Genomic DNA, 113,322 nt, shown 5'->3' on the forward strand with positions numbered 1-113,322 from the left:
TTTTTTCTTTTTCTAAAAGTCATACCATGAGCGCCCAGAGATGAAGAAACGTTTTTGCAACCTACATAAATTAAATCTATAAAAATCATATATACGGTAACATAACCGTTTGACTTCGGGTTGCCTTTAGTCTCACTACAAAACAGTGGAATAAAATGTCAACAACGATATCCATTGTAGATTAACGGCGCAGATTTTAATTTCACTGGATTATTTCCCTTATTTCAAAACGCCAAGGAGTCAAGAGACACGTAATACCTCGTGTTATTATTGTGGAATTTCCTTCAGGCACGTTGAAGGCAGCCCTGAGCTCGGGGTTAGTGTCAGCAGAGGGTGGTGTGTTGATGTTGATGTCAGCATGGAGGGAGTCGAGGATCAGCCTGCTGGGACTTCCATTGGGATGACAGCTGATCCCGCCGTGGCGTAGATGACCATCGGGATCGGATCAACTGCAACGTGGGAGCCAAGTAATGACAGGCGGGAGAAACGCCTGTTGCCCTCATCTGATGTTTGATTTCTAAACGACGCTGAACGAAGTTAATGGCAGAAAGGAAACGAGCACGAGCATCCACTGGATAGTGAAAGTTCCCTTGCTGTCTGTTTTTAGTTTAGCCTTTTCAGGCACGCCGTCTAATCGCATTGAGGGCATTTGTGATCACACAGGTAAGTGAGGTCTTGTGACTTTAATCCTGTATGAAGCGTGTAGTCTTGTAACTTTAGTGGTTTTAATGGTAGCCTCGGTTACATCCTGAACCCGCGAGTGGTTTAGTTATAAGATTGTGTTTTTGTTTGAAACGGTTATACTGCTGTATTTTGTATAAATAACGGTGCTGAGGGAATTTGGTGGCGTGTATTTGTCCAGCAACGAATAACACGCACACCTTTGTACTTTTTCCATTATAAAACACGAGTATCCGCTGGTAATGTTGGATTTCGATTCTTTTTAGTGATTCGAATCTTCTGAAATACTGATTCTTTGTAATCGATTCGTTCTGTTTCTCTTTCAACCGGTCGCACTGTTAAAAGTCAGTGAGTGTCTTTTGCGAGTTATAAGTGAGTTGCTGACTGAATCTTCGCTCAAACGATCCGTTTAAAGTCATACTGATCAAAAAGCTGAGAGTGACACGCAAAGCTATGAGTAGTTCAGATAAGGGGGCGTATTAGTTCAGGAAGTCCCTTCAGTGCAATGCTGCACGAGCTAAATATACAAAAAAAGGATGTTTTGCTGGTCTAAGCTGGTTTGAGATGATGGTCTCGTAGCCTGACCAGGCTGAAGGTAAACTAGTTTCATGAGTCTAACTGGTTGACAACCCGGTTTCCTGACCACCTGAAATAGCCAAAATCAGTCAAACCGGACCAAAACGTGAAGTACAGTAAACCAGCATAGACAGGGATGTGTTTTTTAGCAGGGTTAGGTGTACTTACATTTGCAGGAAAGCATGCATCGTGTAATTCAAATGCGGTGACTCTGTGGCAGCTATGGTAAACCATAAATGTACATGTCAGTGAAACTGAAAGGTAACAGAATTGGGTTTTAAATAACCAAATGCCAATTGAAACAACATGTAGGTTTGGTGATCTTGTCACCTGTCAAATAGCAACTGTTCAGTCAGTTGTCTTTCTTGCTGTTAGAGCAGTAGTCTTTGGGACACCATTCATTCACAAATCAAACTATGTGTGCTATTCATCAGCACAGAATACACTTGTATAGGTGTCGGCCAGCGTAGCGGTGCTGTGTTTACCAAAAGATTAACGGATAGCTCTTATTTGTCAATTTTGAAATCCGATGTACTCAAACATTGTTGTGGTGTCTGTCATTCAGTCATCGCTGGATACAGTTAGTACCTGTGAAACCGGTTAAGGCCTTTTTCTTTTGAGCTTTCAGTAGACGATTATGTTAAAAATATGCACTAACAAGGCAAGCAGAATAAAAAAAAAATGATGTAAGTAATTTGTTTTGAATTCTCCCAAATATTCAGCTTAATTTTTTTTTACATTTTTTATTTTCATTTTTTTCAATTTTTCAACTAGTGACTGATAGTTACTGGTGTTAAGCTAAACTTATTCAATTGTTATTGAATTATCACGATACATAACCATAAAATAAAACATGAAGTATATATATATTGTTCACAACCATAATTATGTTATATTACACAGAAATGAGTACCCATATTTCTGCTATTAATTGGATATTAATTGGATATAGAATGCAAAATGTTTAAAAATATTTATAAAATAATATATAATTTTATATACATAAAATGATAAAGGAAAAAAAATACAAATGGAAAAAGATCAGTGAATAAATAAGCAGTTTTGTTAGTGCTGCTTTGAATATATTAGAATGCAGTATATTTAAAATGCTCCATAAGCATGTGGGTGTTGTAGAAAACTATGTGTGGAGACTACGTTCCTTGTCGCACGTGGGGGGTTTGAATTATTAATAAAGACAGCAGTAGTATTCCCTATCTATGCTTGTCATTTGAGCCTTGTTATGTCAACATTATAAGAAGTAGCTTGATCTGAAACATGACAGCAGCTAATGCGTTAAAGCTTCACAGCTGTCCTGCAGAACGTCACCTGCCTCTCAAAATTGTACTTGTGATTTTACAGAGGCCGCCGTTGACATGCCTCCGTTACCAGATGTCATTTTGATTAGGTTCGCTGTAGAGCGCAGGTTATGTTCACAACATGTAGAAACTTTACTCTTATTCGATGTAGCCCAGAGAAAAGAATGCTGGGAACATTCCTGGCATTCTTCTCCAGCCATAACTGATGTTGGAAAAATGATCATTAGGGAATAGAGATTTGACATTGTCTGTATGAGAGAGCGTTATTGTCTCCTGAGACTCTTTGAGTCAACAGTAAGCTTACGTTGCATCTCAGCCCGTCTACTGTAATTGATATCAGATTGTTTTATGTCGTGTGCACCATTCGGATTCAGTGCATACTACTATTCACGCAACAACTGATGGCTGCCATTTGCTAAGAACACCAGCTGTGTTCTCGGGACCTTGTGTTGCTGTTTTGTTCATGAACTCCTCTCTTTGACTCTATTGAACTTGTCAGATTAGGGTATAGGACGGAGGTCATGTGGAGCCAAGTCATGTGATTCTGCTAGATATGGTACATGTTACTTGCCACGGCACGCCAGAGGTGATGCAAGGCAAGCAGTTGTAATAAATCTTAAGATGGATGTGGCATTTGGATGGCTTATGATTAAAGTGCTTGCTTTTCGGTTTTTGAGAAGTTGTGGCCTGTGGTGGAGGATTTTCTTTTGTCTTTTGTAAGAGCCAGATAGTAGTTTATATAACTGTTTTATAGATGGCTTCACATAGATCTAAATGATACCTTGCTCTAAATGATACCTTGCTCAGTGTGTCAGTGATAATATATGACTTTGTGTTTAAATGATAAAAAGTCTAAATAGTATGGTAAATTGTATTCTGTATTTTAGTCTCTATGGAGTTTATTTTCAGTTTGATAAACAGAATTTCATAAGTTTGCAGTTACAAATTCTATTGATTGATGCACATTTTTCAAATATAACATAAACAAACATTAGTTACAGTATATGTGCAAGTGAATGGAAACAGCTTGTTTGTGCCCTCATAGTAAAAATAGGCTATTATGGCATATGTAATACTTTTGTATGTGTAAAGAGTCAAATGTGAATTTTAATGCAGATAGAATCTAATAATTCTGAATTTGCAAAATCACTCCTAAAGCCAATAGTATGACTTTTGAATAACATGGAATCAAAGCAAATTCCATTGTTGAATCAAATTAATTCATCAAATCAAATTTAATCCAATATAACTGAGAAAAAAATATAATAATAAATAAATAATATTTGAATCAATTAAAAAATCAAATAAATCTCCAATGTTAAAAATTGCCCATATGTCCGGTCGAAAAACCTATCAATCATGAGTGAAAATGAATCAAAATAAATTAAATTGTTGATTGAATAAGATTGATTCTGAATCAGATCAAAAACTTCTGAATCAAATTGAATCTTATTTAATCAGGAAATAGAATTGTTCTCCGTTTCCTTAAATGCATTGCATGAATCGAATTCCATTGAACTCTAATTGTAGTTGCATAGTTGCTTTTTGGAAATGCACCCCAAATTAGTTGTTTACACACCTAGGGCCAACCAAAGAGGTTTTGTTTTTTTTTTCTGTCAAGACTATGGCCCTAGCCATTGTGTAAAGCAATACTAATCAGTTTCAGATCCTTATTTCGCTTATGCAAATTGCTCTGAGCTTCACAAACAGGAACCATTGCTGTCCAAAAAGGGGCTTCCTTTTGGTATTTTAGGTGTTTGACGATCTCATAGATAATTGTTTGATGGTTTTGTCTTGAATGTACTGTGCAAAAACATTCCTCTATGCAAATCATTTGAGCTTCTTTAAGCCTCGGCGGTGGGCCGCAGTCCAGTAGCCTCATTAGATGCTCGGTAGGAGATTGTTTTCTGCATAGCCTGTAAATAAAGAACAGCCTCTCAAGGTTGTGTTTGTGGGGGGAGGTGTGTCTGGGAGAATGTGACATTTCAGAAAGTTCTGTCTCACACAGGCTTGCAAAGCTCTTGGTCGCCACAGTAACCGTGTCCATCTGGGTTGTGCTTCTCAAGACAGTGTTTGTACAGGGAAAGTTCTGCGTGCACGGTCTCTTGTGAACCTTGGATTTCCCCATAAAACTCCACTTGGACCTGCCAAAGATACACCTCCCATTCTCTCTTTTGAACAGCCAGCCTAGAAACATTGCACCCAGAGAAAGCAATGGAATGAGGAAACTTGGGAGCTCTGAAAAATGAAGTAAGAGCCGTTTAGAGAAAGAGATCGCTTTAGCTCTGCTTTCTTAAATTACTTGGAGAGCAGAAGCATTGAGAAACACAAGTTAGAGTATGTATAAATGACCTTGGCCTATACGTAAGAATACTGCTTTAAAGGGGCAGTAGTTATAGAAATTAATCTTTTATTATTATTTCTTCACTCTCTCGTCGTTTTCAACATGTATGACTTACGTTCTTTAGTAGAACACAAAAGGAGAAATTCTAAAGAATGTGGTAGGTGCTCTTTATCATGAAGTTACATTGAATGGGGACTGAAGTCAATCAGTGCGTTCTACTCGAGGAGAACCATATCAAATCCAAACAAAATCATGCAGACTGGTTTTGTGAATCATATCATTGAAAAAATCATTGGAAAATGTTTTGTTCATTAAAGGAATAGTAAGAAAATGATTTCATCGTTTACTCATCTCAAGTTGTTACAAAACTGCATGAATTCCTTTGCTCTGCTGAATACAAAGGAAGATGTTTTGAAGAAAGTTTGTAACAATTAGGCATGTGTCCTGTAAATTTTACATTTTGCAATTAATTGCTAATGCTTTTATTGCGGTATATGATATTATCATTGAAATTTAGGTGCAAAAAAGTGGTCATAATACAATATAAAAGGTTTAATACATTTATCTTATAATGAAAAATATGAATATTTAAATACAATCCAATTCTAGTTCATTGTAATTGGATGAAAAATGTAAAATTGGATGAGTCTATGTAATTTCTATGTCATTTTTGGGTTGTTAAATTGGAGAATATAATAGTTGAGGAGTTAATACTGAGGAGTTTAAGATGTCTTCACCTTCTTCAACATTCTGTTTTCTTATTGTGTCAAGCTGAACAAATTAATTAATTTTGTGCAGGTTGCTAAATAATGGGTACATATCACATTGTTTATCAATTAATTTTGGGTTGGATCATAGTTTTGTTCAATTTCTATCAAATAAAAATGAAAAAAACATTGTTGGATTCATTAAAATATTTGCATGGTTATCTCTAATGCTTGCTTGAATTGGTCCTTGACTATTAAATATTATGTTCTAGCACCTCAAAAGCCTTGTAAGCTACTTTCAGTAGGTTCCTTTCTATTATTTAATTGACTGACTGGCAGTTTCGGACACAGCCCACATCCTGTAATAGATACCCCCTTTCATTGCAGTTGTATTAGCCTTATTGCTTCTTGGTATTATTACGTGACATTATCGCTTCCCACAACTCTGATCCTTTCAAAATCTACTGCATTTTCTTCCATGCAGAGACAGTTTGAGCTCATCTAGAATGATCCTCATTTAAGGCTGGTTTGAAACGAACGCATTGAAATGCATGCAACGCTCGCGTGTCGGACTGAGGGCACACACAATGCCAGTGCCGTAAACACCCAACAGTAATATGAAAAGCAGCAGACCTGTGCCACAATATGGAAGCTTCCAGTCCTGAATGTGTGTTGCAATAGCAGAGCGAGGCAGGGAGCAACCCACCTCCCCGCATATCTCCCCCCTATTGTTGGCATGAAATCGGACCTGTTTAATAAATAAAAGCAGGCGGTCAGCAGATCGGGTTCCAGAGAGGGAACACTGCTGGAGAATCGGAAAAAGGGGAAATGGATGGTCAGAGTTTTTAAGGGAGTGTTTTGGATCAGGAGAGGGATGAGGAAGACGGTTGACGTGTAGCCTGGGAAGGATGTTTATTTAGATTCCAACCATGGTCGGATAACGGTACTCGTGACAGCGAATCATACAGAAAGAGAAAGGACAGGGGCGTACACACTTCATCAGAGTTTGAAAAGGGATGATGGATATGTACACTTAATTGTTTGTTCCTGTACACCAGGGCAGAGAGAGATGCGTGGGTGGGCTTTAGCTGGAGTTTTAAACTGTGCCCTGAATTTGTCACGCAACAGGTTTTAAGCACGTAATTTATCCACAGAGAAAGTGGAAAAAATAAGATAATTAACGAATGAAATATTTTAACAATGTTATTTGTATAATATATATATATTATATAATGTATTTAAAGATTAAATATTGTATTTATTAACCTCCATGTAATTTGACCAATTATTGTCATCTCAAAATATTAAATTTCATGAGGTGCTTAAGGTAAATATTTTAGGTCAAAGATGTAACAAAAAAGTTTGGTATTCCCTATTTTAAAGGATATAAAAGTCTTCGGAACACTAAATCAAAAAAGGTCATCAAGGCCACCTATTTTTCAAATCTGCCTTTGTTTAAAGTGAAGTACATATAGGGGACATTGCAAGCAATTTGTCATAGAGCCAATCAGGGCTGTGCTGATAGTCAGAGGTTTCACCTGTAGCTAACGCCACTGATGATAGCAATATTATTAGTATTAGGCTAGTAATGCTATCTAATTAATATTAGGGCTTATTTGTTGCGTTATATTTATTTTCCTATGTTTTTATAGTGTTGCACATCAAAACCAACCAGACAACTTTGTCGCCCGACACTATAGCCAACACTATTCATTTGAATGATCATATAAATAATACGTTGTTGTTCTTTTTCTCATTGAATAACCAGTTTCAGTCTGACATACTCTAAAAACCTTATCATGTAAGTAAGTGAGATTTAACTCTGATGTCTTTTCTTGTTTGGTTCACTCTTTCTGAGAAAAACCTTTTTCATGGAAAAATAGGTTTTCTGCCAACAACTTATACCAAAGTGGGTTTTTTCAGACATGAGCAGCAAAGAGAAATACATTGTATTAGCAGTTATGATCTAGTGCGAGGGCGGCACGTGACCTGCACAAACACAGATAACCAGCAGTGATGTTACGTCACATTAATCCTCAATACTGAGTCTTTCGTCTGATGCACAGTTGCTTCTTTGTCTTAATGCCAGCTGTTTGCGTGTGTGTGTGAGAGAGTGTGTGACCCCTTTGAAAGACTGCAGAGTGAGTGTTTACAAAGCTGTCTGTCGTTATACCACCACTGTCACTCCAGTGCCAAGTGTCTCATTCACACACAAATAAAGAGACCCTCTCTTTCTTTCATTAGTTTGCTTTGTTCATTCATTCTTATTTATTAGCCTGATTTGCTCATCATTTCTGTTTCATGGTTTCGATGACCTTAAAATTCAATCGAACCTTTCCTGACACTGACATTTGATTGTGTCATTTAAACATTTCCGCATTGATTCAGCAGGGCATGATTTTTTTTATTATTCATGATTTTAGAATTAGAATGAGCTTTTGTTGAGGAGATGGATTCAATGGATTGCTGTGGGAAAGCAGAGATTTTGTATATCGTATCAGTCAGTATTGTATATTTAATTGTGCATGTTCGTTTTCCATTTTCACATTTAGATTAATTTTGCAAATATATATATATATATATATATATATATATATATATATATATATATATATATATATATATATATATATAAAAATCTCAGAATGAACGTCCATTTTTACTGTACTTTATAATGTTGTGTTGCCTAAATTCAATTTGTAGCATTTACATACAATTAACATTTTTTTATGTTTTAATTCAATTAAATGCAAAATATTGATAAATCAGGCCTGATCAATCTAGTCTGGCTAATGCAGAAAAAGCTTTAGTCTAATAAGAAAAGAGTTGTTTTTTAGAACAGAATGCATTCAAAGGTGTTGTATGCAGGATTTTGACTCTACTAAAGCATAAAAATACCAAAGTATGTTTGCGGGTATTTAAGAAACATGCTAAGTTAACATACTTTATCTGAAAAACAATGCTCTAGTCCGTTATTCTCCTTTGAAAATGTACATTCTGGCCCGGAATGTCAGCTTCTGTTTTGGCTTGTGCAACCCGCCCACTGTCCGTTTACCCAATAGTGTTTTGGAAACACAGGTTACCAGTTGGCGGAAAATGGAGTGTATTTCAAACGAAAGGGACCTGAGCGGGAATGTGTGTCAAGTCTGAGTAGGAGGGGCCAACGTCTCTAGTATTTTGAATTTGGACTGCAATACCTAGTTCAACCACTCGGCGTCAATCCTACATACAGCACCTTTAAGTGTGCAACCTGTAGCCAAGATAAACATGGAACGATTAAGTAAGCGTTATTGGATTCAGCTGAATTTTCTTCGTAATTGTTGGATAACAAATGAATTTGAGAAGTTTAACTTTAGGGTCCATAAACATTTTAGCGAGCGGACTTGTTCTCTCGTAATCCAGTGCAAGCTTTTGTTTAGTTTTTTATAAATGTGTTTGAGATGTGCGCTAGCAGAAACGTTCCTTTTTCTCCTGCCTGGTCATCGAGTGGTCTTTACTAATCTGGATTAGTGACCTCCTCACCTCTCGGCAGGACCATATGTCTGTTTGTTTCTGTATTACTGAATGCTATGTGTGACAGTGGCACATGAAGGAGAGTGTCCTTTAGACTTCTGATCACATGAAAATGTCCATGAGTTGTTTAAAACACCACAGATACATATGGGCAAGGTAAAATATTTCATATTTAACCAAACTTGAAATTATAAATGTTAAATGCAAGACAGAGATGTTCTCATCTTCATTAAATGGCCTGTAAGCATAATGGAGATTACATTGTATGAATTAGTTGCAATTTGAGCTTAATTGTGTCTATTGTGGGACCTGTTTCTGCAGTAATTTCTAAATATGGGTGAGGTGATCTAAGTATGAAGTTCTGCTTCAACCTGTCTGGATTATCACTAGTTAGCACCACATAGAATGTAAAATTTGTTAAAAAAACAGGCTATCAGCCGCTTTTCTTATGATATTTAGGAGCATTCTGTATTGCCTCTTAGCTATGAAAGTGTTGAGCAAAGAATAACTTCAAACACTGGGAGAAAACAAAAAATAAAGCACATTGCTTCTGGATTTAGAAAGCCTGCTAGATATTTATAACTAACATGTTAAAAAAATACACATACACAATTTCTGAAATTCTAATATAATACAAAAAAAATTAAATATATGTTTAATACATTATTTTATTATATATTTATTATTAATTAAATGGGTCAGTTGCTGTGATTTCAAGTTTTCCTTTGTGTTACAAGCTGCATAGATAAGATCCCTAAAGTCGCAAAGACTGAAGAGATATTCTTTATTAAAAATTATGGTTTGTCTACACCTCCACTAAAATCTCACAATAATCTTGGAGGATTGCTAAAGGACTAGCGGCAGGTGGACTGTAAGGACATGCCAGTTCTCTGTCTGATGTTCAGACATGATACATGATGACTCACATGAACTGACTCGTCAGCTGGAAATATCCAGCACTCATTAGAATCTTGCTCTAGGATCTCCTTTTTTTCCTCCAAAAATCCTAAAGCAAAGAGACGTACTGTTACTCATCCACTCTTACGCACGCAGCACAGTTTCTGTGGCTTTGCCCTCATGTCGAAACTTGTTCATGTTGGTTCTTCCTTCAATGACAGCAACTTGGTTAGTTGAAGTGGAGTGCAGAAAGTGTGCCGATGACTGGAATCCATTTCTGAGTCAACAATTCCCTAGTTTTCCATTGTTTCAGAGGGTGTTGATCAGAACAGCAGATCAGGAGATAGGGAAGAATGCAAAATGCCTGAAATCATTTTAACCAGTTGGTGTTCTGGTTTCACTTAATTCCTCTCGTCAAAGCAACAAATACTCATTTAAAGAAGTCATGTGTGTTTGATCCAACAGTTTTTAGTTGATTATAATGTTTTTTTTAAACACCATCAGAAATGTTAATGCTATATTAAAGGTTTACCCATTCTCATGAAGCTTAAAGCTTTGATACTCCCTCATATTCTTGAGTTACGTCAGTGCATTCTTTCTGTAACTGACACACTTTGGCTGTGTCCAAAATCAAAAGCAGCTGCCTGTCTTCTTAGTCCATCAGTCACTTAATAGGCAACATTTGTAGTATGAAGCACCTTTTAAGATTTTAGACATTTTTCATAGATGCAAACTACTCACCTTTCAGTGGAAACTATACATTGTATAGTATTTTCTTTACTTTTTACTAGAAAAAAAATATTTAAAGTAAAGACCTGTACGTGAAACAAGGAAGAGATAGAGGGCAAACGTTTTGAATTTTTGGTCAACATTGCTGTCTAATCAGCCAATATTATTTTAAATAGCCTGCTTAGCACTTCATCGTTAATAACATGGAATTTTGTCCAAATATATTCAATTTTGATGTTTGTAAAATATTGCATAAAGGTGTAATTTTTTTTTTGATTATAAGGTAATAAAACTCTGATTAGACTGGTTAAGCATATGTTTAATAATTTATTTAATCTCCACTTTCATTTAGAGACAATAAAAATTTGTATAACTAGTATGGTACTGATATATCATGATCAGATTTTTTTCTTTTTATGTAACATTGTTGATTTTGAATATTTAAATATGTCCTGTATTTTATACCTTTGCAGAACTAATAATAATAATAATAATTTATAAGCAATAATTTAATGATAAATAATAATTTAATTCTGCTATTCAGTCATATAGTCTTTAGAAAATAATTATCTATTTTTCATACTATTCATTAGAATTGAATCATTCATATATTCAGTTACAACAGTTACAGTAATAAATTACAGTAATCGGTTACAGTAAATAAATGCATTAATAAATGCATTTTTTCATGTATTAAATAATCTGTAATTTCTGTAGGATAATGTGACTTGACTTGAGGAATCACTGAAATTAATTGCATTTTACAATATATTAAATGTGCAAGCATGTATTTAATTTTTTTATATTATTTCAAAATAGTACTGTTTTACGACTTGGTAAGAAAAATCTTTCAACGACAGTGTACATTTACAGATATTAAATACTTTTTTTTTTTTTACTTCATAATAAAATAATATGGAAAACTATAGTAGCTGGCACATTACTGTGGCCTTGACAGAGTGCAGAAGAAAAAGGTGTCTGTGTTGCTGCCTGCCTAAAAAGAGTTGTTGTTTTTTTTCGCCCTTTAAATTCTTTGCAGATGTACATGAGTGTATTTCACTTCTTAGACTCAACATCATGAATACTCTCTCTGCCACAGAGGAAGAGCAGTGGTTAGGGTTAACACTAGGCTTTTGTATTTATTTTTTCCTGCATCATAACGGAAAGATGCTTTACATTTCTGGTCTGTGGTGTTTCTAGTCGAATTAACATACAGCTTAACCCTTTGCACACTTTTTTTAGATTGTATTTTGCCTTCTGCATTTTTTTTACTCGATCTGTGTGCAACATAAAGCCAAAATATCACTCTAAAAGTGACATTTCAGTCTTTCACCTGGCAACAACACGAGTCCTGCTGTGACCCCTGTCACCTTTCAGTCGGGTCACCTGTTACCCCTCACCCCGACACTGGAGACGTCCCGAGAGAGAAACATACACACTCGCACGCAGCAGACAGAGAGTTCTTTGAGCTTCTGAAACATGTGCGTTTCAGCTCTCATTTCCTCTCTTTATATTTCTCCTATTCACTTTCACAGAGGCTCTTAATCCTCCATTCGGGTTGAATTGGCTTCTTTAGTATGCTAGATCAATCTCCATTTGTTTATCATGAAGAAGGACTGCAGCAAACTCTGGCAGAAACATGCTTTACTACAAATATTTTCGTGTGAATGCGCATTGTTTCAGGCTCACGAACTCTGGTATACTTCATGCACGCAGAACTTTATGACTCATCATTGTCTGTTAACATTGGACAGCGCAGTCTCCCTCTCAAGGCCCCCACCCCATTATTACTCTCATGTGAATGACTTAATGTTTTTTAGAGGGAGTATAAACACTTGAGATTGTTGAAGAAATGTTGTCCAAGAAAGAGGTGAAATCAGTCGGCCTGTTTCTTCACCATCTAAGTACTGCACGGTTATTTAACCAGCCTCAGTCTCAGTGAGAATCGCTCTCTTATTTTGATTTGGCTGAGCGATTTGAGTTTTGAATGATGTAACTGAACTACTTCTTGCGTTACGTTTATGCCATGAGTTCTGTTCGCTTACAGTTTCTTTTGAATGAGTAGTTTCTCATGCTCACAAAAGTTTAATATTTTGTTAATTCAAAAATACAATAACAGTAATATGTCATTAGTCCAGTCTTTAGCGTCACATGATCCGAACAGCTTAATAATTTTGTATAACTGATTTTTTATCCAACTGATTTGATAAATCAAATGTTTAAAGAGCAGCCAGTTTTTATTTAACATGTTTTTATTGTAATTTCTTAATTAATTATTGAATTAAGCGTTGCTAAATACAATTTCATTTTACTTTTTGGTAACAATTCTTATTTTAAGGTGTCTTTGTTATGTACTGACTATTATAATAATTATAGTTAATTACACTCAAATAACCCTAAGCCAAAGCCTAATCCTAACCATAACCAAGTACATGTACTTAATTAATATTACTCAGCAATTAAATATATAATTACACTGTAGCAATCACACCTTAAAATAAAGTAACGCATATGTTATTTTTTAGAAAAATACAAAAACTTAGTTTGTTAATGTCATTCAAACTTTAAATGCACCTTGACGTAAATGTGATATGTTTTTTAATACATGAAGATACCTGTTAAGATAAAAAAGACAATGTAAAATACATTAAAAGTGCATATGTAATATGTAATAATATAATTATTCTTTAAACATATCTTAATGTTTAATTAAAAATGCTATACTTTGCTTCAGATACATAATATAAGAAATGTATGTCACTAAATAAACATATTTTTTTCAGGGCCATTTGACTGTGTCACAAAAAAAACAACAACATTGCAATAAAAATAAATAGATTGCATGGTATTCCCTGGATACTAATAAATGTGAATCCTTGTTTTCCAAACAGCTGTTTTGACGTCATCAGGTTTTGAGCTCACCACTTCAGAATGTGTAATGAGAAAACATGAAATTCAGATCTTTGACAGGAAAGGACTTTCCACTGGGTGGCCTGGGTGTAATGTTTAATCCATCTCTCTTTCAGGTGATGAGTGAACATGGAGGCTGGATCAGTGGTGCGTGCTGTGTTTGAGTTCCTTCCCAGTGTCTCTGAAGAACTCCCACTGTTCACTGGAGATGTCATTGAAGTGCTCAGCATTGTTGATGAATTTTGGCTGCTTGGAATTAAAGATGGAGTCACAGGTAAAGTCATATGAGGATTCGCAATACATTGTCTGTCTGTGATATTGATGTTTATCTTTCTTTCTGCATTCAGGACAGTTTCCCAGCACTTTTGTGGAACCTGTTACGATCCCAAGCACCAAAACAGGAGAGAATCTGTACGTGTGCATCAATGATTTTAACTCTGCGGACGCAGGAAACTTACCACTAAAGAGAGGTACATACATTATGCTCTAGTTATTAAACATTCATGACTTCTATTCAGGTTCATTAGGGTTAATCATGATTAACTTTTGCTGATGCATAATACACTTTTTATGTTATTCTAAACCTGTATGGCTTTCTTTATTCATGTAACAATTTAAGTTGATAATGGAAACCCATAATGAGATTTTGGGGATTGTGCATTTTTTAAGAAAATAAAAAACAAAAAAAAAAGAAAGCAGAAAAGTCTTTGCATCTGAAAATGCTATCTGATGGTTTCGTATGGCATTTGTATTACATAAAAAAGAAAATCATGCAGGTTGGGAACATGAGGGTGCTTTAAAAATAAAGACAGACTTTTTTTTCTTTTTTTTTTTTTAACCAGATGCTGATTTAACATAAATACCTTTAATATATACATAATGTAAAAATTTTGGATAGGTGTGTAAAATGTCTTTGTGCTGCCATTTTCTCTTTCCATCAGCATAAACCCTGCTTGCTTAGAGTGACGTAATGTCATATATGAGAGGTATATTTCATTTTATATAGTAGATAGTAGAGCACTAGATCATAGATCACCTTTACTTAGCCATAGAAATAGAGAAAACACTTTAAAGAGGATTTAGAAGTTTATTGCTATGTTTTACGTTTTAGTATAGGTATTAATCAAAAATGAAAGTTCTATGTATTTATGATTTCCAATTTATTGTCTATTTTGGTCTATATGTGTTCTATACTGATCCCAAGTCACCACTAGAGGTCACTACTTGTATGTTTATATTGCGTGGAATAAATTTCAGTCATAATAACCCAAAAGGTCATACAAAAATGTTAGTTTATTACTTTATCTGTTATTACTACCTGTTCTGTATTGTTTTTTTTTCTTTTAATTGCTTACATTGGAAAATGTTTCTTTGTCTTTGATGTTATGTTATGAATGTCCGTTTATGTTGTTGTATATGGCTTTGGATGAATTTTAGTAGTCAGTACTAATCTAATGTGGAAACTGTCCTGTCTAGTACAGTACACTTCCTTACTTTTATGTGAAAAACACAACTGGATGAATTTAGTTTCCCCTATCATGTCAGTGGGGATCGTATACGCTGTTCTGGTTTATGAGTTCAACACAATGGGAGGCGGAGCGACTGTGTGGAATGTGGCCCTTGTGACCCTAATGGACATTCTGGCTCCTGTTGATGTGTGTGTGTGTGTGTGTGTTTGCTAAGTGAAACTGACCACACCAGTGTTTTTACGGCCATGCAAACTGACTTGAGGTCAGAGGTGAATTTCAAGCAGCTCTAACGTTATTAACAAGGAAAGCATAAAGAAATATATTTTTATCTTTTGCCCAGGCTGTGAACGTATGCATCAACAAAGTTACTCCGCGGCTACTTAAACTTTCCTTTACAGTCAATGCATTTAGCAGATGCTTCAGTGTAAATGCAACTCGGAACAAATATGCTAGTTAAACAAATAATTACTACCTTATACAAATATAACTAATGCAGCTAATACAAGCCTAATCCACTTGAAGCCTTATAAATAAGTCAACATATTTTCTTAATCATCATTTTAAGCTTGACAGAAGTACTCTCATATGTTTCTCATATGTTGATGAAACTTTTCAAAGTATTTGGATTTTGAGAAGGTAAAATGCATAGCTATGCTGGACAAGTATACTCTTGGGTGAGGGGTGCTGTGGTTGTCAGTCAAAGGGGACTGTTCAGTTGTTGGTCTGTGAACACATGCAGATGGTCATCTTTTGCATTTTGCTAATTTTTTAAAAGTATCTAGTGTCAGTTAAATTCTATAAATAGTCAACATTGAAATAACATATTCAGATTTCAGAAAATGTGCCTTTTTTCAAAGATATAATCCACCCAAAAATGACTGTGTTGTTCCCTTATTTTCAAGAAACAGATATGTGTCTTGTATGTTGTTTTTTGTAGTTCTATATATTTTTTATTTAAAAAAAACAAACAATAAAAACTCTTAACATGACAGCACAAAGTTTTGCAGTGCTATCCTAAATATTAATCGGGCTGCTGTATTCTGAATAAGCTGCAGAGGTCTCATATACTTTGAAGTCAGACAGGACAGTTTTGCAGAAGTTGCTATTGAAATATTCAATAGATTTTTAAGAAATAGTTTTTATTACCAGTGTTTTGCTTGAAGACATTTCCATGCTTTTTATCCTGATGCTAATTTTCTACTCTCCTCTCCTGCTGTAGGTGATGTAGTTGCTGCTGAAAGTGGTGAGGATGCTGTGTGGATGAGAGGGCATAATGCATGGGGCTCACGCGGACTCTTCCCCGTCTCTTGCGTTAAAGAGCTGGAGCTTTCTGGGCGATCCAGGCAGCTGTCAGAGCGCAGTGCAGCCGCCCAGGCCTCTGAGCTTCCCCCACATGCTCTGGGCCAGGCCCGTGCCCTCATGAGCCTTCATGCCCAGCTGGACGAAGAGCTCGACTTTCGCGAGGGTGATGTCATCACCATCATAGGCTTGCCAGAACCTGGCTGGTTCCAGGGAGAGCTGGATGGCAGGATGGGAGTTTTCCCTGAGGGCTTTGTGGAGCTGCTCGGCCCCCTGCGCTCACCTCTAGAGGAAGCTGAATCTCAGAACCCTCAACAGTATCCGATTTACAGCATGGAAGAAGAAGAGAGGACAGATGAGGAAGAGCGAGATGAGGAAAATATAGAAATTGATATTCAAGAACGCCAAGATGAAGAAGAGGAGGAGGAGGAGGAGGAGGAAGAGGGAGCTGTATATGGTATTGCGCTTTATGAATTCCGGGCACTTGAACCTGGCGAGCTGGACTTTGATGTTGGTGATAGGATCCGTATCCTCACCACGTTGGAGGACGGATGGTTGGAAGGGCAAATACATGGCAGAAGAGGAGTTTTCCCTCATCGATTTGTCAAGATGGAAGGGCAGTTACAGGTTGTCCCACAAAGCGAGACTTTAATTAGTGAACCTGAGAGAGAAGAAGAGCGTTACACTCCTGATTATACCTCAACGCAACATGATTGTACAGTGCCAGAATATGGGCATGAGTGGGCTACTCAAGAAGACAACACAGTTTGGGACCTGGATTACTTTGAGCGCCGGGAGGAGGAAAGAAAGGATGAGCATGTGCACTGCATGCACTCCAATCAAAGTTCTCAAGGGAGAGGTGCAACTCAAAATCAATCACAGGTTCAACCGCAAGAAAGAAGGCGAGAAAGACCCCCACCCCCTCACTCGAAAACTCGCAGAGCAAATAGCTCAGTCCAAAGTACCAGAACAGGCAGTCCCAATTTAGGTAGACCCCAACTGCCCCCTAGACCGAGTCTACATGCTCTTAGCAACCGAAAATTTAGCAGCAGTTCTCACACTAGTTTACGAGAACCTCCTCCAGCACCCTTTTCAAGGAAACAAAGTCTAAATCCGCCTACCAGAACCTCACCCAATTCCAATTGGACAAGAAACAGTGGTAACTATACATCTCATGACAGCAGAAACCCATTCAACAATAAAATCTCTGCTGAGAAGAGCAGGCAGAAGAAGCTAACTCGACACGCAAGTGCCAGTGATGCAGACCTTATATCTGGTGGCCTCAGCAACCACTGGCCATGGCCTCAAGAACAGGGTTTAAATGGGTTACCAATGTCTCGAACACTGGAGACTTTGGCTGTGTCAGGTGGGGATCTTGAAGCCAAGCTTTCTCAGCAGCTGATAGAGTTTGAACGCAGCTTGCCGGGTCATGGCAACGGAGCCACAGAACAGAGCCGATGGGAGGAGGTTATTGGTGGAAGGGGCAGTAAAGTTTCCCGCCACTTCTCCATTATGGACTACAGCAATGAGAACGACATAATCCGTGGCTCCTCCCACTCCCCGATGGAGCGTCTCTTGCCCACCACATCTTCTCCCTCTGGCTCCGCCTCCTCCTCTCTGGAGAGGCGGAAAACACTACGCCCACCTCCTCCTAGACCAAGGGTCCTTAGGCCACCAGCTCCTACAAACTCGCATTGCCCTCAGACCAATGGACGCATTGCTCCTCAGCCTTACAGACCCGCACGTCCAGCGCCACGCCCACCTCCTCCTTGCCCTCGCACCAACCCTGTGATACCAGGCCCCCCTCCGCCCACCTCCAACCCATTCTATAACTCTCTGGAAGACAACGAGATTGTCGAAGAGGTTGAAGATGCAGAGGATGCTCTGGAGATGGAAAGAGAAATGGAGAGAGAAAGAGAGAGGGAACAGGAACAGTACAGACTACTCTTGAGGTTGGAGGAGGTGGAAAGAGACATTGATATGTATTCTCACACGGCCCAGGAGCTGCAGGCCATGCTGGAAGAAGAGCAGGATGAGACTTCGAGACAACAGGCTCTTGAGAATCTGGAGTTCTGCAGCTATACCATGGAGACGCTGACCCTGGAACAGCAGCAGCTGCAAGGTAGTCGCTAATTCCTCTCTTTACTCTCACATTATTTGTTTGTTTGTGCATTCTAAATTAGAAAAGGCATTTATAATAATAATAATAATTATTATTATTTTTATTATTATTATTATTGTGATGCATGTTTTCCACTTGTTTCACTCTAGGTAATAATTGTTTTATGTCTGTTTCTTGACAAAAATAATAAAAATTATGCCACAAAGAGGAAATTATTAGTGATATACATGCATACTACTACTACTACTACTACTACTACTACTACTACTAAAAGTAGTAGGAGTAGCAGTAGTAGTAATAGTAGTAGTAACAATAATAGTAGCAATAATAATAAAAATAACTTATTAATAATAGTAATAACAACAACAACAATAGTATTTATTGTTGATGATAATAATAATAATAATAATAAGAAGAAGAAGAAGAAGAATTAGTGTTGTCAAATGATTAATCGTGATTAATCGCATTCAAAATAAAAGTGTTTGCATATTAAATAAATAAATTTATATATTTCCGGATAATGTTAATGTTATGTAAAGCGCAGAGGAGATTCTGACCAGACAGTGATTTTGGGATCGGTGCTACAAGTCCGAGGCTATTAGCCTGGCACTGACACACACTGGCCTGACAGTGGAAAAGCAGCTATTGACTCTGGGCCTATAATAAATTGACTAATTCAACAATTATTTCTTATAAACATAGACATATAAAAAATAAATGTAAATATTTTCCAAATATGTACTGTATGTTTGTGTATTTATATATACATAATAAATATACACAGAACACACACATATATTGCAAACAAAAACGTTTAGTTTGTATGCGATTATTCACGATTAATGGTTTGACAGCACTAATAATAATTACTATTTTATTTATTTTTTTAAAAATTAATAGTAATAGTAGTAGAAATCGTTATGAAATGCTGCATGTTTTTTCTGTTGACTATTCTGTAAAATGGGCAGCAAGTAATACAGCGTCAGTGGATTCTTCACCTCCCTGAGAATTTGTATTTCCCCCTAAAGTCGCTTCTGTTTGATTCATGCTTTGTCAAACGCTTTGAAACAACAGAACAGCAGCTCACATCAGTTCTAGAAAACAACCTTTTAGCTGCTCGTTACGTTCAGCCATGTTTCGTTTGAATAACTGGAAATGTAGATTTGCATATCAGCATTCTTGTTTTTGCAATATCCACAATAATCAGCCACTATCCTCTTTTGAGGTCAAATTACATCTTGAACGTTAGAGGTGTTTCTGATGAGTGTTTTCGATATGCCACTTCACCATCACCCGAGACAAAGTTCACAGTACTGGGCGTGTCGATACTTTTATTTATGTTGAAATTCTCCATACCGTGTCTGTCAACATAACTTATTTCCTAAGAAGTCTGTCATCTATATCAATACGCGCTGGTTGGTTTGCTCACATCTTTTCAAAGATATTGTCAATTATATATATGACAGTGTAAATGCAGAATTATAAGCCTTTGTTCTTGTGATGTTTTCTCATCAATGTTACGTAATATTCAGCAGTTAAATGGTCTCTTTTTGACCTTCACACCTAACCAGGGAATAGAACACACCCAGGCATAGGATTGAACTCATAATAGGCGGACCTTTTTCATAAAAGGATTGAAACTACTTTAATTCTCAATATGGAAAGAATCATCAGACAGTGGCACTGGGAGTATCATGTCTTTACACAACACTGACGTGAGGTATTGTGGTCATGACTCACAGTACAGTAGAGCATCATGTAATCCTTCTGTGCCAGATCTTAGCCGTTCAGTCTTGGGGTATAAATTTTAGTGCTTTGTTTGCGCAAACCTTATCCACAAATACTGAAGTAGCGGTGTCCCCACTAATAGATTGTCTGATGCATATGTAGTTATAATTTAAAAGGTATTGACTTATAATTGCTTTAACATGGGTATATTAGCTATGTGTGGAATGCTGGTCTTGTTGGCTGCACTTTTCCCATGTACATATGAAATACATGGCCTCTTTTTGCATCCGTGTTCATGCATTCTTTCTCTTGCTGTCTATACCTACGCTTCTCTCTGCATATTCCCAGAATCACTGTCTCGGTTCTCCTCCTGTTTTTTTTCTGGTATAGTATTGGACATTACTACATCAGTCCTGTTTTAGAGATCATGGGCAGCAGTAGTTTTAGAGCCAGATTCTGGAGATCTCTGGTTCAGCCTGTGGTGCGTCTCACAGCCCTTTTTGGCCATGTTCTTAGAACCAGAATAACACATGCACCAGGTAAGGCTTAAACTGAGATAGAGAGTTTTAAAAATAACTTTTGTATACTGTTTCATAGCCGAGACAGTGAATTATTATTACTGTTTTGCTTTAGTTTTTTTTTGGTTTTTGTGTTCTTGTGTTCACAGCACGTGATGCTATTATGTGTGTCACATACACTGTTTGCACACAGCTGTGTACACATCTTGCTTGATAAGTGTAACCTGCTTGCTAGTCGCAACCATATGTTTTCAAGTATAAGGGATAAGGAATTCCGTTTGAAATTTGGATCTTGGTTTTAGATTTGATAATGAGTCGATTTTAAAGCAAGGCGCTGCATCAGTGGCTCGCCAGGAGTGATTATCAGGCATAGTGATGCATGCCTTTGGTTTGGAGCACTTCCCAAGTCTTGGTGAATATCAGTTGTTTTATGTGACGCTTGTATGTCTTGGACTAACTGAAGTGGATCGGAGCAACAGTGTTTGTATATTTAATTTAAAATTCTTTATTCCTATTAATTATTCTTGCTTGTTTTTTTCTCTCTTTTTACGCTTACTCTACTGTACACAATCAAATTTTCTAATTACAATAATTTTGTGGAAAAGTGAACTGATAATTAGATCATTAGATTAGATAATTAGTCCCAGTGAAAATATTCAGGTTTTTAATTAGGGCAGGACTATATGACCTGAATTCAGAATTTTAATTAATTGAACATTTTACCTCGATAACGATTATAGAAAGATTATTTAACTTTATTTTTGTCCTCATAGTTCACTGACCTGATTTGTACTCAACTGTTTAAAGTGGGAGATATTTTTTTCTAATGAAAAAGTGAATTTTGTTGTGATTTTAAAATAAAGGACACACAAGCTATTGGTATATGGTTATTTATTGAATATTTCAAACAATTGCAATGAAAGCACACATTTCTTGTAATGAAAACGTCTTGTGAAAAATTCACACTGAAAAACATTTCAGTTTTAATGTTACAATTATTATTTTTACATTAAAAATATGTTGTGGGTTGTTTTTTTTAGTCTGTTTCTTAAAGTGATCGAATTAATTACTTTTAATTGAATTTCTGTTTCAATTACTTTTCCTATTTTCAGTGCTGGTTGTATTGAGTCATTGGGCGTCATAATGGTGTCAGTAGCATAATTTCCTTGTGTTTCTCTTTATTCGTTTAGCTAGATGTGTTTTATGAGTGTGTGTGTGTGTGTGTGTTTTCTACATTTATCATAACAGGGTGTGTTTCTCAACAGAGAGGGTAGAAACAATGGTTATTTATTGTTACAGTGCAGGGAGTCTGTCAAGAGCCTATCAGCTGTGGAGATGTAGTTGCTGAACAGCGGTTTTCTGCTGGAGGGAGGAGACAAGCTTCTTATTTCATCATCTGTTCTGGAATGGAACAAAAAACAAAACTGAATTTTGGAGTAAGATAGTATTAGAAGTTGAAGCTGTAAGTAAGAAAGAAAAAAACGGAAGGCAGTTTTGTATCTTATCAGACTTACAGGCTCTTATATTTCTCACATATTATATTATTTCTGGAAACAGTTATTTTCATACTCATGTTGTTAGAGGAAAGACAGAGTTGTGATTTTGTTTTTGACAGGCTCATTTATGAGTGTGTTTATGATTGACTGTCTCATTCAAGCCTTCTTTTGCCCCTTTTTTTACCCCTGTTTGGGTGCTCATAAAAAGCATTGAGAGCTCATTTGTGTCCTGGATCTAATCTCCAGTTCCCAGCTTTTCTGTCTCATGCACGAAAGCCTATTCAGGTTAACAGAAGACTCTTTAAAGAGCTGTATGATCCCATCGCCTGCTGGAAAGGCTGTCAGGGATTGGATAGAGGGCTATTCTAATAACAGTGATGAGAAGGGTGGCATATGAGACCTGTATCCTCACCTCTGCATCTTCTTTATTGCTGTAATTACTTTTTGATTTCTGTTGTGTTCTCTAATAGATTCCAAGTAATCAAAATTTACGAAATAGCCACTCATTGAGGGAGATTGAGACATTAAGAGCTATAGAGCGATGTTTAAAACTCCTTTAAGACCCATTTTAGTCGCAATTTGATCTTCTGCATACCTTTCTATGAACCTAAAACAAATTATATTTGGCAGATTTTAGATATAAATTAAAAGTATGAAGTGTTTTTGATGCAAGGTACCTGGTGCACCATCTTTGAATGTGAGTTCAGTGCCATTTCAAAGGGTTGTACTTGTGTAAACAAAGTAAAACAACTCCATTATACAAAAGGAATGTTGCTCCTGATGTCTGTGAAGTGAAAAATAACATGCACAGAGTTTCGGTCTGCCCCATGTGAAGAAATGTGAGATCTTAAACACTGATTATCAAAATACCAATGTTTATAAAGAATAGATGACCAGCCATCAGACCCACAAGATCTCTTATTCTCACTTTCCTTTCAGCCTTAACTGGAGCAATGTTTTGTATTTTAATATCTTAAGAAGCTGTAGCAAAAAAAAGTTCTTGTTCTCTTTGTTATCACAATTTCGCATTACTAGTATTTGTATTCATTGACACATTTTCAGTAATGTGTGCTGTAGGAAATACTGGGTACTGTTTTGTCTTTTTTGTAGGGGAGTGATATACTATACTGAAGCGCATGAATAGCATTTTTTTTTCCATGAAAAGATGCCCTAGCCTGTGAAACCAGGGGCGGCACTTAACAATGGTTCATTGTGCAGTGTGCAGGCACTCAACAGTGCACGGTGCTCTCTGGAATAATCGGCCTGTGTCCAACTTTCCCAGGTCAGCTTGTTGAAACATGAAAGCAGAAGATTATTGCGTTCATGGGAACCTTGCTGCTCTGAAACGTATGATAGCAAGTCAGAACAGATACAGCTTTTGATAGAACATTTAGTGTGTCAGGTTGTTTTTGTAAGCATATACACCTGCTAAAAACACAAGCAGAAAATGTGAATTAGTACAGCTTCAAGATCCCTGTTCTAGTTGCACTACAGCTTAAAAAGAGCCTTTAAGGAGCATATACAGCTTTGCTCATGAGTAATGCCAAGTTTAAAAACACCTCAGATAAGTTTGTGGAATGAAAGAACATAATGCTCCCTCCTCTTTTGTGAAGTCCAGCCTGTGTTTTCCTGCAAACAGAGACTTCAGCCAATCACAGCCTCTGTGTAATCCATTCATGTGACTACGTTCAATGATTAACCCTAAATGCCTCCCCTTTGCCTCCTCTCCGTTGTTACTTCTTCCCTCCCCCAACTCCTTCCCTCTCTTCCTCCTATTGGCTGAGTAGGCGGAGAGAGAGAGATGGTGAGAGAGAGATTGAGTTTCACAGGTCTGAACCAGACAGTCCTGTTTAGTCAGCCGTCATAGAAAGACAGTCAGAGCGAGACTGAGAGTTTGAGCATGCCTGACAGGTGGAGTCCTCTACATCTAGACTTGGAATGTGAAATCTGGGGAAGCTAACACAGCTTGCCCTGTTTGTGGACTCTCACAGCAATTATGAAGGGACAGGTGGTCTTAGGACACTCTATGCCATTTGCCCCAGTGCCTTGGGACTTCAACAGGCCTCCTCCCAAGAGAGGAAAGAGCGTTGAAGAGTTGGTGAGTGAGGGCTGGGAGAAGGAAAGATGCATACAAATGCTGCATTTACAGCAACAGCAACAACTTCAGCAGCAGTCAGTCATGTGCCCTCAGGACTTCAGACCCACGCCGGGACACTGGGAACAGCAGGCCTACCTCGGACAAGCCAATGGGTACCGTCAACAATGCTGGGAATATGAGGACTGGGACAAGGTTCCTTACCGAGAGGGCCCTCCTCAACAGTTCTTCTATCAGTCTCCAGAAGCAGTGTACCAGGAGCCGAGGAAGCCACAGGAGTGGACTGGCAATCACTGTTTCTATCAGCATCAGGAAGAACTGGATTACTCTGACCACAGAGACTTTGCACAGAGCCCAAGGAGTAAGGAACGTCCTGACTATGTGACCCGGTACCACTCTTGGGAATCGGATGAGTACTGTGAGGGACGAGAACCTTACAGTCGCAGAGATCGGTATGCGTACGGTTTTGACCGGGACAACCAGGACTACTATGATAAAGAGCTTGACAGTTACAGAGATGGGGACCGCAGGGGCCGGGATTACTATGACTATAAAGAGCTGGATAAGTATGAGCGTTATGACCGCAAAAACTATGACAGTAAACATCAAGAATATTACGACTCCAGAAAAAAGGACCGGTACAGATATAGAGAAGCGGACCACTATGACTCCAGAGACAATTACCAGTATGAGCGCTATGATCGTAGAGAGAAAGACCAGAGTGATGACAGAAATAGGGACCGCTATGACCGTAGTTACTGTAAGGAGGGCCGCAGGAAAGGTGACAGCTACCAGTATAGAGACAGGGATTCAATCGACCGAAAAGACTATGACCGGTATGTAGAAAGGAATGGAGATTACTGTGACTACAAAGAAAAGGAAAAAATCCGTAGTGACTTTAGGAAAGATGACTACTGTGACCGTAGAGAAAAAACAGGAGAAAGGGACTCCTCTAAACTAGATGACAAGGAATGGTACGAACGTAGGAAAGGTAACCACTATGACCTCAAACCGAGAGACCGGTATGATTACAGAGAAAATAACCAGTCTGAGCAAAGGGATCGCTTTGAATCTAAAGAAAGAGACGCATATCAGTATAGAGAGGGATATCAGCGTGATTACAGAGAAAAAGATGATCGAAACTACTGGAAAGATGAGCGTTATGATAGCGGTGTTAAAGACTGCTATGAAGAAAAAGGGTGTGAGAGTGATCAGTATGACCAGAAAAGCAGGGAGCGTTACAGAGATGTAAGGTCAAATTCCTTAGAACAGAGACAAGAGTCTGTGCACAACAGTGGAAGACACTGCAAAGAATGGGAAAAGGATGTTTATGAAAAGCAGACACTGAAGGAGAGACGGTCGTATGAAGATCCTGTTAAACTTAGTTATGAGCACAAAGACCAGTACTGTGATCACCCGGGTTCAAGAAAAATGGATATGGAAGGTCAAGGCCGGACAAGGAAGCCTGTTTACGTGGGTTCACTTGACAGGAACAGCTTCTATAGGAAGACAGCACCCAGCTCTCTCAGGAAGTCAGAGTTTGCCACCAACAGGAAAAAGAAACAAGGTAAAGCACATTAGTACCAGCATCACATCCAGTACAATGGCAATAAATCTGTGAAGGGCAAAACACATCTTGAGGTGGCTGTGGGTGTTTTTTGACGTAACTGAATGAGTCAACTAACAATAGTTAGTAATAATGTCCATATGGATAGCACTTGAGGTTAAAGCTCTCTTTTGACCTTGTCCTAAAGCTTTGCTTTAGGACATCTCACAATCAATTCAGGAAGTGCCAAAGGTGCTGATTGTGCTGTCACCATCTTAATGCATAGGTATGCATGTCTATGAGACTGTCTATTGAAGCTGTCAGTGTGGAGCTGAGTTTCACATTTTTTTTGTATCCTTGGATGTGAACTTGGAAACTTCAAGGGAGGGGGGAACTGGTCCAACAGGTTTTGTAGTCAGATTTAGTTGTAACCCCCTCACTCTCTGTCTGTTTCTCTTTCCCTCCCTCCTCTTTTCAGACTTTTTTCTTTTGTTTGACACCCACTGAGTATTTTATGAGGCCACAACTTAAGACAAAGAACAAAAACAACAACAACAAAAATAAATAAATAATATTATTAGTGCACCAAAAAGCCTACAAGTACTAGCTTGCATCAAGATTTAAAGATTCCTTTTGCTATAAGCTTTAAATTGGCCTCATTTGCACTTTTTTTTAGACTTAAGCTACTTTTGTTATACTTTTGTAATAATAACTGCTATATATTTTCATGCCTTGAAGCAAAACATTTGCAAAAAAAAAAATGTTTTTAGATGTTTTCGTCATTTTATTATCATGTAGTTTAACTTATACATAGTTCATTTAATGAACTATTTACTCTGCCTCCATACCTGTATCTAACATAATGTTGACACTAATCCTTCTGCTACATGAATAAATGTTTAAAGAAAAGTTAGTTGACAAAAAAAGTTAATATTTCAGCCAAGTTGCCACTTGGTTGTTGTTTTTTTTTCTTTAATGCAGTGACATTTATAAATCTTCATTATGGCCTTTATGAAACAAGTGCGCAATAATTTTTAGAATTTTGTCTTAGCTTAGTGGTAGCTTTGTATATTTGTATAGCATTGCTTTTAGCATGGTAAAGTGCATTTACTTATTATTGAGTTAACAAAACTTATAATGTGCATTGAAATAAATGTCAAGAAGATTTTCAGTTTTCAGATTTTCCTTAAGAGTGCTTCATTCATACATTTTTACAGGAAATTTTTAACTGGGTCCAGGTCTATATCTGTACCGTCTACTCCTTCACTGACAGTCAAAAATGAGTGGTCTTTCGTTATAGCAGCTTCACCAGTGCTTTTACGGATTAGGTGACATTGATATTGGTGTCAGTGATTGGTGGTGGGTTCTCGCCATAGGTGTCTCAGTGGGACATGCGTCTGGCTTGTGTCATGTCTGACACAGAGCAGGTGGTCAGTTCAGCCCAGGGTAATCCTAATATAGCCTAGTGCTCCAGTCAGCACCTCAGTGTGGAGGAGGAGGAAAAGAGACTCCAGGGGAAATCTTTGGGACTAGGATGTGCCTGGTACCAGAATCCTCCCCCCAGTCCATATAGTCATCAAGACCTCTCACTCTAACTTGAATTTGGGGCCCCATGAAGAAGAAGCCCAGCCTGACTCATAGTCTGAGGCTATCTGTTTCAAACTTCACAGATCTGTACCTCTGTTTTGGCTCACATTCATTTAGCAAATGTTGCTGTCCAATAGCAAATAAAGTTTATATTAATTGAGTTTAAGAAGAATCATACTGTTCAATTTAATATGAATCTTTAGTTATGAAAAAGCCATATACATGAAGCTTTGACATAGTGGTTCTCTAATCGGCAATCAAGTTTACTAGTAATTTTAGAGGTGATGTGTACTAAGATAATCAGCCTAATGATCTTACACTGTTGATAATATACAAATGAGTGTGTGTTGGCCTTTATTTGTTTAGTCTTCTGTCACTGGTCTTTGTAATCCCTGTGCAGCTGCCCATGCCAGTGGGCTGGAAGGGGATTAGGTAGAAACCTTCAACCAACCCTCACACAACATTTGTACAACATTAAGTCAATGGCCAGCTTGGCAGACAAAAGCCTCAAGTCACAGACTGAGGAGGGAATTATCTAGTTAATGTAGGTCAGGAGCTCTTACACATACCCTGAAAAACAAATGCTACATTAATTCTCCGTGCCACACACCATTGGTTTTGCTTTTGAGCCTATACATTTTTAGCTTGAGACTTTAGCTTGAAATTTTACCCATATATTGAGAGAAATTTTTAAAGTGCAAGTTTATCAGCACTCAGACACAGACCCTTAATGACTGCAACAGCACAGTGGTCATGAGTAGCTATGATAGCATTAAAGCTATTCTATGTGTAGAGGGGGAACTCTTGGAGGAGCTGTATATTACATCTCTCTACTTCTTCTTAAAGATTTTTTTGTCCTCGTGGGCCCCCTGATATAAGACAATGAGCGTTAGGATGCTTTAAATTACGACATATCTCTGTTATGCTAATCTCAGCCTGTTAAGGGGATTATATGACTACGCCAATATTCACGTTGAGTCATGAGCGTGATCTTATCAGATTCTGTGAATCAAGAGTACTGTGGGAAAGAAGTGATTTTCTGAACCTGATATTCAAGAATAACACCAAGATTAGCCAGAATAATGGTGAGATTTTGATGATGTTGTATGGGATGAGTCTAGAATGGCTGCACAAAGTACTTGCAGGTGTTCTTAATTGTGAAAGAGAAAGGTCACAGTAGCAGAATAAACTATATTGACAGCAGCTCGATATGTAAAAATGAATAAAACACAAAGAAAATATTACAGACCATTTTGTTCTTTTAACACACCCAGAGTTAGAAGAGTGCAGTGATTTCACTTTTTATGTTCACATAACTGGTAAAGCATACTAATACAATTAATTATTTTATTTTTATTTTCATTAATATGTAGATATTAGTTGAGTATCAGTTTCGGTTCAATAATGGTTTGCTTCAGAAAGACATGCAGTGTACAAAGTTTTATTTGTTCTCAGTGTTATTAGCAAACAATGTTCTTTATTTCAATTTCCAAGTAAGGGTAGGATGTTTTGAAACAAGCATGCGTCTGAGAGGATGTGGAGTGGTTAATGGAATGGTTGCTCACGTTTATTACGGGTGTGTCCCATCCCACACAAATCTGACTGCAACAGAGAACTGGAATGTGAACCTGCAGCCTTTTGAACAACAAAACAAAAATACGCAGATTTCCGTGACGCAGGCTTCTGCACCAGAAAGAGACTAAAATTGTGTGGCATAACAAATAGTTGGTAGAGACGTTTTAGCCCTGTTTCTGTTCTTGTATTTGAAATGAGTTTTTCATTAATTCCACTTATATGCTGGATTTCAGCAGTACTTGTAAGATTCGAATGCGACATACTGTCATTTTCCAAGCTGTGTTTACTCCGTTCTTAATTCTGACCAGTGCTGTAAATCTGTCTGAAGGACTGGATTTTTGTGGCTTGAAACAACTTGCAGCTTTCACTCACACACTTACTCTCATGACAGTTGTGAACGGTATCCATGGTAAAAGAGGCGGTCTTATGTGAACTTTGTCTTAAACACACAGGCCTGATAATTCATGTGACCTTAGACATGAAAGGGATGAATAAAGCTCAGCGCAGTCAGGCCATAAAACAGTTTCACATGAATAACAATGTTATTGTTTGATTTTCAGAGTCAAAAAATGGTTGGCTTTCTCTGGTTGGCTGTAGCACATATATGTTTTTGCAAAATGACTTAATTGTTTGACCTTGTGAATAGTTTATTGAAAGGCTAAATTATCGGGCCGGCCATTTTATATCCCTGTTTGTTTATTTGACTTGAAAAATAAACATCTATGTTTATTGTTTTTGCTCTCGCTTTTGGAAGTTTCTAAATCTGCAGCAGATATTGTGAATATGATGTATTATTAATATTAAATGCAGAAATCTGATAGATAGATAGATAGATAGATAGATAGATAGATAGATAGATAGATAGATAGAGTAAATGAATAGAGTTTCACTAATCATGTTTGAAATTCACTGGAGCTTGATGCACATCAAATAAAATTGGCGCCCACCTGCTCCCCTGGTATACCTGAACAAAGACCCCCACTTTAAACAGAAACAGATTAAGACTGCTGAAAGGCAAAGAGGCCTTGGCATTGAGAGATCCTCAAGATCTTGGTGGAATTCAGGCTCAATGAGGTGGGGCCAGGCCCCAAGTCACTCCAAAAACATGGAGTAGAGCTCCCAAAATGAGAGTGTCAGTGCAGTGTGTGTAATGGCATTAAAACTCCAGCTCCAGGCTTTAGCGTACGAGTAACTGTCTCTGTGCTTGCTCAGTTGTCTGTAATGGTGCAGGTTCCCATGCATTCAGATGGTAATGCAGGGACAGAATGGAGTTTGTGTCTTCTAGAGAGAGCCTTCCCTGTTGATACAGTGGGATAGCGATTCTACTCGGCTTTAGAGGAATGCACTGCTCGTGACCTTTGGTGTGTGTTTGTGTGTGGTGGTGAAGACGAGGAGTTTGGGGGGTAACAGGTGGGTGACGTCTTAGAGGCCCTGTTCTTTTCTTTTAGATCTGCTGAGTCGCCGCCTCAGACAAGCCTTGAGGAGTCTTTTCTGCATAGATGAATTGAAATGTTCAGAATGAAATGCAAATCAGTGCCAGGTTCATGTATTGGGGTGATTTTGAGATGTCTTGTGTGGCTGTGTACACCGTTTTACCCCTGTTGACGTTGTTTGTGAGCATCATGTTAAGTTTATTAAACTACTAGGTTGTACTAGGGTCTTTTCAGGTTTAATGGAAAGTAGTGGTTTATGGAGCATGATCATTTTTTATTTTGTTTGTGAGCCTTATTTTAAACCGTAAAATAATTTATTAAAGATTTTTATAAAGTTCTATATACAGCCGTGTCAGTCCAGACTGGATGATGATGATCAGATCAGGTCTCTGTGTGGAGCACTGGCTGTTGTCAGACTGCTCGTGCAAACAAAAATCTCACTGGATTATTATGATTAATGCCAAAGTTAAAATTTTGTATATAAGTTGATATTTCTTACTGACACACTACAGCAAAAATAGAAATAACTGAATTAAAAATGATTTCATTAGCTGGTGTTCTAATAATTTTGATTATTTGCCATATCCCAAACAATTAGGTAATATAATTTATGTCAAAATAGTTTTAAAAGTTCACAGCTATGACAGCGGATAGTTGCTGCTTTAAATTAGACCATGTAAAAGTATTGATAAAAATATCAAACGTGTAAATTGCAGTGACTCTAAACTTGTTAACAATATTTTGATATATTTAAATAAAATCTTTAAATTAGATTTGAAGTTAATAATCTTGTCAAAATTTTGTTACATTGTGCACTATTTTTTATACCTGTGTAACAAATTTTATTTGGAATTTATGTTGGGAAACTAGTTCAAAATTGTTTAGGGTACGATGTTTATTTTTTATTTCCTTTTTTTTTTAGATTCTTTTTTTGACAATCTTTTGGGTTTGTTATTGTGGGAACTATGTGAGAAACTCATAGAACAGATTGGCTGGAGCACGACCCTGGATGCAAACCAAACATAATGTCACAATCAATTATGTCCACATAGACCGAAAGAGAAGCCATTGTGTATGCGTGTGTGCTTAGTCGAGATTACCCTCCCTGCCATTCCCCAGACCATGGCACACATACAGATGACTGCGGGAACACACTTGAAATTGAAATGAAACCGTCCTAGCCCAGCACAGTTTCAGTTCTATGCAACACTCAATTTCGGTTTCAGATATTTTCATCTTTGCACTTTTAACCTTTTCCTGTAAATCCCCAAACAACACATATCAGTATTTCAGGAACCGAACCATCTCAAAGGGAAAGCTTGTGATTTAAAAAAAAAAAAATCTCTCTGAAGTAATATTTACTCCCTTGTAATTTGGCTGTGAATCTTTATTGTCATTTTGACCCCCTCTACAAAACAGGTGATTTCTTACTAAATATTCACCCTCAACAATTTGTCTGTCATCACTACACGTTTATCTTTCTTCAGATTTTTTTTTTCCTCAAAATTAAAACTTTGAGCCAGGTACCTGATTATTAAGAAAGTAAAATGTATGCTTTTTACAGTGGCTTTCCTTCCCTGGTCATTTAGTGATTTTAATGTATAAATCCCTGATATTCCTTGTAGTTATGCGTGATTGTTTTTATATGTCTGATTCAGTTTTGAACATGGAGTCTTTTATTAAAACTCTTTCATTTAAGACTGAGCTCACAATTAGGTTTCATGGATGCACTGGAACCATGTGAATGAATGAATCTATTGTGAGAACTTGCTCTTTGAAGATTATTTTGTTCAGAACAATGAATAGTCTAGGCCTGTTAACTAGATTTGGGTCACAACAGATTGTGCTATAATGATAATGTGTGTCTGTGTACTATGTACTGTATGTGATGTAGAACAATTTAGTACATGGATGAATGATGCTGCATAGACCAAACTTGTTTCATCTTACATTAGTATGGGCCACACATGTTAATGGGCTGTGTACAAAGACTTAATAACAGTAAATTAGCTCTAAATGACCTTCTGTTTTGTTTGTTTTCTTGTTGCCAACCAGTTTGACTATACAGAAGCTTAGAGACTGCATTCAAAAATGAATTATTAGTAGTGGTTATTAGTTGTTTTAGCTAGTTAATAATAATTGTTTAAAGGTTGTATTGTGCATGATTCATCACATTATTGCTTTCATTATATTATTTATAAGTCTTAATAAACAGTTGGCCTGTCTCTCAGAACAGAGGCTCTGAAGATTTCATTTAGTTTCTGTTTCGCTGTACCGTTTTTGAGGTCAAATGTCCAATGGATTTACAAGGCCTTTTGAGTTGCGTTCAAATCTCTTTATCAGCCTTTACCGAATCAGCAACATTAAAGATTTATTATAGTGTGATGTCAGTGTGAGTCACCACCTCAGATGGCTAAGACGTCTTAAGCAAGAAACATTTAAAATGGGAACGAGGGATTCATTTAGCTTAACACTCAACTCTGGAACCCACACACAGACACGTAATCACAATTATATATGCTTACGTATGCACAAATGTCTTTTTAAAACTTGTTGCGGTTTTCTATCAGAGGCTTCGCCGTTTTATCCAAATCCCATCCCTATCTCGGATGCCTCCCCCTGCCTCCTGAAAGGGTCTATGTCTCACTGCGTGCTTTGACAGTCTTTTGTACGTCCATGGAGCACCATCTCGGGCAGCTTTGTATGGAGGCACCCATGTGTGAGAACAGATCTCCCTCCCACACTCTCCTGCTCCAGACTTATCTGAGTGCCAGTTCTGACCGAAGAGATCAAAGAGCAGTTCAGCTAAACTCTAAACCATGACATCCTCTGGACAGCCCATTCTAACTGGCAGCTTAATTCATATTTCCCATGTTCTTCCTTGTGTTTTATAAATGAGTGTAATCCATTTAGACTGGTGTGATATCTTTTTATTATGCCTGTACTGGCAGGATCAGTTCTAAGTCTATCTATCCATCTATCCATCTATCTAACTATCTACCTACCTACCTACCTACCTTTAGTGTCAGACAAAGTTGTACGTTGTTTTTGGTTGACAAGCACACTTTTTCATTCTTTCTCATTAGAGATGACCCTGCTTGCGTCTCAGCCCAAGTCTCTTGAATCATCCCCGGCGTCAGCGACCACCACTGAAGACCCTGAACAAAGGATGCTGGAGAAAAGGTCAAAGGTCATAGAGGAGCTTCTGCAGACAGAACATGACTACATCAAGGATCTTCAGATGTGTGTGAAGGAGATCATTCACCCTCTGCAGAAGAAACAGGCAAGAAACCCTCAGCAAGCGTGAATTATGTATTTATGTAATAATAACCATTCAAACAATCATCTCAAATATCCACATGTGCTGCAGGTTCAGAGTATTGATTTTGATGGTCTCTTTGGAAACATCAACTCTGTTATTGACCTTTCCCGTCGACTTTACAAGACTCTCCAGGATACTGACTCAATAGGTTAGAGCAAAAAAATCCCTGAACTCACAATATAGATTCAGATTAGTATCCTTGTTGTTTTACCATAGTCGTTTTGATTCATCCAGGGCAAGTGTTCTTGGACTACAAAGGTGAATTGGAGGAGGTTTACAAGATATATTGCCAAAATCATGACGACGCCATTTCTTTATTGGAGACCTATGAAAAGGATGAGAACATCCAGAAGCATGTGTTGGAATGTCTAGAGAAGCTCAGGTAAGAGTTACTGCTGTTTTTCATGAATCAGACACCTTCAGCTCATTGCATGGTGTGGTCACCACTACCAGCGCATGTCCAGATCCGGTTTAGCATGCCAGTCATGAGATTTAACAGTGTGTGACTGTATGAGAAGAAGTTGTGTAGAACACTAATTGTGTGTTATTTAACGTTTCACATGATCTGTCAATTTTAATGCTCTCTGGGATTGTTTGTCATGTGGTGTAGACAAAATTTTATAGTAACACATCATCAACAGAGACAATACTACAGGGTGTGCTGGCTTAAAATGTGTCTCAAAATGTAGAGGAACCAGTCTGTTTTTTGGTTTTTTTACTTATACATTGACTCATCGGATTAGACATAGGATGACTAAAGACGTGTGGCATTCCAAAACAGGAAGCATCTTTGCCCTTCTCATTATCTGATTCTGAAGTTTGACTTATGATATTATACTACAACCTGAATAATACGCCAGGTGCCAAATGGGATGTTCTCTATTTTACATAAAAGCACACTATTGTTCAAATGTTTAGGGTTATTGCTGTTGAAAAAAGTAAATAAATGCTATTTTTTAACATAACGCTCATCAAAGGATCCTAAAACAGCAGCACAACAGTAATAATAAAAAAAAATATCATTGAACACCAAATCAGCATATGAGAATTGTTTCTGAAGCATCATCTGACAAAGCTTGACTTAATGTCTAATGAAAATTCAGCTTTGCCATCACAGGAATCTGTATAAATATTGTTTTAAATTGTAATATTTCATAATAATACCGTTTTTACTATGTTTATGAACAAAAATTTCAATGGTAGGCCATTTGCATAACAGTGGAGCTGTATGTCCTTCAGTTTTCATATCTTTGTTATTGTGGATTAGTAATGCATGGCGGGAGAGGAATGCGCCTCACCTAGTTTCACCACTTTGTCTGTTTCACTGTTTCACCAGTCATTTCCGACCTGTTCCTCTAGTGTTATATCTTTATTTGAACTTAAACACAGTTTGCCTATGGCAACCACATTTCTTGACTAGTTTCTTACAGTAAACATTCATACTGCAATCTACGTCTTTGACCACAGAGTCACTTCCTGTTAGTACAGAGTTTAGTTTGTACTTGTTATTTGCTTTAGCTCTTTACCAGATGAAGCAAAGAATACAAGGAAATATTCTGCAGATTTTTCCCAGAAGTTCCAGAAATGTTTTTTAGTAGGGAGTGGGAACATGGAGCTGTTTGTCCCAAGTATCGAGACGTTTGCGAAATGAAAGTACACTTTGCCAAGTCTACAGCTTAGCTTTATCCCAAATGACTCTAAATCCAGCCGAAAAATTGCTAACATGTTGATTATCTGGCAGGATGTTACTGTAACGAAGCTAGCCATGAAAAAGAGAAATAAATCCTCTAAAGAGCTCCTTAAGAATAATGTCTGGTGTCTTTTATTACTTTTGAACTTCCACACTTGAGTGCACTAGACACTGACTGACATTTCATTTTGGCTCTCAGTGGGAGATCAGAGAGGGGCCAGTGGAGGCCCCACAGAGGCTTACTGCCTGCCTAAAGCGGGTCACCCATGGCATGAGTTGCCCCAGCAACGGGGCAGCTTATTAATCAAGTGCACGAATTGTTTTTCTGTTTCACGTTTATCATCTTGCCCTTTTGCCCGCTGCGTTCGTGTTCATTGCAGCATAACGGCAAGACAAGACTTTTATTTTAAAAATAAGCTGTGTGAAACAAGGGCATTATATGTCATAAGCTCATTAGATTCTTTCTAATAAGAGACAGAGGTGGTTTAATCCAACATTGTGTGTTTTGTTCCCTTTTTCTCTTCTCTCTCCTTCTTCCTCTCCCCTGACAGAGGGATATACCGTGAGTGGTAAGTTTAACAGCAACTGCATGTGAAGCGCCTGACAGCATGCTGAATGTTTATTAACCAGCGTAACCCTTTTCTCCTTGTGTTCGTGTGTGACCAGGGGACCTTGTTTGCTCTGTGTGTTTTGTGATCATTTCCTTGTTAATTCTGAGTCATATTCTGACTTAAATGTGCACAAATGAGTAGGGATAGGTATTGAACAGTTCACAGGCGATTTGATGTCTGAAACTTTGTATTATGAGCACTAGTGTGTATTTGCCTCATTAAGGTCAATCCTTTGTGGAAGTATTAATTTTAAGTCACTTTGTATGAAAGCATCTGCTAAGTGAAGAAATGTTACTTTTTTTCCTGTAAATTTGACTACATTTGTAGTAGTGTATTTTTTAGATTCACTGTAAAAAAACAGTTCATTAGAGTCATTTGTGAATCAGATGGTCGGTTATATGTATAAAAAAAATACAATCAAGAATTTTTTTTATTACCCATCCCTACAGATTACATGCAATCTTTAGAGTCAGAATATGATCCCAGTGGGAAAATTGCCTCATATTTTTTAAACTGTTTTGTATTTTTTTTTTCTGGCAACTGATTTAATGCTTTGTGGTGGCATGCGAAACAGTTAACACAATCTCTAAGCTCATGATGTGGTGCTTAAAGCAATTAAACCAACATAGCATCAGTGTTATTTGTCCGAGGGCAGAGAATATAGAACTTAAACATACTGTAATTGCTTCATGATGTTTAATACATATTTCTTATTTTTGAAATATCCCATTCTGCAAAATCCAAATCGTGCTTTGGCTCTGGATTTGGATCTCTTCTGTTTTCATCCCATCGGTCAAAAAGTGTGCAGTCTTTGTTATAATGTTTTAGTAGCCATTAAAATGGTTGACAGTGAACCAGTGGATAGTGGATGATGGATGAAAACAATGTGCGTGTTCAGTGACCCCAGTCTGCTGTCAGAGGAGGGTGAAGAATGTTACCTTGATGAACGTCTAAATCTCTGTTTCACTTCATCTCCCTCTCTCACCCTTTTTGTCCTGTCACAGGGGAAAGACAAACTACATTAACCTGGGTTCCTTCTTGATAAAGCCGGTGCAGAGAGTGATGCGTTACCCCTTGCTCCTGATGGAGCTGCTAAACACTACTCCTGAGTCACACCACGACAGGAAGCAGCTCGCCGAGGCTGTGATGTCCATTAAAGAGATCAACGTCAATATCAACGAATACAAAAGGAGAAAGGATCTTGGTATGTGACTGTTTATCATCTGTCTGCCTGTCGCTCTATTTTTTTATCTGTCTGTGAAATGGCATGTCTGCTATCCGACTGTGAGTGAGATCCATAAGTCAACAGCACCATCTGTTGTGTACAGTGGTGAAGTACCGCAAAGGCGATGAAGACAGACTCATTGACAAGATCTCAAAGCTGAGCATGCACTCCATCATCAAGAAGTCTAACCGAGTGAGCAGCCATTTAAAGCACCTGACTGGGATCTCACCTCAGGTACACTGGCACTGTTGTTAATGACACCCTAATGTCTTGAGTGAGAGTTTTAGTCGATTTGGTGTTAACCAAACTGCTCTTCGTTCCTTCTTAGATTAAAGATGAAGCTTTTGATGAAGCAGAGAAAAGATTCAGACTCCAGGAGAGGCTCATCAAATCCTTCATCAGGGACATCTCCCTCTATCTGCAGCATATAAGGGTACTGAAATGATTTCTGCCTAAGTTTATTATTGATCTTTCCATATGTTTCCATTTGTGATGTATGGTGGTTCAGTAGTGCGCAACACAACAAAATCAGCTCATCGCAACAAGCTGTAACATAACAGATTACCATATTACCACTGTGAAATCTCTACGACTCAGCGAAATTAACACATCACGACAAAATTAGTTGTAGGTGTTGTGTTGTGGTGATTTCATTGTATTGTGTACTGGGCCACCGTTTTGTTCTGTTTTGTGTGATGATCAAATTCGCTTTTTCAGTATATCAAGTAATTTTGCCTGACCTGTTTTATATCCAATAGGAGTCAGCCTCAGTAAAGGTGCTGTCTGCCATCAGTTTCTGTGACATCTACACGGAACGGCAACAGCATATGGACCCAGAACGTTTTCAAAGAGCGCATCGATGCATCAGTGACAAACAGTTCACAGAGTTTGTGAGTAGCAAAATGACCTCATGTTAGTTTTCACGGTCAAAAACGAGGGATAGTTCAATTATGTGATTAATTACTCATCCTTAAGTCATTCCAAGACCCTCATCACACAAATTAAGATATTTTATACTTAAGAAATGTAGTAAAAATGTCATTAAAATAGTCCATGTGACATTTGTGGTTCAACCATATTAATTTTGTTTTGCTCTTTTAGTAATTATTTCACTGTAATTTTTTAGTATTCATTTGTATTAAGCACATGATACTGGCATGAATTATGTCTCAAATCTTTCTAAATGCATGTCTGTCTTCGAGCAGAAGGAGAGGACAGAAGCCCTAGTCATCACTCCCCTCACCCAGCTGCTCAATATGTTTGCCGGTCCCCACAAACTGATCCAGAAACGTAGAGACAAGCTGCTGGACTACGACAACTGTAAGGAGCGTGCAGAGAGGCTGAAGGACAAGCGCGTGCAGGAGGAGTTGCAGACGGCGAGAAATAACTACGAAGCCCTGAACGCCCAGCTGCTGGATGAGCTGCCCAAATTCCACCGCGCAGCCGAAGATCTGTTCACCAGCTGCGTGAGGGGCTTCACCCAGGCCCAGAGAGATTTCATTGCACTCACCCTGGGAGAGCTCACTCCACTGCTGCAGGTAAGGACAGTTTTATCATGCTCTGTAACATTCCTTTGAGGTCTTCTGCCTTCTTTTAAACCTAATGTTATGTGTTTGCATCTCTCTAGCTGTCTGGTTTGGGTGGTACGGAAGGAAATCTGGTATCCTTGTTCCAAGAGGAGCACACTCGCGTGTTGGATTTACTTCAGAGTTTCAGTTTCTTTCCTGATAATCTTCCTACAACAACTGTGCGCAAGCCTTTTGACAGGAAGACTCTGGAGAAACAGAGCTCAAAGAAACAACAAAGCCCTGTGAGTTTCCCTAAAAATAAAATTAAAGCATTAGGTGAAAACCGGAACAAATATTAGAAACATTGCCTTGGCAACTAACTAAGCTTAAGTGTTAACAAAATGACTAAAAATAAAATAAAAAAATGATTCTATAAATAAACCTAAATAGAATATTTTAAAAAAGATAATTATTTTAAATAAAGCTAAAATAAAATATAAACTTTAGATGAGAAACCTATCTGTAAAACATAAACAGAAATATTGCCTTAAAATAAAGTAATATAAATATTGCATGAAAAAGAATAAATATTGCCTTGGCGCTCAATTGAAGTGATAAAAGTTTATTTTTAACTACTAAATACTAAAACTGAAATAAAAATTAAAAAAAGCTAAAATAGAAATGTAAAAAAAAATGACAAAATCACAAAATTATTCAAACAAAAACTATTTAAAAGTTCAAATAATAAAAATAAAAAATTAAAGGTCATTCAAAATATTAAGAAAAACTAATAGTACATATAAATAATACTTACATGGTTTCTTTGCAATAATGATAATTAGTTTTAAATCTCCTTAATCTTAGACAGTCAAGATTAAAAACAGCTTAAACCAAGTTGGATAGCTGATCAGGCCAGTTTTAAGCTGTTTTAGACTAGTCAGTCAGAAACCCAGACTATCAGATCAGTGTAGGCTGCTTTAAAATATGTTTTCAGCAGCACAGTTAACTATGGCCATAAAAGACAGATTTCTGACCATTGTTCCTTTTCCTCATTTTCTGTTCTTCATTTCTATCTGTTTTTGCAGCCAAACTATGTGCTACAGACGGATGAGCACCGAGCAGGACTTCTGGCAAGATACGGTCCAGAGAAACTCTACCAGGCTGAGAGAAATTTTAACGCAGCACAAGACTTGGACGTGTCCGTACTGGAGGGAGACATAGTGGGTGTCATCAAGCAGCAAGACCCCATGGGCAGCCAGAACCGCTGGCTAATAGACAATGGAGGTTTGTATCACATTATCCGTGTGTGATGCATGTTTCAACATTTCCTAAAATACATTTGGCTCAAACGCACTTTTTTTTGTTATTCCTCTAGTTACGAAGGGCTTTGTGTACAGCTCCTTCTTAAAGCCCTACAATCCACGCAGGAGTCAGTCGGATGTTTCCATTGAGAGCCAATCATCGAATGAGTCAGGCTACGGTGGCTCCTCTCCCATGTTCTCACGGCAGAATAGCAACAGCACTCTGACTTTCAACCAGGAGACATCAACTGTCAGCTTCTCAACGGCGATGCCTCCACACGCTCGCACAAATCAAGAGACCACTCCGAGAAAAAACAGAGAGGCTTCTACAACTAACAGTCAGAGAGATTCCCTCGACCCCACCTTCAGAAACTCTCCCAATAATAAAGACCCGCTTGAGACTACCTGTCGAAATAACAGGGAACACTCAGAGCCCTCCTCCCAAAATTCCACCAATCACAGAGACTCTTTAGACCCTGATAAAAACACGCCTACTAATCACAGAGACCCTTCAGACTTCTCTGAGACAGATTCTTGTCCCTCTAGTAAGAACTCCAGGTATGAATCTTCCTCGAGGTACCACGACTCGCGTGGTGCTTACAGCTCACATCAGAGACAAAATGGAGACTATTCGGCACAGCAGAGAAGACCACAATACAGTCCTGAGGAGTATATAGATCCAGAGCCTGAGCCTGAACCTGAACCTGAACCTGAGATAGATGGACACCAGGTATGCTATTTTGTAAACAACTAAATCACTCCACAATTCAGTGATCGCGAAGTTTAAACATTAAATGGCCCTCAGAACCAATTTTATTTCCAAGATATGACAAAATGTTTCCATTGATTATTAATTTTTCTACTTTACATTTTCTTTCAGATATATTACGCTCTTTACTCCTTCAGTGCACGGTGTGCAAATGAGCTCAGCATTTCAGCCAATCAGCGAGTCAGAATCCTTGAGTTCCAGGACATGAATGGCAACCAGGAGTGGTGGCTGGGGGAGGCAGGAGGAAGGAGGGGTTACGTCCCATCAAACTACATCCGCAAATCTGAGTACACATGAGCTGCACTTTTAAACAAGAACAACCCCTAACTACCCCAGACCACTACAGGCAAACTCATTACAGGGAGAACACTACAAAAGGACATTATTGTGCCTTAACTATAAAGGAGATGCACTGAAGTGGTGAACCGGTTAATGCTACTGATGGGGAAAAAAATACCCTCCATATTGACTACAGTCAATGAATGTAACTCCTGACTCCTAGTGGTCATAGAGGATGGTGCAGGTGGAATTTGAAGTAATGAACTAGTTTGGACTGAGAAGCAGTTTGGTGTTGGATTCGGTGATCTGACATGTTCTGCTGTTCTTGGATACTCCGTTTATAGTGTTAGCGCTTAATTGCTCCGTAGAGAGCGTAGATCTCTTTTGATGTGTAGGAGTGGAGTGGAGGGCTTGTATTGGGTAAGATTCACACTAATGGGATTGAGATTCCAGGACTGGCATAATAGTGATGCCAATAAAAAAAAGAGTGCAAGAGAGTGAATGAGTGCGTGTTTGCGTGCCAGAGAGTGTGTGAAGTGTTTCGAGATGTTGCCTCCTCCCTTCATCTGACAATCATAGTGCACCTAGAGAGACAGAAAACAAAAGATTCCACTGGGTTTCAGTGAATGCGAACAAAATATATATGAAGTGTTTGGATTTATTCCCCATTATGATTCTCCGATGGTAACATGATTATCACGGTGACCATATCATATTCCTCAAAATATGAATGAAATGCAAGAGACACTTTTTTTAAGGTACAGTGTTTTTTTACCTTTTACTTTTTTTTTTTTTTTTGATAGCATTAAGTTTGCCATTTGCACTTGAATGCATTTACAAGTTAATACTGTTTCGAGCAGTTGTGAGTGAGTTCAAGGAACCTGTGAGATCATTTGATGTGATGCACACCAACAGATGAACTCTGAATATTTATCTCTCATGCTGTATATACAGAGAATGAACTTCTGCACTCCATTGTCAGCTGATCCATTTCTCATCTTTTAAATAAAAAAAAAAACAAAATCTGTTTGAGTGTTACGTCTAATAATTCTAACAATTTGCAATTATTTGGGTATGCCGATTTGTTTCAAATTAATTTTTTTTGCTTTTGAATTATTTTTTTTTTCACCCTTATAATTGAAAGAAAATTAAATCCATGAAAGATGAAAGAAATAAAACATAACTAAAACCTTAATATTGCACATTACATACTTTCCAATGTAAATTTTAGCACACAAATAAAATGTATTTATAGACCCCATATATTTAGATAATACAATAAATAATAATTCACTGGTCAGTTGCTAAAACAGTAAAAAAATTATATCAAGAGTCTTATCAAGAGTAAGCTCTGGTGAACAATTGACCTGATGAATTTATATCAATCTGTAATTCACTAGATGTTTGGAAGGCCCTCATTTTCAATAGTTACTTTGCTTTGAATTAAATAGTACAAAGTCAAAGAATCCATTAATAATCTGTATCCGAATAATGCAGCATCCGAAGATTACAGAATTAACATCATAAAGTCATCATTAAACAAAGTGTTAAATAATTACTATTACTGATCATTTATTGAATTGTTGCACTAATGATAATAAATACTGGCTAAACAAACCATGTGTGAACTAAACCGTGAATTGCCTTTTTACAGCATTTTCTATTTTAAATTTGTTCCACGGCGTACTTTCCACAAAAACCAACAGATATAATGTAGCGGATCTTGAGGGACTTGTCATACTACTTTAAATAATATTCACAACTGTTAATTTATGGGGTTAAATAAACAGTTTAACGCATATCTTGTAGTGTGGTTTACTTGCAAAACACATCAAATCGATGCTGTGAGGTAATGATTGCTAGATACTAAGCAGAGAAAAGGGTCCAGGGGTTGTTCATATACAGGTCAGCGTATCTACTAGACAGGGGACTTCTGTGTTTGTTGCACTGCGACTTTTATTCCTGAAATCATGTTTCCAGTGATTCTGCTTCTGATGGGCCTTTCTGGCCTCGCTTTGCCAGTCCAAGCAGCAACGGTATGTAAAATTTGTTGTTAATAGTTTAACTTATACATTTAATTGGCAGATATTACACTGTCAGACTGAAACTGTGTCAATTATTCAAGGGTCTATTGGATGACATTTTCGGTTTAGTTGATGGTGAGAATCTTATATTATCTAGTTTCCATTTACTGCATGTTTTCACAAGATCGCTGCATGCTCACGTCATTATTCCTCTCTTGCCTCTGACAGAAATATTTGACTATGCTGTTAATGACAACACAGAGGAAATATCTTCAGCTGAAATCAATGAAACTATCGATTGGATTTTTTCCTTTTTCGATGAACCAGGCAAGAACGTGCTTAAGCAAAGAGTACATATGCATTAAAGGCATTCAGTCTGGTGCTCATAAACATATGCTGAAACATGTGTTTGATACTTCTGTAGAAGTGTGTGATCCAAATCCATGCCAAAACAACGGAGTGTGCGAGGTTCTTGAGAGCGGTGGCTTCAAATGCATCTGTAAAGAGCCTTACATTGGAAAAAAGTGTCAGGATGGTGAGATCTGTATTATTAGTAGTATCATTTTCAGTAAGAATGAGTATGATTCTTCATGAGTTTTCATCTTGGGATCTTTCCAGAGAGGAACTTTTGTAAGAAAGTGAAGTGCGGTCATGGTGATTGTGTCAGAACTCAAGAGGCCCCGTTTTATGAATGCAAATGTCACCCTCCCTATAAGGCCCCTGAGTGCAAAAAAGGTAAATGTCTGTCTCCAACCTCTGGAAAAAATAATAAAAAATACTTTGTGTGTTTCTTTGAGAAGTAAAGAGCTTAGTGATTTTTATGAATGAGTTTGTTAAAGGTTTCATGACGTCAGATTGTGGTATTTATTTTCTGTCGTCCTGAAAATGTCATTCGGTTTGTCTTTGTACTTGTGTTTGCAATATTAGCCTCTGCTTGCAAGCCGAGTCCATGCCTGAATGGAGGAAAGTGTGTTAAAGGCCGAACCAGATCCAGATTCACATGCAAATGTCCTGAAACTTACAGTGGGAGGTTCTGCCAAGTCGGTAATACCGAAAATAATTTTGTTTTATTATTACTGAATGTTTAATACCCCCAATATTACATATTGTATATATTTCCCGGAAAATGGCATTTCATTCGGCCATGCGTATTGACGTCATATCCGTAAACAAGCTAAAGGAAAGAAGGTCAGGCTACTAGGCTACTATTTGCCGTAAAAAAGCCAACAACTGGACACGGAACCGAAAATAGTTTCCAGGCAAAAAGGGAAATTGTCATCACGAAGTATGAGGAAAACAGAATCAACTTGCAAAGCATCACATTTTCTGTGCATAGTTCACAAAACAATGTAGGCTAAATGTTGGTAATATGCCAGTCTTTAAACTACAACTTTGGTCTATTTGCCAATGAATACCTCTAGTTTCTAATGTTATTTTATAGGAAAAGCAACCGTTATCTCGATACCAAACTTTTTTATTTATTTAAAACTGTTTTAAACAAGTCACAGAACAAGTACAAATACACATATTTCTTTAGCTAGAGAGTTTTGATAAGGAAAATCGCACTATATAATCCCACTGCGCGACAAGCGAGATTCATCCGCGCAGCAAGCAAAACAACGTTCTTCCGCGACTAACTTCCGTAGTTCTACTAATCAACCACAAGAGGGACTAAAAGTACACAACCCTTTAATTAAAAAATAAAATAAAATAGACGCGATAACAATGCTTTATGGACGTTCCGTCATTTTGTATTCAGGTCCAAATGATTGCTATGAGGGGAACGGGGAGTCGTACAGAGGTTTTGTCAGTGAGACAGTGGAAGAAACTGAATGTTTACCGTGGAACTACTATCTTATACCTTCAAATGAGTTTAAAGGGAACGAGAGCATTGGAGCCCACAATTACTGCAGGTAGGAGTTCGGTTTTAGTGCATCTCACAATGAACTGGTATGACATGTAGTCTTAAGAATGGTCTTTGTCCCTCAAGAAATCCGGATGGAGACCGGGAACCCTGGTGCTTTGTGAAAGACAAGGGCAGTCTTCGGTGGGACTACTGTAACGTCAAGCTATGCTCTACACCAGGCACAGATTTTCCTCCTACTGCACCTCTCTAATATAAATACAGAAACGTAAGTTCTTTAACCTGCTCCAGCAGTCTGTGTTAACTGTACCGCATACGTATTTACCAAACTCTCACAGAACCGGCAAAACCTTCAACAACCCCTGCAAAACTGCAGTTCTCTGAATGTGGAAAGACTCAGGCTAGTATGATATCTCCGAGGATATTTGGTGGGAGGAAGTCTCTGCCTGAAGCCCATCCCTGGCAGGTCTCGTTTCAGAACCGCCCCATGGGTTCTAATGCATCATTCAGTCACAGCTGTGGAGGAACCCTAATTGACTCCTGCTGGGTCCTAACTGCTGCTCACTGCATGTAAGTTGGACTTCTCAAGGTGAAGGTGTTGCAGCACTGGGTCTATTTAATGGTTAAAAACTCTCACTTTGATTTAGTGGTCTTTAGGTTACTAATTCTATTAAATTATATTCCTTGGTTTTGTACTTGAGAATTGCTTTTTAGAGTAGTTTTGTCTTTAAAATTAAACAAACATCAGCTTGATGAACTGTGTTTGCATGGTTGGCATGATCACGGCAGCGATGAGAACGAGGAGGTGAGGTTGGAGATGGGTGGTGTGAACCTGAAGAAAGATGATCCTGCAAAACAGTTTCTTGAGGTGGAGAAAATCATTGTTCACGAGAACTACACAGAGACTCCTCAAGCCCTGTATAACGATATAGGTCAGTGGCTCATTTTCATTTCATGCAAATTTAATTGTTGTATGAACATTAATTTTCGTTCATTATAATTGGATTGAAACTGTGTGGAAAAAAGTGAAATGAAAGATGTAAGAAAGCATTATATATATACTGTTTATATATATATATATATATATATATATATATATATATATATATATATATATATAGTTGAAAAATGCATTGTGTACAGACTATTGTAGTATTGACATATTTTTACAAACCAGTTATGTCAACCTCACAGTGCTTTCGTTTCTCATCTATGCCAGCACTGTTGAAATTAAAGGCAATAAATGGGCGGTGTGCCAATGAGACCAGGTCTGTTAAGGCAGCCTGTCTCCCCAATGATTCATTCCCTGATGGAACACTTTGCACAATATCAGGCTATGGAACAACTGAGAAAGGTGTGGCTTCTGGATTTAATTTCACTGCAGACATTACCCAATTCACCATAATTCTGAGAATATGTCATTTGACTCTTTCTTTCAGAGGATGCCGTCTCTCCTCAGCTGCTGGACGCCAAAGTTCTCTTAATCTCTCAGAAGCGTTGTATGTCTCGTAATGTTTATGAGAACAGACTGGATGATTCCATGATGTGTGCTGGATATATGCAGGGAAAGACTGACTCTTGTCAGGTGTGTTTCAGTCTGAAATTAGTTTCTAATCTTTCAAGGAATTGTTTATTAATATTCATCAAACAACATCTTATTGTAACTTTTTTTTTTGCAAACTTATGGCGCAGTATGTAGCTACTCATATTTTCCACTTTTTATAGGGTGACTCTGGTGGACCCCTTGTTTGTCAGAAGGATGAGACTCATTACATCTATGGTGTTGTGAGTTGGGGTGACAGCTGTGGAAAGAAGAACAGGCCTGGAATATATGCCCGTGTCACCAAGTTCATGGACTGGATCAATGAAAAGATGCATACATCTTAGGATGGCTACTTCCAAGGTTTGAGTTTAACGATCTAATATCTGAAAGAGTTTACCTAAATAAACCAATTTACAACTGATGTAAAAAATTAGAGATCTACAAAAAAAAAAAAAGTCCAATTAGTTACCAAGGGTGTAACAATATCGGTTTCTAATCGTTCTAAATTAAAAACTGGATTAAATTTTAAAATGTGCACACAAATCAGAAGGAAAATAAACTTGAGTTTGAAGGAGTGAGGTTAAGTAGACTAAGATGATTGGAGGTCCTGTATGTAACACCAGAAAAGTCATTTTGAAAATAAATCTAAACCGCATGAACTGCTTATATGCATTTAGGAAATAGGTATTTAAATTTCATGGCAGCTTAACTTTGTGTTAGACTATTATAGTGTTTTAAGTTTAAAAAAAAATCTACAAAAAAAAAAACTTCACCAAAAGCCATTGAGTGAATCTATGAATGAGATCACATGTACCAGTGCTGTGTGTATCAATCCACAATTTATTTCCAGTTAAAGAAGGTTTAATTTGCTTCTTCACACCAAACAAGACACTGACAAACTAGTAAAAATTAGGTATACATCAAATCAGCCATGCTCAGAGAAAGAAAACCTTTATTATCATCATTCACATGGAAATTACGACCAAGTGAGCATGTCACAAATTATAGAACTTCCGGAGATGTGAAATAAGCTCAGATATCTGCCTTACAGGTTTTCACAAAAGGACTTGCACAGGATCTTTCTGCAAAAAGAATAAAATGCTGCAGCCAAATTTTTAAGAAAAATCAAATCAAGGCGTTACACAGGAGCAATCAGGAGAATACTGGAAACAGCCAAGCACTCTGCACCGCAACACGCCACCTTAACAGCTAACCAGCAAAACTCAACTGCTACGCAACTGCGCCTAGTGCATAGAAAATACACAAGAGAGAATATTAGAATCATGTTGTGAAATTTTCCATTTAAACCATAACACCTGCTGTTAGCAATCTTTGTGAAGTCACGGTTTTACATAGTTTTGTGGCCAAATTACAGTCTCTACCCAGTCCTTTAAGGTCAAAGAAATATTCACAACATCCAAAATTGTCCATTAATAAGTGTTTATTAAGAACAAAAAAAAAAAAATGGATTAAAATGAACTTACTTTAGTCTGGGGAAAAAGAAAAAAACTACCAAAAATGAAGAGAAGTGATTTCACCTAGTAGCCCAACTTAGGCATAAAGATCATTTAATAAATCACATGGAGTTCAAATGTAATGATACAAAAACAACTGTGGGCAACAAAAAAAAAAAAACAAAACAAAACATTAAAAAGATTTAGACCAAATTACAATAACCTTTCGGTCTGATATATGGATAATTTGGGTATCCTCAGACGGACATCTGTTCGATGCGATCTTCGAAGACTCAACCAGCTGACATCATCTAGAAGAAAAGAAGAGTTAAGTTAATTTCAAAAGAGCAAAAAAAGGGAGGTTCTACAGTAATCGTCATAAAGTGAGGCATTGCACATTACGCAACGCTCGGTAGCTGGTCCTCAGTTATACAGAACAAACAGGCACTTTCCACACATAACGGGAAAATAGCCATATTTAAAATTAATCTATGGACCTCATTTTTGTTCTGCAAGAAACCTCATGTACCTTGATGTTTGTTCTGCAAGAAACCTCATGGGTAGAGATCCAACAAACCTGAGGGTGAAATTAATTTCTCATAGCCACTTTAAGTGTTGGCAAGCTGAGGTATCATATTGGCAGTTAGAACAAGCCAACAAAATTACCAAACTAACAAATTACTTCAAGTGTTAAATTATAGGCTTGATTAAAAAGTAGACACCCAGCAGCCTGACAGCTTAAACTAGCTCTGAGAACACAGCCCATATCCATCCCGTTTTTGCCTATGCCACGATAGACATGAGTTTGTGACAAGGATGATGAAAAGGTCTCAGTCCATTGTCCTGCAGACGTACCTCAACACCACCTCAACACTCAATGAGACCGACCTGCTCCATAGCAACCGCCAATCAGCAGCAGGCAGCCAATGGTCGGATCACACACTAACTGCTCTCAAACTGCCCCAAACTCCTCTTTTGCAAACAGGAATCAGCAGCTTGGAGGAAAGAATTCCACATTTAGATGAAATCAATGGATTTTGGCTGGTACACGTTTCAAAACAAATATACTTACGGTTATACCCACGACAGCTCCAAATCAAATATCCATTGTGAAGTTTAGGATGCGAATTAAAAAAAAAACCCTTAGGTCATGCAGAAACGGAGATACCAGACAAACGCTGTGAATAACAGCTCCATCAAACTAAATTTGGGTAAAACCTGAAACCTCCTTTAAGATAATGCATCTACCACATCTTCAGATGTCTTGAAGGACTTTGAGAAAGAAAAGTGGAGGGGCAAAACAAAAGTTTAAGCAGCCATTTAAAGTGATCAGTGAGCTATGCATGCTTTCACTTTATCCCACTTCAAACATGAGTTTATATTGGGGTCATAAGCTGGTCTGCTTAAAGCTTGTGACTACTTTTAAACTTAAAGAAAAAAAAGGGTACACTTGTCTTTACAGTCTTGGATGACACTACAAACTCCTCCAGTTGAAAAAACAACATTTCAATACAAAGCATTAGGCTCACCTACATTTCAGGATTCAGCAGTTGCTCCAGTATCCTCTGGAGATTTGGGTCTGCTTCTCGATCTGGATCGCGATTTGGATCCTTTGTTGGACCTGGGAGTACGGCTCCTGGAGCGAGACTTGGACTTAGACCTCGAACGGGACCTGGAAGCCGATTTGGACTTGCTTCTGCGTGGTGTGCGGGTTTTGGAGCGGGAACGGGACCTAGACCGGGAACGGGAGTAGGACCTGGATCTGGATCGGCTGTAGCGGGATCTGCTACGGGAGCGGGACCGGCTCCTGCTCCTGGACCTAGATCTGCTGTGCCTCCTGCGCCGAGGACTACGGCTAAAAACAGGCAATGAACAAATTAGTATGAGAATTGTTTGCACGGAGAAAAACAGAAGCTAATATTACAGTATTACAAAATTTAAAGGCGATTAGCTTGCACACATTAAAATTGTATACCCAGGAATGGGTCCATGTGCTTCTACATCCTTTACAAAACCGTTAAAATGTTCTCTTTTTACCAAACTAGCAATACAAGCGGTAAAAAAAAAAAAAAATCAAGCGTTACAACATTCAAAAGAGCCCCATTTTAACAACTACTCGGAATGGGTTTGTTTAGCTAACGGCTAAAACCGATTCAAAAGAACCGACTCAAAAGAACTGATCACGAATCACAATGTTGAGCAATTGTTTGGAACAGCGCCAAAACGAACAGAGAAACAACGGAACGAGAAAGCTCAAACACAGAAACAATTTAAACCAAACTCAAACAATTTCGCTGCTAATTTTGCTAAAACGTCGCATTTACACGCAGAACGGGATTAACGCTATAACACATGGTGCTTTAGCGCCTCGAGGCCTGCGGCCTTAAATTTAAGGGCCGCAGATGGGGTCTTTGAAGACGAACGGTAAGACGTTTTAAACAATACCTTAAAACGAAACACTGAAACAAAGGACTGTATTTGCTCCTTACCTTCGGCTTCTCCGTCCATGCCCCCCATACCTCCTCGGTGGGGCTCCGCGGCGGCCGTAATGCGAATCTGGCGGGCGGCCGTATCGCGCCATCTGCACGCGCAGTTCGCGCCCGTCCAGCAGCGCGCCGTCCATTGCGTCCATCGCGTCCTCTGCGTCGCGCTTGTCATGAAAACGGACAAAGGCGAACCCGCGGCTCTCTTTCGTGTACCGGTCCCTCGGGATGTAGACGTCCCCGACGCGGCCGTACTTTTCGAAAACCCGCCGCAGCGTTTCGGGAGACGTGCGGTACGTCAGATTATCGACTTTTAAAGATGTCATGCCCTCGACGTCGGGCGGAGGTCTACCGTAACTCATATCGAATCACTAACCCTACTGCAGTACGTTACGCGAGAAATAAAAGAGCTGCTGGTGAGATTACCAAGAAAAACAGCGAACCATTCGGGAGAGTCCAAAGAAACACGCCGAGAGCAGTTGACTCTCTAAAATGGCGGTAACCGGATGTCCGCGGTTGGTGGAGGTTGGCTTTTATTTTCTTTGCAAGGAGCGCAAATACTGCCGCTTCTGGCGTTAAAGGGACAGTACGGGTTACCTGATCTCGCTGTCTTTTCTTGACTGGGAACAAAGACCTGATAATTTAGCACGCGTTTGAACAAAAAGCAGCCAGAAGGATGATTTATTTGACGCCGCTTTATACAATCGGGACGTTGTGCATTTATCTAATTGAATCAAATTTGACCAAATTTAAGCCAGCAGCCCAGTGTAACAAACAGGGGTTGCCCTGAAAAGTAGAGAGGTCCATGGACAAGTTTGGGTGAAAACTGTGTAGCCTGTAAAAAAAGTAAAAAAAAAGAAGAAGAATAAACAAAAATAAAATAAAAAATAAAACTTAATCTTAAACTGTTAAAACTAAAATCAGATGAAAAATAAATAATAAATCATTAAATATATAATAATTGGCCTACATTACTATAATGATGTAGTAGAAACTTAATATTTTAGATATATTTACATTTTCATTTATTACAGTATAAATTCAGTGTTTACACAAGAAACTATCCTTTTTAAATTATAGATTGGGCCTTTCATGTGAAAATGATCACATTTGTGTATATGCATAAGTTATAAATAAATAAGTAGATGACGAGTATAAATCAAATGATATAAAAAAAATAATTTTGCGATAATGATGATAAAACAATAAAAATAGCACAGTTACACTCTTAACGCAACACACAGCTTGCTGCTGCTGTAACCTGCCAGCGAAATGCGTTTTGTTCAATTGCTAATAATGTAAATAATAATAATAGTAATAATACATTGCGATTCGAGTTGAAACAGAGCAGACACGAGGGCCGCTAAATGAACATCAGTGTAGGTAGGTTCCCTGACTGCACTGCAGCGAATCACTTCTAAATTGTCGGGGAAGGTCACGTTTGGCGAGGCAGGATGTGTTTGTACTGCGCAAAACCTCAAGTCTGGATTTAAGCCTGACGTCAGGGGTGGCCAATAGCGCTTCTAAGGACAGTAACACAGCACTGATCATTGAGCAGCGAATCTCACTGGCTGAAAAGGTTTCTGTCGAGACATAGTGTATACTTCCGGCAGAGGGCGCCTGGCCGCTCAGAGAGCTTAGTACTCCACTGAGCTACATTCAGATGTCTGAAAGTTTTTTTTGTTTTACTGAAGAACTTTCTATGCTTAACATATAACCAATATAATTGATTAATTTAACAAAATGATATTATGACATACAAATTAAAATCCGTCAAACCAATCTCCGCAAAACGATTTTTAAAAATCATTCTATTCTACCCGCAAACGTCTGTGATTGGTTTATTCTTAGCAGCGCAGAGAAAAGTAACGGGTAGCGCGTCTCTGTCGCAACCGTCTTTCTGACAGAAAATGACTGAAAAGCAAATCGAAGTGATATAATGCAAAATATTTATGAATGTTTCATTTACACAGGCGGTGTTGGTAAGTATCTAGTTACATGTAACTAAATAATGCTGCTTAATTTAATTAGAAAGTAGATGTAGGATAACTTGTATGTGTATGTGTAATTGCAAAAGCAAATGTGTAAATTACAGTTACTGTTCATGTTAACAATTGCAAAGGGTTTATTTCCGTTTTTTTCACACACAGATTTTATTGAATTCTTTCATAAATTGCACTGACTGCTCTAAAATATGAGATACCACTTTTCAGGAGATTACAGAATAGGATATATGCTTATTCAACATCAGTTTTATTTCCTATTTGGGCTTATCTAGGTGATATGTTTTATGTTTTCCATTAACTTTTATCCAAACTATTGTTAAATGCTAGTGTTTCCTGTCATAATTGCAATGTTCTGATTTCCAAAAACAGTATAATAGCTACTGATGTTTACAATCTGTACAATTCTGTATTTAACATTTCAGGCTACGTAAAGTTTAGCCCTGTCTGTTTTGCATATTTGAAAATGATTAACAGTTGAAAACATTAACATGCATTCAATTAGTTATGTTAATTAGTCGAAACAGTTACACTACTGCATTTTACATTTTGCAGCATTTCTCCTGATGTTTTTTATACATGCATAGGCTATATATATTAATAAGAAGCAACTTCCGGGCCTTTAAGCCCCGCCCATTTAGAGACAACGCACGATGTTCACGGCGGCTCTACCCTTTTATTCTGTTTCTACATCACCGATACGCATCTGCATCCCATCGCTCAAGCGCTAGGAGAACAGAGGATACAGGGATGATGATGATAAACATACCGAGAAACTGTGTCATATAGAGAGCACCTCACTCCGCTTTGCAACTTAGCCAAGGATGCCGACCACGGAGGCAGAGACAGCCTTATAACAGGGCTACAGTTTGCGGGACGCAAAAAGCAGCTTGTGTCTGCAGACAAAACAACGAGGGACTCTGTGCGGAGCTTACAGGGCATTAAGAGCACCAACTAATCCTGTGCATGGCCAAAAATATAAAAGCGAAGAGCAAAAAACGGCCTTTTGCGTGAAGAAGGAGATGTTCGGACTAAAGAAGACGCAGCGTCAGTAGGATCGCAATCGTTCGGCGTTATTTTAATTTTTAGCTGTTGGAAATGGGAGCTTTGACAAGCCGTCAGAATGCAGGAGTGGAGGAGGTCGATATACCATCCAATTCTGTTTACAGATACCCACCCAAATCCGGTGAGAAAATTATATATTTTAAATATATTTAATTTTATATTCTATTTTATTGTGATAAATTATTGTTCTTGTTCCGTTTTATTATATGTTATCATATGATATTATATTGACATAATATTTAAAGAAATAAACTGACCCAATTTATAAACAAAAGCTTGTTCAGACTCGTTTATAATTTTTAAAAACGATTATAATGCGTTTACAGTAAAAGTGGCATGTACAATTCAGTTAAATATTTTTCTTGCTTCTTGTAAATGAAATTGAGAGGGTCCTTCTGTTCATGTGAACTCCAGAGGGCCTGAGCCACCACCCACTGTTTCTTGGTCAGCAAGTCTGTCTCTGAAAGGCAGAGTAGGCCCACGGATGCTTGTCTTTATATGGGGCTCATCGTTTCAGTGGTGCTCCGTCTACAGTGCACCGAAATACAGTATAACAGAGCAAATATCTTCAATGATTATGTAATCAGCATTAAACCGATGTGAAATCTATTGTGTCTGTGTGGTTTACATGGATTTTTCTACCTTAATAGCTATATTCATTCACTGTGTTAATTTTTAGATGACAGTGTTTTCCCGCAGTTCAGAAAACGCAGCACTCATCATGTTAGTTTCAGAATGATTGTTTTACAAATCTTTGGAAATTTGAGAAGACATGCAGATAAGATGAATGTCAGTGTGTTAACCACAAGTCACCAGATACTCTAGCCTACATGTGCAGCTTGGGACTCGTGCCTGATTCCTGCTACCTCCTGCTCCAGTTTCAAGCCTGTTCATCTATCTACCCTTGTACCTTCCCATGGCGGTTGCTATCCTCTGTCTGCCCTTGAGTTTGTCTTTCTTTAATCTAATTGTTCTCCGGTCTGCTATATCTGTCTTCGTTTTCATTTTGAAACATTTTACTTGTCTCGTGCCCAAACGTCACTTTGGAAAAGCAACGGTTTCATGCAAAATTGAATAGTCAGCCTGTTGCTAAAAAATAAAATATGTATCTTTTACGTAAAAGACGTAGCCTATTTCCGCCTCATCCGATGATACGATGAATTGGTTTCGGTGTAATACGAGGTAGCCAGTTGAAATAATGAAACGCTATATTTAGCTTTTGAATTGTTCAATATCTGTAACATTCGATCTGTTTATTGTCGTGCAGGGAGTTATTTTGCTAGCCATTTCATTATGGGAGGAGAGAAGTTTGATTCAACTCATCCTGAAGGCTACCTCTTTGGTGAAAATACTGACCTCAACTTCCTAGGCAACAGACCAGTAGTGGTAAGACTGCATTTCATTTCCTGGTAACATAGATGCAACCATGAAACCACCGATCTGCTCTGCTCATTGATTTTACTTTGTGTGAGCTCATTTCCAGATATGCTCGACAATACGCCTCATTTCATTTAAATACATATTAATAGATATTTTTAAATGTGTGGTTCTCATCATTTCAAATACTCATTTGCATTTTATTATATTACATATTCAATGTAAAGATTTGTAATATCAGCATAAGTTAAGACATTTTAAAATAGATATCTTCAGTAGAAGCTTTTGTAATTCTCAGGAGGTCACATGTAATTGTATAGGCAGTACTTATACACTGATTTGATTTATTCAGATTTTTATGTGTGCAGAGTTTATGTGAATTTATGAAACCATACGTGTATTTGTGTATGTGTCGAGTCTTGTATTTATACCGTATGCATGAGCTGCTAGGTCCGTCGCTAAACAGACAGCCTAGTAATGCTGTGGATTTAAGCGATGGCTCAGCACAAGTAGTACAGAGGTCCACATTCAGTCTGAACTTCGGAGAGGGGGACAGGAAGGGGGGCAACACGCTCACCCAGTGTTCACCCACACGCAAACACACTCTTGATGCCTCTCTGGCACGTGGGCATGCCTGCGCATTGCATTTTTTCCTGGGCAAACACACACACACACACACATGAATCAGCACAACAGCTTGTTAGGAGATCACATCAGCTTCCTTTTAATGTGGCTTTGTTTCCAGATAATTTTTCAGTTTTGTAAGAGTTAACACGTGGGTATCAGATACGCGAGCTGATAAAACAGAACAAAGTGCTTCTCAAATATTATAATCAATAACTTTACCCTCAATTTTGACTCTTGCTATTTGTAGTTCCCGTACAACGCTCCCCCTCCACACGAGCCAGTCAAGACCCTCCGCAGTCTCATCAACATCCGTAAAGACACTCTGCGACTTGTCCGGTGAGATTTGGATGAGTTCCTGTTTTGACATATTTGATAAAACAGCACATTTGAATGAGACATGTTTTAAAATAGTTAGCGGTTAAATTTAGTTGAACTTGTATGCTGTGTCTTATTTTATAGAGGATCTGATTAGATGAAAACCTGTGTTGTGCAATAAGTTTTTTTGCAGTAGCATTTAGATAACGTCAAAGCTAAAAGACATGGGCCACAAAATTATTTAAAAAATATCTGTCTCTTCAGATAGATAGACAATTATGTATAACTGTCTGTCTTAGATATCTCTTATACATATCTGTATCTCTCTCTCTCTCTCTCTCTCTCTCTCTCTCTCTCTATATATATATATATATATATATATATATATATATATATAGATAGATAGATAGATAGAGATATGTATAGATATTAGTTAGACTTTTTGATGATGCATTTATTAAATAGATTATTTATCTTTTTGTGTATTGACTTTTTTTTTTTTTGCTGAAGTCTTAGTTAAGTTTGTAATTTTGTCTGCAGATGTAGTGAAGACATGAAGCTTCCTGGACAGGAAGCTGGGAAAAGCCACAGCTGCTATAATATTGAGTTTACCTTTGATGCCGACACACAAGTTGCCATCACTATATACTACCAAGCCATTGAAGAGTTTCACAATGGTGTGCCAATGTAAGATGAGCATTAGACACACTTTGTATTTCTTTTTCTTTATTTATTAATAACGCACTTCAAACTCAGCCTTTCCTAGCTGATCAGAGAGCAGCAAGTTGGGAAATGACATCAAAGCGTAGGTTACATTGCTCTGTTCATTGTGTGTTGTTGACAGATACTTGCCGCAGGACAGCTCTCTGCAGTCAGAGACGGTGCATTTTAAACGAGGCGTCTGCCAACAGTTCTGTCTGCCCTCTCATTATGTCAACTTATCAGAGTGGGCAGATGAGGAGGTAACACATCTGCTAGCTGTGACCTTTCGTGCTTTTGCCATTTTTAGAGAGAGGTTACAATAGGTCAGACCGAATTAATCTGTTAATGAAATTATTGAGCAATTCATAATGCACGTCCTTTTGGCAAACCTGGTGATGTGGTTGTTATTTGTTACACAGCTTTTGTTTGACATGGATAAAGACATCTACCCCATGGTTGTACAAGCAGTAGTGGATGAGGGAGACGGTGAGTTTTATGTAATCGGATATGTCATAATGTATAAGCAGAAAAATATATCTGGAAATAAGTATAAATATATTTGTCCATGTTTTTGTTGTGCAGAACACTTGGGACACTCCCATGTTCTTCTAGCAACTTTTGAAAAGGTATACTTTTTCGTTTAAAAAAAATAAATGTTTCGTATTTTAATGTTCAAAAGTTTAGGGGTTTTGAAAGCAGTTGTGCTTCTTAATTTTTTTGTGCAAACCATGATAATATTTTTTCTGGATTCTTTGATGAGAAATTTCTATATAACAATGTGAAAGCATTTACTGTCACTTTTACCAGTTTAATATGTCCTTGACAAATAAAACAGATTATACTGAACCTAAATTTTTAAACAGTATTGCATATTTATTAAAGAATATATATATATATTATAATTTTTTCCATTGATACAGTGTTCCACATTTGCAAATTAGCATATAAATAAGGACTAGATTAAATGTTAAAAAGCGAGGTTGTACTATTTCTACCTGATCTAACACTAAAATTATTAATGGTGGAGTAAACTAATGTAATCAGATTGAATCAGTCATATTAAATAATACTGGCATAATTAATACCAGTTTAGCTTATCTAACAAAATTAAATGTACTGTTATGGTTAGTGTTTATATAATGTTACCGTCTTTTTCTCCAAGCATATGGATGGAAGTTACTGTGTAAAACCTCTGAAACAGAAACAAGTGGTAAGGGCCCTCTTACTATTGTAATCTTATAGTTTAAAAGAAGGTCAGTTTGTATTAAATGTTTTTTGCAATTCAAATAAAATTTTCAATAAACCTCTTAATCTGATTCTATCTTAGGTGGATGGTGTTAGTTACCTTCTGCAGGAGATTTACGGTATAGAGAACAAATACAACAGTCAAGAATCAAAGGTAATTTAACATCACACTGAAGATTCAAAGACATTAGAATGATTTAAATGACCAAAATGATTAGTAAATTGTTTAATAAACGTCACTCTTATAGATTCATGCTTAATTCTTTATTCTACAATATAGTTGTCACTACTCTATATCAATTTAGAAGGACAACATCTGTTACTTCTAAGCCTTCATTCATTAATTAGTACAAATATAGGAAAAATGACAGACTCGTATTTACAGGTGGCAGAAGATGAGATTAGTGACAACAGCGCTGAATGTGTGGTGTGTTTGTCGGACGTGCGGGACACACTTATCCTGCCCTGCAGACACCTGTGCCTGTGCAACGCCTGCGCAGACACGCTGCGCTACCAGGCCAACTGTTGCCCCATCTGTCGACTGCGTAAGCACCAACCCCTGTACTAAACTCATTCAACAGGACTCTATTACTGAGACTGTTATATTTATGAAAATTAAATTTAATTTGGCTCAGATTATATTTGCATCTATAGTGTCTCGTTCATAATTATTGTGACAAACATTGGAAATACTGACACTAATTAATGCTGTTTTTTTATATTGTTTCAAATAAAAAACATTTCTCCTTTAATTTCGTATAGCATTTCGTGCCCTCCTTCAAATCCGAGCGATGAGGAAAAAACTGAGCCCACTCACGCCTACTGGATTCAACCCTGTCATCACCTCACAGACATCAGATTCAGAGGAGCACTCGGTAACACACTATGTTTGTTTCAAAATGTTCACACAGAGAACTGTACAGAACAAATCATTTTTTAAAGCTAAATAAATGCATTTATACAGTTGAACCAGCTTAACTGAGAACAAAAAGTCAACGTCAAAAAAGAAAATAGCTGATTAGGGGGCCAATATAAATAGTCTCCAGAGTTTCTGATTGCCTGAAACATTAACTTTAACACTTTAAATCTTGCCACATAATAGTCAGAATAGTCAGCTTTGTTGAACCTTCAGACAAAATCTAAAAAAAACTAAACATGAGATATTTAAGGAAGATATAAAGAGACATAAACTAAGCAAAAATATGCATTTTGTACAGTAAGATGGTATTCAAAAGCTCTTGTTTTATAAACAAAACTCCATAGTTTTTATTGTGGGGGAAAATCATAATGCAATGCAATATAATGATCATATACAAATAAACGTTCCACATACATAATCACATTTATGAACTTTTTTTTACGCTAAACTCAGTAAGTGTGCAATAGTTGTTTCTGCAAAGTTTTGATCATGTTGATAATTTAGAGGCCTTAGCATATTAAATATGATGCATTAGGGTTAACGGTTTATTGGTTAGTAGTCAGACAATCTGTGATACAAGTTAGGTGCACAGTTCATACAGCATCTGTATGCACCATCTATTCATTTAAAAAGTTGTGCTGTACTGTTGTTCACATACACATGTATGTTTACTACAGGCATCAGAGCACATCCCACCTGGCTATGAAGCTGTGTCCCTGTTGGAGGCTTTGAATGGGCCCCTGAACCCGTCGCCATCTGCTCCTCCACTTCAGGGCCTCACCAGGGGCCATGTTTCTGGATCTGTGCCCACATATGGCAGTGATAGCCACCACACGCCCGCGCGCTCCCTCTCTCCGCTAGAACACTCTGTCAACTCCAGCCAGAATGTGAAACACAAGAAGAGCGGCTCTAAGTGAGTGAACCCTAACTGAAGGATTGAATGGTGCCGTTGTTGTTTAACGTCTAAAGAACATTTACTGGGCGTTACTAAAACACTTTCCTGTCATTTTACAGCTTTTCTTGAAGGTTAAATTATGGGTTTAGGAAGCAGGCAGATAAATGAGTCGTTGCTAATCATGTATTCTGGGAACTCTCTAGATCCCTCTCCCAGAATTCTTCAGTGCTGCCCGAGGAGGAGGATGAGAAGTCATGCAGTGAGTCTGAAGCGCAAACGTGCAGGAGAAAACTGCACGTAGAACAGCAAGAGGTGTGAGCATTCTGTGAAATATTATTAAATAAAAAAATATCTTCATATATTTTAAAGTGTGATTTATTCCTGTGATGGCAAAGGTGAATTTTCAGCAGCCGTTACTCCAGTTTTCAGTGCCATACGGTCCTTCAGAAAGCGTTCTAATATGCTGATTTGGTTTCAAGAAAGTTTTTTATTACTATGAATCTTGATATCAGTTGCTTAATATTTCTGAGGAAGTCATAATGCACTTTTACAATTTTTTTGATGAGCAGAAAGAACAGCATTTTTGTGAAAAAAAATTATGTCTTCGCTTTCACATTTGATCAATTTAATTAATCCAAAATGTTTATTTGAAATAGTAAATTTGAAAAAAGTCATCTTCAATGTCACTTTTGCTAAATTTCATTTGTCCTTACTGAATGAAAGTATTAATTTCTTACAAAAAAGAAAACCTTGCTAACCACAAATGCTGAAAAGAGTGTATGCATTTCAACTAAATATATGAACCATGCGATATGAAAGACTACAGAATTCTCACAGAAATTTAGAAATAATATTTCCTTTCATGTATTTATTATGTGATGTCTACTAGTGATGATGATAGATGATGAACATCGGTCTGATTATTATTGTTGTACTGTGTATTTTACTGCAGTCTGGAGTGACTCCTGAAAGCGACAACATCACCCTGTCATCCTCAGGGGCCATAGATCAGTCGTCCTGCAACGGGACCCCTCTGTCCTCCACAATCACCTCCCCAGAGGGTACAGCATTACAGCTAAATCTCACTGAAACACACACCAGAGCTCATTTACATTTGTTTGTCTTCCTGTTCACTTCCTGTTCTGTTCAGATCCAGTAAGCAGCAGCCTGGCCCAGTCTGTGATGTCAATGGCGTCCTCTCATAGCCAGCACTCTCAGATTAGCACCGACACTCTCTCTTCAATGTCCGGATCCTACATGGCTGGTGCAGAGGGAGAGGAGGCCTCCGAGACCCCAGCAGAGAGCCGAGCGCCTTCCCAACATGAGGGTGAGGTAAGACAGTTAGAAGGCCTAAAAACAGGACATTTTGTTATTTTCTTTATTTTCTTTATATTCAGATTATTCAGTTCATGCTGATATTATAGTTTTGGCCACCTAATAATCAAACTGTGTTGGTTATTATTTTTTTAATTTTACAGAAATAAAACTTTTAAAGAAATAAAATTGCATTTATGTTTTTAGAGTAAGTGTTGCACACAAGTGTGTTGCAATTAGAAAAGAAATTGCAACACACTCAAGCAAGTGTTGCAATTAGAAAAATAATACAATAAAGACATAACAGTTATAACTGAACTATTACTCATGCATGTTCTCTAGTAAAAAAGTAATATCTTTAAAATTTAGTTATTTCGTACTTTAAAATCTTTTAACATATTTATTGACATATCACTTGAGACTAACTGAGAAATGTTTTTTTAATAATTTTTTTTATTTTGAGTACTACTTGTACTCAGTGCACATTTCTTAATATTAAACCAACAATGTTTTTTAATGTCACTATTAATTAATGAGGATTGTATAATCTTTGGATAATCTCAATCTTTAAAAGATAGCCTAAAGTATAATTGCAATAGTTTGAATTTACTTATTATATCATTATTTTGACTTCATTAAATCCAAATGCACAATTAGTAAAGAATTAGTTGTTCCAATTTAGCAGACAGTAAGTTAGTATACTAAAAGTACAATTTATAAATATGTAAATGTATTTGTAGTATACTTTAAATAAATGTATTTCAAATACATTTTAGTATATTCACTTGTCACTTGGGTATTATGATTATTTTATGTTTAATACATTTTATACAAAATTTGCTACTTAAATACATTTGTGTTGTCTGTTTTAATTGGCTAAGAAAATAATAATATTAAATACTATTTATTAAATGATAAAAAAAAGGAAAAGTCATCAGGAAGTCATGGAAATTCATGCTATATGCCATAACTATCGCCACAAATATTTTTTAGTTTAGGCCAAAAACTATTCCTGCCAATCATATATTGTGTCTCACAGAGACTATATTTACATGTATCCGCAGGAAATTCCCAACGAGCCAAAAGGGCATAACTTTGTGGCCGCCATTCTTGAAGAACAGGATTCGGAGGTTAAAACAAACAGCCAAGCATCTTAAACCAGCAGTACATTTTTTTATTTATTATTTACTCAAATTTGTGTTTTCCTTCTCAGGGAAATGATGTGACTGAGGAAGATTGCGCATCTCCCACCAAAGAACATGGTAATTGCAACCTCAGCTATTGGCTGTACCTATCACAACACTGTAGACTAGATTAAGGAGAAATAAACTGCAATGTAGGTGGTACTTCATCTACAAGAGCTTCTAAATCTACCTACGCAGCTGCTTGATGAATAACTTGTGTTTGCAGGTGGGCCAAAGTTCGCTCACTACAAATATAAATATCACATGACTCATTTGAGGAGAATATAACAGTTTGATTTTCATGTTTTATTTAATCAGCCCACATACAAGCACATTTGACATCCGAGTATCCAGCTTTCTACCTATTATTATTTTAGCATTTATTATAACAAGTGTGCATCTCTATCAATGCTATATATTCTTTCGGCCAACTAATTGAGGGCAACTAATTAATTTCTTTGTATTGTAACTAACTGCCATTTTGCATAGACATTATTCATCTGTTTCTTATTTAATGTGCTGTATGCTTACTAATGTGAGGAAATGATTGTCCGAGTGTTTTGTGTTCTCATGCACGCGCCGATCGCATCTGCTCGCTATCACATGAGTATGTGTGCATCCATCAACCGCAGTCATCTCTAAATGGCTGCCGAGTAGCACCCTGCGCCCATCGCACTGACCCCTCACCGCTGTGCTCCACTCGGCTGCTCTGCCCTGCCTCGGCTGCTCTTGTTTGACCTCTGACCTCGCTTGCAGGTGGGCGCAGGAGGAGCGAGGTGCCTTGTCCAGAGTTTGACAATAACAATCAGGGGCAGTCTGACACCCACTGTATGACAGGCCTGGACAATGAGCAGCCTCCTGACGGCCGATTCGCTGGTGAGTGGCAACCTCTCGAACATGGACTTTCTGATTGGAAGGGATTGGGTGAGGCGGTTTCAAGGTGTCCCATTTAAAACAGCAACTGGCTCTAAAACACTATTGGCTTTGTTTGCTCATGCACGTCCTTACTTTGACCCTGCTGTAATTTTGTTTAGTGATAATTGGTACAATGGCCATGCCCTTTAACCCCTCTCTTTTGTGTGTGTTTATGTGTATGTGTGAGTTTATATATATCGTGTATGACTTGTTTCTATCTCTCTGGGTCATACTAATAGCTAAGTTCATGTTCAGTGTCTGCCAGCTCAAAGTAGCTTTGCGTCTCCCTTCATTTCTACGTTCATCCCTTCATTTTTCAGCTCAACCTTCCTCTTTTGCCAGCATATTCTGTTAATCTCCAACTCTTGGTTACTGTCATCCAGAGAAAGCATTCTCTCTGGAAGGACACAAATGAAGCTTTTCACATGATAGACTGTAAAATGCGATTCATCATCATTGTCATATTTTTATTCATCGTGATTACTACACAGTCAAAAATATCCAATTGGCTCAAAAAGTATTTGGGCACATAAGCTACTCTTAAATGCATAACATTTTGTGCATAAGGACCTAGTATTATAAAATTATGAATGTGTGAAATGTGAAATTTGTGATTTAAGTCTAAGTTTAATCCTCAATTTAGCATAGAGTTTTTGCTCTGAGATGGGAGTGAAAATTTTTGCGGGTGATTTTCTGACAAGGTGCACATTAAAGAACACAGAAGCAACATCTCATTTATACAATGATCAGTGCAATTTATAAGAAGGAGTGCTAATCACTGCCTGCTTTAACACACGCTTTTATGGGGGCATTAAAAAATGCAGAAAATACGAGTGAATTGACAAGCGAAAATCTTAGCAAATTGGGTTGCATGATTCATTTAAATACTTTCCTCCCTTAAATTTACAGATCAAAAGGGAAACTCATTACAAATGCATATTCAATAATGTGCATCACAGAAATGTGTGCGTGCTAATTTAGTAAATCATGTCTTTAATAAATCATGCCAGTTGTTTTTAATGCAAAATGAGGGTTTGTGCTGGTGCACGCTGATAGTAAATATGCCCCTTAAACTTTAAACATTTCAAGTAATTCATAATGTAATATATATTTAATTTTCATTTTACATTTGATTATTTGACTATTTGTCACTAAATGTTTTTGGCTCCTTGAAAGTAAGGAAAGTAAGTCAGAATTTTTATGAAATGTTTTGCTACTTAGGTGCCCATATACAGTTTGTGGTCACTGAAAGTAATGTGCCTATTCAAGTCTTGCTTTTAGAGAAAAATTTAAATCACAAATTTGAATTGGCACTTCAAATTAGAAAATTCTGGTCATTAAAGATAGAAATTTCCGGTGAAAGTGTTTTTTTTTTTTCTTCAAATGGACCCTATCATCTTCTCTCATATCTCTAAGCACTAAGCTTCTCCTTCTTCTCTCAATCCGACATTTTCTGTGGATGGCTGGTTGATTCTCCTGATGTGCTGTAAATGTGCTGTGTTCTCTCTCTTTTCTGTCTCTGTTTTTCCTTCCATCATTTCCCATCTCTCTTTTTCTCTATCTTCCTGGATGTCTGTGGAATGGACAGATGAGGACTCGTGTCCTGTTCAAATTGAGGAATAGGTACGGAGCAAGTTAAAAGGCAATGCACAGAGGTCATGGATTCAAGTTTCAGCCTTTTTGCCATTCACTGTTATCATAAGTGGGATTCTTTATGGATTCGCCTTTTGACCTCTAAGGGTTAAAAGTGCCTTTTCATCATTTGCTTAGCATGCATGGTAAATATTCAATGCAGGACATTTCAGTTCGAGGAAATCTTGGAGAGCAATGGGAAAAGTGTCTCGGTTTGCATGACGGACATTTCAGCCCAAACGTTTGAAGCAAAAACATTCTGTTCCTGAACAATGTTACTTAAACATTGATCTCCAAGAGATGCTCCAATTTGGGGATAAGGTCTAGTGAGGTGTTTTTTAGTTTCTTCTTAAGTTTTTCCAAATCACGTTTCAACAATCCCATCATTACTTTACCCTAGTTTCATCCCTTTTCATTTCTCTTCTTTATTTTATTTGCATCTTCTCACATGAATTCTTCTGTACTGTTAGGTCTGTTATACCTTGACGTCTATCGTCATGGACGGGATCCTTTGACTCACCATGCGTCCACCAGCAACATCAACCTGGAGGAGCAAGGGGTCACCAATGAGGCTGCAAATCCCAAGAGCAAATCTCATCGTGGACCCCTAGCTGTGTGAATGCCTCAATCTGCCCAGTCACAGACCTCCTCCAATCCTGAGAGGAATATCTGCCTCTCTCTTCATGCCACCTCCACCCAAACTCGTGCCCACACCAATTACTCATGGATCAAATCCTAAATGCAAACCAGGGAGAACTGACTGTGTGGTTTCTCTTCTCCATTGTGATAGATGTCATGTTTTTAGCGCTCTTTTGGTGTTGACACTCGTGTAAAGCACCACGTTTACACCAACGCTCCACCCCCTCATGCGTACAAATGAAGAGATGACTCAAGCAAGCTCTCCTGATGAAAAGCTGGAAATCGAGGACATGATGAAGGCTCCAACCTCTGATATAAGCAGCATTTCATGTCAGATTTCATGTCAAGGCTGTGCAACTATACTTTATAAAGCTAATAGTCAAATCCAAAGGAATCAGCATCCCTTTGGATTGTCCGTTTGAATACTTGTACTGTTTGCCCACAATACCCAAGCTACATGTTTCAAACGAATTTTCTCGATAATCAGTCCTTCACGAAATATTAACTTCAGAGCAATAACACATATTTGCTCACGTTTCTGCCCTTGTCGGTTTGCTGCAGCTCACTTTGAGCTCCACGTACAGCCCTGCATGTTAAAAAGACACAAAGCTACTGAGCTGCCTAAATTGCGTTACACATCTGGCCACGGAGACGCTACTGAACTGCTTACTACCAGGCATTTTCGAACATTTTGTATAGGAAATGGAAATGTTAGGGAAAACTTGCCCGTGACGTCCACATCTGTGGTCGTAACTCAGAATGCTAATGTTGACGGTATGTTAAATGTCATAAAGCTACTGTCCAGCTTTTTGTGTGTTGTTTTAAAAAGTATGTTAATTTCATGTTTGAGGTACAATCTAGCATATGCTACAGTTAGTCGATTTGTACCCAAGGCTTGAAAGCTGAAGCTGAACGTGCGTTGCTGGACAGATATGGATCGCTACGCCAGGTACTTTGGTATTCTTTTAAAAGTAATTTTTGTTACGTATTCCTTTTAAAAAGTGTTGCACTTTCCTATAAGGATCCTTAACTGAAAGTGTTTACTTAGCTCCAGCAGTCATTATACAGTGAAAATGAAGGAAAGACTTTAAAAAGTGTGCCACTGACTTGAAAAACAATCAACAACTTTCAGTTTCTCGACAGTTCTGCCAAACCGAATTTATAGTGTTTAAATTTGCACTTTGTTTTTACCAGAGGTACGCTGTTTTACTTAATGAGAAATCTTCTGCTGATCTGTGGGTTCTCTTTCCAGTCCCTAAAGAAGGGATAGTTCACTCAAAAATTCCCAAAATGACTTTGAGCCCTGTAGACTTTGATTGTGTTCCACAAAAGAAATAAGAGACGAGATTAAGGTGAGTAAACGAAAGTAATTGAATGTTTTTAGGTGAACTATGTACTATTATTCCCACAATTTCTTCACCTGAGCCATTTATTTTTAATTTACATTTTTTATTATTATTCATTAGCACTTGTCTGGACTATCTGAATGAAAAAAAGGATTCACAGTACAATCAAATAGTCTCTTCTAACTCTCTTAATATGTCCGTTGTACTTTGAGAACCAACAAAGCTTTTCCTTTGTGTGGAAAATGTTATTAATTTGTTATTTTTTTATGTTAGCTTAGCTCTTGTTATTGTTGTAATAGTTTGTTCACTGTGTTGTTTACTGTAGTATATGAATGGTGTGACATTTCTCCAAATGGGATTGTATAATTTACACATGCACTAGTAGATTTTCCCTTGACAGCAGATAATGCGGTGCATGTGGTAAGCGCATGGTAGTTGCAGTCAGAAAATAGAAATCCTCCACCTTTACATTTGCACTATATGTCTAGCCCTTCCGCACCGAGCTTGCACACCGTGCAAGCAACAGGTATTGAGTCACAAAACAAGCAATACAGCAGCATAATAGCACGTTGTTGTCTGCAGGCAATACAGATAAACTTAGCCATGCATTGAATGTTTTACAGCAGAATGTCACATTTACACGCAGAGAGAAACATCTGTGGAGTAACATGCACAGAGCATGGATAAATTCAAGGGGATTTCTCTAGTTTTGTTATCTGTATTGCTTTTGTTCTGTCCTCTTCTCTTTGTGCACCAGGAGGAGTGACTCTAAACTAAACCTACATGAGGAATGGGTTGCATTAATTCACTTTTGTAGAATGAAGATTACAAAATGTCAAAAACACAATAAACCTTTTCTTAAAAACAAGATTTGTTTGGAGCATTTTACTCTCTTTTTAACTGGATTTTTATTCTCACTTTTTCAAATTTACAGGTCAAGTGTAGTTGGCAGATATTTACTGTAAAAATGATTGAAATAGACATCGTAGAGCCTGTATATTTCATCAACTGATAATGCTGTAATGGTCAGCTTTATGAAATACTCAAATCTACTTAGTATCGTATTGATAATCAACATAATTGTACAGGTGGTACAAGAGAAGGCCATTTATGACATAAAATTAGTCAAAATTGGTATTTTCATGACTAAGAATGTGACTACAGTAAAGAACGTGTACATTAAAAATAAATGCAATATATAAACCAAATTAATTGAAAATATAAACATACAGGGGATGTTATATATATATATATAAAAGAGAGAGAGACAGAGAAAGAGATGACGTGTCTATCATCCATTTAGTGCAAAAAAAAGATTGTCTCTACCAGCACAAAGCAATAACATCAGATTATCACATTTTTGAAGAGCAATGGCCATCATTATCCTACCAAAATGTTTTATGGTGCACAGGGGAGTGATGTTCTCCCATATTATAGCTAATTGCCCATCCATTTTCATCTTGTACTGTTACATAAGCACAGGCGGTGAGTGGGACCAGTTGCCAGTCGTCTGCTAACCAGAGGTGGTCTCACACAGAGAGTTGGATATGAGTGTTTTTTCTGTCTGTGCTATCTGTCTACTTTTTCTAGTAGGTGAGTAAAGATTCAGCTATTTCTTTAATGCACAGACAATCATCAGTTGTTCTAAAGATAACTAGCCTGTCTGCATGGTTAAATAATTTGTGGACATCTAAAACAGTATTAACATATTTCCTGGCTTGCAGATTTAGTGTTTCCTAAAAAAGCGTGCAGTAAGCAAGATGTACTGGATTATTTAAATCTTACCAGAGACAATGAAAAATTCACAACATGCCGTCCTGCACTGGACTGGACACACCCCACCATAGTGTATTTTGATATTTATTTCTACGGCATCCTTTCTATGGTATGACTGCAAACAGCTGAGAAATGTTTAAGTGAACCATTAATCTGCGTCTTTATGTTAATATATATATTTATTTTTGCAGATTGAAAAATCTCAAATCTTTGTACCTCTTTTTTGGATGTCCGTGGTAAGTGTTAAACAGGATATCTTCAAATCTTCTTTAGAGTTTTAGTTATTTGTGAATTATGCTGCATAATTGGGAAAAAAATGAAATCATTTTATTAAATAAAATATTTTATTAAGATAATTAGCCACTTATTTGTTTAATAATGAATTCATTTTTGCTCGTTTAGAGTTGGAACAATGAACGAATCTCTTGGAATCCTAAAGATTTTTGTGGCATTAAAAGTGTGATTTTGCCAAAAGAGATGCTTTGGAAACCAGACCTTTATGTTCATGAGACGTAAGTATGATATACATGTTGATTGCTTTTTGCTTAATATGCTTAATTGATCATTTAAAAATTGTATATTAACAGTACAACATTGAGAGGAATTATTTACATATGTGGGAAAATCTAAACGATTTATCTGCTTTGATTTTCTTTGACATAAATCTCATTTCACATGCCATGTAAAAAACTTAAATCATCAACATGTTTTAGTGCAGAAAAGGAAGATGGACCACTGAACCCGTATATATATGTTACTCATGATGGAAATGTGAAGATGGAGGATGACCATAAAATTGTCAGCACCTGCACAATGAATGTACACAAATTTCCTTTTGATACCCAAACGTGTCACATCACAGTGTCTTCAATTAATTACTCAGGTGAGGACACATGTAAAAAAGTAAATGTTCCTTAAAAATAAGGAGGCATGATTTTAAAAGCAATAAGAGCTATTAAGTAATGTTGGCAGATAATTGATAAATAGTCGCTATTGGTACCAGCAGTTTTTAAGCAGCACAAACTGGCATTCAGTGTCACTGAACCAAGCTTCTTTCCATCATGTGAAACAGATAAAGAAATAAAGCTGGTTCCTGCCTCCAATTCCTCAAAGGCGACACAGCTTGCTCGCGAAAGCATATTAACAAAAGGAGAATGGGAGTTCCTCAACATATCCGTCTCGCTCCAAAATGAGAGCTATGAGGACCAAACATTCGACAGGATAAAGTACACGGTACTAACTCACCCAGAAATTGATAGGAAAATGACCCTCAGGCCGTCTAAGATGTAGATGAGTTTGTTACTTTCCTGGAATAGATTTGTAGAAATTTAGCATTGCATTACTTACTCACCAGTGGATCCTCTGCGGTGAATGGGTGCCGTCGTGAGATTTTAAACAGCTGATAAAAACATTATAATTATCCACAAGAAATCCACATTCCAGTCTATCAATTAATGTCTTGTGAAGTGAAAAGCTGCATGTTTGTAATAAACCAATTCATCATTAAGGAATTTTAAGTTTTAACCACTGCTTCTGGCCAAAAGACGAGTCCATAATCCATAAAAACACTTCTTCCAGTGAAAATGTCTAATAGATGCATTGGTGAGCAAATGATGTAAAACAAAATTCTTCTGAACTATTCTGATGTAGAAATAACCTCTATATCTTGGATGGTCTGAGGATACATTTTCAGCCAATTTTCATTTTTGGATGGACTATTTCTATAAATTATATATTTCTTCCGTTCCAGAGAATTTAGCTTCAGATTTTTCTCTCTCATGTTTCCTCTTTAGATTTCAGTCAGAAGGTTGCCCCTGATGCATTTCATAAATTTTCAGCTACCTGTATTGTTTTTCCTCGTTTTGGACCTAGCTTCTTTTTTCATACCAGACAGAGGGGACAAACTGTGCTTCAAAGTGACTGTGCTACTGGGAATCTCTGTACTTCTGCTCATCCTAAATGACATTCTGCCATCCAAATCTCACAGATGTCCTCTGATAGGTACGTTTCTTAATATAGAGACGTCTTTTCATATATCAGAGAAAATGTTTAGATTGTCCTATAAACTCCCTCTTCTGTTCTGTGCAGCTGTGTACGTCGTTGTCATCTTTTCGTTCATGTTGCTGAGTCTTCTGGAGACCATTTTGGTGATATACTTAATAAATATGAACTCTGAACAAGACGCTAAGGGGGTTCAGACACCTGAAGATCACATCTCTGACACAGGTATACATCTTTTATACATCACAATGGTGAAGTTCTGACTTTGTAGTCATGAGACTGTGTGTTTCTTTCAGACAACCGGAAAAGACACGTTAATGGAGTTGAACCTCAAATGAATGACACGCAGCTATTGCAGCTGATCCTAGAAGAGCTTCAGAATATCAGACAGAGTCTTGTTACCGATACTTTAAAAGCCAAAACTGCTCAGATTTACTGGTTTGGAACGGTTAAACGTATTAACAGGGTTTTCTTTGTGGTTTATCTCATCTCAGTTTCCCTCTTTCTTGTTTTTATCTTTCGAGAGTGGAAAGTTGAGTAATTTCAAGCCTTAATACTGTGACAAATGCTCAGATTAGGGACCAATATTACATATATTGCATTACATAACAATATTATGTACATTTCTTCTTGTTGAATGCATTGTTGAATGAGCAGCACCGTATTTCATTTGATTTTCTGGTAGTTATCTACAGAGATCCTCTCCTGTATGGGCTCAGCCCAACCAAATTAACCACTTTTTTTAAAATTCATAATTTAATGTGACGAGTAGCCTACATCATTGATTGATTTAAATTAAAATGAGGTAAAAAGAATCACAAGTGTTGAAACCAGAATATGGGCCTTTTTTGCTATTCAGCAAACAAAAGCAAAATGTTTATTTTATCCGAAAAGTCTGCTAGGCTATCCACGGAAGTGCAATTGCTCTTTATTCATTGTAGACTGCTATGCTACTATGGGTGAAAAGACGACTTTTACACAGTAGCGTACATATTAGCATCACTGCCAATGATCAACATTTTAAAACTGTAAAGAACTGTATGCTCTCTTTGTATATCTTTGTAATACTACTTAATATTTTGTGTAATAAAGCATGCTTCACAAACTCAATGAGCAGTGGTGTGACAAGTCCTGACAAATCTAATCTATTCTCTCTGAAAGAACTAGCAGGAAACCATGTTTAACATCATACAGGCATGATAATGGGGGATTTCTAAAGAGGTAACACCCTCCATCTGCGCCCCGTTCTTCTCTCTGCTCCTTTTACTATTCGATTAGGTTTCACCTGAGGGAAATGTGCCGCGCTTTACAAATATTTCTTATAATTAATATCCATAAGTAGCAATGACCTCCAGACGCTAGGCGGAGACGCTAGCCGTCCAGACACGAGACACGCTGTCAGCTGCGAGCAATGACGTGGATTTTCTTCCATTGCGGTGCGAAATCAGGAAAGTCACCGCATTCAACTACTCCTCTGCAGTGGGTCTGGGCTATTTTTACCATCCGTAACAAGGTAGTAACTTTCATTCATTGGAGTTAGACGTAATGTCAGGAAACGCTTTTGTTTGAAATTAATTTGAATGGTTAAAAAACCTTTCACTCTGTCTAAACTATCCACGTTAGCAAAACTTGCTTTCATTTTAATGCGTCGTTGGCTTTGATTTCTGATCATGGGTGTCTCTGTTCAGTGTCTTTAGAGGAGCAACACGTCAACATGACTAAAGGCAAAGCTGAAAACGTTAAAGGCAAAGCTGAAAACGTTAAAGGCAAAGTTGAAAACATTAAAGACAAAATCGATGGCAATGAGCTTGATTTGAGTCTGAGTAATCTTACAGAAGTGCCCGTTAAGGAGCTGGTAAGTGTGGGTGCAGATTATTCACTTAACGATTATCACGAGTGTACTTGGTTTTGTTTACTTTTTTAAAATTGTATTAATTCAGCCTAATCTAAGGCGAAGTGTGAGAAACGTTAAAAAAAAAAAATATATATATATATTTCTGTGCAGGCTGCATTTCCAAAGGCAACGGTTTTGGATCTGTCCTGTAATAATCTAACAACTCTGGCTGTAAGTAACAACTGTAAATACTATAAATATATATATATATATATATATATATATATATATATATATATATATATATATTAAACAGTCGTATTTGCTCTAAGTTGTAGTATATTTAAAGTTTTAATACTGTTTTTGTTAATTCGCCAGCCGGAATTCTGCAGCTTGATTCACATTATAAAAATTGACCTGAGCAAGAACCAGATCGTCTGCTTACCAGAAGAAATCGGGCGACTTGCTAACCTCCAACACCTAGATTTATACAACAACAAACTGAAAATGCTTCCCCATGGCTTCTCACAACTCAAGGTAAGATTATGGATCTCTCTTTAATATTAGAAAGTTCTATTTTCATTTCGGAGGCAGTTGTGGCCCAGTTAGAGAGCACTCTTTTTCCATATTTAGTACCGTGACTGAGGTGAACAAGTCCAGTCAAGTCCACTAGCAGTTAGTAATAGACTGCATTTGTTTGTTGCAGAGCCTTAAATGGCTAGATCTGAAGGATAACCCCTTGGAGCCAACGCTGGCCAAGGCTGCAGGCGATTGTTTGGATGAGAAGCAGTGCAAACAGTGCGCATCCAGGGTGAGTATAAATGCATACAGTGTAAATGATCTTATTTACCACATAGTGAAACGAGCACAAATTTACTTTTTTTTTGTCTGTGCCCAGGTTCTCCAGCACATGAAGGTAGTGCAGGAAGAAGCAGAAAAGGAACGAGAGCGTCGATTGTTGAAAGAGAGAGGTGGGGAGACCCAAACATCTACAACTTTACCACATATTAATATTCTTTTTACATTAGAAATTAAATTACAAGTTGAGCATAACATTAAGTTTAGAATTTTAGACTTGAAATCTTTTTCTTTTTTTTTATATGTGGCCTAGACAATATAGTATTGAAATATTCACCTCACATTCTACATTATAACAGCATTGAGATTTTGATCATTTCTTTATTTTACGTATTCAATTATTAATTGATATTTACATTTTTTTAATCCCTTGCAGAACTAGAAAAGAAAAAGGAAGCTAAGCAGAGGGAAAAAGAGGCCAAGGAAAAAGAAGCACAAAAAAAGAAAAAAGCAGAAGAGAAAGAAAGGAAAAGAAAGGAGTATCAAGCTCAGATGGCTGCTCTTGCTGCACAAGAACAGCAGAAAAAGAAGAAAGAAGAGAAGAAAAAGAGAGCTGCTCAAAATCAAGGTACAATTTTATCTTACATGAACTGAGACACAATTATTTTATTACACTGCATACTTTCTACTTTGCTTTTTCTATAAAAAATCTACACTACCGTTCAGGTGGTTGAATTTCAAGATGTATTTGTAAAATGTAATATTGTGAAATATTATTAAACTGTTTTTTTTTTAATACATTTTAAAAATTAATTTACTCCCTTTGGTAAAGCTAAATTTAGGCAATACTCCGGTCTTCATTGTCACCTGAACCCGCAGAGGTCATTTTAATACGATGGTTTGGTGCTCAGGAAACAAAATCTACGATGAAAAGAAGTTTAAAAACAGAACAGCACTTATTTAAAATAGTTTTTTTGGTAACATTGTACATGTCTTTACTGTCGTTTTCAATCAGTTTAATACATCCTTACAGAATCGAAGTAACTGATTTCTTTAAGAAATCATACTGCCCCTAAACGTACGTGAGCTGTGGTGTTTGTCAGGTGGATGTGTTGTCAATGTTTTGAGTGTAATTTCTACACTTCCTTCACTATAGGTAAAAAGGCAGCATCAGAGTCTGTGCCCAAAGCCAAGCGGTCCGTCTGCGCCCCGTTCTTCTCTCTGCTCCTAAAACTCCTGCTCCTGTTCATCGTGGGAGTAGCAAGCGTGATCGCGGTCTGTCAGTTGACTGAACTGAGGAAGGAGGCGTTGTGCGTTCCACTCAACGTGCACTTTGAGGAGACGGTGAGGTGGGCTCAGGGTCTGGAGGTTGTGCAGCAGGTCATTCAGAAAATGTCTGATCTCAGAACATAAGACTGCGTCTGATAATGATCCATCCTGCTGCGGATCTGAGCCTCTCAGGTGACGCATTGGGACCAAGTCACAGACCTGTCTGCAGAAATTCCTATGGAATTGTTTTTTCCCTTTGCTGCATCTTTTTTTAAAAAATAATAATCCATGCGAGAACTATGGACCAGTCTGTGAATGAAAATCTTGCTTGTATGTCTTTAAACTTGCCAAATCGAGAAGGAAAAATGGACTTCAAGAAGCAGTTGATGAATAATAACATTTGTGACCTTTGGAGTCTTATGTAACGCTGTTTCACAACATCTTATAATAAAAGATTTGATCGATTTTGATTATCTTATGTTTGCTGTCCCTAATTGGTAGCAAAACTGAATCTTAAAATACCTATTTTTAATTTTTTTCCAATGAAACCTGTTTATAAGTTTTTGCAATAACTGCTCTCTATACCTTTTTAGGCAAGTTTTTACTTAAAAGAATAAAGCACTTTTCCTCACTTTAGCTTACCAGGACATAAAAAAAAAAAAATCTTGATCATAAGACAAGTGTGTGTGTGTGTGTATATATATATATATATATATATATATATATATATATATATATATATATATATATATATATATATATATATATTTTTATATATATATATATATATTTTTTTTATTGTTAGCATCAATGGACAACAAACTTTTCAAGACTGTATTTTTATTGTTACTGTTGCAAGGACGATAAATGCCATAAATTTACTACAACACATAACTGACGTGAAAGACAAACTGATTAATACCTTGTGTATAGTCACGAAGATTTACAATATTACAAGCAACGAAAAATATAACAAATATAATTTATATGTTTTCTTTACATAAATTATTGCAACATGCAGTATGCAGATTAAAAGGTCTAAATTTGAGTTTTTATAGTACAGTTTCTTGATTTCCATGCTTTAAGAAGTTAAAATCACAATACAGTAAAATAATATTTCTAACAATACAGTATTGAATGTATGGCTGAATCATCACATTTCTGAATAAGAAACATTCAGAAATATTTAGTCACATAGGAAACGTGACAAATGCTACTAGAGTTATCTCAGCTTTCTGTGACACTATGAGTGATTAATATTTCATATTGAGATGCACTGCGAGGCTTTACTCTTTTCATAAAATCTTCTACAAAGCATTATCACAGAGATAACGGTGTGAACGGTGCCTGCCTGCTGTCCCGTGCCTTCCCGTACTCCCTCTGCAGCATGAAGTCCACGTTTCCAAAAACGTGCTTCTGTAAAGCCTCGTTCACGGTGACCCCAAGAGTGACCTCTTGAAAGACCTCACTGATGGAGAGCTGCAGAGACACAGCAAACAAAATTATATATTTCCGAATTAAAAAATATCAATTATAATCGCAAAAATGTTAGAAACTTATCTAAGGTGCAAACCTAAGGTTAAGCAACTAAAACGAGTTCAGTAGTGGTTGAAAGTTCGGAAATACAATTTTGTGGTGTTTTTGATAGAATTGTTTTATGCTCGTATGTCTAAATGTTTTGACCAAATTCAATGAAATTGCATTTTAAAATGTTATTTATTCCTAATGGCAAAATGTAATTTACGGCAGATGTTAATTCAGTCTTCAGTGTCACATAATACTTCAGAAATCATTTATAATATTTCGTGGTTTACAATGATAATAACACTGATGACGATAATGTTTCTTAAGCATCAAATCATCTTATTAGGATGATAAGGATTTCCGAAAGCTTGTGTGACCGGAGTTAAGGCTGCTGTACTATCACAGGAATAAATTACATTTTTTAGATACTAATAATATTATGTAATAACTTATTTCTGAAAAAGTATTAACATATTTACTTGGGAATTAAAACAATTTCTGAATGAATTGATGTGATCCATTCTCACCTCTCGGAAGTGGAATTTCTTGAACATGGCAATGCTGATTTTGTTATCCAAACCAATCTTGACTTCAAACTTTTGAATTCCAAGTTTATGGACACCTGTTGAGGTAAATCACACACACACACACACACACACACACACACACACACACACACACACACACACACACACACACACACACACACACACACACAGTACATATAAGGATCAGTCACTACTCCTAATAGATCTTTAATCATCAGCTTCGTCCTACCGTAGTACATCATCATGCGCGTTACTTCTTTCCCGAGTCCCTTTCCTCTGTAGCAGGGCACTAAAAAAAAAACGATTTGATGTTACTTACAGGCTCGAGCCAATCTGAATGAAATGAAATGCACTACAACCTCTATAACCTGCAATCATGATCTCCAATTCAGCCAGGGAAGGATCGCTGGGGTCAGTGAGGAAAATGTTAACATCTCCCACCATGCACTCTTGCTCCGGTATGCTCGGATCTGCCCATTTCTGTTTATCCAAGATGATGAAGGTGCACTCTGAGGGAGGAAAAAGCACACGATGAATAAATACAGAAAGAGATCGGGGATAATGACTGTGTGCTTAAATCTCAACAGGACAGATGTTTATGTGAAACCCACTGTCATCATCTTCTCTCCAGCATCTTTGCATGTCATATTCCTGCTCCAGCGTCAGGGGCTCTGATGCAGTCAGCTTCTGCAGTTCAGGAGAGCACATCCATTGATGATACCTGAAAATAGAGGTTAGACGAGGTTAAAATGAACTGAGACCACAACCATCAGACCCAAGTGATATGCTTAAACTACTTATTATTACCTGGGAACATGATCTGCATTGTAAGGTACTAATACAACCTTCTCCCCCTCCAGTAACGTATCTTCATTTATCCTCATTATAAGCAGCCTGTAAAATAAAGTGTTTTAAGGCACACATCTTTGTTCTTACTAGCAGTATAGCATTTTTGTCACCAGCGTACCTCAGAATCAAACTTGAATACAAAATGGTCGCTTAAATTATGTCCATCTGTTTTATTTACGTATACAATCAACGTGTCATAACAGACCAAACAGAGAGTATCACAATAGTACGAGTTTCAATGAATTCAACTCACATAAACAGCGGCGCATGTGAACCGCGTCATCAGCGCGCGTTGAAACTAGCGCGAGTTTGTATTGTGAAGCGCGAGAGGGCGCAAGATTACAGCTTTTCGTTAAAGATTTACGCTACTTTATTCACAACTGCACCGTGTAATTGATCATAAATAATTTTTTAGTTTTAACATAATTGTAGGATTTTTTAATGCCCACCCACAACGTATAAATGAAGGTCAGTGGACGAATTATTCATGTGCACATATTCCTAATAAACACTTTTTCTTTTTAAATTCCCTGCACTCAATATCAAATTTTCAACTTCGCAATACAACAAAATGCAATTCCTAATGACAACACCGTTCAGGAAGTGACATCATTTTGGAGGGAAACAACACGAAAACAACAGCACAGGTAGGCCTTAGTAGCTAGTACATTTATATTTAGTAATTAGCAGATGAAATTCAGAAAAGCCAATTGTAAAATTTAGACAACCAAATCAAGCAACGCTTTATCTATGTATTTTTACAAACATTAAAATGAAATAGTATATAATAGTTCAAATGAAAGATTCTCTGACGTTATGATTGTTTTGCAGGCCTTGCACAGGCTATTTAATCATTCTTGATGTAACATATGAGAAGAAATTAAGTTTGTGCGCAATTCTCTTTCTATAGTACAAACAGCACTTCTGGTTTATGCAACCTGAAAAGTTCTTGCTGTATTATAGATGCCAACATCACAGCAGATTTTCATTTGCAAATCCATTACATGGGTTCAGACTCGGATTATATTGCAACGCAACATTTTGTGCGTCAATTTCAGCAATTTTTGCCTGTAAAATAAAGCATGCGGTTATGATAGAAATAGAAATATTACTAATTAAACCGTTTTGGGAAACGAGCATATACTGTGGAGTGGAAACCGGGTAAGGGCAGCTTGATAAGGCACCAGGACGAGCAGCGTTGGAGGCTAACTTCATTTTGAAAAGGGCAGTTTGTCATGTATCTGAGTGAGCAGGGCAGGTCTGTTCTTAAAGTGACCATCATATATATATTTCCCTTCACCCCTGTCTAAAGTGACACTCTTATGGAGTACTGGTGCAGTCCACCATGTTTCTGTCATCGCCCTCGTGCCAGTCATCGACGGCGTGACGGTGACGAGCCATCAGTCAGTGCTAATGAAAGAGATTCATTCAGATCACTCGCTGAGAAAGCGTCTATCTTTCCTCTTCTCTAAAATTAGTCTAATGGAGTCCCCTCGGTCTGGCTTCCTCTGCGGTAATGAATTAAGTGACAGTGAAGAGGCCATAAGTATGTTGGGTCCTACGGGAGCCGTCTATAAGATAGACTCTAAAGCGGACGAGACGATCCGTCTCTCTGTCATCACTCTGTATCTTGTTAATGTTTCTGTAGATGCAAATAAACACATAGAGAGTTAACAGGTAGACAGCGGACAAAGAGCTAAGGAAAATATGTATTTTTTCTTTAAAAAAGAAAAAAAGAGGCATGAGGTTTTATGAGATTATTTTTATAATTAATATTTCTCGTCTTAATGATCCTTCCCGACATGCCCTTTTGCACTGCAGGGAAATACACAAGAGAAATCAACTGAATATTTGAATGGAGAGTCATGATTGATGACTGTCCTCTCTTGTAATTTCAGATATCTGCTGACAGTGTGTCATTTATTGTGATGGCTTTATAAGCAATAATACACGAGCATCTGTGATACAGGCGTTCTTGTGTGTAACAGCAGGCGAAAGATGATTTTATTAAATTTAAACACGTCAGTTTTCCCACAGACTCCATCATTGCCTGCTAAGTAGGGTGTCACGGCAGGATAGCAACAGTTTTACCTGCTGTATCGATGTGCATGAATATACCTTTTATATTAATCTATAAATTGGGTGAAACATGCATATAAGAGATTTTATTGCATTGCTGTCATGTAGAAACTGGTATGACAGTTGTCAGGTAGGAATAGGCCATATATCATTAAACATTTTTTTTTTATTTGAGGTTAAATTAGTGATAAAACAATATTTCAATATTTCACTATACATTAGGGAAACACTACTGTTCAAAAGCCCTCTCATTCTCATTTGTATTTATTTAATCACAAATACAGTAAAAAATACAAATATTGTGAAATATTACAGTAACTGATTGGGGCTTTCTATTTCAGTATATATTAAAATTGTATGTGTTCTTATGATGGCATAGATGAATTTAACTTCAGTCTTTAGTGTCACATGACCTCAAATTCCTTGCTGAGTTGGTGCTCAAGAAATATTTCTTATTATTATCAATGTTAAAAGTAGTTACGCTGCTTAATATCCTTTATTGTATTTCATATTTATAGACAGCATTCATCCTTTTGTAACGTTATAAATGTGTTCACTCTCACTTCTTTTCTAAATAGAGAATGCATTTTGTTTCATTTATTTATAACTATTTATTTTATTTTATTTATTTTTTAATATCAAGGTAAGTTGTCATACATTTCACTTGCTACAATGCTTTAATATATGACACATTGCTTTTTACAATTCTTCTTAATATTTCGTCTGATATACCTTTTACAGAAAAGCATGTTGTGACAAATGCTTTTTTAAAAAAATACTTTTTATGAAGTGTTAAAGGACCACCCTTGTCCAAAAATTGAATTTCAAAAATAAACCTACCCCGAGAACTATGAATAAAAAGTATAACATCTAGCCCCGGGGTGCTTCTAAAGACTTTTCATTCCCATGTAAGAAAACAAAAACAACACTGAATAATAAGATAATTACTGTTTATCTCTTCTAACCTTCATAAGCCTCTTTGCCGGGACATTGTCGTACTTGAAATCATGCCCTGAAATATTCCCTCAATTTATTCCATCAGGAGAGGAATGCAAATGTTAACATACTCTGATGTAAATTGTAATTTTCTCATTTCTTGTTGTTCCTATTTTGCATCATGCAAAAAAAAAAAAAGCACTACTCATTTTTGCCCTGAAACCGTGTAAAGGAATAAATGCAAGGTAAATTGGTGTGAAATGTGGTCCTCAAACTTTTGGAAGTTATTATGTTTATGAAAAGCTGCTGTTGTAATTTCAGGATTTTTTCTGCAATTCTGATGCATAAATTCAACACATCCTGCTATAGCTTGGTTGATTTTCAGACGTGCGCCACTGTTCCATTGGCTGCTTTGAACCTTCTATGTCTAAATCCTGTCCAAAGGTAGAAGCAAAACCATTGCAAGGACTAGAGACAGCTCAGTGCTTTTGTGACATCTATCACTTATACAAAGCCAGCCTATTCCATTCTGTGTGTGAGATGCAAGATTCACGATGTGTGCTGGAGCTTCATGCACATAGCAAAAACTACAGCAAGAAATCAGGCATGATTTAAAAGTGAAATACGATGGTTCTGCTATTAATTGATTTTCCTCACGATATGTTCCCTTATTATGTTTAATTTAAGCTGGGATTTTCGTTATACCACAACATTCATTTAAAAGCCAAATGAAACTTTGTGAAATATTTAATTATTTTTGCCACTGTTGACAAAAATGCAAATGAATCCATTAAAGTTTAATAGCCTAAAACTATTGCGAACCTTCTCAGAGAACAATTGAACATAATTACACTTGTGTTTTATTATTGCATATCTGATGCTTGTCGCAATAATTTCCATAATCGGATGGCATGAGATGTTTTTCCCCACCACATAAAATTAAAGTCGATGCAATAAAGTACAACATTGATCATACATGTTATATAAAGTTTCAAGGCTTTGCATGTTCCACAAAATATATTTGCATTTATTTTTATATGCTCCACATTCTTTATTTGGCATTATAATTAAACTAACAAACAAGATGTGCAATCATTTCAGAATATCAAAGTTTTATATTTTTTTTAATTAAAAAAAATTAAAAAGCCATTAAGACTTAAATTTGTGTCAGATTTTATTAACAGCGTTAAGCCCTTAATACGCTATTATGAACCTAATTAAATATCCAGGGATGGCAGGTTCATCGGAAATAGTTATATTTGCAGATAAATTAAGAACACTTTACAACGTATTCTAAAAATCTTAATATATTCAAGATGTCTGCCGAACCTGCTGTTGGAGCTAACACCATGTAGCTGACGCTAGACTCTCCATCCATTCTTGAGATATGGTACTTGTTTAAATATTAATTACTGAACATAAAGTCTAAATGCATGGTCATTTTAATTGAAGAATCTCTGCGTTGGTAGGAGAATACTTTAAACTCTCAATCTTTAAACTGTGCTGTTCATCGGAACTATATGCTCTGGTATTTTTCATATTGTCATTTCCGCAATCTCTCATGAGATAGCTGTATAGCACGGCTGAGTGTGCTGCGTTTAGGAGATTTTTTTGGAGGTATTGAGGCATTGTGATGGCGTAGTGGGAATGCAGCAGGATGACGTGGCAGATGGTTTATTAGAGCTGATCTCAGCTGGAAGGCCTGAATTACTGAGGGGACAGTGACACTCTCACAGCCTGTTGCAAGACACACACGCGCACACACACGCACACACACGTCGTGGACACAATTTGGCCACTCAATGATCCCATAGAGCATTTCCAGATCACACCGTGATCTCAATGACCACATATGCTGGACACATATTCATCACTCACTAAACATGATAACCACTGTCCATTCACGAAAACTTCTGAAAACATTTCTGAGCTTTTTAGAAATTATATATTTTGGTTTTACATTTTGGGTCTCCAAATGATTCATTCTGATATAAACTCATTCAAAAGATTAGGATCAATATTTTTTTGTATGATCGGTATGTTTTTGTTTTCTAACCAAGGCTATAATAGAAACAGAGATACTGTTAAATATTACAAATTCAAATAACCGTTATCGGCAAAACTAAATATTTATAAAAAAAATTTTGCATGGTGTGTGATGTTTCAAGTGAGCAGGCACTTTATCAGACAAGATAAAAGATAAAAATTTTATAATCAAGATTGATATGCATGCTCTTTAATATATTTTAATCTAAATTTTCAGTGGCCATTATTCCAATTTTTAATTTTAATATACTGATTTGGTAGTCAAATATTATTATTATTATTATTATTATTATTATTATTATCATCATCATCAATGCTGAAAAATGGAGGTGGGGGTAACAATGTTTTTGGGGAAAAATTAAAAATCTGATTATTTTTTTAAATTTATGTTTTGTTTTTTTTTTACTTATAAATGCCTTTGCATAATTTGATCAGTATATCTTTATATTAGGTGGCCTTAACTTCTATGTACTTACATTTAAATGAATATGTTGGTACAATGCACTTACTATGCGCATATGTTTTTACAATGTACTTATATTATTAAAAAAACTATATGTAATTGCTTCTGTAATTAAACTCTGTAATTACATTTATAATTATACTTTTGACTCATCTCTTACACCTTAACCCATCCTTAACCTACCCATACCACCAAACCTGCCCCAATCGGTATCCCACCTCAAAAGCTTTTTTGCAATATAATATGAACACAATAAGTACATTGTACTTTTTTTAAATGTAAGTATATAGTAGTTAAGGCTACCTAATAAAACGTCTGACTGATCATTTTTATTTTAATCATAATTTTATTATTACATATTTTTTAACAACTAATAAAAATCATTTTTGAATGTGTTAATATAAGAAAACTATTTGTAGGTTAATTCCTCTAAACAGTGTAAATATTAATACTGTAGTTTTTTGAGATCGTCTTAGCCAGTGGTGTGAGTTTATGCAACCAATGACAGATTAGAGACAGTCAATCATCAAGGAAACCTGTTCGAAGTCAGTTATTTTTGCAGTTTCTTCGGTTGTACTATTGATACAGAAACTAGATGCTTCGGCTTTAAGTCTAAAACCATAAGGATTAGTCACGGATTGCATTATACGCTGGTCTCCAACGCCAACCACTTACAGTGACTGTGATTGTGTGACCTCTGAGAAAAGGACAGATGGTGGTGAGGGAGAGGGGTCTTAGTGATCACACTGTTCACCCAGGATCGCAATATCAATGGTGGGCCATAGGCTCTTTCAGGATGATATGCCAGGCGTAGTTTGTCTTTGGTTTGTCTGACGTGTCTTTTGGAGGACACTCACCACAAACACAGCTAATTAGAGGTAATAAAGACTCGCACATCAGGGAGAAAAACACACTTGTGAAAATGGCCTCACGCTGGGTACAATATTGCAGTGCATGTGAAAAAGCTGTCTCTGTCACACAAGGGCAGGGCAGAGAGGTGAAGTAGGCGATCTGACAACCGTTCATTCATATATCCATGCTGTAGCTTAATGCCAGTTTAAAGTAGTTATATCCCACTAACAAACTCGTTTCAGTCAATCATACATCATTGCAGTATACTTTAAAGTTTGGTTTTTAAACTGGCATAACTCCATCTTGGGCTTGTTATTCACAGCCTGGCTGTAGTCGTGTCAAATAATTATTCTCACTGGAGTCAGAGCCGATTGATTCAATTTTCCTCATTGTTAACTAACTCACCAAACTGAAACCTTACATTCTTTTTAATCAAAGTGATATCTTGCAGTAATTAGATTGTTCCACTTCAAATTTAATTAATGGTGAAGAAAATGAAAACTCGTAGAAGTGATAAAAAATGTTGTGACAGTACAGTGGCAGGACAAAGTATGTGAATCTATTGATACTGGTTGTTGTAGTTATTGTTTTTTGCATTAATTGGTCATAAAATAATATCTGATCTCGTAATAAGTCACGAGTACAGGCAAACACAATGTGCAATGTACGTTCTTTTAATTTACAGCACATTTCGCATAACTGAACCCTTTACCACAGTGACTGTATGATCTTTTAGATCATTTTTCAAACTGAGGATAATTAAGAGCCAGGGAGTGTAAACTTTTGAACCTGATGATGATGATGATGATGATGATGATGTTTATTGATATTTGTTTTATATATTTTGTTTAAATGTACACCTTTTTACCTTTTAGAAGCTACAGAAGATACATACATGATAAAATAAATACAATTTAGCTACCTGATGTAAATCTCATGATATAAATGTACCATGGTGCACTTTTCAGTGAGACAGAAAATACCAACAAATACATCTCACTGCAGATTCCAAATGAAATGAACACTAGAGGCAGTAAAACACCTTTTATTCTTTTCATACAAATCAACTGAGTTTCAATTAATAATGAAGAATATAATGTTATGACTTCAAAACAATATTAATATGCTGGGAAATTTGGTGCTTTTCACATATATCAAGCTTCATACCTATGGGTTTTCATAGACTGTAAGTTTGTTGGGTAGATCATGGAGTATGGATATGTATTTATAAGAGGCAATGAGTTTTGGTTTGAATCCTGTGAAACTACGGATCAACAAAACTGTGCATATCTGCATAAGTGTGTGCAAATTCACAAAAAAGCGTGCCAGGGCTCACATATTGAACCCGTGTTTCTGAATATAAAGGTGAAGTTCACTTACTCAGCCACAGCACTGTGAAAGTCAAATGGGATGTGTTCAATAAAAACATGAAAGGTTATAATTGTTTGTGAGTTATTATCCTTATTTGTGACTGTGATGACAAATGATTGCAGAAAACCAATCAACCAATTTTTTTTTCTAGCCACTGTAAATGGATAAAATCAAGTTTTTATACCACAATGATGAAAATATTTTTATGCTGTGATCTTTGGGTTTCTTTCTAGTTATGATATGCTATTCCATATACAAATCCATAAGAGTACGATATTGTTACACTGAAGTAAAAAAAAACTTGAGTGAACTATTCATGCATTATTCATTGCATGGTTCATCATAAGGGATTGTCAATAGAGGGCTAATCTCTAACTGAGGCTTAGTTCTGGGGAAATGAGGTCCATTTAATGAGATATGTAAAAGATAATTATGATTATGACCCCGAGATGCAGAATTCTGTGCATAATTGAAGATAAAATTGCAAGAGGAGACATTGTAGCCCAGAGGCAAGACAACAAAAGACCAATGAGGAGAAAAGCTTATTAGATGGGTGGTTACAGAACAGTGACTCTGCAATTTTCAGGGAACAAACTCCCTAAAGTTCAGTTTTTGTGACACTTAATGCTGTTGAATTATTGATGTACAACAATTATACTCAGTGGGTCATAGGGAAATACTTGATCTGGACACATGTTGTGCACAGTTATATAGACGAATACAATAAAATGATAAATTGCCTGTCTAGAGATGACTTAAATATAAATTACCTTGGAAATGTAGGCTAATTTAATATTCTGATATGCTTCTTCTTTTTTTAGTTTGAGAGAATTTGCACAGTCGAGCATCGGTGGTCTTTACATGCAGATCGACTTGGATTCTATTAGGAGACTATTAAAATTCATAACAGATATCAGATTCTGATATTGTTTTTATTTAGATTTATGCTAAATGCAGTTTGGGTAAAAGTATTATTGTTTATGAATCAAGGCTGACAGGTTTCAATGCAAACTTTTAGTTTTTATATGTCCTGGATAGTCATATCAACTTAGACATATAGGGTTCACTAGTCCAACTAAAAAATAATTAGATATGTTTTAGATATTTTAAAAAAGCATCATAATTTTTTTGAAAAGACAAGTTTATGATTTAAAATGGGCTGCAAACAAATAATTGAATCAGTAAAATTGTTGTTTTATGTACAAATCATTCATTCTAACACCAAAAAAGCTTTGCTTCGATATATTAACAATTTTTTCTTTTGACCAAGAATTGGTGGATTCAATTTGTTAACGAGTTGCTTGAATCTGATCTTTTCGGTCAATTTCGGTTTGTTTATGATTTATCATCATACCACAAGGCCTTATAAATTGTTTAATTAGTTCTCTTTCCTTTAATCAAAGAAATGTTTCCACACAAGATGAAAGTTCAGAAGGAGTCTCTTGTAAGCCCTTTTCCTGTTTCCGCCAGGAAGCTGAGCAGTACTGACAGAACTGACAGTCCGTGTCTTGGACAACAATTACAACCTGACATGGACCAGCTCCTGGATATAAGGTTCAACCCTTTCTCTTGATGAGTGCCATCTGATGGAAATCAAATGGGAGGATGAGGACAGTGCTTGCAGGCCATTTACGGTCACAGAACTCAAGACTGATGCTCTATGACAATGCCAATCCCTTTTGTTCCTCATTTGATGGACTGACTGAATAATTTATTTATGCAGTATATAGAGGTGTCGCTATGTTTCTCCGCTCCAAAAGTTATAGTATGCTGTTTGTCAAGGAAACATTTTGAAGGAATAGTTCAGCCAAAATGAACATTTGCATAACATTTTTCCCCCTCAGGCCATCCAAGATGTAGATGGTTGCCGTCAGAATGAGAGTCCAAACAGCTGATAAGAACATCATAATAAACCACAAGTAATCAAATTTTCATTTTCAATTTTCGGGCTGAGCAATTCCTTTAATGCAAAGGCTCTTCCAAAATGTAGGCAATTTAAATATGCTACTTTATTTTAAATTTAAAAAGGCAGATTAATCTACATTTTATTAAGAAAAAAATGTTCATTATAAATAAACTTATGTTTTATATGAACAAAAATATATTTTTTTAGATATTAGTAATAAATAATGCATTAATATTTCAGGTATGTAATTAATAAATGGTTCCATAAATATATAAAAAATAACAAATATTTTCTAATATTGCTTAATAACACATCACTTAGCAAAATGATAAGCTTCACTAGAATCAATTGTCAAGTTTCCTGTGCTTTACAGTTGTTACAAGTTTTGCAAACTGGTCAGTTTTTTCAGTTGCTGTCTGAGAAGGACCCTATTTAAGCAGCTTGCTAGGTTTTTGAAAACAGCTTTTTGTGTCAGCCCATCAGTGTAAAAAGGTTTACCTGTCTCATGATTGAATAATTCAGCGCCGACTGCTCAGTATATCCCCACTTGACTGGATGGGATTAGAGTCCCAGCCATATCTGCCACTCTACCAAGTGTTCAAGCACCATGACGGCCTCATAAACATGTTCATTAAAACCAGGTCAGAGGCAAATATAGTCATGAAGTTTAACGACACTCATTTCTTCATTAATGGTGGCACGAGTATGAAAAGGGGGGCCCTGGAAGCGGAAAAGCAATATTTTGCACTTGTGCATCCATTTCTGCTCTAATTAATTTAGCTTCTTAATTATGCTGGTTTGATTGTAATGTATTCAGTTGATTAATGATGCTAAAGGAAGGTTTCACTCTCATCTGGAGAGCAATTATCAGTGCACCCGAGCTCTAGTGCACCTGTCAAGCTCTGAACTCAACTCTCTTATAGTCTTCTTCTGTCAGATTGCTTTCAAAACGGGCCTAATGGTTTTGGCTCAAATGCAAAAACAGTCTTTTTAGGACATACTTACGATGATCCATTAGATAGAAATGGATACAACTTGACTTTACTTCAGCCAAGTATTTATTGATTGAATGAAACCTAATTAAAGCGGGATGTAGACTATAAATATGTTTAAGCGATAACAATGTGCTTGATCCATTCAGTCACCCTTTCAGTGGATCCTTTCCTCTCTGAGACTTTATTTGTGTGACGTTTTTTCGGTCAATTTAACACCTAGTTGGAAAAAAATAACCTAAGTAACAATAATTTGTTAACAAATATCTCAGTCTCTATCTCTGGATGGTCATGTATCTGTGTCTACGTGCTGAATTGAGGGTGCTTGTTTGTTTGGGCCGGTTTACAGAAATAGATGCTAAATGTGGATGGGATGAAAGAGGAAAGAGGATGAAAGGACTCATCACCACTTTCTTTTTGCCTTTTTTCAATATTTTTCTATTGTGTGATGACACACTCTGTCTTCAAATAGCAAACCTTTGAAAGCTAACACCCTTCAATCCACTGAATTACAACAAGTGACAGCAACTAAAGACAGACAAACTCTGCTAGAATATGTTATTACGTGACAGTATACTTTGATGTTATTACAAACCTGCATAAAAACAATCTTCACACATCTCCCTCCCAAACAACTACAATTCATAGTGTCCCCAAAAGGTCAAGCTCCTAAAAGGACCAAAAAAAACCCTCTATATAACATTTTTAACAATAAAAATAATAGTTTTGTTCAGTAAAGATACATTCCTAATCAAAAGTGACAAAAACTTACAGCGATAAAATAATTCATCTTTTGAGGTTTCTATACACCACAAAAAAAATTAAGCAACCGTTTTGCACAAAACCGTCATAATAAAAAATGTTTAATGAGCACCAATTTAGCTTATTAAAATAATTTTCTAAAGAATTTCTGAAAGCTTTTGGAAAGAAATTGGAACTTCACAATATTAGTTTTTTTATTTTTTTCAAATAAATACACCTTTTTTTCCAAAATCCTGACCCCAAACTTCTGAGAAATAGTTCATATGACTTAATTTGTATTTACTATAAATATATAATGCTATACATTAATGCAGTCTAGCATGAATTTTCTATTGCTGTGAATTTACAATAAAACAAAGCACCTGTGTTTTCATATTTGATATTTGGACCGAAGTCTACCCTGAATGTGCAATATTTCACATTTTAATTGAGAAAACATAAACTTCAGTTTTTTTTATTGTAAAAACAAATGGTTTTTGTTTGTGTTTAGAGCACAAGAAAACTATTTTGGAATGACATGAGGATAAATGAATAATGACAGAATTTGTAGTTTTGGTTTTTAATGTAATTGCATGACGCTCGCATTAAAATGACATTATGTCAATGTCGCGACTGTGTGGTTTAAAAAACGGTGTTACGTGCATCATGTGCATGTATGCGTGATGGGCAGTGTATATCTCTGCAGGCGTTCTCCTTCCGTGTGGCGTGCAGATGTAATCAGGGCGTCTCTCCGCAGGGGCGTGATGAGCTCATTAAGATGGATCAATCTGAGGAAGCAGCGCCTGCTGAACTGATAACGCCACATCCATGTCTGATACCTGTTCCTGCCATCCTGGCTCCCCATCGACCAGACATCAGGGCACACTGACATCCAGAGCTTTTCAGCATTACTGCTCCCCTGGAGGGATCGCAGGAGTCTTTCATCTGAGCCTTGACGACGGCGGAGCAGCTCTTTGATCAGTGTTATTATTTAGACGATTCGTCATTTTGATGTGCGGTTTAGTATGTGCCTCTCACACAAGTTTGACAGGTTTCGTTGTGAGTTTCCCCGGGGGGAAACAGAAAACCGATCAGGATATCTAAGATCAATGGTAGCTGTTCGATCCACATTTTTGAGCGTCAACCGCATGGTTTGGTTTCAAATTGTAAGTGACACGAACAATAGCACATGTCAGACGCATGCAGAGAAGCTACAAGCAAAGTGAAAACACGGAGTCGGATTCAGAAGGAGGGAGAAAAAAGAAATAACATGTTAGCAGATGTATTAATTCCTCCGCATCTGCAGCTATTTTTGGGCCACGGTTAAACGTTTCATCTTACATGTTGTGACAGATCGATGGGAAAATAAATAAATAAATGGGATAGACATAGCCAACGAAACCTATCTGTGGGTATTGGTGTCTGTTGTGAGTTAATAGGATGTCAGTGAAGATTGATGGCCGTGCCGTAGGGGGAAAAGAGGCTTGGAGCTGTGTGCATTTATGAAAATGGGCCGAAAGGATGAGAGGTGTGCATTATTGCCGAACGTCAGAGCGCTGGATTCTGATTTGTTTAGACATTATCTGTTCTGGTACAATCTGAGCTTCGTTTATTCATGCTAACTAAAGTTTTGTTTGTTTTTGGGGTTTTTTAAGGAGGATGCTGGAGTTGAGGGTGCAGATACAGTAGCATGTTTTCGGTGCGTGTGTAGGTGTAGCCCAAAATGCAAAATAGGTCAAAGGTCATCATCCAGACAGTCAATAACCACCACGAAACAAATTCAAATCGATAAGCAAAAGGGCACAAACAGGAAAGAAATCAGTATCATAAGAGCCAAACCTAGAACGAGGCACAAATGAAATGCCCTCATGTCTTTTAAACCTACATCCTGCTATTTTTTTGTGTGACACAATATTTTAAAAGATTATTCAAAAAGATTTAGTTTTAGGAATAGGAATTTTACTCAGATTTGTACCATAAAACAACAGCTAACAGTGACTACATTTGTCAGGCTGTACCGAATAAATACAAATAGTTTATTTGTAAAAACAGATAACTTAGTTTTGTACAATTCTCAAAAAAAAATTTTTCATTATGCATTCCAATTAATCTCAATCAAACTGAAGTTGGGTTCATTTGACTAGGTTCATAAAATTACTCCAAGTAACACGATAAAACACAATAAAAACATGATAACATAATAAAAAACATGGTTCTTGAACATTTAAAAAAATCATCTGAGTCATCTGCTTATATCATATACTCTAACAAAAATATTCTTAGCTCTCAAATCTGTTAAAATTGAAGTTGGTTTCCTTGACAAAAACCCAGCAGGGATTCTCCTGTGGCTTTACATTGCATTATTGCAGAAAATAAACTATATGCAACCAACAAAAGTTTTGTTCATCGCTATAATCGTTACACATGAAAACTAACTTTCAACAACTCTTTCAGTCTCTGTTTAAAATACATTCTGTGCATGTTTTCTGCAAAACTATCACGTTGCTTCTGTTTTACTGCCACTAGTGTTCAACTCAGTTGGAAATTACTTAATTTTCTGCATAGGAGTTTTGCAAGAGTACAGATAGAAGCACATTTTTCCAATGTGCCAATGTTGCGACATTCAGTAAATAATGTCTTGAATTTCATGCTGTTCCAGCTATCATATGGCTTCAAAAAGCTTGAAATATAGGGCAAGAGTCTACTTTTATGGTGTTTTATGGTGTATTTTGTGCTTTTAGGATGTTGACGGATCACTGTGAGCTGTTACTGCATGCAGAAAAATTCTTCAGCCAGAGAAAATATAAGAGCATATGGGTTGGGAAAGACATGTGGGTAAGTGATGACAAAATATTCATTTTTGGATGAATTATTCCTTTAAAAAGTGAGCTAATGGTTCCACGTCGTACCCGAAAGGAGTTTAATATCATAACAGACCATGTGTGATTCATAGCTCAGACTCAAATTTAACGGCATGAGATAAATTTAACATTGACTTTGTGTCACGAACAGGGGTGTTTGATGACTTGTAGTGATTCAAACAATCTCTATAGTGCTCTAAAGCACTATTTACCTGAGACTGACTGGGACGCAGAGTGTTGAATGTGACCCTTAGGTGAGGTGTAGCAGGAGTTCTTCTGCGTAAACCTGACATGTTATCTCCAGGGCTTCCACACCATCTCAGTTTTCTTAGATTAGCTTCTCTCCCAGGATCTGTCAACTGTTGAGACCGGACCTAATTCTGCTCACACTGGGAGTGCAGTCTCTATCGCTCTTTTTCTGTGTGTTTTTCTTTCTCCTTGTCCTCTACTGCTTTTGCTTAAGAAAAACCTACGGAGACTCTCTGTCGTTCTGAATCTCGCATCCATCAGTCAGCCACTCGAGCGGAGTGTTGTGAGCGTGGGTATGGATGAGATGAGTACTGTGTGTGTGTGTGTGTTGTTGATACCTCAGACTGTGGTCCCTGGGCAGTCTCTCACACACATCAGAAAAGGAGCCATCTGCTCTCTTTTGAGGATTTGCTTCAGGTCAAGCTCAAACCGAATGTAGGAGATGCTTCTGGAAAGCACAATGAACCTGGTTTCATTTCACGATAAAACAAACAGCTCTTGTCGGCGTGTGTGTTTCGATAGTTGTCTGCTATATCAAAGCTCTAGAGAGGAGCGTTTTTACAGATGGGAGGTTGTTAGGCACCTCTCAAGACACAGACGCCTGTGTTTCATATATCTAAACTGGCTTTCACTCATTTAGTCAGTCAGTCCATCAGTCACATGTCTGACGTGAACTCCCATCCCAATCTCCCCTCATCCCTCAGCCTGACAGCCATGACAACCAATCCCATTCTTGATTGGGCTGACACTCAAAAGGAAACAGACGAATGGAGACCATCACCCTCTCTGTCGCTGGGACACTCTATCTGTAAATCACGATACCCATTCCACCTTCAAAACCTGCTGGACAGACAGAGAGACCTGCAACAAAAAGTCAAAGCAACATCAGACAAAAGATTTACAGTCTTGCAAAACTGCTCCCCGTCCCAGTGAAGACTATGTGCACTTAAACCTTCAAGCGTGTGGTGATTTATTCTGGATATTCACAAGAACAATCCATAGCAGTTTTGTGAGAGGAAACATGGTTTCCTCTTACATAACTTACTACATAACTTACTTCAATTTGAAACTTATAAATATGCAGAAAAGAAACAACTTTGTATTACATATATTTTAATATTTAATTCAATTTGTAATTTAATAACACGAATAACAGTTGTGCTGAAAAGTTTACGTTTCACTTGCAGAATGTTAAAAATGTTACAAATTCAAACAAAATCAAAACAAAACCCTTTTTTTTTTTTAGTACTGTCCTGAATAAGTTGTTTCACATTACAGATGTTTACACAAAACAAAATAATAACTGAATGTATACAAATTACGCTATTCAAAAGATTTGAATATTAATATCAGTTCAATGGTATTGAGTTCAAAGAATTTTAAGAAGTTTATTTGCATTAATTCACTTTATTTAATAATTGATTCAGTTTATTTGTAACGTTTGTATTTGTTTATAATGAAATGTATGTATACATTTATTAAGATATATATATGTTTAAAAATCAATATGAACATAATACACACACACACACACACACACACACACACACACACACACACACACATATATATATATAAAACACTAATAAATGCATTAATTACATATGTAAATAACATATGTAAATGTATATTTAATAATACATTTATAATAAAGTATACAGTATATTCAGATACCATTATATATATATATATATATATATATATATATATATATATATATATATATATATATATATATATATATATATATAGTTGAAAACCCCAATATTGACCTGGAAAGCAGACCCTTTTAGCTTGGATATCAAAAGTTTGGAAACTCTTCAATGCTCTGCATTTGGGATTTCCATGTATGTGATTCTGGCCTGAAAATAGAAAATTGTTCGTTGTTGTGCCCAGAAGCCCCCCAAACTGGTCAGCGTCCAGCGCGGTCAACATGGCTGCGTGCAAAGATACCAGATGTCACCTTGCTGCCTTTGCTGTTAGCTGGAGAGTCCGCAGATAGCGCAACACAAAGTCAACTCTTTCTGTGTATTTGTTTGATGGCGTGACAATGATTTTGGCTGATTGAATCAAAAGGTAAAAAAAAAAACAGATGAAGGTTAAACGATCTGTATTAAAACAAAGAGACCTTTGATCTGAATTATGCTACTAGTTTCTGTCTCTCAGACTGTTATGCATCTCTGTGTCATTTTAAATTGGATTTAAATTGCATTTGCCTATAATAATTTATTGTTCTTTTGATGTTAATGAACAACAGTCCATTTTAGCCAGTGATACAAAATTGATCGCAAGAGTAAAGTGCAAATCAATTATCAAATCACCCTCAGAATCAGGCCAGAGTGGTGTCATAACACAGATTGTTAATGATGCACATCATCTGGGGCCCAGTAGTGAGTCAACAGCCGTAATTATGATCCCACTGTGAGCTGTTGATTCTGAAAAGTGTTGAGATTTACTGTGATATTCCCTAGATGATGAGAGAAACTAATTAAACACAGCAACTGAGGGGATTAAAAGACTTTGACGGGTTTACTACCTGTGGCACGGTGACTGAATATCAACAGAACTAACGACAGGCTCAGCGTGAACACCATGTTGGCTTTAGTACTTCATTCATGACCTGTACAAAGGGGAATTTGCCCCACATCATTTATTTAAGAGATGATGTCATCCCTATAAAAAAGCATCATATTATGACTGATGGCATATTCATAAGCAAGCGTGATAATTGCATCTCAGCCTAAATCCAGCCACTGTTTGGGTCTCCCGAGACCCAAGAAATCAGTTTACAAGCAGCATGTGACCTTTAACCTCGCATGCGTGAGCATCGCAGACCTGGTACAAATGTGAAGATAGATTATCTCTGGATTAATCCCTGATTAAATCATCAGGTCCAGCTGATACCTGTCGCTTGCCAGGTCAGTGGATTTCTAGGATGGGCTGGGACGATATTTCTCCATGGCAACACTGCTGCGGCTTACATCCTCCTGAACAGATTTTGAGAGGACATTACTCATATTTAAAAAGCTACAGATATAGCCATAGGCTGCATACACAGTGTGCTCCAAATGTCCGAGACCACATGTAAAAAAAAGATATATTATGTATTTTCAAACATATGTCATTGCAAAAAGGCTAAATATAAATGCTAAATATGTATTTTATATCAATTATTATTATTTTTCTTCAGAAAACACCACTTCAAAAGCAACAAACAAATGTTCTAAAAAAAGTTACAAATATATATAGCGGTTCGTATCACTTGACTTAACATTTGTGGATTTGTCAAAAAAAATTTCTTGACCATTGACAGTTTTTTTATGGAGCAATAAAAAAGTGATATTCAAAATCCCCTCTTTAAAAAGCTTTAATTCTAATATGCCAACAAGTTTGTTGTACTGTGTTTAATTTTGAATTAATGTACTGTGATTAATTAACTGGGGACATTTTGTACATCTATTTAAAAGAGTAGATTAAAAAATGTCCAATTCAACATTGGTGTCTTAAATTCATCATTACAATTTGACAGAATAGGTTTATAAGAGAGGGTAGAATAGAATTGAAAATTTAAAATGAATTTCAGAATGTCCTTGCTTTGTTTCTTTTGCTTTAATAGCAGCACATGAACTTCACTGTAAAAGCTGATATGAGATTTGAGAATCTTGTCAGCATCATGAAGTTGCTTGGATTCATTATTGACCTAATACATTGAAAAAAACCCATTGACTCCACTGTGTGTATAGAAGTACAATAAATAATTTTAGTTTTGGTTCTGAACATCCAACATAACATCTATATATCTGCTTTGACTGAAATAATGAGTTGTCTTTGTCAAAGCACAGAATTTGCATGGTGTAACTCTGCTATATTTGTTAGTTCACTTTGTCCATGTGTGACACAGTGAGAGTTGCAGTGATGAGAGGTGATGGGTACCTGAGTGCAGGCCTGTCATCCTGAGCTATGTGTGATTCAAACAAAAGTATATCCTTAGTGTCTCCTAATCATCAGGGACAAAAGGAAACTCCTTTTGACAAATATGCCCTGTCACATCTTTCTCCCTAACAGAAGTGCAGCTTCCATTCAGGAGTTAGACGTAGAGGCTGGTAATACTGCGGAGTGCCCTCTGGATAAAAGCATATTAGTGATGCTTGCAAGGTACTTCACTTACAATGCTTTAGGGATATTTTTCTGATGTATGTCCATGAACTCATTTAAAAAGGAATTTGTGAATTCATTTAAAATGATAATAAGCCTCATTTAGAAACCTGTGATTTCACAGCTGCCAAAAGGAAGCCTGTAGGAAGGTTTCAATAAAATAAACTTAAATGTCCTTGAGGTTGCAATGATAAATTGTGAAATGACAAGGGGCATACGGCTATGAACCCTGAGGTCAGGCTCCGCCCACAAATGTTTGTAATCTTGAATACTTTAACATCTATCTATCTATCTATTTATCTATTTATCTATCTATCTATCTATCTATCTATCTATCTATCTATCTATCTATCTATCTATCTATCTATCTATCTATCTTCTAGCCGAAGACCTGAAGATACAGATCAAGTAGACCGATAACTAGTATTGTGAACTGATATACTGTATATGTTAGAATAAAAAAAAAAATCAAGGGTTCTGACAAAAACATTCTTTAAATGCTTTTAAAATATTTAATCTGCAAATTATCTTTGAAAATGTCCAATACTGATAACCATAAAAAGGCTTAATATCCATGCCGATAATCGGCTAGACTAATAATAGGTCAACCCCAAATTTAATGCATGCTTGTTGAAGAGGTTGAGAGGTTTGGTTTAGATGCATTATTGGTTTTCTTGTATTTTGCCTTTTTTGTAGAGATCATGACTGTTGCTTTGGTCTAGAGGTACCAAAAGCCATTTCCAAGAGCAATGCATGTACTGCTGTATCATGGATGAGTGAATTCGTTTTTCATTTTGATCAGGGACTCCCTCAAGCTGAAATGGCTCCATGTCTGTCAGTGACAGGCCACTCTCAAATGTCAAAAGTAGAGAAGCTGACTACAACTTAATCATCATAGACTCTATATAGTGACTCTTGAACAAATTCTTTTCTTCTTTTGTGAAACTAATCAAGATTACTTGATTACTCTTTCGCTGTAATATGATTAATGGAAAACAAGGCGGAAAAAATAACGCATAGAATTTCCAGGACTTCTCTGAAATAGAGCTCCATTTGAATGTGGCATTGTGCAGAACAGAATCACTCTAGACATGCAAATTTAATCATAATATAATATAACATGGCTCATAACACTGTAAGGAGGCCCCTGCATGGAGTCAGGGGTTGCGGGGGTGTCTCATACGCCTGCGGTAACGACCTATGTTAACCAAACTCACTCTCAACAAGATCATCACCCATCTATGAACAATTGAAACCTCCATATGAACCTGTAATACTAACCTGTGCAAGAATCCATGAGCATTCAGTGCCATTTGTCTTCATATCATGTGGTCTGAAAGGATCATACAAGCGATCATGAGGCCGCGGAGGGGAGAGGTGATGCCTTTGCTTATAGGAGCGGATGAGCGATGTGTGAAATGGATTTTTGTGCTCTGCTGTGCTCCTTTCACACTCTAGGCTATCATAAGCTCTGCTAATTCAGCTGCATTGCCTCAACCCACGTTAATTATAGACTCATTGACAACAGCTCTTACTTCGGTGCAATCTACCCACCGCGCCGGCTTATTGAGGGTCGACTGAAATGAGATGGAGTTTTATGAAAGCCCCCAGAAACTGCAGCAATGGCCTAAAGCAATGCTGATGATAATTAGATCCTGTGGCAGAGCTAGAAAATGAAGTTAACGCTTTGCTCGAACCCTGTAGTCATGAGACATGCCAAGGAATGTCGACTTTCTCTTGTCACAACATCATAATATAAATGTCTGGTACATGACAGAGCAGCTTGAGTCACCATGTGGAATATTATGACAAGTGACAGGAATTTTAAATGCTGTTTATACGTCACGAGTGGCATGAACATTTAAACAGGTGAAACTAAAGGATCTAACTGATGTTAGAAAGGAATACATTTGTGGCATTCATTTTTATCAGTTTTTATAGTTAGTATTTGAATATATATTTCAGTTGCAAACAACGTGGGAAACATGTTATGATGGATTGAATTTACTTTAGTTGCTTTAAAGCTAGGCTCTGTCATTTTTGTCCTCCATATAATGTTTTAACAATAAAGAAATAAATTGAAAAGTATTACAATCATGTACACTCCCATGAGATTGCATAACCCGCTAAATATTGCTCATTTTGTCTCTGTATAGGGCCCCTGTTATTACTTTCACTTGTGGATAAAAAAAAATGGCTGACTGAGAAAAATAACTTTAATAACTTATAATATAGCTACCATTATATACCATTCAGAAGTTTGGGATGAATAAGATTCATTAATTGTTTGTTATGAACTATTTTATGAACAATTATTACAATGTAAAATCGCTGTTCTTTATTTCAGTGTTTTAAAATGTTGTTTCTTTTTAGAATTTTCAGTAGCCATTTCCAGTGTCATTCTAAATTCATTTCATCATTCTAAATGCTGTTTTAACAGACCATTTTAACAGACTTCCATTCTTAATGTTTTGGAATTAAACTCATGTATATACTTTGAGTGAAATGGCTTGCTTATTTCTCTACTACACCAGTCACAACAGTCTAAAGCAAAACGTAAGCTGCATGTTTTCTTTGGGATCGCGAATCACAACAAAACGGCGAGAGTGTGAGCGAAATCTATAGCACTCTGATGCAATATAAAGTATCAATCATTTCATGTCTGCCTTTGGGATCAAAGTAAAGGTGTCCAATATTTGAGAGGCAATGCATTACACTTATCTTTTGGCATATTGATTCTTAGCTGGAAAGCCAAACTCATGTTTCCTGAGGTGTGCTTTGCTTCAGTCACATTTGTCTTCATCCATGTCAGGGGCTGACCAAATGAGAACACAGCAAGCAAACACATCTGCCAGATTTCTTTTCTTGCTAAAGGAATTTGCCTTAGTTTTCAAGTCTTGGGACTCTCTGGATATTTTTAAAGATCAAAAATAGACTCAAAGGAATAAACAGAATTACAGACACATTATGGCGCCTCAAGGCCTTAAAATCACTTGGGCAGATTAACAGGAGATGAAGTTTAGTTGTTTATTAAGTTCCTTAATCTTGCTTTGGTGGGCAATAGTGAATGTCCACAGAGAAGTTCCAGTCTGCTGTTTTAAAGTCTTTACTTCCAAGGGTGAGTTGATCCAACAGCTCTGTGATTAAAGTCCTTGGTGTGTCCGTCATGGTTGATGAGCAGCCTCTGGCTTATGAAGGACCATCCAGTGAGGTCTCTCTTTAATTAACTCAATGACCAAGACCAGAGGAGCAAAAATCCTCATCAGAATCCTCAATAAAATAACAGAGGAGTGACAAAACAGCTGCATAGATAATTATGTTTTGACAATCAGACCACATAGGGGTTGTAGGCACATAAGTGTCCTTCTGTAGTAAAGATATTTGGTTATAATTTGAAGATGTTTAGTCTTTCCTTCTAAAATGGGAAAACAACAGTTAAGTGTCCCTTTGTGATTGTTCTCTTTTTTTAGCTAATAGCTTGATGTCTGAGGATGCTTCACTTTCTTGCTGGATTTAAGTTTGATCTTGTGTAATCCCAGTGCTGTGCTTTGTCTAGTGGTAAACTTTCAAGATTTTATAACTTTAAAACAGAGCTTTTGTCTTTTTCTCAGCTCAAAATATATCATATGTTTGCAACAATTTGTAACATACTGCCATACATCAACACCACCATATTAGAATCAACATAAAGTAACAAAAGTGACATAATTGTAAGGCTGAAATCACCTAGTCCTCTGTTTTTTTTAATCAGACCATTCCAACCATCTGTTCTATAAAGCATAACTGTCAAATAGTAGCACAATTGTATGACATTGCTTTTATTAGACGAGTTCAGTAAACAAAAGCTATTGAGTAACTTACACATATAATATGTCAAGTTACCCGTCTCGTTTTTGTCTGCCAATGAAAGATATTATTCCAAATTAAATCAATGCAAAATCAACTGCAAAATCAACCTAGTAATGCTTTTTAATGAATGACCAACTTGTAACAAATCGTTTGAGTAAATGATTCAATGACTCAATCATAAGAGAGTAACTTGTTACATTACTGAATAAATCAGTTTATTTTAATGATTTGGTTGTAAAGCTAGCCCATGTGGAAACTACCAATTATGCGTTCTTGGCAGTTCTTAAGTTAAGTTCTTAAATGACAAAAAATATATACATTTAACCTATTAAAATATTTTAAATAATAAAAATAACAAAAGCGCATAACAATTGACTAAACCTTAAATTAAAACGAAAAATGTTTTTCTTTAATTTCCTTTTTTTTAAATTTAATAAATAGTACTATAATAATGTACACATACAGACTTTGAACTAAAAGATAGACTGCTTTTCTCAAATCCCAGAGTCTTATGATTATCAGCATAAAATGCACTCATTGTCAGCTGGTGGTTTAGGTCTGCAGTCATGATATTGGACCTGCACAATGTGACTTTGATGTGATGCTTAAACTTTTATCTCCTTGGATTTTTTGGATGAGCTTTTCTATAAGGCTCAATCTCACCTATGTGTGAGAGCAGGGGATGAGACAGAGAGAAAGGAGTAGTCTGTGCTTTATCCCTCTCATCACTGAGTATCTTTTCTTCAGTGCAGTACTTCACTTTTGTGTTGTTAAAACTGGCTTCTTGGTCTAATCCATTCTGGACATGCACACTCTGTCTGTCTGACTGTTTCTTATGCCAGACATACAATATGTTTTGGCTGTCTGGACCTCTGCCCAATCAGTTTTCTGTAGCTAGATTTTTCATTTTTAACATTTTGGTGAAAGAACATTTGGTGGCCCAAAAATGAGATCTTTTAAAATCTATGGATCACCAGAATAACATTCCTTGCTGTCGTTCTGCCCTGACAGTGACCCTGTCTGTGAATATATATTAGCAAGGCTGGTCATCTAGTGGCCTGGGGGGGGCAAATCCAGCCTTTAAATGATTTCTCTGATTGCTGAAATCAACATCTGATGAGTTAAATATACACATTTATACAGTTACACAGTTAACATTATGATTCTAAACTGGTTTTACTTTAAGACCCAGATTTTATATTGGACTCTGCGCTGCACCAATATGTATAAGTAAACAGAAATGTCCTTAAAATCAAATACGATGTGCAAAAAAATGCAAACTGCTAAGATCTGATAATTATTCTGGAAAGTGTATGGTCCCCTTTTTCGTTTGTATTTTCAATATGGCTTGAGAGAAATTATTTTCAGTAGCTCTGGCTTAGACTGCCGTGGCTCTGTCCCAAATTGCACCTTCAGCCCACTTCCAAGTCTACATTTTGCCATATGGACTATTGGGTAATTTTGCATCTCACGAGTGCAGGCTCGGCAAAAGTAGGGACTCTTGAGCCCCCATCTGAAAACTAAAATGATAAATGACACACCTTACGGTCTCATGGACTTCACGGATGTCTGCAAACGAAGGCCAGAGACTGCAGGCCCACATCAAGTTCGCCATTTGGGATAGAGCCTGTATAATTAGCCCACTTAAAGGAATAATCCGCCCCAAAAAGATAATTCTGTCAATATTTACTCATTTATCATGTTCCAAATCGTTCTTTTTTTTGCGCAGTACAAAAGAAGATATTTTGAAGAATGTTGGTAACTGTTTTGGTTCCCATTCACCTTCATTGTATGAACAAAAAGTACAATGCATAAATAAAATGCATATATGTTTAGAGCAACATGACTGTACCTTTACTAGAGCTCCACCACAAGAGGGTACTGTCAGGATGGAAATTTCACTTCTACAGTACTGAGTAGATATTACTAATGCTTATCAATAAACAACTGATCAAAAGTTATAAGAACAATGTATAAGCTGCATCACTGAAATAAGCTCTAACCAAACTTTATTATGCTGTCTCATTCCTCCATATATTTAGCGTGCATCCCCAACCTGTGGAAGTTGCCTCATTACGCTGTAATGTTACTTTAATTGGTCTTTTAATTTGGTTTTGTGGCGTAGCCAGCAGACGTGGCCGGCTTGGGGCAGTGCAACCCTCTTGCAGTTTCTCAGGTGGCAGTGTTTATTGCGCCCACCTATTTGCTTTCAATCTGTCAGCAGCAGGGCAGAGCGCAAAAGAGAGGAGAGGCATTTGGCAAGCCATCTTTCACATGACACCCAAACAGTGTGTCCCATCTGCCAGACAGGCGTCCAGGCCGGGACCAGCATTTGGCAGAGTTCTGCCTGAGACGTAGTCCACCCCCCCTTCTCCCCATCTCTCTTTCTTTCTCCTTTGAGGAATGATTTTTTTCCCCTTTTTTTGGGAGACTTTAGAGAGATGAGGTCATGTGCTTGTTGCATGGCTGAATGAACCTCGGGGTTTTATCTATTTTCAGCTCCGCTGAACTCCCAGGGTTTGCTTTTCTTTCTAGAGAAGGACACTGCTTTCTTTTTAAACAGTCCGAGTGGTTTTAAATGGTATAGTTCAGTGGTTCAGATTTATCTTTTCATTTGGGGAAGAAAAAAAAAGAGCAAACACAAAATTAACCCGAAGCGACAAGCGGACTGTAAAATAAACTTCAAGGTTTAATCTAACCACAAGGGCTGAAAGGGACTCAATTAGTTATCATTTTTGCCTGTCACAATGCTAAACACAGCCATGCCCGGACCCCCGCAGGCTTGTGGATGGAAACGTCCTAATTGGAGGGTGATTATCAGGTTGTCACCTGTCCTTATTAGAGGTGCGAGAGGCCTGCCTACCAACCACAGCTTTCCTGACTCACCCACAGTCAGTGGGCCTCTCTGCCTGGAGCAGGATTATTTTCAACTGTCTGCACCTCAGGCTGCGTTTCACATCTTTCCTTTGAACAACCTCATTTGTGAAGTGATGAGGCAGGCAGGTATTTTTCTAGGGCTAGCTTGCGCTTTTAGGCATATGTGCTCAAATTTACTCTCTATGGCATCTGTATAGTGTAATAGTGCAATAGTGTAACGTTTGTCAACCCCATCCTTACATGCATATATCTTACATTGTGAATGTAGGGCACTTTTTTTTTTTTTTTTTTTTTTAAATCTATGTATTTATTTATTTTTACTTGTCATTTAATGTGCAATATAACTGTGCATGCAATAATCTACACCCACACACGCACATAAAGAATTAATTTCTCCAACAAATATCAATTACCCGAAATGCTATATTTGCAGACTTCCGGCTGAAAATCTTTATTTTTTGTGCTTTATGCTTTTAAAGATTCCAAACAGATAACAACTACTTTGTAAAATTGATTTGCTTATTTATTGCTATTTTTTTTTTTCAGTCTTGCAGCTCTTGTTTTATGCATTTCCTCCCCTTACCTACATCTACCTTTAAACTCTCCAGGGCTTTTTCTCTCTCTTCTCAGTCTCGCTCTGGTCTGCCCATCTCCTTCATTTCCATTTCCTTTAAATAGGACTTTCTCTTTGGCCTTTTCTTCTTTTTTTTATAATCAGATACTTTCTTTATCCCTCTTTTTATAACCTTTTAGAGAGAGAAACTGAAAATCTCAACCAGGACAGATGAGAGTTCCAGCAGGCCAGTGCCACGTTTTTTTTTTTATCTCAAATCCTCTCATTAGACTTTTCAGTCACACAAATAAAGCAAACATGTGTGGTAATATTCAGCGGAGGTATCTGAGTAATTGAAAGGTCCTTTACTTTTTTGTTGTCTGCTAAATACAATATGAGACAATAAAGAGACACTGTTAAATGTGTGGTTTAAAAATCCTAGTGAAGATTTACACATTTTGCTCCCACTATATATATTAAGTGGACTTAATATAAACTAGCATGAACAAACATTTACTTGCATTTAAGTGAATTATTTGGTACAATGCAATTGTTGTGAACATTCTTACATTGTTTTTACATTGTACTTTTTTATTTTTATTTATACATATATGTAATTGCATCAGTAATTATTTCTGTACTTTAATTTATAATTAAACAGTTGATCCACCCCTTTCACCTTAACCCACCCTCAAACCAACCCATACCACAAAACCTGTTCCTAACCTTACCTGTATACCTCCTCAATAGCAGAAAAAGTGTTTTGCAATGCAATATGAACACAACAAGTACAGTGTACTTATTTTTTGATGCAAGTACATAGTAGTTAAGGCCACCTAATATAATGTGTGACCCACATTTCCATCCATTACAGTTTGTTCCCTGTTCACTGATCTGATCCGAAGGGACTTTAGGCAAAACAATCCCGAGCTGCTCATAAAATATAGATGTTTGATGTCTAGTACCATGTCAATCCTGTCTAATAAATGAAAGAGACATTAGAAACATAGGGAAGATTTTATCTAATATCACTATCTAATATCTAACATCTAATATCACAGGAACATGAGATTTATCATTGATTGCACATCCGCATTTGATTTCAGCATGTTCTGCATCTATGCAATGGCCAAAATAAGCTCTGTCTCATGCATGTCTGTAAAAATGGTAAATTCTGCACCAGCGGCTGTTCTGTAAGTGGGCCTGTTGGATATGCAGTTTGGGTTCTACTGTGATCTACTTATCAGTGCACTTCTTCATAAGCTCTTTAATTCAGTTTGCCATCAGGTTCCCCGTGGACTTCTCATCTGTTTTAATGACACATCATAAAATGTCCAAGGAACAAAGTTGGGCGAATTAGGGGATGTGTTTTTGGACTGTCCCCCCCTTGGGCTCCCATCTGGTGAAGCTCTGGAGTGAGTTGTTCAATGTGGTAGAGCAGAATTAACTGAGAGTCTTTAGACGGATAGGGGGAATCGTGGGGGGTCGGACAGCTCACGGCGCCGTGGAGCTTTTGCCACTCATGTTCTGAATACAGAGTGCCACTTGACTCGATGATGATATTAAATGACAGACATGGCATATGAGTGATGGAGACAGACACAATGAGTGGCTATGAATGAGTTTCTTGGGGAAAATTATGCTTTATGGGTTGTTGATGAATCTGAATTCCTTATTTAAATCATTGTGCTATATGGCTGCTCGTATGCTTCACATTATTATGCTGACAATTACACGTTAAAGGGATAGTTCTCTGAAAAATGGCATAATTTACTCACTTCATGTTGTTCTATGGCAAAAAGTGCTATTAATGTATCAAATCGATTCATACCGTATGCAACATTTAGGGAAAAGGTCACCATGATCAAATTTCTCTTTTTGTGTTCCACAGAAGAAAGTCACAATCGGACCAGGGTGAGGGTGAGGAAATTATGACAGAATTTCATTTTGGGTGAATGATATCTTTAAATGTCAGGTCAGTAAAAGCAGTAAAAAAAAAAGCAACACTTTAGTTTAGCGAACAACTCTCACTATTATATGCTTTTTAGCATGCGTTATATTTGTTAGTACTTATAAATGACATATTAATGCTTTATTCTGCACAACCATATATTTTAGGTCCCTAAATTTGATCCCATATCTAAACTTAACAACTAACTTACTATCTATTCATAAGTAACAGATTACATGTTTGTTGAGGCATAATTAATGGATAGCTAATAGTGAAAACTATTAGTGTGTGTTGATCCAATAAATACAGCTTTGGTGAGCATAAAAGTCTTCTCTAAAAACATTAAAAAGTAGTAGGGTAGTAGGGTATGTTTTGTAAAAAATTATGAAGTATATTTTAATGTCCATGCTCTTGTATGTTTCACAAAAAAAGCACATGTTCCACTTGCATATGCTGTTCAGAACATCAAGCAGAGTAACACGTGATGCAGTTGAACTTGTCATCGAATGACAAGGCTGTTCAGAGATTCATTGATTTCTCATGTCCCACATATGACAGGCCCTCTTTTCTCTCATTGGTGCGCTGGGCACTTGGCTGATGTCACACTCATTGATCTGTGCAGTCTCAATCACATCACTGACAGAGACAGCAGGTCTATTTTTTGCCTGTGCTTTAGGGACTTATACTGCTGGCATTTCATACGTCAAAACCGCCTGGATGATCTCAGCTCAATGGACAAAACCTTCTGAGATGACCGGTCTTATGCATCTGCCTTACAATAGAATCTCCTTTGAATTGATATTTCACCCAAAAATTGAAATTCTCGAGTTGTTTACACTCATGTCATCGAATGTCTTTCTTACTTCCATAAAACACAAAAAGAAGTTATTTAGCATTTAGCCTGAACTGCAGTTGAAAATGGTGCAATTTTCAGTAAGCACTATAAAAGTTTAATAAAAGTATGTGACGTGTACATTGTAATTCAAGGAAAAGAGAAGCTTGGACAATAAATACAAATACCTCCCTTTATTTTCCATAGAGGACGGAAAGTCACAGGCTTTGAAGGACGTTTGAGTAAATCATTTGTGAGTGAACCGTTCCTTTAAGATCAATTCGCCTCAGAGGGGCATTCGTTCACAGAGTTACATCTACACTGATGTGGCATCAGTTTCTTTAATCTCTTTCACCGCAGTCTCCTTCAGGTTAGGCTAGAGGTTAGCAGTCTAGTGGACTCTTAGTCCTTGTCCGTCTCTGCCATTCACAGTGCTTCCACCATCTTGTTCCCTGTCCTCTCGTGTCAAATTTGAAAATTGATTGCCGTCTGATGTTTTCACATTTAATTAGTTCCTGTGTGACACAACCATGTCCACCACCCATTGCCCTCCGCACGACGATGGCATGGGCAAAGGAGAGACGCAGAGCTGCCGCAGGACGGCTCCTCAAATTCTTCATAAATATTATAATAGTCCCCTGCATCTACAGTCTGCTCTCTGTCTGTCAGGTGACACAGTCATTATAGCCTATTTAGACAGTCTGTGTGTGTGACTGGCATAGCACAAACAACACAGTTCATTTCCACCTTCTGAGTAACTGGGTTAGAGTGGTGTTCAGGTGCCAAAACAAATTGTGCCTTTCATCCTGAAACGGCGAATGTTTGTGGTATACCTCAACATCCCAATATTTTGTTTTTGTCGTCCATTTTGGCTCAGTGGAGATGGGATAAATATTTCTTGGCTCAGGGTTAATTTTTCTTTTTGTTATATGAAGGTCACATTAAAACTGTTTTGGAAATGATTATTTTTTTTAATAGCTTGTTGTGCTTTCATGTATTTATTATTAATGTTATTGTAATACCTATATATATATATATATATATATATATATATATATATATATATATATATATATATATATATATATATATATAATTTTTTTATTTTTATAAGAAAGTCAGGGATGATGGAAATTTTTTTTAGATTTAGCATTTTAATCCTAAACTAAAATACGAAAATTATAAGAAATCACCAATATTGAAAAATAGCTTATATAACTTACTCAAATATTTGAAAAATTATTTCATTTCAATAGTGAGAAAAATATAAGTCTGCTAAATTTGAACAATTAGTTTTGAACTTAGTGGACTTTAATTGTGTGAAAGTAATACTTAAGTATACTTGATTGTGCTAAAGTGAAACTATTGCAACTATACTTCAGATACTGTCACGTCTCTGGACTCTTTGTGTATTGGTTTTGTCTCGTGCCATGTGCTCTCTGTGCCCTACCTTCCCTTCATGTTAATTGTATTATTGTCTTCAGACGTGTCTTGTTAATTTAGTCGATTACCTTGTGTATTTAAGTCCTGTGTGTTTGTATTCCGTTTGTCCGAACGTCAATGTTACATACATGGTTTATGTTCTGCCTCCCTGCCTGCATCTATTATTATTTTTGCCCGTTATTGGATTAAATCCATTTAAGTTTATGTTACTTGCCGTGTGCTCCTTTCTCGCGAAACTACGAACGTGACAGATACACTTTAAATATCTTACATTTAAAGACCAATATTATTCAAAGATAATAAAATCCTCATCAGTAGATACATTTTAGGTTTAATAAATGTGCAAGTATTAGTCCAAAACAGTTTAGTTATAATTTTTATATCTCTTGAGTCTTGAGCAATATATCAGTAACTAGATTTTAAATATACTTGAGATAAATGTATTTTAAATATATAACCTTTTTACCGTGGATATATTTTTTCGTGTCACTTACAATGAAGTAATTAAGTTAAAATGTGCCATTGTTCTTAATGGTCACCATTTCAATCTCAGCATTTTTGCCCTTTTGACGTTACAGATCTAATACATTTATTGTTAAACCATTAACACCGACCATGTGGCTATCTCCCTTGGCGGATGGGAAAAGGCTCAGTATGATTTGTTTTGAAGTTCAAAGCTCTTTGGAAAAGAGAGATGGCAGAGGGCAAAGCCAAAAAAACGAGCTCAGTCAGACTCCAGCCTTCCTTTGGCGATCTCAATAAACCTAAAAAATACTGTTTTAGTTGCTGAAAGCTTAGAACATGTCACTTCACCCAACATAGTAAAACAAATTTATCGCGGTCTAATCTTTTGTCTGTCTGGGTAAGGGCAACTGAGATTTTCACATCTTCAAAACTGATACTTCACATTACATTGCATTAATTGAAAGCCCACACTAATCCTCCGGTCTCAGCTACGAGTTTAAGTAATAAATCTATTCTGTTCAAAATGTAATGGCTCATTATTTTTTCAAGTAACTGAATAAATGAATATCAAGCAAGACGCTCTTGGTCCTCCAGCACAATTAAGGATAACACAAGTCCATTTATATAAGGACGATTGACTTCTCCTTAGTTAATTCCTAGTGGCTATTTACTAAACTGCTTATATCAGTCATGCTGCACTGCCTCAGAATACAAAGTGCATAAAGCTGTCAGAAAGAAATGATTACATGCAGTAGTCATCATTTAAAGTTATCTTTTATCAGTTATACAATTAAAGTGATAGCTCACCCTAAAATGAAAGTTGGCTGACAATGAACTATCTATAGGTCAAATTGTTTCTTCATTAGAACAGATTTGGATTATTTTAGCATTTTAATTTAGCATTTCATCACTTGCTTATTCATCAATAGGTCCTCTGCAGTGAATGGGTGCCATCAGAATGAGAGTTCAAACCGCTGATAAAAACATAACAATAATCCACAAGTAATTTTTACACCACCAACCATCTGCAAACCTAGTTAAAATGAATTCTAAAGGCATTAGCAGCTATAAGAAGTCATTATCATTCTTTGCAGACTTCACTAAATCAGGTTATGGATTGTGATCAGTGCAAATTGCACACAACGTTAAATGTTTCATGAAGTGGGCGTGTCTGCACGGTTTGCTCATTTGCATAATTCCTTTAGTGAATTGGGCGTAATTCTTTTAGACAGAGTGTGCAAATAAACAACTGTATCAGCAGGTATAATATCCCTTGCCACCCTCACTCCTCTTCATTTCCCATACTTTGTATCTTTGTGTCTCTGGTCTAGTCTCACCTGACCACCTTGCTCTATTTGGGGGACAGTATTGCTGATTGGGCCCCCAGATATACATTACCCAGGTCCTCTTTGGGAATGCCTCCTTGCCACGAATGCAATCTAATATTGTGTTGGGGGTGCTGCAATTTTCCCTGGGATATATATCCGTATGGCAGGAGCGAATGGATCTTAAGCTGCACAGTCTATTATATAGTGTATTAGGCCTGGCAAGGGCTCAGGCCATCAGAGCCTTGTGCACTTTATCACGATAATGAAAAATCTGCTGAGAGGCTTTGGACCGCACCTTGCTTTTTGCACATCTCCTGAATTTGCCACAATGGGACAGCACAGGGTCCCTTCTGGGCAGGCTGTTGGAGAGGCAGGTGGGATGAGTATGCAGTAAAAACCGAAATCTTAGAAATAAGACATTGGTATCACTAGCTTTTGATTTGTAGCACAAATGAAACCTATTCATCTAATAGAAATGTCCTGGATATTCAGGCCAATCTCTATCCAATTCATACATATTTTACAAGGTGGCTAATTCTTACAAATTTATATGGCCTCACTCGTACGAATTCATATGGTTTTGGCTAAATCTTCTGTCACTTGGGTTTTAGACAAAACATACTAAATCGTATGAATGAGGTCATACAAATTTGTACAAAGTAGCCACCTTGTAAAATATGTACGAATTGGTTGTGAGACTGTGTTGGGAAATTACAGATTTTTGTTAGAATATTAATGATAATAATAATAATAATAATTATTATAATTATTATAAACCATATTTAGGCAGGTTTTACAGGAATGCTAAGCCAAAAATAATAATAATAATAATTACTATTATTAATATTAATAGTAGTATTATTACTGTTGTTAATAATAATAATAATAATAATAATAATAATAATAATAATAATAATTAATAATTAAATTATAATTGTTGTTGTTCTTAATGTTAATATATGATTGATAATAACTTATATTTTATAATATGGTTTTTAAAAACAGGTTTAAGTAAAACCATGAGGTATTTGCATCAGTTAATCAACAGTTGTTGAGCCTGCTGATTTATTACAGCTCATGTTTCCTTCAGAATGTTTTATTTGCTTCAGCAGAATAAAAATTCCATTAATGTATAGATGTATAAAACCTTGGTAGTGTTAATAGTCGCTTGTGCTTTTTGAGTGAATTTATAAATGAATTTAAATGGACGTGCCTCAGGCTGCCAGTGTGCATATTCAGGACTGGGCTTCAGAATCAAGCTGTTCTTAGCATTTAATATAATGGAAATAGCGCTATTTAATGACGCCGAAACATAAAACAAGCCATTTTCAGGCACTAGTATTTAAAATATCCACAAGGGGCTATTTTAATTATATATTCTTTGCACTACTGCATGTGTTCCTGTAGCTCAACTGGTCATGGATTTGAATTTGATTTTCAGGGAATGGCCTGATAAAATATATAGAGTGTAAATTTCTTGATTACTATATGTATATAAAACATCTGCAGGATCTACATTATCATAACTCCTGTGCAGATAAATGCTTGACCCAGCCGTGCCAGAACTTTGCTTCGCCAACTGTAAACAATCAGTGACATATATTTTTTTTTATTGTTTGAGCCTACTTTAATCCACCTATCCCTGCATTTCTGCCAGTGATCAGGTGGAATTTTTCTCTCTCGTGACCCAGGATTGTTCATCTACATTTAGTTCCGCAGGGTTTTACAGCGCCGGAAAATGGGTCAGATTTGTGGAGCATGACCGGATCAAAATTGTTCCTGGACTCTATATCATTTATGACTACGCTGCAGGCAAATAGTGCAGTTTGGGCTGTCTCAGTGGCCACATACGTAATTATTTAGTCTATTCAGGCAAACATCGTACTTATGAGTTGTTTAGACACCGAGAGGGCAAAAGCATACGCTGAATGTCTTTAGCAAGACTTGGATGTTTTATTGGCATGGCAGTCTGAGGAAAACTTGTCATTTTTCACTTCAGACAGACTTGTACTGTTGCGGTACAAAAAAGAGATTTAATTAGAGAGAATTACAAAGCATTCATTTCATCTGTAATTGCTCTTTTTAAAAATTTAATGAGAAGAGGAACAATTGTAGAATCACAAAATAAATCAAATTCATCGATAACATCATAATTAATGTAACTATTGTAAAAAGCCTTAGATCGACTCACAAACAATGGCACAATACTGAGAATAATGTACCAGTTCTTAAACCAATAGATGACTACATTCACCAGACAGTTGAATTATCTGGTTCCACAGACAGATTTGACCTAAATAAAGAAGAGAAATAGGACAGTAAAAGAGGGAAAAAGTGATTAATTGAGCAGATATGAAAAACTAACAGAGTGAAATAGTGAATTAAAGTGGGTTTGTGAGAATTTGGGTTGAATAACGGCTACTCTGAGCGTATTTTCTGTTCGCCTCCATCTCTCCTTCCCATCTCTCAGCTGAACGGTAATCAAAGGAAGCCTATCAATGGCAGGCCAAGATGAATGGAAGCCTCAGAAGTCCACGTCAACACAAAGAGCAAGTGAATGGATAATAATTAAAACAGAGATCTTGCCACATGAAACACGGAGGCCGTTGGTACGGGACAAATCTTTTCATTAACCTTACAGAAACATCATATTAACCCTGATGTACCGCTGCGAAGATGAAACCTGATTAGCACCCAAAATAACTTCAAAATGACGTACTGGTTTTTCAGTATTGTGCCGCATGCAGTGTAATTCTGAGAAAAAAAAAATTATAATTTAAGATGAATTTTTTTATATTAAACACATATATACATTTATGACAAATTCCACATACATTTTATTTTTCACTCTATTTTATGTATTTTCGTTTAAATAGAAAATGCAATATAGAAGTGTTTTCCCTAGTGATCTGAGAATGCAGACCCTCAATGTACCCAGCATGCTTTCTTCCATAACAGAACAAATTTCAAATAAATGTCATGAACCATATCATGAATATAAGCTATTGGGGCCAACGTCCCCCCAAGTGTCATATAGATCCAGCCCCCATGTTCTACTAATTTATTAATCAGAATAACGAAATATCTCAGAAGCGTTACATCTTTGGGCGATTTTATGCACCAGATTCAATTAAGTGCTCATTTGAGACCTAGTTCATTAGAAACATCATCCTGAGCGGCTGATAAGATGGGATAGCAGCAACCCATTTCTGCTTTGAATAATAAACTGAATTTAATTTACAGGAATTGCATGTGTTTCTTAATGGTTGACCAACTCTTTCATCAGACTATAGGATGATAATTCTCTCATAAATTAGAGTATTTTTGTGTAGAGCTTAATGTAGGCATATGTACAGACGTGGACAAAATTGTTGGTACCCTTTGGTCAATGAAAGAAAAAGTCACAATGGTCACAGAAATAACTGTTATCTGACAAAAGTAATAATAAATAAAAATTCTATAAATGTTAACCAATGAAAGTCAGACATTGTTTTTCAACCATGCTTCAACAGAATTATTTAAAAAAATAAACTCACGAAACAGGCATGGACAAAAATGATGGTACCCCTAGAAAACACTGAAAATAATGTGACCAAAGGGACATGTTAATTCAAGGTGTGTCCACTAATTAGCATCACAGGTGTCTACAACCTTGTAATCAGCCATTGGGCCTATATATATGGCTCCAGGTAATCACTGTGTTGTTTGGTGATATGGTGTGTACCACACTCGACATGGACCAGAGGAAGCAAAGGAAAGAGTTGTCTCAAGAGATCAGAAAGAAAATTATAGACAAGCATGTTAAAGGTAAAGGCTATAAGACCATCTCCAAGCAACTAGATGTTCCTGTGACTACAGTTGCACATATTATTCAGAAGTTTAAGATCCATGGGACTGTAGCCAACCTCCTGGACGTGGCCGCAGGAGGAAAATTGATGACAAATCTAAGAGACGGATAATCCGAATGGTAACAAAAGAGCCT

The 113,322-nt window shown here is 36.9% G+C and overlaps 7 protein-coding genes across 27 annotated transcripts; 5 read left to right on the top strand and 2 right to left on the bottom strand.

Annotated features, from left to right (window-relative positions):
- Positions 1-375: 375 nt before the first annotated feature.
- LOC122355687 (dynamin binding protein) lies at positions 376-42,273 on the top strand. Of its 4 annotated transcripts, XM_043254225.1 has the most exons (17): positions 377-663; positions 13,790-13,947; positions 14,021-14,143; positions 16,362-18,563; positions 33,628-33,824; positions 33,912-34,011; positions 34,098-34,245; positions 36,105-36,122; positions 37,169-37,368; positions 37,493-37,623; positions 37,718-37,822; positions 38,148-38,279; positions 38,595-38,927; positions 39,017-39,199; positions 39,983-40,181; positions 40,273-40,928; positions 41,079-42,273. In XM_043254225.1, the coding sequence occupies exons 2-17, from the start codon at positions 13,803-13,805 to the stop codon at positions 41,262-41,264; spliced, it is 5,058 nt and encodes a 1,685-aa protein (XP_043110160.1). In that variant the 5' UTR covers positions 377-663; positions 13,790-13,802; the 3' UTR covers positions 41,265-42,273. The 4 variants fall into 4 exon arrangements, with proteins under 4 accessions (XP_043110162.1, XP_043110160.1, XP_043110163.1 ...); XM_043254227.1 differs by lacking the exon at positions 36,105-36,122 and having other exon boundaries at positions 376-663; XM_043254228.1 differs by lacking the exons at positions 377-663; positions 13,790-13,947 and adding an exon at positions 14,615-14,659 and having other exon boundaries at positions 14,024-14,143.
- An 851-nt stretch (positions 42,274-43,124) lies between these two features.
- On the top strand, positions 43,125-47,266 carry habp2 (hyaluronan binding protein 2). The gene is made up of 13 exons (XM_043253196.1): positions 43,125-43,282; positions 43,372-43,405; positions 43,499-43,597; positions 43,695-43,805; positions 43,889-44,005; positions 44,198-44,314; positions 45,030-45,183; positions 45,261-45,355; positions 45,473-45,704; positions 45,924-46,066; positions 46,354-46,488; positions 46,574-46,719; positions 46,860-47,266. The coding sequence occupies exons 1-13, from the start codon at positions 43,217-43,219 to the stop codon at positions 47,019-47,021; spliced, it is 1,611 nt and encodes a 536-aa protein (XP_043109131.1). The 5' UTR covers positions 43,125-43,216; the 3' UTR covers positions 47,022-47,266.
- A 231-nt stretch (positions 47,267-47,497) lies between these two features.
- srsf2a (serine and arginine rich splicing factor 2a) lies at positions 47,498-51,127 on the bottom strand. 10 transcript variants are annotated; one of them, XR_006252179.1, is made up of 4 exons: positions 50,621-51,127; positions 49,665-49,986; positions 48,355-48,442; positions 47,498-47,921 (listed from the first exon to the last, which is right to left on the bottom strand). XR_006252179.1 is itself a non-coding variant. In XM_043253202.1 (3 exons), exons 1-2 carry the CDS (start codon positions 50,974-50,976, stop codon positions 49,668-49,670), a joined length of 675 nt encoding a protein of 224 aa, XP_043109137.1. In that variant the 5' UTR covers positions 50,977-51,127; the 3' UTR covers positions 47,498-48,442; positions 49,665-49,667. The 10 variants fall into 10 exon arrangements, 5 of the variants coding, with proteins under 5 accessions (XP_043109137.1, XP_043109134.1, XP_043109138.1 ...); XR_006252180.1 differs by having other exon boundaries at positions 49,661-49,986; XR_006252178.1 differs by having other exon boundaries at positions 48,987-49,986.
- Positions 51,128-52,786: 1,659 nt separating this feature from the next.
- rnf157 (ring finger protein 157) lies at positions 52,787-67,660 on the top strand. 7 transcript variants are annotated; one of them, XM_043253193.1, is made up of 20 exons: positions 52,795-53,803; positions 54,950-55,068; positions 55,934-56,022; positions 56,542-56,688; positions 56,846-56,963; positions 57,123-57,189; positions 57,286-57,329; positions 57,866-57,913; positions 58,031-58,102; positions 58,334-58,493; positions 58,711-58,823; positions 59,545-59,780; positions 59,966-60,074; positions 60,715-60,823; positions 60,913-61,094; positions 62,141-62,206; positions 62,290-62,338; positions 63,017-63,136; positions 64,764-64,798; positions 65,278-65,410. In XM_043253193.1, exons 1-19 carry the CDS (start codon positions 53,716-53,718, stop codon positions 64,796-64,798), a joined length of 1,971 nt encoding a protein of 656 aa, XP_043109128.1. In that variant the 5' UTR covers positions 52,795-53,715; the 3' UTR covers positions 65,278-65,410. The 7 variants fall into 7 exon arrangements, 4 of the variants coding, with proteins under 4 accessions (XP_043109129.1, XP_043109130.1, XP_043109128.1 ...); XM_043253195.1 differs by lacking the exon at positions 63,017-63,136 and having other exon boundaries at positions 52,789-53,803; XR_006252174.1 differs by lacking the exon at positions 63,017-63,136 and having other exon boundaries at positions 52,796-53,803; positions 60,913-61,089; positions 65,278-65,333.
- A 623-nt stretch (positions 67,661-68,283) lies between these two features.
- LOC122355878 (5-hydroxytryptamine receptor 3C-like) lies at positions 68,284-71,679 on the top strand. 2 transcript variants are annotated; one of them, XM_043254478.1, is made up of 9 exons: positions 68,284-68,385; positions 68,517-68,677; positions 68,760-68,804; positions 68,971-69,080; positions 69,282-69,451; positions 69,641-69,801; positions 70,362-70,569; positions 70,657-70,794; positions 70,866-71,679. In XM_043254478.1, the coding sequence occupies exons 1-9, from the start codon at positions 68,340-68,342 to the stop codon at positions 71,108-71,110; spliced, it is 1,284 nt and encodes a 427-aa protein (XP_043110413.1). In that variant the 5' UTR covers positions 68,284-68,339; the 3' UTR covers positions 71,111-71,679. The 2 variants fall into 2 exon arrangements, with proteins under 2 accessions (XP_043110413.1, XP_043110414.1); XM_043254479.1 differs by lacking the exon at positions 68,517-68,677 and having other exon boundaries at positions 68,286-68,385.
- Positions 71,680-71,921: 242 nt separating this feature from the next.
- lrrc59 (leucine rich repeat containing 59) lies at positions 71,922-74,943 on the top strand. Its single transcript, XM_043254480.1, has 8 exons — positions 71,922-72,082; positions 72,258-72,424; positions 72,575-72,634; positions 72,782-72,940; positions 73,110-73,214; positions 73,302-73,374; positions 73,638-73,829; positions 74,358-74,943. Exons 2-8 carry the CDS (start codon positions 72,284-72,286, stop codon positions 74,612-74,614), a joined length of 987 nt encoding a protein of 328 aa, XP_043110415.1. The 5' UTR covers positions 71,922-72,082; positions 72,258-72,283; the 3' UTR covers positions 74,615-74,943.
- A 350-nt stretch (positions 74,944-75,293) lies between these two features.
- On the bottom strand, positions 75,294-77,709 carry nat9 (N-acetyltransferase 9 (GCN5-related, putative)). Of its 2 annotated transcripts, none has more exons than XM_043253172.1 (7): positions 77,645-77,709; positions 77,350-77,436; positions 77,154-77,263; positions 76,911-77,051; positions 76,772-76,831; positions 76,522-76,616; positions 75,294-75,949 (listed from the first exon to the last, which is right to left on the bottom strand). In XM_043253172.1, coding segments are annotated over exons 1-7 (654 nt in total). In that variant the 5' UTR covers positions 77,647-77,709; the 3' UTR covers positions 75,294-75,790. The 2 variants fall into 2 exon arrangements, with proteins under 2 accessions (XP_043109107.1, XP_043109108.1); XM_043253173.1 differs by having other exon boundaries at positions 77,510-77,650.
- Positions 77,710-113,322: the final 35,613 nt, after the last annotated feature.

Source organism: Puntigrus tetrazona, chromosome 12, assembly GCF_018831695.1.
Source record: "Puntigrus tetrazona isolate hp1 chromosome 12, ASM1883169v1, whole genome shotgun sequence".
Classification (NCBI taxonomy): domain Eukaryota; kingdom Metazoa; phylum Chordata; class Actinopteri; order Cypriniformes; family Cyprinidae; genus Puntigrus; species Puntigrus tetrazona.

Coding starts and splice junctions, on each gene's coding strand:
- srsf2a (XM_043253202.1), bottom strand. CDS start 50,976: ATGAGTTACGGTAGACCTCCGCCCGACGTCGAGGGCATGACATCTTTA. Junction 49,987..50,620: donor CATGGACGGAGAAGCCGAAG/GTAAGGAGCAAA, acceptor GCCTGTTTTTAG/CCGTAGTCCTCGGCGCAGGA.
- nat9 (XM_043253172.1), bottom strand. Junction 77,264..77,349: donor AATGCAGATCATGTTCCCAG/GTAATAATAAGT, acceptor CTCTATTTTCAG/GTATCATCAATGGATGTGCT. Junction 75,950..76,521: donor AGAAATTCCACTTCCGAGAG/GTGAGAATGGAT, acceptor GTGTCTCTGCAG/CTCTCCATCAGTGAGGTCTT.
- LOC122355878 (XM_043254478.1), top strand. CDS start 68,340: ATGAGTGTTTTTTCTGTCTGTGCTATCTGTCTACTTTTTCTAGTAG. Junction 68,386..68,516: donor CTGTCTACTTTTTCTAGTAG/GTGAGTAAAGAT, acceptor CCTGGCTTGCAG/ATTTAGTGTTTCCTAAAAAA. Junction 70,795..70,865: donor AGATCACATCTCTGACACAG/GTATACATCTTT, acceptor TGTTTCTTTCAG/ACAACCGGAAAAGACACGTT.
- lrrc59 (XM_043254480.1), top strand. CDS start 72,284: ATGACTAAAGGCAAAGCTGAAAACGTTAAAGGCAAAGCTGAAAACGTT. Junction 72,635..72,781: donor ATAATCTAACAACTCTGGCT/GTAAGTAACAAC, acceptor TTAATTCGCCAG/CCGGAATTCTGCAGCTTGAT. Junction 73,830..74,357: donor GAGAGCTGCTCAAAATCAAG/GTACAATTTTAT, acceptor CCTTCACTATAG/GTAAAAAGGCAGCATCAGAG.
- habp2 (XM_043253196.1), top strand. CDS start 43,217: ATGTTTCCAGTGATTCTGCTTCTGATGGGCCTTTCTGGCCTCGCTTTG. Junction 43,806..43,888: donor TGGAAAAAAGTGTCAGGATG/GTGAGATCTGTA, acceptor GGATCTTTCCAG/AGAGGAACTTTTGTAAGAAA. Junction 45,705..45,923: donor CTAACTGCTGCTCACTGCAT/GTAAGTTGGACT, acceptor TGATCACGGCAG/CGATGAGAACGAGGAGGTGA.
- rnf157 (XM_043253192.1), top strand. CDS start 53,716: ATGGGAGCTTTGACAAGCCGTCAGAATGCAGGAGTGGAGGAGGTCGAT. Junction 55,069..55,933: donor TAGGCAACAGACCAGTAGTG/GTAAGACTGCAT, acceptor TGCTATTTGTAG/TTCCCGTACAACGCTCCCCC. Junction 57,914..58,030: donor CTCTGAAACAGAAACAAGTG/GTAAGGGCCCTC, acceptor ATTCTATCTTAG/GTGGATGGTGTTAGTTACCT.
- LOC122355687 (XM_043254225.1), top strand. CDS start 13,803: ATGGAGGCTGGATCAGTGGTGCGTGCTGTGTTTGAGTTCCTTCCCAGT. Junction 37,369..37,492: donor CAAAAGGAGAAAGGATCTTG/GTATGTGACTGT, acceptor TGTTGTGTACAG/TGGTGAAGTACCGCAAAGGC. Junction 40,182..40,272: donor CTGGCTAATAGACAATGGAG/GTTTGTATCACA, acceptor TTATTCCTCTAG/TTACGAAGGGCTTTGTGTAC.